This window comes from Dermochelys coriacea, chromosome 7 (assembly GCF_009764565.3).
Source record: "Dermochelys coriacea isolate rDerCor1 chromosome 7, rDerCor1.pri.v4, whole genome shotgun sequence".
Classification (NCBI taxonomy): domain Eukaryota; kingdom Metazoa; phylum Chordata; order Testudines; family Dermochelyidae; genus Dermochelys; species Dermochelys coriacea.
This window is the reverse complement of record NC_050074.1, coordinates 96,417,769-96,548,940: the sequence shown is the minus strand read 5'-3', so window position 1 is coordinate 96,548,940 and position 131,172 is coordinate 96,417,769. Positions and strand designations below refer to the sequence as shown.

The 131,172-nt window shown below is 40.9% G+C and overlaps 1 protein-coding gene across 5 annotated transcripts; it reads right to left on the bottom strand.

Moving 5' to 3' along the window:
* Positions 1–11,087: 11,087 nt before the first annotated feature.
* LOC119858775 (heparan sulfate glucosamine 3-O-sulfotransferase 1-like) lies at positions 11,088–121,102 on the bottom strand. Of its 5 annotated transcripts, none has more exons than XM_038410159.2 (2): positions 120,363–121,102; positions 11,088–19,317 (listed from the first exon to the last, which is right to left on the bottom strand). In XM_038410159.2, the coding sequence occupies exon 2, from the start codon at positions 19,199–19,201 to the stop codon at positions 18,272–18,274; it is 930 nt and encodes a 309-aa protein (XP_038266087.1). In that variant the 5' UTR covers positions 19,202–19,317; positions 120,363–121,102; the 3' UTR covers positions 11,088–18,271. The 5 variants fall into 5 exon arrangements, with proteins under 5 accessions (XP_038266087.1, XP_043374237.1, XP_038266091.1 ...); XM_043518302.1 differs by having other exon boundaries at positions 120,933–121,086; XM_038410163.2 differs by lacking the exon at positions 120,363–121,102 and adding an exon at positions 61,528–61,826.
* Positions 121,103–131,172: the final 10,070 nt, after the last annotated feature.

Below are 131,172 nucleotides of genomic sequence, written 5' to 3'. Positions count from 1 at the left end.
TGAGGTGCCACAAGTACTCCTTTTCTTTTTGCGAATACAGACTAACACGGCTGCTACTCTGAAACCTGTCATTATTTAGGGGAAGAGTTTCAGTCCCTCAGGAACCACATGGAGTGTCCTTTCTCCGCACTTGAGTGGTAGAAAATGAGGAAGAACTGAGAGGAGATAGCTGTTGCCTCTACAAAACTGTGTCCCCACATGCCCTGAAGTCAGTGGAGGACCCTCTACATGTATAAGACAGTAAAGGAGCTGAGTTCAGCAGTGACAAGTCAGTGAGACTCCTCCCATGACCAGCATTAAATCTGCAGACAAGTAACAGGGTGTCAGTTATTTTTCTATTCTTCTCCGGGGGTTGGGGAGGAGAGAGAGAAGAGTCATGCTGTCAGTTTGCCAGGGTCTGAAAGGGGAATGGGCAGGAGTCTTGGAGTTGTGTTCAGAGGCACATGGTCTCTGCACAGATGGCTCGGTGCCTCTACCATATTCAATACTGTGTATCATTGCACCTTGAACTGTGTATCATTTTCTTATTCTGCAGTGAGAAGAGACATTCCTGGCCTGTCCCTTCCCAGCTTCATAATCCAGGAGGAAACATCTGTATAGAGATTCAGAATGCCACCCCCTGTCCACCCACCACACTCCCACGGCTTTTCCCATTTTTTTCTCATGGGGATGATGGCAATCTCGCCTGTACTAGGACCTTAAGCTTTGGCCCACAGTAAACTGTTGGGAATTAGATATGAATCAGGTTTGCATATTGGCATTAGAGTTTTCTTTTATGCTCTGTATTTCAGCACAGAGCATTTCATTCTCTAACCCTCTTATGACAAAGTGACATATTTTCAGCCAAAGCATTTACTGGATGGAAGACATTCTAGGAAGATACCAAGGGAAAGTAATCTCTACTCTTCCATCACAAGGATGCTAAAAGAGCAGTGGATGTTTATAATAATGTACTAACTACTGTGTTAATTCCATTCTTGCCCTAAAAGAAAAGGAGTACTTGTGGCACCTTAGAGACTAACAAATTTATTAGAGCATAAGCTTTCGTGAGCTACAGCTCACTTCATCGAAAGCTTATGCTCTAATAAATTTGTTAGTCTCTAAGGTGCCACAAGTACTCCTTTTCTTTTTGCGAATACAGACTAACACGGCTGCTACTCTGAAACCCGTGATTCTTGCCCTAGTGTGATTTTGTTCTACACAATGTAAACAGTACTGGTGTAGGCCCAGGCATTTGGGGCAAGACAATCTAAACCTACAGGAAGCTTTTCATTTTTGGTATAACTGGATGCAAATGCAGTATTGGGAGCAATAGAGGCAGATTTGGTCTCACTGGTACAGCAGTGGTTTCAGGCATACCTGAAAGAACATTCCCAGCCAATGACAGGAGAATTCTAGGCTCATGTGTGTGGTGTGTCCCCCTAGATTGGTTTTGGCACTAATGCATGTAGCTATAGTCTGTCTTTTCAAGAGGCTTTTCAGAAGGATGGCCTGAATTACCATATACAGGAGATAGATACACAGCTGTGTGTTTTTGTTGTAAGGGGTCATGCAGTGTCTGATTAATTTAATTTACTGACCAGAGATTGGCTAAAATTGAACCACTGTATAACTGAGATTATGCGGATTGGTTCAGGCAGGAGATGTGAGAAAGTGTCATTTCCCTAGGCCTTCTGAATTGTAATGACGAGCTGCTTCTCTGGACCAGCACAGTGTGATCATTGACCTAGAGCTGAGTTGAGGATATCTGGAGCCAACTATGGTAAGGGCTGTTACTTACTTTATGATGTTAAGAATGCCTCCCAGACTGTGGTATTCCCTGGTGGTAATCATGATCTATATCTTTGTGAATTGGTGGTAGGATTACTGTAATGTGCTATATACTGAGAAACCTTAGTGAGAGATCTGCTACCTGCAGCTAGTTCAGAATACAGCAGTCTGATTGTTGCAGGGGGAGATTAACAGAGGTTAGTCTGACTGCTCACTGTCTTGCTATGTTGCTCACTGCCTGTTAGCCCAAGTATCAGGGTTAATTTTAATATTTAACGCTCCAAATGGATTCTATCCCAAGTGTCTTTCTGAGCTTCTGATGACTTGTATTCCATCCCAGCCTCAAAGGTTAGAGGGAAAGACAACTTTTTGACCTAAGGGTTTTTAGTGATGGACTAAACAGAGGTTGTACTTTTGCCTGTGGAACTCTAAGTCTGTGGGAATGCCTTCCTTCCAGAGCTGAGAACAATCCTACATTCGGTATTTTTAAGAGGTCTATGCACCAGCATTCAGAAATGTGAGAGCCCCTGTACAGTAATTGCTTTGTTTAACTGTTTCTAGATATGCTCTGATTGAAATGTGCACCTGTGTGTTGCACACTAATTGTGTGAACCCCGTTGGCACTCACTAAAAATTCTTTAGTGTGTACTGTCTTAGACCTGTTTCACAGACAGTTAGTGCATGACCACTGGGACAAACTAGAATTTACACCCTCTTTGGTATGCACTTATGCAGCAGGTAGACAAGCCCTTAGCTCAGGCAGAACACCCATTACATTCAGAAGGAGTTTTATGGGCTCCAGCATCAGTCATATACTCACATAAATTTGTTAGTCTCTAAGGTGCCACAAGTCCTCCTTTTCTTTTTGCGAATACAGACTAACACGGCTGCTACTCTGAAATCTGTCATTTAGTTTGTACTGTCTATTTTGATCTACCCATCAACTGGATCCATTCTGTAAAGAAAAGGAGTACTTGTGGCAGCTTAGAGACTAACAAATTTATTTGAGCATAAGCTTTCGTGAGCTACAGCTCACTTCATTGGATGCATTCGGTGGAGAATACAGTGGGGAGATTTATATATACACACACACAGAGAACATGAAACAATGGGTTTTATCATACACACTGTATAGAGAGTGATCACTTAAGATGAGCCATCACCAGTGGGGGTGGAGGGGGAAGGAGGAAAACCTTTCATGGTGACAAGACTGTAAAGGTTACAATATTTATTTAGGCATTCTGTATTTTTAACATCAAAAGAATGGGATAGAATTTAATACACACAGATTATTTGGCTTAAGCTTGTCATCTGTAAAGTTGTGCAAACAAGCAAATAAAGAACACTACACTTAAAATGAATTGTGTTAAATTTGGCAAACACTCTGTTGCTGAGTTCATTGCAGTAGCATTTGCAAAAATGATATTAGATTTTCAGTCCTATGATCTTTATATTAAAAGATATATATAAAAATACTAATTATCACCCTTAAGCAACAAAGGAATTGCCACTGAGCACAATTTTGAAACAACAGCTACAATAAGTGACTTTGATAGCTCAGATAACGTTATCTAAAGTAAAACTAAATAGCTATTTAAAAGAATTCCTCAGTATGACTGCTAGTGTTGCAAATACTATATTTCTATTTTATAAACTGGTGTCTTATCATCTTTGAAGGCATGCTGGAAAGTGTTAGAGTATATTCTATCATTTAGATCCTCTTTAGGCAATTATATATGTAAACATAATGACATTCTTATTCTTTTTTAAATGGATTGATCTCAAGTCTATGATGAATGAATCTGCAATGTGTTTTCCTGAAATCTTGTTTGAATTGAATTAATCCAATATTAATTTATTTCACATGTGCCAGAAGCATCATCCTATTATTAATAAGTTGAAACAGACAGCAGGGAAAGGAGGTCCCTCCTTAGCATTGCCAGAGTGCATCTCTGTGTGTATCCAGCAATCTGTGTGATATGTTGACAGAATGAGGCCAGGGATGCAAATAAAGGAAACTTTTCCCCAACTCCTAGCAGTAAATTTATTTATTTATATATGAAGTTAGAAAACATATAAAATCTCCGCACTGTATTTTCCACAGCATGCATCCGATGAAGTGGGATGGAGCTCATGAAAGATTATGCTCAAATAAATTTGTTAGTCTCTAAGGTGCCACAAGTACTCCTTTTCTTTTTGCAGATACAGACTAACACGGCTGCTACTATGAAACCAGTTTATTGCTTGTCATTCATTAATTTAGTGAATGGTAGTTCTACTGATAAATTAAATTGAGAGAGAAATGGCTTACATATTATTATTCACATTGCAATCATATGTTTAATTCATACATTGAGAGTTTTTGTATTTTAGAAAGTACAGTCATTCTAGCTGGCTTAATAGCCACCAAAGACTAAAAGAACATTTTTTTGCACACACTGATGTATCAGTGATTGTAACATAGCTCTTCACTCTCAACACTCCATAAAATATCTGCCAGAGCTATAATAAATATTTGGGGAACATCCACTGAAGATAGAGAAGCTATGCCAATGTCAGCAGCTGAAGTTCTGTCTCTATGTAATTTGCTAAATATATATATATTTTCAATTGAAGTTTAATTGGCTTTTCTACTTTTTTAAAAATAGCAACCCCATCACTTTGTTTGATATGAATGTTAGGAAAGGGTATTTTGGTATTGGTTTCAGGTTCACCTGTCTGGTCTCCTGAGACACTAATGTAACATAGCTATAAAACTGTTTAGTTGTGAAAGCCACAGAAAAGGGAAATGTTTCTGTTTTTACTTCTTTCAGCCCAGGGAGGTGCAATTTAAGGTCAAACCTATTTATTCTATGAATTAGTAAAGTCATTCATTCAAAATTTAAAAACACAGAGAAAAATCTACAAAAAGAAAGGGAAATCAAAGACAGTTTGTGAGTGATGGTGAAGATGGGCTTAGGTAAAATAAATACCTTGGGCTTTAGCGTTAAACCTGGGTAATGTATTCCGCCTCCCTATGATCACAGTATACAGGTAATCAAGAAAGGGGTTCATAAAAACTAGAACATGTGGGACTGAGACAATTCTTATTTGTTTTAAAAAAAGACTAGTGCACTGAGGGCCCTTATCAAGGTAAGATGTGCTTCTGCAGTTACTGGCCTATTGAAACGAGAAGCCGCAGAAAGCTGATTAGATATTCTGGGTCAAAGGGGATTTAGGCAGTGCAATTCTGAGCCTGACTTCAGGTGCCCTGCTGCCTAGTGGAATCCACAATCCTGAGTTAGATGCCCAGGCTCCCGATGCAATGGCTGGGGAGAGTTAGGCACCTGAGAATGGGATTCCCAAATACTAGCAGGCTGAGCAGACAGCCACCTGAACTAGTCAGTAGGCAAGGTTTATAGGTGTTAGCTACATAACTCTCCCCCTATAATGCATGGGGAGCCTCGGCGCTTAGTGCAGGGCAGCAGGGTGTCTAGGGGCAAGGCACTGCAGTGTCTAAGTGCCTTTGTGAATCTAGTCCTAAGTGATTTAAGCTTGGATTTGCCAGTAGGTAATTGTTATATAGGCCATTGATGGAGGGGAGGAAGTAACATGAGTTAAGAGACTGTAGCAAAGAATTAGTGGGGTGTAAAGCAATTACAGTTCACCAAAACATTGGTCCCACAACACTCACAGCCCAAGGGGAATCACAAATTAAATACTTCTTATGTGTGTCATAATCACTCCAATAGAAGGAAAATGTCCTAGCAGAGAATAAACTAAAAACTTGCTGCCTCATCCAGCATAATATGTAGGTGCAGTTCCAGACATGAAATGACCGGGGGGCGGGGGTGGGGTGGTGGTGGTGGGGGGGAGGGGGCAGAGAGATTGGCCAGTGAACCCTGCAACGAAAGAAAAAGCTCACCTTTGTAGAGGGCAGTTGCAGAATTGCCGATGAGAGGACAGCCCATACCAATGACCTCTTCCTGCTGTGTTGCTTTACATACAGAATAGGATGGATAGCTGTGGCCCTGGTGTGTAAGCTGTGATTTTTTTTTTTAAATGGCTACTTACAGTCCTTTTGCTGTGTTGTGGGCAGGGTAGTCACCTGTCCAGCAAACTGGGGCCCACTTGTCATTGTGGGAAAGGCCTCAGGAGGCTTACTGGTTATATATGCAGCGAGGGACTGAACTTCTGGACACAACATTTCCCCCCCACTCCTGGTATGACCTCCAGGATAGAGCTACGCAGGCGGAAACTCTTTTCAGGCTCTTCTGTACCTGATTGACATTCAATCCCTCATTAATTCCTCCACAGAGCCTGATGGCCATAGCTGGTAATTGGGCTAGGTAAGGTCACAGACAGAGCCTCTCAGAAAAATATGGATAGAGAGAGCTAGTTCCACAAAGGGAGTTATGCCCCTAACTGCCACTTTAGGCACCTAAATCCAAAATTTATATCCTCAAACCCCCCCCCACTGAGCTGCCTAAATTCCCTAGGCACCTAAATTTTCACCCAAAAAGTTCTCCAGGCACCTAAACAGACAGATAGCTGCATCTTCATGCCCAGTGTCCAGGTCAAACCTAAGCCCTGTCAGGGATACAAACCAAGAGTTTTCCCTGCCTAACTCACCTGTGGGGACCAATCCAAATGATGGGCTCTGAGTTAGATGCTTAACTCCCATTGATCTGGGCCTTAAGCCCCCAGACTAATGGGTAATGCATCCTTCTGTTTGGGATGCTCAGCCATGAACCATCTTGTGGAGTTAGGCATGAAAGCCAACAGTCCTTTCTCATGAGACACACCCCAATAGCCCTGTGGTTAGGGTACTCAGGTCTGACATAGGAGCCCTGTTTTTAGCTCTCTGCGCATTTGGAACAGGGATGACAATCCAGGTCTCCCACAGTATAGTTGAGTGCCCTAACCAGCAGACTATTTGGGGTGGTCAATAATCTTTAGGCTAGAGAGAAACAATGTGTGATTCTATAGCCCTGCCATTAGGGCTCTAAAGGATCAGACCCCCGCTTGTAAACTCGGAGTTTGGGAATTGCCACCAGGGCTAGGACGCCAAACAACTCATCAGCTGTGAGTCTTACTGGCAGAAACATTGGCACCTAGGGCTAGCTCCACAAAGGCACTTAGGATATGTCTACACTGTGATTAAACACCTGAGCCTGGCCTGTGTCAGCTGGCTTGGGCTATTTAATCGCAGCATCTAGGTTTGGGCTTGGGCTGGAGCCCAGGTTGTGGGACCGCTTCCCCCTTTCAATTTTACAGCTCGAGCCCTGTGTCAGCGGATGCAGGCCAGCCATGGGTGTTTAATTGCTGTACCCTTACATGACTAAATCCAACATTTAAGTGCCACTGATGGTCATAAAACCGCCACTCAGCTGCTGCCTAAGTTTCTGCCACTGCATATGCACAAAGCCACCGAAGTCTTAAAACTGCTCTGCTACTTGCATTGAAGCTGCTTGGAGACTTGGATTCAAGTCCCTACTCCACTCAGTCAGTGTGATGATTTAAGTTGATTAAGCACTGCATCCCAGATGAGTGCCCTCCTAACCACTGGATAATAAATGCTCTCATTCTCATTTTTTTTGGTGAGAAAGGGTTGCTCTGGCTTAGGCACTGAACTCAGGGTTCCCAGCTGAGAATCAGTATAGGAGATAGGTGCCTCCCACCCATGGGTCAGTCAGGCATCCAAGGGGAGTTAAGCACCCTTAGGAACTGGGCCCTAAGCACCTGTCGTTCTTCTGCATCACCTACAGGCTAGCTTAGGCAGTGCCCTACTTCACTTGCTGACTTCTGTGAAGCCCTTTCTTTTAGATATCTAACCCTCCCTCATCATTGTAGGAGGCACCTGAGAGTCCAACTTGGGGGCTGTGACTTCCACTGTCCAGAATGAGACCCAAGTCCCCTTTGTGAATTTAGCCCTAAGATGGCTTTTCAAAACTTTACCTCTAATCCTTTTGTGCCACGCTTCACATGCCCTGGAAGCAGAGGGTGGGATTTTCAAAGTCACAGAGGTGCTTTTGAAACCCTCCATCTGTAGAGAACAGATTGATTCAACTTATGTGCATTTCAGAGCTTGATTGACAACAATCAAGTTGGGATTGGTCCTGCTTTGAGCAGGGGGTTGGACTAGCTGATCTCCTGAGGTCTCTTCCAACCCTAATCTTCTATGGTCATACATTGCTATGGTTTTCCTAATATGCCTGATACCCCTTCCCCCACTCCCCTCAATGCACCACCTAAGAGTGGAAGGTATCAGCTGGCAGAGAGCTTAGTATTTGCCTCACATTGTTTAATTCAGTCAGTGGCTAACATAATATTGGTTGTCTGCTTCCTCCTAGCACAGGCATTTATTCCTCAGGTGGTCAGTGGAATTAGCACGCTTTGGGCTCTTCTGCTTTTACAGGATATTTGGGATGAGGGTTAGAGGAATGGTTTTGGGGAGGTGAATACCCAGCCTCCCACCCTCTTGCTAGGGATAAAATGGGATCTCCCCTTCCCACCAGTTTTAAACACCTCTTCCAGTGGTTTGTTTTCAATAGATGCCTGGGTCTGTTCGAAGGCATCAGCAAGAGACACCATCTCCATCCACAGACTTTACATGTTTGTCCCATAGACTCTGCTTTACATCAACCTTACATATGCCTAGGAAATGCTCTTGAGCCACAAGCTCAAACATTCGCTCAAAGCTTGTAATACCTTTGCCCCTCACTCACGTTCCCATCAAATCTTTCAATTTGTCACATATTCCCCATTACTCATACCAATATCCCTCTTAAGATTCCTAAATTTAACTCTCTCTGTTTCAGGGGTAATCTGAAACCTTTGATTTACAATAGTCTAAAGTATCATAAAATATTGGTTGGAAGGGATCTTAAAAGGTCATCTAGTCCAACCCCCTGCTCAAAGCAGGACCAAGCCCCAATTTTTGCCCCAGATCCCTAAATGGCCCCCTCAAGGATTGAATTTACAACCCTGAGTTTAGCAAGCCAATGCTCAAACCATTGAGCTATCCATCCCTCCTCCCTCTTCAAAGGGCATTTAATTGAATACATTTAGAGCTTTACCAGTTAATTTTATAATCAGGGTAGGAACTCTCTTGGCATCAGGGTTCTCATGCACTGCACACAGCCTTTCAAAGGTAGTCAGATATTCAGCAATATCATCTGTCTCCTTGTATGCAGGACATAAATGGTCCCAAGTGTGGATTTTTGGCATGATGAAAATTGCTGAGGTTGGTGGGTTTTAGTTCTGCTTCTCTAGCAGGTCCAGTTTGTGTTCTCGCTCTCTTTCTTTTTCTTCCCACTTCTCTTTTATCTCCAGTTCTTTCAATTGCAATAGTCTCTGGTGTTCCTTCTCCTTTTCTGCAACTTGCAACCTCAAAAGCTCCAACTTCACAGTTGCCACTGCTTTTAGTCATTTTCCTGCTTTTCTGTTCCTACTGCCCTTTCCCGAAATAAGCAAGCAGAAAATAACAAACCATAAACCTCCTCCTGACTGTCCTTAGACACCACACTTAAAGCCTCACTTAAAATCTTTACACCAGTGTATGAAGTGCAAATCTTGCTCAGCACAACAAGCTGTATGTTTCACGCTGCTCTCTGTGCCATTGTGACGGGATTCCCTCCGGGGTGCAGCCTGAGACTGGAGACTCCTGTGCCACCTTAACTCTCTTCAGCCTGAGCTGTCTCTCACAGTGCCTTGCTAGTGACCAGCAGCAAGCCCCTCCAGGCGCTGTGATCGCTCAGCACAACTGCATGTGGAGTCCCACACCCAGCTAGATTGCATGAATGCTCCCAGAGCCACTCATGAATCACACAGGGAAAGACACCAGAGCCAGATCTCCCCAGCTCCCAGCACTGTACCTCAGGAATATACCATCTTGCACTGCTCAAGATGGGCAGTGCAAATTTATTAATTGGCTCACCACTTCAACAATGGAACGTGGACATACACCAGCCTTTGTCAAACCTGAGCAAATTTGCCCCACACTTCATACAAACTTGCTGGTAAAGATAATTAAATGTATTGACTATAAAAGGTAGATTTTAAGTGATAGGCAAAAAGTCAGTTAGTTACCAAAGAAATAAAATATAAGCACACAGTCTAAACTCTCAATCCTAATAGATTGGGCAGCAACAAGATTAAGGAGTTTTTCTCACTCCATTGGATATTGCAGTCCTTAAAAAACAGGTTTGTTCCTTAAACTTGGAGTCTTGTCTTCATCTCAGTGTCTTAGTTACTTGCAGCATAGGTGGTGGCAGGAGAAGGGCCAAGCATGGGGCCCCTGTGGTCTCTTTTATACCCTCAGTCCCATGTGCTTGGAGAATGCAAGTATAGGCACATCTGGGAGCATTGCCAAATCCCTAACCAAGGTTGAGCAATTCCCCTGGTGTGGCCTCATACAGGTGAGTCATTGAATTATAGCTCCCTTGTGGGACAATGGCTGGTGATTTCTGTTCACCAGCACCCATCCAGGTGTTGGTTATCTCCTTTGTCATTGTCACTGTAGAGCCAATATCTGTTGCCGCCCAAGCCCACAGCATATTTTAGTGACAACCATACAACACAATTCTCATAACTTCATATGCGTTGATGATACACATATTTAGATAGAACAATTGCTTTCAGCAGATCATAACTTTCCCCTGATTCCTTACAAGGCATGCTTTATATGTAAGACCATGATTATATAAAAATGAGGACTATGGGGGTTCCAGGACAGCTCCCCCAAGGTATAGAATGTCACACTAGGAAAGATTCATCAGGAGGGAATGAAAGGTGTTCACTCATGAGGAAATCACTGGCGCATGGCCCTGGAATGACTGAGTTATGTGAATGTAACAGTAAATTACCTTCCAAACATTCCAATAGCTGCCCATGCTACAGTACACCCTCAATAGGATATTCATTTTAGGGCAGAGCTTTGGATACAATCTTGTTTTGTATTGGAGCAGGGTATTTTCCAAATGGTTCAAGATGATTTTTTTGCACAGCTATAGCATACCTTCTTTGAATCTTCACTATTTTTTCGCTCATCTTACAAACCAATCAAGGCAAAAATTCACCCCCCATTCACTCTGTAATATTCTTTCTCTGTGTGACTTACCTTGTGTTGTATTAGTGCACCTTGTCCTTACGTGTGTGTGTATTATTGGGAGTGGACTACACTTACCCTGATCGAATTGGCCCTCTCAACACTGGTTCTCCATTTGTGAGGTAACTCCCTTCTCTTCATGTGTCAGTACAATAATGTCTGCATCTGTAATTTTCACTCCATGCATCCGATGAAGTGGATTCTAGCCCACAAAAGCTTATGCCCAAATAAATCTGTTAGTCTTTAAGGTGCCACTTGACTCCTTGTTGTTTTTGTGGATTCAGACTAACACGGCTACCCCCTGATATATATAGATATATATGAAAGAGGGCATTTTAGTGTTTACAGGACATGGTTTTTTAGGAGGGATAAAAAGAGATACTTCAGTATGAAGTTGTTTTACTTCTCAGCTCAAGCAACTCAGATTTTTTGCCTGACACAGAGCATGTTGCTCCAGGCTAGTGGTAGCATACTGCACGGAGTCTAAGGTCACTGTGCTTCCCTTGCACCCTTCCTATTTCCTTTCAAGCCAGAGATCTATGCTTTACTAAAAGTTTACAGCAATATATTCCTGTGGAGGACAAAAATATTTGATTACTTAGCTGTATTTCTGAGTAGAGAAAGAAAAATGAGGCAAATTCTATTCTAAAACTACTTTCAATGCATGACTAAAGAGACGGCTTTGGGAACCAACTTCATTGCCATCACAATTCCTGCCGTTTAATTCCAGCATGTTTCATGTCCTTCTGCGCCATTGTAGCAACATTTGAACTACCTCTAAGAAAAACTGTTCATTCTCTTCTGCCACAAACACTTCTGCATTTCTGCTAAAGAGCATGCAGTAAGACTTTTTTTTTCCTTCAGAAAGCTGGTGGGCGTTATTTGTACTAAGAATAAAAGGACATACAGGATAGAAGTGCAAGTCAAACACAAACACAAAATTGTACTAAATGATATTTGCTACACAGCTGTTACTTTACTAGATATTATAAATTTGACATGACATGAGCTTAAAGGAATACAGTATGTTCATAATACAATGTGCTATTTTTATCTGTATGGTATATTAGTGACAGCAGTCACAGAAGATTTGAGTAAGGCACCAGCATGAAATTCATAGTCCTTAGTCCAACTCTTTTCTTTCTTTCCATTAATTTTTCAGGAATTGTGATGAATTGGGTCCCAGGACATTAAACTCAAGGAAATTAACAACTCCCAGCGCAATCACTGTAGGATAGTGCAGACACAATTTTAGCCACTACTTAAGATTACATTGGCATTTGATTTATGAAATAGTAACTGAAATTTAATGTCATTTGCAATAAAAGCCCAGCTAACCAGGGGGCAAAGTATTTGGCCAGTAAAAAACATTGGTCATTAACTATTGGTAGTGATTGATTTACTAGGCTAGTTACGACTGATTTTAATTCCAATGTGTCTGCATTTTTTTTCCCTCCTGTTGCAATGCAAACTCTTGGACTCAGGAATCAACTTTACAACTGCAAGAAAAAAATCTAAACTTTGTCATAATTTAAAGGTCCAGTTCCCTGCACACTAGTCATATTTTTAAATTCTCAGTGTTTGGCTTCCAGTTTTTCTTTTGTTATATTTTTAAAGTGTAATTGAGTAAAGGCTGGACTCTCTGTGACTGCATCTAGATTTTTAGGAAAACATTTCTAACTAAAAGGGTAGTTAACCTCCAAGGGCAGTTGTGGACTCACCATCACTGGAAGATTTTTTAAAAAAACATGTTGGTCAAATATCTGTCAGGGATACTTGATCTTGCCACAGTGCAGGTGTAACCCACACACCTCTTGGGTGTGGTGTTCTATCCCATCTAGTGGCACCAAGACCACTTAAAGAGAGAGAGAAAAATGAGTCTGCTCTACAGCCTTAGCTAACAGGCAGCTGTCTTTTAGCTCATGCTGTAGAGGCTTATGCTCTAAGCACCAGAAGTCCCCAGTTTGATCCCACCCGCTGCCGACTGGGTCTGTTGGCGTTACACAGGGGCCTGGACTTGATGCCTTTGCGAGGTCACATCTAGCCTTATATTTCATCCATGACCTTAATACATTTTGTAAAATAGTTGAATTATTGTTTTGCAGGCTAGACTACAGGGAGTCCCTGCCCCCACCCAAATCAGTTCATCTTTTAGTCTATGCCTCCCACAGCAGAAACATGTAAGCAATGTATGTTTTTTCTGACTCTGTTAACTGGAATAGTTAATCTGCCAAAGCAGATACAGTATTTTGAACAAGATACAATGGAGCATCATGACACTACTCAAACTTTTATGCATCAAGTGGAAAAGATCCTGTGGAGTGGTGATGGTGGTCGGGGGGAGGGAGCAATGATGAGTTAAGGTTGCTGTGGGAACCTTCTTAATTTTTGCATTTTTTCTTTGTTTGTGCATGCCCCTGAAATATGTGAATGTTCCTCCCTCCTTCACTTGCAAGGATGGTTCAGCCTAATTGTAACCATTTCCCAGGACCCTGTTTTGGGAGCTGCATGGGTTTGGGATCCCCATTGGGGTGGGAAGTGGAAAGATGGGTAGTATTTTGTGGGGATGGGAGAGTGACATATATGCGTCCTCTAGGATTTGGGTGTCTGAAGATTCACGTGGAAATCCTAGAGATGGTCCCCAGAGAGCCTTTCTATGCCAGGAATCTTAAGGGAGATGATGGGGGAAGCCCACTCGTGTGGCTCCATCAAAGCCATGCTATCAGTGAGTGGGTTGTACCACAGAAAAACACTATCCAGTACATAATAATAATGAAAATCAGTTGGAAAATTATTACTGTATGTGAGAGACCAAGTGCGCCTTAGCTGAATAATATTGGGACCTTTCAGTGTTAGGCTGTAAAGTAAAATCTTTCATTTGAGGTGAATGGGGGTACAGATGGGGACAAGGCAAAAAGAATTCACACTGTTGTGGCTGCTGTTGTTTGGTTGACAGTTCTTTGCAAGGCTGCATTTAAAAAAGGCAACAGCACAGCTGTTTATATTTTGACAGCTGTATCTTGCCAACTGAAAAAGGAGGGAAACTATATTTAAGTGAAAGCTTAAAATGTACAGGATGTTTCAGAAAGAAATCCTCAATCTCTGCAATACAGTATTTTTGTTTCTGATGTTAGTGGCAGGGCTTAAAACAATCTCCGCACAATCTTCCAAACCAATCTCCCTTGTGAAAATGGTCTCTGAAGCAGTTCCTCTGGGTGGCAGGCTGTGTCAGAAGAATGAGCATTTGGATGACCCAAAAGTTTGGGGGGGGGTGTCTTGAGGAGGAGGAGGGAACAGGAGTGATGATATTTCCTGACCTTCAAAAATTCCTTGGATAATAGTTTCTCCACCTTGAAGGTGCATATACTCCTCAATGAGCATTATTTAATTAGCAGGTTTCAAAATTCAACCATTTTTTAATTGTGTATATTAAAAAAAAATTATATTACCTTACAAGGGGAAATTATGTTTAGTTTCATGTAGCTAAAAGATGGCTGCATGAATTTTCTATTATACATTTGGGGGAAAAGTCACCTTTCAACTGAGCCCATGTATGGAAAATTTCAGCCCTGCAGGAGAATGTTTCAGAGACCGAAATGGGGTCTGTAATTGAAATTATGGTTGCAATCTTCGCTTCAGTATTCACTGGGCAGAAAAAGCTGTAATGCAAAGGTTAAACTGGATCTTTTAAAATGGATTCCCAAATCCAAACTTCAGAGAGGTTTAGGTAAATGAAAAAAGTTGATCAACAAAGTTCAACTATGCATAATATATTTCTCCTGCTATAGTAAATTGTAAGGAGTTCATTGAATTCATTCCCTTAGCTGTTTTTCCCAGAACTGATTAACAGAAATGGATGAAGACTTTGCTGACAAATCAGGTAGATTTATGCATCACTAATCCATATAGATCAGCACTCCTTGAAATGTAAATTTCAGAAACAAACACTAACATTTTCACAGATGCACACAGGTTTCTGCCAACTGATGTTCCTACATACTAATCACATAAAGATTATCTGTAAACCTCAGAGAGAAAAAAAATGACCCCCCCAAACCTGTATTGATGCCTGCAGGCAAATGTATAGAAAGGTATTTACTTTCTTGCAGAAGCCTAAAGGAATTTGATGCAGACTTGTGAAATCGTCTGTTATTGGCAACTACTATAAATAAGGCTTTGTTTTCAACTTAGATCTTTCGCCAAGGAAAGACATTACACTTGCTTGATACAATTAAATAGAACTAACCTCAATCAAAACCTTGCCAAAACAAAATGTTAAAAATGGTACAACTAAAGTGTTAGAATGCATAAGTAATGGAGAATAATACTGGGGAAAAATGAATGCTAAAAAATTAATGGTATGTCCTCTTCTGGAATACGGTTTTCACTTCTGGTTTGACTTCAGTGGGACATGTTAAGCAGACCCTTATTCCAGTGAGGCCTTTCATTAGAAAAAGATACAACTCTGACTTCGGTAAAAAAAAGTTGGACCATAATTATTTATTCCTCTAAGTACATTTCTGATGTACTTACCCACTTTTACAAATCAGAGATTTACTAAATAATGATTGATACTCCAGAAAACTAAAATAATTGGAAAAGTTCATTGAATGATGAATGAGTGATTGGCTCTTAATGAAGAAATTATATTATATATATATACATATACATATATACACACACACACACACACACACACACACATATATATATATTAACACATACACACAAAAATAGCAAAAGTAGGTAATTTAAATATTAGTCTGAAAATACAAGCTGCTCTGCACAATTTTTAACATTCTGCTTTTATATTGGAGAGGTTTTGACAAAGGATATATTTCCATTTAACTTTGTCTGGTGAGGATTCTATTTAACCTCAAGAGGAATTGCTGTGGATGTAAAGAGAACACTAACCAACTGTAGAAGGATTGAATAACTTCAGTTCCCATGTACTTCAGTTGGATTTCAAGGTACACACGATCTCAGTGCAGTAAGCACTATATTCCTTGATGTTAGGGCCAGGAATGACTATAGGATCATCTACTCTGACCTGCTGTATAATAGACCGTAGAATTTCATCATAACTAAAAAGAAAAGGAGTACTTGTGGCACATTAGAGACTAACAAGTTTATTTGAGCATAAGCTTTCGTGAGCTACAGCTAGGTGCCACAAGTACTCCTTTTCTTTTTGCAAATACAGACTAACACGGCTGCTACTCTGAAACCTATCATAACTAAACTATGTCTTCCAGAAAGGCATCCGCTGTTATTGAGTCAATGTGTCTCAGAATGGAGGTTTGTGATTGCTAGGGAACAGACTGCAGGACTGCAGTGTGGTACAAATTAACAGTACTAGGAACAGCTAAGGGATAATATTTCAAAGTAATATTGGTTGAGTAGCAAAACTCCCATTCACACCAATGTGACCTGTGTGCAGGGGTGAAAGTAACTTGATGGATGGACTTACTGGTACACAGGGCGGCCGGGGTCCTGGACAAGGTGTGTGGGGCGTGGCTGTGGGGCCTTGGGCAGAAGTGGGGGAACTGGCAGCAATAGCAGCGGCCAGGAACCCCTTTAAATTGCTGCTCAGGGTAGCGGTGAGCGGGAGCCCCTGGGCTCCGGTGGCAATTTAAAGGGCCAGGGGCTCCAGCTGTTGCCGGGAGCCCCAGGCCCTTTTAAATTGCTGGGTCCTGGGGAAGGTGCCCCTTTTGCACCCTACTCCCCTCTTCCTCCCCCCCATCGCGGCCCTGCTGGTACAGCTGGCTGTGTCCCGGCTTTCTTACCGGTATGCCATACCGTACCATACCAGATTACTTTCACCTCTGCCTGTGTGGCTGAATCACCACCTATCACTGTGAAACTGGAGTTCCTGAGTAGCAACATTCCAACTGATCATGAAGACTATATTTTCTTCTTCTTTCCTGCCTGCCTGGAGTCAAGCCTGTTGATGGATATAGAAAGTATTTTAAAAATCCCACTCTAGAATCTTATTTGTACACTGGTGGGTGATTATTAAGAGACTTTTCATACTATGATCATTACGACCAAATATAAATGCTAGTACATTTCTCAGGATAACTGTAACTGGCAAAAATAACTCCTGCCAGAATGATTAAAGTAGGTTTTCTTTTTCAGTATTGATACACATGAGAAGGGTTAGAACCTAAAAAAGACCAGCATGATGCTGTCAAAATTATAATGAACAAACAATTCCTAATGCATGAATATGGATTGACATGATTTTGTAGAAAATCTGAAAATCATAATTGATATCTTGAATATGATAACTTGTGACTGATATACAATATTATATACAAGTTACATGAAATTACTTTCAACTTTGAGTACATCTCATGATCTGCAAATAGAAATTACAAAAAAAAGTTATTCCATGCTTTGGAGAGTAGGCAATTAATATTTTTTCAGTAAACAATGTGTCAAATTAGATACATAAACTAAATCTAAGAGAGCAGTAGAACAATTAGTCACAGAAATACAAACAATAAGTTCAGTATTGATGAAAAATTGTTTTCCATTCACGAGGAAAGTGACAATTTATGTAATTAAATAAACATTTGTACAATTGCTGACATCTAATGACTTTGTTTACAGATTTACTTTTTATTAAGCACATCAATACTGCTATGTAAACCAACAGTGTTTTGGATCCTTGTCTATTTGCATCCTGATCCCCAAAATTTTAAGTTTCTCCAAATAGTTAATTTTCTCCACCAGTTTGAAGATTGTGCACGCAAGTGTTAATACTAACATTTTATATAGAAGGAGCTTCAACACAGAGCAAGCTGGTAGGTATTCAAAACCATAGTTGGACTGGAGCCCCTTTATTATGTGTTAGTTATTTAAGTAGGAAATACTTTACAATAATAGCTAATTTCACAGATTTTAAATTGTTTAAAGGAAGCATTTTTGGAGTCCCCTGTATTAAGATATGTCATTATTCTACTGTATGAAAGTTCTAGAAATCAATGCCATTATCATGGTGCATGATATAAAAAATACGACCAACAAAAATTACAGAACAGTTTGAATGATACCATTTCAACTATCTACATTTTGTACACTGCTTAAAGCAGTCTCATTTTTCCAAAGAGACTCAACTCTGATCTCAGTCATACGGGTGTAAATCTGAAGTTACTCCACTGAAATCAATGGATTTGCAGCAGTGAAACTGAGATCAAATTCTGGCCCACAGTAGTTATACACAAATATATCAAATTTATTTCTCCCATGTTTAAAGGGTGCTGCTAATGGACAACTATCCCCAATGAAGGCTATGTTTTCAATATAACCATTTCTGAAGTTTTCAGTCTGAGCAACCCCAGAGCATTTACAAAGGTAACTTTGAAAATAGTTTATTTCAGGACATTTTAAGAAACATTTATTCCAAATGTATTAATGCCAGTCAAACGAATGATTAACCATTCTGTAAAATTCTGCATTGTGCTCTCTGAAATAAGAATAAAGTTGCTCTAAAACAGTGTTGTTGACAACAGGGTGGGGGCGCCCTTTGGATTCATGTAAACATCTCTCTCTTCCATCACTTCTAATACAATAGAACCCCTTGGTTTGGTTAAAATAAAAATTTGAAGACATAATTCTGGAAGGAAGATTAAGAAATGTTTCCACTTTTTGTAACTCAGGAAGAGGGTCCTTGATTAAAGTATTGCCATCCACTATGTGAATCTGATCTAAGTTGAAATGCTTAAGCCACTTTTCCATATGGATATCATAGAGACTTCTCTGAATAGCTTTATATTTGGTATTAAGTGCTCCATTTTTAATAACAATTTCTTCAAAGGGCTGAACACGCTTGTGGCTTTCTAGTCTGTTGTAATATACTTGGGTATAATCAGATATTACTCTCTCAGTGGGGTCTCTTAGAATGAGGAGCAATTTAATAGAGCTATTCATGTCATGAATTCTTTCTGGAGCCTGTGGCGAGGTAAAATAGCCTGGTGTTTTCTCAATAGTAATTTGATTTTCATAAGAAAATGGCATCAGACTCCTATACCAGTCTATTCCTTTAACATAATTCTCATCCCAGTCAAAGAAGTGGACTTCTGTTGTTGCTACCACAATATTAGGATGAATATCCAACATTTCCAATAAGGCCCTGGTCCCTCCTTTTCGAACTCCTATAATGATCGTCTGAGGTATTCGTCGGTTTGTGCCAGGAGGTCTCACCTGTGCAGAATAGTGTTCACTTTTATTATTGAAAAATCCTACTTGCGACTTCAGCGTCTCCAGCAGTGCCCCATTCTCAACAGGAGCACCCTGAGTGTGAGTCAGCAAAAGATAAGCTGACACCAGGAGGAAGGCCATGTGGAGAATAATTAGTTCAAAATGCCGTTATGCTTGGCTGGGGAAATAATAGGCGATTCCCCTCTTGAGGAGCTGGTTGACAGAACTGGGGGTGAGCGAACAACTTTCTGAAGCATCTGCAAAATAAATTAAGACTAATCATTATCTCTGTGTATATGCATGAATGCATATAGATGAAGTCTGACTTCCCCTCTGTAATTAGTACCATGCACAAAAATTATCAAAGCAGTTTACTTTCTCTCCCCCCCCAACCCCCGCCACTCTGTTTCAGGAGAGTAAAATGGTGAATTGACATTTTCTTGTTCAGTGCTGTGATTAATGGTGGATACTAAATCAGTGAGAACATTTGCCAACTCAAAACACTGGACTAGGCTATGAAGAAAGAAGACTAGGATCTACCTGGTTCAATTTTCCTTGCTATCATTTCCTTCCTTTTACTTCTTGCTATTTAGGACATGCCATTAATAGGGCTGTCAAGCAATTCAATAAATTAATTGCAATTAATCCCATGATTAAAAAAATGAAGCATGTCCTTTGGAATGGTGACCAAAGCATGAAGGGGCATACAAATGTATAGCATATCTGGCACGTAAATACCTTGCATTGCCGGCTACAAAACTGCCAAGCAAACATCTGTTCTCACTTTCAGGTGACATTGTAAATAAGAAGCAGGCAGCATTATCTCCCATAAATGTAAACAAACTTGTTTCTCTTAGCGATTGGCTGAACAAGAAGTAGGACTGAGTGGACTTGTAGGCTCTAAAGTTTTACATTATATTTTTTACATAACTGCACTCAGAAACAAAACAAACAATCTACATTTGTAAGTTGTGCTTTCATGATAAAGAGCTTGCACTACAGTACTTATATGAGGTGAATTGAAAAATACTATTTCTTTTGTTTATCATTTTTACAGTGCAAATATTTGTAATAAAAATATAAAGTAAGTACTGTAACTTTGTATTCTGTGTTGTAAATGAAATCAATGTATCTGAAAATGTAAAAAAACCCCAAAAATATTTAATAATTTTCAATTGGTATTCTATTGTTTAACAGTGCGATTAAAACTGTGATTAATAGCCATTAATTTTTTAGGGGTAACTGCAATTAATCGACAGCCCTAGCCATTAATAATGATTCCATGACATTCTGGAGTATCAGTTCATCTCCCCAAATTCACTGCTAGAATCTAACTAGCAAGTGTCATTTAGTTGATGCTTTAATTCTGTCTCCAATGGGCTATGGGTTGAGAGCCCTGACTTGTAGCACAGAAAAGATGCATCTAGCAAGAGCAGAGTGAAATAAGGCAAAATCCTTGGGATGCAAGCCCTTTCAATCAGTAAGGAGACAGACAGACACAATAATGCATCAGACCAAGAGAAATGGAGTCTGCATCAACTGAATGTGGAGTGAGAAGATAAACTAGTCTGGGTGGATTAGTTGTGGAAGATCAAAGCTGTGGTGTGTGCATGCACACATGTGTAGCTGGGGTAGTTGCTGCAAGGTCAGAGCTTTAGAATTAGAGCAGAGAACATTAGTCTCTTCAAGGACTAAAGGTTGTCTCCAAGAGATACCTAGAATACATTCAGGGGATCCTAAAAGTTTTTGTCTGGGAGGTGGGAGGGGGCAGCAGGGGGCAAGTTTGGATGGATCTGGGCTCTATTTACTATTAATTCATCCTCAAACAGAAGAAAACCAGATATTAAAAGAGAGCAGGGGTTCTCAATCTGATAGTTGCAACTATCCCGCCCTCCCAGATTGCTAAATGGGATGCAGGTTCCAGATAGATGGAACAGGACTCCTGGGGATGGGAAAGGGATATATACAGAATATAAATAAAATTCATACTGTTTTACTAATATTTAAAATGGACTTTGTGTGAGGCCACTCTATATACTCTTTGGAAACCTAGCTATAACAGAGCTGGCATACAGAACCACTGATAAAAAATAATTTAGAAAAATACAACATCTGCACCAGGATAACTATGCTTGAGCGCACTGGACTGGATGTTCAAATCCCTTAAGTCCTTACTCAGGCAAAATTTCCTTGGGAAGGACTTCAGGATTTTTCCCTATTTCTGGGCAGCTAGAAGATTTTAATTGGTAATAAGCATGTGTATTATATACACCATATTTTTCTTAACATGATTTATTTTTAATCCTAATAAAATGGAGTGTGAAATCTAGTTCATTTGATAAGCTCTGGCTATAAATGGTGAAGTTATCTTATACAATGAAGCAATAGTCACTTAAAACAAGAACTACCTATTTAGATTCTATTTTAAACCTCTATCTCATTCTTCGATTTTTAAAATGGTCTCAGTTATTGCAACCATCGCTCCTTTTTCAGATTCTAGTTTCAGTGATTTGCTGTGCTTTTTCTGAACATTCATCACATTAGTTCATTAATAACCTCTCTTACATAGTACCTCAAAGAAAGCAGACACTTTCTATTGGTCATGGCTCTGAAGAGGACTCACAGCTTCCCTCTATTATATTCCTTTTGGTAATTGTTTAGTATGAGTTATTGGCAGCTTACAGGCTTAAGTTATCACAGTAATATTGTCAAATTTTATGGTAGTTCCTAATACTGTATAAGTAAAGCAGTAGATTTACTAAATGACAATTCTAAATCTAATAATTAGGGGCCAAATCCAACTGCCTTGGAAGTCAATGGAAAGATTCCCATTGACTCTAATGGGAATTTGATCAGGCTCTAAATTATAGGCAGCATTCATCAGCAAGATTTTTGGACTGACTGAATATATCTAAAACTTTAATTTTACTTATAAACAGCGCCTCCTGTTGTAGAACTAACTTCACTCAAGACTATCCACATTAAAGCATGCCCCAGAGCTCCCAGCGGAAGACCACGGGGGCAGCAGTCTATTCAAAAGCAGCAACAGATACACAAATATATGCACATATGGACATATTTAAATACTAGAAAAATCCAATCTTTAAATCCAGTCTGAAATTTTAAGCCAAATCAAACCCAAGATAAAAGTCCAAAGCAGAATGCCTCTCTAATCACAACTAGACTAAATTGGTTATAGTTTTACCAGTTGAAAGAAAACTTCTGTTTAAAGGGTTCATATACATCACCATTTTATTACGAGTTTTCCATTCAAGATTTATTTTAAATTCTCAAAGACAACACAAGGGACACCAAATACAAGTTTTTATATTGGGACACTATGGCAGAATATATATAGTCACACCAGGAGTAATTTGCAGCCACATATTCAAAAGTGGCTACTATTTTTTGGGTGTCCATCTTGAGAAACCTTGGACCTAATATTCAGATGTGCTGAGCACCTAAAACTGCAATGGAAGTGGTAGGTGCACAGCTCTTTTGAAAAGCCGGCTGAAAGCACCCTATGTAGAGCTCCCAAAATTGAGGTACCTAAAAACAGTGGCGCTCTGTGAAAATTTTGGCCATAGGATTTGAATGCAAGTCAGATGTTACAGTCTAAGAATTTCCAGCACAGTTCTACCTCTGTGGCTCTTGATATTTCTAAATGGTTTTAAAAAATCTCCTTTTTATGAAAACCACCGCAAACATAGAAGCACCATGAAGTCAATAAACCTTAAATACCATTTTTTGTTTAAAGATGTAATGGGAACAAGAACACATTAAAAGAATTACAGTAATTATAAATGAAAATGTGATTAGAATAGAAATCAACCCTGTAATAGCTAGGCCTAAACTTGCCTTTAGAATTAGGTATAAAAGATGAAATACTACTTTCTTCTGACTTCCTGCCTACAGGCACTGCAAGCAAGGAGTGTAGCAGAAATCCCATACTCCACTGCACAGGAGGAGGTTGGTCTACAGAGAGACTCCACAAACACCCAGTGTACTGTAGAATTTAGTTACGGCGTGTATCTATCAGAACCCAGGTGGGCTTTGTTAGCAAGCCAGGAGAGGGGTCATGGCCTGTGCATCCATGAACTGGGCAGTCATTCACCAAAATATCAGGCTGTTTTCACTACTTCAACCACATTCTGAGTTAGAAGACTTACAGCATGGATGTGCCTGATATGATAAGTTAAGGCTGAAGGCATTCATCAGAAAACACATCAGAAATCTTTATCCAAGTAAGAAAGGGATCTGAGACTCATAAGGACACTTACTGATTAGGACAGTGGATATTTCTATATATATTTTTTGCCACTGAGAATATTGCTTCTCATGAAAAATTAAGCTCATATTTAAATTATCCTATGCTCTTGCTTATATCTGACCTTTTTATTTGAGACCCCCAAATTCGGAGAGGTTTTCTTATGCTTTTCATTTAGCTCCAGTGGAAAAGATTTCTATTTGTATGTCAGCAAAGAAAGGCAATTTTAGAGGTTTATCAGTGGTAGTCTCTTAGTTTGCATAATCAGTTGATTATCTCTTTGAATAATTAATGGTATAAAATTATTGTTTTCTGATATTCTTTACAAAAACATTGTTAGGATATTTAATCTGTTATTGAAATGCACTTAATATTTTTTTCTTTTTTGGGTAAACCTTATGAAGAATGAAATAGGCTGGAAAAGTGAAAATTTACTTATCAAGAAAAATTATATCGATATACTGTTTCAGCAACATAGAAACAACAATTTTTTTTTAAAGTGTTCAAATCCCTACCAACTTTGGTGAATTAAAAACACAAATGCTATGGTTCATGCTGTAACATCTAGAATCCTGATTCTGCAAATAGACATGCACAAGTGAACTTCTCTGCATACATAATCAGATGTAGAACTAGGATCCATAGGGCGGGGTTTTCAATTAATTACAATGAGAGTTGTCCATCTATCTCCCAAAGGCTCCACTGAAAAATCCCAGCCTTGATTTAAAACAGAGTCTGCCTACTATACATTATTTCTTTACATTACTGTGTTCCCAGAAGCTTTGGCCAAGATTGGGAAACCACCGTGCTAGGCATGGAACCAACACATAATGAACACTTACTTAGCTCTTTAAATTTTATAGATATAAGAACAAAACACTGTAGATGAACTATTACACAAGCTGTTTATTTATTGTGCCCAAGCCCTGAGAGATTTGTTTTGTTTGGTCTTGTAGTTATTTTGATTCAAAATGTGGAAACAAACCTAAAAATGAGGTTAAACTGTCAAGGAGTCACATTAAGGGCAATTAGGTGCAGTCTGTTGTTCATTTGTCCTATTATTTACAACCTCTATAATCATTAGAGTTAACATATACAGTGAAGTTGAAGCCTCTTAGGAGGCTACAGCAGCTATAAGTATAGTAAGCTGGTAGTTTAGACGTTTCTCATGCTTTAGGTCACAGATTCCCAGACTTAGGCCCATACAAAATGTCAGCTCAAAGAATCCCTCATCTGTTATTTTGGGAAGGTTATATTTTCAATTTCAGCAGGTCAGGTTGAAAGCGTACCTCTGAAGGTGTGAGACAAATGATAAAATAGCAGTAGGTAAGAGCTGACTAGGTTCCAACCACATGAACAAGAGTGCACAGAGAATGCCACGCGGTCATGGAGAGAATCATCACGGTATGCTGCTTGAAGTTTATGTTGAAAAAGGAAAAAACAAAACAAACAAACCAAACTTTGAAATGGAAATAAGTGGATTTTTTTTTAAAAAGGCCAAAATATCCAAATATTTTGCATTTTCATTCACTGGGTTGACTTTAAAAGAAAACATGGAGAAAAGCATGCAGGTAGGTTCACAAAGTGCTAATTAATACTATGTAAAGGCAAATCTTTACAAAATAGAAAACAGTTGACTATCTGGATTTGCCATTCCAGAAAAATTCAGAGTAAATTGAAATCTGGGCTATTTTAGTCACATGCTGAGAATTCTAAAACAAATTTTGGGAAACATTCAAACATATCTACATTTTCTTTTTACTAATGATGATTGCTCATTTATTACATAAATGCTACCAGAAAATAAAGTCCCAAGTGACATCTGCAAATAGATAATACTCAGGGTAGTGCTTGTTTTTATATGAAATACTTAATGTTTAAATGGAACAGAGTTCAAAGTTATTAAATCTGTTTTGATACACAGGTTTTTCCAGCAAACTCAGGTGAGAACACCTAAAGCGTAATTCTGCTGTACTGTGTCCACAATCTGTATTTTCATTTGTGACATTTGTATATTTTCATTTGTGGAGAAAACTGTAAGCTGTTTAAAAAACATCAGAAACAGGGAAAAGGTTTTGCAAAAAAATGGCTAGCTAATGATCTCAGCTACATGGGAGGAAGTCTGGAATAACTATGACTTCAATGGAGTTACTTTGGATTTAAACCAGTGTGACAGAGCTCAGAGTCTGGCCCGAAGTCTTCTACTACAATCAGGCAACAATCTGTGTTGTACATCTGTCATAGCATTTCTAGTCACAATAGTCATATAGGGCCCTGTACTTCAATCATTAAGCTGAGCACAAAGAGGTTCCATTCTTTGCAATGTAGTATTATGCACAGGGCCCTTTGAATTCTGTGATTTCACAGCTGCTGTACTTAGGTCATCTATTTCTTGTGACAGTTTTGCAATCAACTGCCATTTGTTCTACCTGCATGTCCATCTGCCCCCTTTGGTTTAAATGTTGTTAGGTGGGACAAGCATCCCTCATAGCTAGGTGATTTAGCATGAGAAATGCTCCCCAGAGAGCTAGGCTTCTGACCGGAATGCTGAGACCAGGGCCCTGCATGCCACAATCGACCATCCCCAAGGGCTTTAGGTTACGTTTATGCTTCCCTTTATCGTGGGGCTGGCCAAGGTGTAACCTGGAGCCTTCGGACTGATCTAAATTGCTCATAGTTGCAACAGTTACTTCCAGCAGCTTCGAACCCAGGGCCGTCTCTACCCATTTGCAAAGTATGCAGCTGCGTAGGGCACCAGGAAATTTGGGGCACCAAATTTCCTGGTGCCCTAAGCACCTGAGTGCTGCTCCAGCCCCTGCTCTACCTCTTCCCAATGGCTCCCACCCCTGCTCTGCCCCAGCCCCGCCTCTTCCCACCCCTGCTCCGCCCCAGCCCTGCCCCCACTCCCGCCCTTCCCCTGAGGACTGCAGCAGTGGTTGAGCTGCCCTGCACTCACTGGCGGTGGTAAGTGTAGCGGCCGGGCCAGCCTGCCCCTACACCCATGGAGGCCTGGGGCTGCGTAGGGCACCAAAATGGCTAGGGAAAGCCCTCTTCGAAGCACTACATGCAGCAGTATTCTGGCCACATCCCCTGTCTCTTAGCCATCATTGCTACATTGGGAGTATGGCTAAGTCACCTGGAACTTCCCCTTAGAAAGTGCTTAGATTGCACTTTCATTCTGGGTGCTTTATTTTAGTAAGCAGGCAGAGCTGGGGATGAGAATCTGCTTCATAACCCTTAAAGATGCTGTGAATTGTCATCTCTAATCTAATCCACCCTAAGTAAAGCAATTGGATGTGTCTTTCTGAAGAACGAAACACATTCCAACATCATATAACCTTTGTGTAGCTTGTTGAAGGGGTAAGGTTGTGAAGGGTTTGACCAGGGTTAGGAAGAGAATACGTGTGTCTGGAACTAGTAAAGTAACATGAGACTGTCCTGGCAAGATTTTCCGCCCAAGTTTGCGAACAATTGCTTGTGGTAGCTTGAGTAAGCTTTGTGTAGCATCTAAAACACATCAGGTTTTTCCATTGCTAAACTTTTCAAGTTGTGTTTTTTCCTGCAGAGTTCCCCAAGCACCAGTTAATGCAGCAGAAGCCATAACAGTATCTGAAACCACCTTAATTTATGTTCTAGAACATGCAGTGCAGGACCATGGCAATAACCATAGCTGCTGACTCTCTCCTTAGTGATTTCTTCACTATAAGAAGTCTAAATCTATTTTTAATTGCCTGGGGAAAGTATCATGTGCCCTAAAAGAGTTTTGCACTATTGCCAAGACATCACAGGCAGTCACTCACAATAGATTACCAGTTATGTGCTCAGCTATGTGGCATCAGGTATTTTCTCTTAACGATTCCAAATACATTTACATATGTGAAGAACTCTACTTTGCTTGGACTCTGCATTGGGTATTCCTGTGGCAGGAAGGGTAGGGTGCAAGGAATATCCTTCTTAACCCATACACACAGCCTAGCACAATCATGATTCCTCTCAGCACAAGGACTACTAAGTCTATCACGGTTGCGAAGCTGGACTCCTCAAAAAATTAGAAAGGGTCTACAACGCAGCCAGTCTTCTACAAAGTCAGCAGGATTGGTACAACACAAGGCAAAAGAAACAGCATAAATTAACCCTTTCCAAGACTTCACAGTGGTGCAGGAGTTGTACTTTCCTAACTTTGGAAGCCCTGTTCCTGCCTGTGGCACAATCCCTTAGAAACTACTGCTGGGATAATGTCCACATCATTCCCTATCATGGGTCATGTCTTAATTCAGAGCACAATTAAGCCCTTATGCTATGTATCTGGGAACTCTGAACACTTAAAAATAGTATTTGCCAGAGCTATTTGGCTCACCTTCAAAGAACGTTATAAGTGTTAGAATATGAATAAAGTATGAAAAGATGCTCAATGTATCCAGTCTATTTTTTTCTTATCAGCCTCACAACCAAATTTCTTCATCAGGCCATCATTATATCCCACACAGACTATTACCTCCTCTGTGGCCTCCCAAAAACACACATTGCCCCTTTTAGCCACTTTAAAAAATCCACCTGCTAAAGCCATCTTCTTTACCTGCTGATTTGATCATGCTATTACCCTCCTCAAATCCCTCCTTTTGCTTTCACATCTGCTATAGCATCAAATTTAAGCTTTTTTGCACCACATTCAGCATTCTCTATACCTCTTCCCCTTCCTACTTATACTTACTTGCTGAGCTTCATGTTGCCATCCTCCATCCCTACGTGTCAGCTTCTTGAATCATCATCTCCATGCCTTCTTCCACATGGTCTCTTATGCATGGCATGACTCCAATTACAAGGCCCCTACCCTGTCCATGTTTAAGTCCCCTTTAAAGACCTACTTTTGCCATCCTGCCTAGAGTGAATCAAATTGTTTCAGCTGTTAGTTACATCGCTTACTACTGCTACTGGAAGGCATTCATATACTACAGTGATGAGGGCAGTATAAAAATCATACAGAATAGCAGTTGACTTGTGTTTTAAAAGAAAATCCATATTGATTTCCTTTCCTCAACCTCTGTCTACATGTCTGTACATCCTGAGACTCTGAGCTCCGTAGAACAGGGACCATCCTTTCTTGAATATATTGGGGTGTTACCATAAACAAAAATTGACTAATAAATTATGATGCAATTTATACTGAAAAAAATCCCCAATCTTGAAACAGTTAACAGATTGGTTCCTAAAAATTATATCAGGTAACCTGGTTCAACCAGCATTTTGTGCGGCTGGGGAACGTGTTTTAGAAACTTTTCTGGAAACGGCCCTTGAGACCAGCTAAGTTAGAGCCCTAAACAACTTTTTGAAAGTTTTTCTCATTTGACCTAGTTTTGCTGCTTGGTTCCAGTCTGTTTCTAAGAACCTAGAAAAGTGTTTCAGATTGGGGATAGTTTTGTAATGTAGACAGATCATAAGAACGGTCATACTGGGTCAGACCAAAGCTCCATCTAGTCTAGTATCCTGTCTTCTGATAGTGGCCAATGCCAGGTGCCCCAGAGGGAATGAACAGAACAGGTAATCATCAAGTGATCATTAGAATCTGAATCTGGTTAGGTTCACCCCAGCTCTGGCCACAGGCACAGAGAAGCCCAAATGGTCCCCACTCAATGTTTTATTTATTTATTTAATTTAATCAATCTAGTTACTTCTTTATCCCATGAGTAAGAGACAGATCTGGTTTCATTCACTCATAGGTTCAGTCACATGTATTGTGATTCACGGGAGTCCAGAAATGGAAAGACAAATAAATTATCAGTAGTATAGAAAGCTTGTACCCTTTTTAGCAGGTCCACACCAAAGGATTCTCAGGGTCTGGTTTGCCTGTTGTTTGAGATCAGGAGTTGTTACAATTACATACTCAGACAAAACTGGTTCTGCACTTTCTAACAGTATTAATAATGTTTTTGAGTACAAATACTTCAGTTTAGCTAGTTTACAATTCATTTATTATTTTACATGATGGAAATGTCTTAGATTTATTGCCAGAATAAAACATTACCTTGAAAATATTACCAGGATAATCTAATTCAGAATATGCTGTAAAACTGATGTCTAAATAGATCACAATTGCCTTTGGGAGCAATTCCGTCAGAACAACATTCCAGGTTCAGTCCAAGAAATTTGATTGATTTTGATGAAGCTCTATGACGTTAGAGCCTGTGGTTAGGCTATAATTGCTACATAAATGTAAAAAGGATTTAAACAGGATTTAAAGGATTTAAATTGGAATACATTATTTCAATAATTTTTGTATTTTGCTGTCTTTATGCAATTAAATGCACATTTTTAGAAGACAATATGAACTGTTTTGTATAATGAAAACAATAGATTTTAAATTGCAGCATCATGCACTTCCTGAATCTCAGCACATTCCTATTAGCTTTATGGTACATAATTAAAAAATTAACCCCATGATACAGAGTCAAAATTATAGCATCATTATATGTTATGTTTTTTGTTATTTTGTAATGTTGGAGTTGCTTGGTAACGTCAGTAGACTTGGTATACATTCGACAGAAGTGAGAGTTAGAAGGAAATTAATGCTGCAGAGAAAACCTGGGAATTTTTTTAATTTTTGAAAATCTTAGTGATGACATTTACTAAAGGGTCTAATAAATTGGCTGAAAATCATTTTAATTTGTTGAGTGTGGAGCAGTTAAGGGTTTATTTGAACTCTTATAAAATCTATTTCTGAGGGAGTTTATAATTTATCTTGCTTCAGTCTTAAATAAAGCACTATTGGATCAATTTAACCAGAGTAATAACATTATAATTAATAACACTATTTGCCACTTCTGTAGTGCTTTCTGCCTGAGGATTTCAAAGCACTTAACATGCATGAATTAACTCACGGCACCCCAGTGAAGTGCGGTAGGTATATATGCTTAAATGCTTTGATGAATCAGGGCTTCTGTGACCTGTCCCAGGCTGTATAGCAAGTCTGTGGCAGAACCAGAACAGAACCCAGGGCTTCTGATTTCGACTTTCATGCTGTTACATGACAATTGCTCCCCCTCTCGTAGCAACAAAAGATTTATGTTGAACTTGAGAGAAAAATTTCAGTATCTCAGGGTAACAGCCAATTGTTCTACAACATTTGGCTAAGTATTTTAGTTGGAGATGCAAAAAAATAGTAATATTTGGCTTCAAGATTTCACAGTCTGTAACACAGCTCTGCAAAAATAGTCCCTTCACTGGGGAATCTGGGAAAAAAAGCAGCAGCAAAACCAAACATTTTCGTGGGGGTTGGACTGGGACCAGAGGAAGCAAACTATACTTTGTTCTTCTCTTAACAATTTTCTTGTAAATCAAAAGCCTTTTTTGGAAGTGAACAAATATTATTAACTGTGAAATTCCATTACACTAAGGATACCAGCTCATTCCAACACAGGCCACCAAGCATCCTTAAGATGATAGCTTTCAGACATTACTAAGGGCTTGTCTACACACACACACACACACGTTGTTTCACTTTAGCTATACTGGTATAGTTCAAGTGGTACAACCTTTCTAATATGGATGCATTTATATGGTTTCAAAGTTCCTTATACCGGTATTGCTTATACCTAGGTATGGAAGGCGAGTAAGATACACCACCATAACTGTTTTCTCACTACAGGTTGTAGTCATATAACTATTTCAGAAAGAAATCACTCCCCTAACTGAAACAGTTATGTCGATACAAAAACTGCATAGACAAGGCCTTACCTGGGCTGGATTTGAACTGGTGAACTCCTTTTGCCAAGCACCTAGAGGCTCCAATGAAGATTAAAGTCCCACTGTGCCAGGAACCCCACAACCAAAACCAGTCCCTGCCCTAAAGAACTTGCAATCTAAGTATGTAACATGAGACAGCTGTTGGACACAACCTGCGGGCTAGAGTTGCCACACGTCCGTTTTTTGACCAGAACGCCTGATCAAAAAGTGATCCTGGAGGCTCCAGTAAGCACTGCTGACCAGGCTGTTTAAAGTCCAGTCAGTGGCGCAGTGGGGCTAAGGCAGACTCCCTGCCTACCCTGGCTCCATGCAACTCCCGGAAGTGGCAACATGTTCCTGTGGCCCCTCAGGAACAGCGGCCATTGGGAGCTGTGGGGGCAGTGCCTGCAGGCGAGGCAGCATGCAGAACCACCTGGCTCCTCCACCAAGGAGCTGCAGGGACATGCTGGCTGCTTCTGGGAGATGCCTGAGGTAAGTGATGCTTGGAGCCCACATCCCAAAACCTCTCTTGTGCCCCAATCTCCTGCCCCAGCCCTGAGCCCCCTCTCGGAGCTCGCCTCCCACACTCCAGCCCCCTGTCCTGAGCCCCCTCCTGAACCCCAAGTCCCTTATCCCCAGTCCCACCTCTTAGTCTGCACCCCCAGCCAGAGTCCTCACCCCCTCCTGAACTCCCACCCTCTGCCAGGTGAAAATGAGTGAGTGACGGTGGGGGAGAGCAAGCGATGGAGGGAGGGGAGATGGAGTGAGTAGGGACAGAACCTTGGAGAAGGGGCAGGGCAGGGATAGGACCTTGGGGCATGGGCGGGGCAGAGATAGGGCTGTGGCATTTGGTTTTCTGCAATCAGAAAGTTGGCAACCCTATTGCGGGCACAAGGGGACAGTGAGACAATTATGATTAGTCTAACAAGTGGTCACAGCACATCAGATGTCTAGTCTTTGCCAAGTGTTTCATAGACATCGTGGTAGAAGTAAGCTTTGGAGAGATCTGAAGAAAGATAACGTATTAGCTTTGAAGATTTTTATAGGGGCTGCTCTAATGCCTAAGGGTTGGTTTTGGAAAAAGTGCAAAGGTGTCTGCAGGAAAAGTGGCCAGTAACGTCTGATATCACTGGCAAGGTAGAGAACCTAGTTCTTAGGGGGAAATTAACCAAAACATTTCCTTGTCTTTAAATTAAAAAACACAACACAAGACACAACACAACTGTTTGATAAAACTGAAGTGGACAAACATAGATTGCACAAATTATTATAGATGCTGGTATGCTAGGTGGTGAAAGTGGAGCTAGTCACATTAGGTAAAACATGCAAATCTGTTTTCACTTAATATTTTTTTATCCATTTCAACAAAACAGGCAACCCAATAATCCAATGCATAAAACCCATTGCTTAGTACAACTAAATATGAATTTATTCAAATCCAATAAATCTTTTAATTCTTAGCAATGAGACATAAAAGTAATGTGACCATCAAAAGTCATCATTGCAATGCCTTTATCTCCCTCTGCAGAATAATTTGAGAAACTTCTTAAATACTCAACATATGTGCAATTGCTACAGCAAAGAGTACCCATCTTTGGTTGATTCCTTTCATTTTTAAATTCAGCTACCCTTATGTGCATAGCTCAGAGATGTCAGTCATAGAAGAGGAATGAAAAAGGGTAAGTATCAGGACAGAGGAATAAATGCCACAGAGTAATTTGAGCAGTGATAGGAAGTGGACTGGTAAAATAAAAAAATAGCATGGAAGCTCTAAAGAGAGCCTTAAATCAGAGTTACAGTAAGGAACATGAAGGAGCTAGACCGGTGAAGCTGAAGTCAGTGCTGCAACATTCTAAGCAGAGAATAATTTCTTTGGAAGAATACCACATGGGAATGAGAAAATGGTCAATATTAATAACTTTTTAAACCAAACTATTCCATAAAGCTAAAAATTGGGACAGAGTACTCACACCAGCACATCTTTCTGAGCATGAAAGAACTGGTAACTATGGCCAAGATCCTCAAAGGTATTTAGGCACCTAGCTTCCGCTGAAATCAATGAGAGTTAGGTGCCTCAGTAATTCTATGGATCTAGGCCTATAATCCCAGGTGTTTTCTCAATACTCCACCACGATCTTAATCATAATGCTACTTCCATTCAATTCAATGGGAAAACCCATTGATCTGAAATGGTGCAGACTCATGTCCTTAACTCCCATCAGCATGGACCCTGGAGAATCAGACCCAAAAGAGAAAAAGCATTTGTATGCTACAAGTACAGTACTTTCTATCATAGATTTCATTGGTTTTTTCCAACTATGCCATGGTTGAGATTTATCATAATTCTGAGATTATTCTTGTTTCCATGTGCACTCGAAAACTAGGCAGATAGAAATGGATGGGAAAAAGCCTTGTATGCAAGAATTTTAGAACTCCTATTCCCTCAGTATCGATGTCAGTTGTGAAATGTATGAAAGCACTGACCAAGAAAAAAGGACACATACTACTTGCCAAAGGGAGTAATGCTCTAACTTTTGACCTGAAGCTGCTTTCCTGAACATCCACAAAACTCCCACTCAGTTTAGAATATGCAAGGAATACAGGACAAGGGGAGTACTAAGGACTGCAGATCCCTGTGATATTCAGAGTAACAGACAAAGATAGCAGGTTACACCTTTGCCAATGGATGTTAATAATTTTAACTATAACTGCACATCATCTATTTCATTTTACTTAAATTAAAACATGTGTGTACTTAATTTAACGGGTAATAGGGGGAAGCATTAATAAAATATTTTCTTAAATGATGCATTTCCTATAAATATGGTATAAAAGAACCCACTGAAATGCTTATCAGGAGCCATAAGCCATCTTAAGACATCTCCTGAGAATGAAAAAAAGTCAAAAGGTACATATTTAAACTCAAATTACTAGACATAGCATATATTTAACCCAGAGCAGGGTGAAGAAGTAAACCATTTACAAGTTTTAATATTAGCAGTGAATTTATTTGGTTGGATCTTTTGTTAATGAGACCGCATTTCCATAACATCCCACAATCACCAACTTCCAGAAATAAAAAAGAAAATAGCTATTTCGTGGCTACAGATAGGAGCCGCAAAGTAATTGCAATTGGCTGCAGGCTTCCCTCTTACCAGGTACACAGACTATAATGAACTAAAAAAAAAAAAAACAAAAAACCAAACCCACCCTATGGAAGGTTAGCATAAACTATAAATACATTAAATAGCTGGCTGGTGATGTTAGCAGATTGGAGTTTTTAAAAGTTTACTTCCCTGAGACTAGAATTACCTTCTTCTAATTATTTTTTCTGATAATTTAAGATGCAAAATTGCCTGATATTATAACTGCAAATTATTTATATTCATTCACACTGCAAGAGATTTCTGGGCTAAGTTACATCTTTTATAACCTAATCATTTTTACATCACTATGATATTTTGAAGATGAAAAACAAAATCTTCCATGTATGTATTGTTGTATTCTAGTCTTGGTAAATTCCCTTAATGTGCTTAATTCCACATAACCATGCAAGTACAAAACATGTCTTCATTGCCTCTAAGTGGGGATAAAAAAAAATCTCTTAATATGCTATAGCCTGTGGTCAGACTAATACAAACTGACAAGGTCAGTTTGAAATGTTGGTCTAAACCAGCATGGGCATATTTCAAATAGAATTATAGTCTTGTTTAAGTTTTCACCTGTAACTGTCAATTATACTTCAGGACAAATGCTTTAATTAAGCAATAAAACATGACAGGCAATGCTTTCAGCAAAATAGTAGTACACATCAAGTGCAAGATGTGAAGATGTTCACTGGCTGTGATTTTAGGCCCAGTCCTACAGTTCTCACTCAGGCAACTTCCCACTGAGAAAAGATTGCAGGATCAGTTCATTCTACTAGTGGCATGATTAATTATATTCATCCACTCTCATTCTGAATGAATACAAAGGGCACTTTGACATTCCCCAATTTTCAGGGAGAAAAAAGATGTGTGTGTAGGAATGAAGTGATATACTCTGAAAATCAAAGAATAAATAATTATTAGAATCACAAAAGGGTGTCAGTCACTGATGGCTTACAAGAAGAGGCCAGCTGGGCTCCACAGGACTACAGGACACCAAGAACCCAATGGACCTCCTCCCCAAATCTATGAAACTGAAGACCTCCAAGTTTTTCCACGGAGTCCTTTGAAAAGGCCTCAGCTCCCAGGGAAAGAAGAGTGGAGCACAAACTTTCACTGCTCCAAACTGCTAGGAATCCTGTGACATTATTGGGCAAAGGTTCAGAGATGTTTCTGGAAGGGAGGTCCTGGACTTTCCAGGAATGGGGAGGAGTTGGCTGTAGGCAGGGCTGGGTAGAAAGGAATAAACACTTCTACTAGGGCAATTAATAAAAGAATTGGGCAGAAACTTGTAAGAAAATAATTAATTGTTTGCTAATGTTTCTACCCCTTGACTTTGTATGCCATGTGCTTTCAGAAATAAAAAGCTAATTTAGAGAGTTATAGTTGAAATCACCGTCTCAGGACAATTGCTTTCCTTTCCTTTCCATCCAATATTGATCCCAACTTACCCAGTCCTGCTGGCCTAATTCCAGTACTGCAACCAGAACCTAGTGTGGAGAGGAGGAAGGGTCAAATCAAATGATTTAACATGTTAATTGAATATGAATCAGCCATATTAAGTGAACCAAGTACTTCAGAATAAATTTGGCTTACATTGTGTGAGTAGTATCCAAGAGTAGCAGATAGAAATAGCTGATAGCACTCCTAGTTCTGCCTGGCTCAGCCCAGCCAGCAGTTCCCATTTGACATTGGCTGGACCATCTCTCTTCCCTGGCCTCCTTCCCCTGAAAGCTCCCTTCCCTAAGGACTTTGGGAGCAAAGATTACCCAGTGCTCCAGGAGGGGCATGAAGGTCCCCAGGAAAAGAAGTAGGTCAGGCCAGGCTGGACTCTTTCTTCCCTCCACACAAACTCTCTTATCCTCTCAACAGGTTCCAAGCATCCCAGTGCCAACACAATACCTCTCTCTCTCTCTCTCTCACTCACACACCACACCCCCCCCCCCTTAGTTATTGTCTTAGGGGATTGCTGGATGCCTTGATGCTTTTCACCTCCCCTCTGTTTCGGAGCTATCTGCCCCCTTTTTAACTCCTAATACTGTGGTACTTTCACCCACCCTGCATCTTTGGGTTAGCAAGATAGGCTGCTTTTCCCAATCCACTAGGTAAGTATTTTTAGATACTTGTAGCAAGACCTATATAATCACTACTGGATCCAACTGCTATCTCATTAGTCCATAGAGTGCATCAGTGCAATCTGGGACATCTCTCAGGTATAAAGTTGAAAGTCAGTAGCAATGAATTAGTACGTCCTGCTGATGAAAATGGGGAACAATTGGATGCTCTGAATTAGAGCTTTTTCTTTTGTATGTTGACATCTGTGCTCTCTTTGGAACCCAACAAGATGAGTCAATATCATATCCTTGGTGTAGCCCATCCTCAATACATGGCAACTGATGGATGGCTCATTTCTTGCCTTGTACAAGTCAAGTGAGTATAGCCTTGAGTCTGAGCTCCATGTATCTTAGTACAAATTATTTCACAGGCTTTAAGGCACTAAAACATCCTAAATCCTGCAACACCTTTAAGTATATTGGCTACTTCAGGTATTCTTGAAGTATGTACACACAGGTTCATACGTTATTTTAGGCACATAGGGGTAGTGACACAAATAATGAAGGCTGCCTGACACTTCCTATTATAAAGACCATGTTTTCAGTTGCTTATAACTTTGCCAAACTTGAACTGTTCATGCTGAAGTTTTCTATGCTCAGTGTCTGCTTCAGGCTGAATTTTTGGGTAAGTTTAAGCAAAAATAGTTTAATAGTTTTTCAGAAGAAGACTAAAGAAACATATCTGTTTTGCCCATGTTGATGAATTGGTGGTGGTATTATTATTTAGAAGCTCTAGAACCTCTCTGGTTTGGCACAGGGATCTGAAATTTGGCAAGGGGGTTGCGCTGGGGTCAGGGATTGCCATCCCTGTGAAATACTGTCCCTATATGGCCAAGTTATGAGAGCCTTTGAACTCTCACAGATCATGCATGCTCAGTAGGGAGTTGCTAGGTTTTGGCAGAGAAATTCTGTCTGCATGGGGTATGCCCCTACATGTGACTGCACTGCTCATGTACCATCCCCATACAGTGACTCGCATGTTCCATCTTGGGACTGGGCAGGATTTTACTCTGGGCTTCTGTGGCTCCAGGCACCAAAACTGAGGGCAGGGAGACACTCTCTCTCTCTCTCATGTTCTCAATGCTCTCTCTGCTGATGCCCGGTCAGCGAGGAGAAAATGATTGCAGCCTGATTTAGAATGCAGGGCAGCGAGGGGAATAGGGAGAGAGCCAGAGGCGATACAAGCAAAAGGAAAACAGTGGGGGGCAGTAGTGGTGGCAGCAGAGGGGGAGAAAGACGTGGCAGGGAGGTTTAATAGGAGCAGAGGAAGGAATGAGGCAGGAGCAAGGATGTTGGGGGCAGAGAGAGGCCTGGAGGGGGAAAGGGGTTAGACTTGACACACTCCCCTGCAGATCCTGGAATTAAACATAGGAGTTTTACTCCTGAGTGTCAACATTCCTCTGTGAGCAAACAGCTAATAAAGTATATGTCTGATACTCCCCTGCTCCACATACTCAGCCTGCTACTACTAGTATCCACATACTCAGACTACTCCACTCTCTCAAGTGGCAGAGGTCTGTGCCTTGGATCTAGAGTCCAAATCCTGCTGATGACCCAAGCTGGTTGTCAGTATACGGTTCAACATGGTGGAATTTCTATTTTTTCCAGTTTTTGTAGAAAAGTAAGAAATTTACATTAAAGAAATGGTAAGAGAATTTTAAGGTTGCAAGGTCAATGACTCAAAAGTTAGGAAATGCCGAAATTAAGGTTGCCTGTGCAACCTTAACCCATACCCGATATGAAAGTATTTATGAGATAGTCTTTAATTACATGATCACATTTTTTAAAATGTTTTTTTTCCACAGGGCCCCTACCACAAAACAGGATAAAGCAGCATTGTTCCATGGACATATTATCTTGAGGCTAGAGGATGTAGCTCTATGGTTCTGAACAGGGAAAACAGATTTTTTTTTCTTAACTAGCAATGCATTTACTTTTGTTGCTTTATCAAACCAGATTATTACAGTAAGGTTACCAATCTAGCATTTACACTGAAATGGTGGATGGGGAGCATTAGCCATCACTCAGTAGAACTAATAAGAGCCCACTTAATTAATTTGGTGTTAGGCATGCCTGCTTAAATTCCTATTCTACCACGCTCTGTGACAGAGGTTGCAGCCAGCTCCATGCTTATCTCCTCATCATGCAGTTTAACTACAGGGACTTTGGAAAACAGGTTTGGGGAAGCAGGGTTTCCCCTTTGGGTACATCTATACAGCAATTAAACCCCTGCAGCTGGCTTGGGTTAGTGGTCTCGGGTTCACGGGGGCCTTGGACTGTGGGGTGTAAAATTGCGGTGTAGATTTTTGGGCTCTGGGACTCTGAGAGGGGAAGTCCCAGAGCCCAGGCTCCAGTCTGAGCCTGCAGGTCAACACATCAATCTTTAACCTCACAGCTCAAGCCCCATGACCCCGAGTCAGCTGATACCTGTGCCTCGGGTCTTTAATTCCAGTGTAGATGTACAGTTTGATTTGCAGCATGTATTGAAGGATGGGACCAGCGTGATAGCCTAGGACTTGGGGGAGACAGATTGCTTGCTCCACCACATATGTCCTGTGTGGTTTGGGGCAAATCACTTAGTCTCTCGGCGCCTCCATTTCCCATCTGTAAAACAGGGATAATAGCACTGGATGTTGTGAGGTGCTCAGTTGCTATAATGTCTGAGGCCCATATAAGTAAGTATCTAAGGTAAGAAAAGTTAACTAACTACCATGCAAGCCAGATATAGCTTGTAGTCTTAAATTAGATATTATAAAATGATCAGAACAGTAAATGACCTCTGGAATTACTTGAAAAAATAGTTTTATTTCAAAAGGATATCATCAACTTGATCTAGAGAATTACACTCTAAACAGGTACTATTTCTGTCTCTGAATCCCAGCTAAATATTGTGGTATTACAATCACATTTTCTTATTTATTTATTTATTTATTTATTTTTTTAAACCCACACAAGAAGATGATTGATCTTTTCCTCAGAGAAACAGTGGGCCCAAGTATATATCAAGCATTGTCAAATGCATAAAGGAAACATTTAAAAATACATTTCTCTTATCTTACAGTTTTAGTAATTGCAGAAACAACATGAAGTAAAAAAAAAAAAAAAAAAGAGGATGGAAGGAAGGAAATTTAGACAGAAATCAGAGTTTTAAATTTGAGGAAAGGACGTCAGGATCTAAACCCACCAAAGTATGTTGCTGCATTTAGAATTTTAAATTTTGTTTAACACAATTGGCATCTGAGCTACTTTACGTGCCAAAGTTCAGCCAAGTTTGAATTAAAATATTGGCATTCCAAACCCCTCCAAAGCCCAGTTTTATTAATGGAGACATTAACAGACCAGTAGCTGTAGCAACACTGCTGGAATCCACATAATTAGAGCTTGTAAAGTCTGGGCTTTGACAAATCTTTCTGCTGACTCTTACTTCTCAACTTCTGGGGGGTGGAGAGGGGGAAAATTAGGTAAGAGAGCACAAATACCCTTAGCTTCACACTACATCTAAGGCTTGTTATTTAGGAGAAATTTCTCTATCGCATCATTAGGGTGCAGTTAGTTGTTTTGCTGGTTATTGAATTTGATGGGGGTTGAGCACATGTATGTAATCATAGAATATCAGGTTTAGAAGGGACCTCCGGAGGTCATCTAGTCACCCCCCTGCTCAAAGCAGGACCAATCCCCAATTTTTGCCCTAGATCCCTAAATGGCCCCCTTAAGGATTGAACTCACAACTTGGTTTAGCAGGCCAATGCTCAAACCACTGAGCTATCCCTCCCCTTTTACATTTAAATAAGAGCTTAAAGATAGAATTGTATGCTCTGCAAGCTAAAAACAGAATTAAATCAGAACTGTTTTTTCCTGTGGATTACATTTGACTTTTTTTTAAAAAAAAATGTTATAGTGTTAAACAGAGGATTAAGAGTAAACCAAAGCATATTTGATGAGAAACCTCCAAATTATCCAATGATGGTTTTAGTTTCCCACTTGAGGTACATGCATATAGAGAGAGGAATGGTTCCCTTCACCCCAATGTGAATCAGAAGTGGCAAAGAATACACCTATACCCATAAATGGCAAAGAATTCATGCTTGATATCCAGGTGATGTAAAACATAGCTCCATCCCTGGGTTCTTTTGAATGATAAATTGACTGCACCTTTCGTAGGGCAGAAAAATGTGGTGGGAAATGTTACCTTTTTCCACTGGATTTTTATACATTTCTGTGAAGGAAAAAAATAGAATTTAGGAAAACTTTCTGGGCTCAGATCCTGGAAATATGTAAATACATGCTTAACTTTAAGCATAAAAATAGTCCACTGAAGTCAATGGTATGCACACATGCTTAATTTAAGCATGTACAAAAATGTTTGCAGACAACACATAGTGAGCAAGCTTTCCTTTAAAAATAAATCCAATATTTTAAACTGGGATTTTCAAGAGAGTCTGAAGGAGGTAGGAACCCGAGTCGAATTTACTTTCAATGGCAATTAGATGTATAACTCACTTAGGTTCCTTTAAAAATCCCACCCTAAAGTCCTCTGGACTATACCCAGAAAAGCCAAGGTATTCTCTTGTAAGACAAAAATAATGAACTGAGTCCTAGGAAGAAAGCAGGTAACTGTCGGAGCTTAATTTTTCCTCAGTGGCTTGTTTGTTTGTTTTTTTGTTGGTTGGTTGGTTTTTGATAACTTGAGAGCCAAGGATGGTGACCTTGCTAATTGATATTCTGCATATGCTTGGAGGTCACTGAAATCTGGAAGTAGCCTCTGAAGTGTACTATTGTCTATCACTAACTTCCTGGCAATACTGGGGGATTGTAAACAAAATGATGAATTGGGTGTTACTAGTACATTTTGCCTTGTGACAAATATATTTATGTTCGTAAACTGAAGGTTTCTCAATAGCTGAACATTAATTGTTTAATATGTATTCTATGATTTATGAGCACTAAGGCCCAGATCCTGAAAGGTATGTGAAGTGGGTTGGGTTAGACCTCATCTAAACTGTTGACCTCCATCCTTCTTAAACCAAACAGTGAGAACAAGCTAAACAGACCCACTTAAACAAAGAGGGTATGTGACCCTATACAAGAATTTGGACTTTGTGCTCCATATTGTCTGTATGCATACACACATATAATCAGATACAGAAACAGAGACACAGCCAGGCCGGCAGCCTAGAAGCATAGTAACATGGACCTGTGACAAAGGAAAGAGAAAAAGCTTTTGGGAATGTAGAGTGCTGGTGGGAAAGACAGGCTTGTACTGGTGAACAAAGCAACAGTCTCCTACTATTTGATTCCTACAGTGTTCAGAGGAACAGAACTTTGTACATTCCTGATAAATAAACAAGACTGCATACAAAAAAAGTACCCAATTCCATCGTCAATTTCAACACCAACTGGAACAACGCACCTCTGACTAATTGCTCGGGGTAAAAAGGGGTAATAAGTATTTAGGCTCCTGAAGTCCATTGAAATCAATGGATGTTAGGGGCATAAATATCTTTGGGGATCTGGGCCTAAGCTTCTTTAGGTGAAAATTACCTGCACCTGGTCATGCCTGGTCAAGTCAGGTCAGGATTGAAAATCTGCTATTGCTATGACCTTAAGCGGTACAACCTATATTGGTCAATGCCAAGTGCTGGGTGGCAGTTAATTAACCCAGAAACCTCAGGAAGCACCAATGGCTTCTGGCTGATGAGCGCCTGAGGAGGGTAGTGGAATCCTTGATGGAGGAAATGCCATCAAAAGGCGGATGAGCAAATTCACTCAGTGTTTTTGCCAATGACATCCACACAGGACAGATTGGGTCCTTCAGCTGTGACTGATAACCAATCTAGGAGTAGAGCCCCAAAAGGCAGGCAGATGGAAGCTCTCCTTTGCTCTGGCAACTCCTGCAGCATAGCTGGTTCCAAATGTATCAACTCCCATCCTTTCTTTGGTCCAAACCAGTAAAGTCAAGAGGGGGATGCTGACACATGGGCAAAGCAGCACCTCCATATCAACTGCCCAGGCTATTGCAGCCACATCACATGGAGAAGAGGCTCCATTCTTGCTGGCAACATGGACACAACATGTAATGTGGCAGTTACAGGTTATAAGCTCTCACTTGATTGGAGTAGAGGAGGGCACCATGGGTCACCTTCGACAGTGGGAGGAATCACTGCGTTCCATTGGTCAGCCACCATCCACCACAAAGCCGGGCAGCCCCTGGACAGTTTGGTGCTGACCCGCCAAAGTCTGCTCACCTCTTGAGGATACGTGTGGCTACACCAAAAGTTGAATGATAGACGGAAACCTTGCACCTGGCAAAAATAAGAAACCAAGAACTTTCTGGCTTGACAGCAGGAATATCAGGACCATGTGTCCGGGACTGAGAGACTATGACAAACTACAATAAACAAGCAGCATACAGAAGTCAGCTTTGATAGACCGTGAACTGTACAAACTCAATGTTGATATTGCAGCACTTCAGGAAACACCACTTGCAGATGCTGGTTCTGTCCAAGAGGCCAATTACACTTTCTTTTGGCAAGGTAAAAGCAGATAAGAAAATCTGCATGGTGTTGGTTTTGCTGTTAGAAATAAGTGGGTAAAGCTCCTAAAATACCCATTGGGAAGTCAGAGCATACCATCTCACTTAAACTTCAAACCACCATCGGCTCTGTGAACATCATTAGTGCCTATGCACCAGCACTCAAATCTAGCCCCGAGGAGAAGGATACATTTTATGACTTTGCATCAAGTTGTCAAAAGAATACCATCAGCTGAGCAACTTTTCCTCCTTGGTGACTTTAATGCAAGAGTCAGAGCAGACAACAACTCATGGCCAGGTTGCCTAGGACATTTTGGCATTGGCAAGATGAAAGAGAACGGCCACTGACTTCTTGAATTCTGAGCCCAAAATCAAATGTGCATTGCCAATACTGTATGCAGTTCTGGTCTCCCATGTTTAAAAAGGATGAATTCAGACTGGAGCAGGTACAGAGAAGGGCTACTAGGATGATCCGAGGAATGGAAACCTTGTCTTATGAAAGGAGACTTAAGGAGCTTGGCTTGTTTAGCCTAACTAAAAGAAGGTTGAGGGGAGATATGATTGCTCTCTATAAATATATCAGAGGGATAAATACAGGAGAGGGAGAGGAATTATTTAAGCTCAGCACCAATGTGGACACAAGAACAAATGGGTATAAACTGGCCACCAGGAAGTTTAGACTTGAAATTAGACGAAGGTTTCTAACCATCAGAGGAATGAAGTTTTGGAATAGCCTTCCAAGGGAAGCAGTGGGGGCAAAAGATCTATCTGGCTTTAAGATTCTACTCGATAAGTTTATGGAGGAGATGGTATGATGGGATAATGGGATTTTGGTAATTAATTGATCTTTAAATATTCAGGGTAAATAGGTCTAATCCCCTGAGATGGGATCTGAGTTACCCAGGAAAGAATTTTCTGTAGTATCTGGCTGGTGAATCTTGCCCATATGCTCAGGGTTTAGCTGATCGCCATATTTGGGGTCGAGAAGGAATTTTCCTCCAGAGCAGATTGGAGAGGCCTTGGAGGTTTTTCGCCTTCCTCTGTAGCATGGGGCACGGGTCACTTGAGGGAGGATTCTCTGCTCCTTGAAGTCTTTAAACCACGATTTGAGGACTTCAATAGCTCAGACATAGATGAAGTTTTTCGTAGGAGTGGGTGGGTGAGATTCTGTGGCCTGTGTTGTGCAGGAGGTCGGACTAGATGATCAGAATGGTCCCTTCTGACCTTAGTATCTATGAATCTATGAATTCACATTTTACAGGAAAAGATCACCACAAAGTGTCATGGCAACATCCATGATCAGGCCACTGGCACCAATTACACAGAACACTCGCATGTTCCACAGCGCTGATTGTGTCACTGACCACTCCTTGATTATTAGCAAAATGAAGATTAGAACCAAGAAATTACATAGAGCAAAACCTAGGAGCAAGCCCAAAAATCAATGCTATTAACACCGAAAACCAGAAGAAATGCCGGGAGTTTGTGAAGGCTTTTGAACTTAGCATGCATGGGAAATCATTACCAGAGAAGGCAGAGGAATTTTGGGCAGATTTAAGAACAACAATCCATGAAACAGCTTTAGCTGCATTTTGAGGAAAGAGACCATCAAAAAAAGGACTGGTTTGAAGAAAATGAAGCAGAACTTTTACATCTCATCAACATTAAGAACACAGCCTATCTGGAACATAACAAGAAGCCAACAGAGAACACCTCAAAGAGACTTCGACATGCAAAAACCGAGATACAGCAAGCAAGCAGATGCTGTGCAAATCATTACTGGATCAAGCTCTCTGAAGATATACAGATATCCTCAGACACAGGAAACCTCAAAGTCATGTATGATGGCCTAAAGAAAACTCTAGGTCCCACTGTCAACAAGGTTGCCCCTCTCAAATCGCACAGTGGTGAAACCATTACAGATAAAACCAAGCAGTTGTCAAGTTGTGTTGAACACTATTTAGAGCTATATACAGAAGAAACATCACTGGACCAAATACCAACTCTACAGGTCATGCCAGAGCTAGATGTGGAGCCCACTGTAGAAAAGCTAAGCAAGGCCATTGATTTGCTATCAAGTGGCCAGGCTCCTGGAAAAGATGGCATTCCAGCAGAAATCCTCAAGGGTGGGAAAGACAGCCTATTACCATATCTTCATCAGCTGCTACTTACGTGCTGGAAAGAGGGTAAGGTACCACAAGAGATGTGTGATGCAAACATCATTATTTTGTATAAGAATAAAGGCGAAAGGGCAATTGCAACAACTACAGATGTATCTTGCTAGTAAGCGTAGCAGGAAAAGCTTTTGCAAAAGTCATCTTAATGCACCTACAACAGCTGACGAATCATGTCTTCCCTGAATCACAGTGCAGATTCAGGGCTGAAAGATCAACTATAGACATGATGTTTTCTCTGCATCAACTCCAAGAAAAGTGCAGAGAGCAAAACCGACCATTGTACATTGCCTTTGTGAACCTAACCAAAGCATTTGACACAGTCAGCAGATCAGGTTTATTTGCAATACTAGAAAAGATAAGATGTCCACCACCCCTGTTAAGTCTTATATATTCATAACACAACAACATGAGAGCAACTGTCCAATTTGATGGGTCCACTTCGGACAGCTTTGAGATGCAAAGCAGAATGAAGCAAGGATGTGTTCTTGCCCCTACACTCTTTGGGATCTTCTTCTCAGTACTCTTGAATTGTGCGTTTAAGGACAGGAAAGATGGAGTGTATCTCCACACAAGATCAGATGGGAAACTCTTCAACCTGTCCTGACTTAAGTCAAAGACCAAAAAGTCAAAAAGGTGCTAAGCAGGGAACTTCTATTTGCTGATGATGCTACCCTTATAGCCCACAATGAAGATCTATTGCAAGAACTCACAGACTGCCTTTCAAGTACCTGTCAGGCATTTGCTCTCCCCATTAGCATCAAGAAAACAGTTGTATTTTGGGTTCCACAAGATCCTTCAATTACCTTAAATGCAAACCAACTAGAAGTAGTCCTATAGTTCAGCTATTTAGGTTCTACAGGGACTACCAACCTCTCACTGGATGAAGAACTATATGTTCGCATTGAAAAGGCTGCCATCACCTTTAGCAGACTAATTAAAAAGGCATGGACCAACTCAAAGCTTACCATTAAAGATCAAAATGCTAGCGTACCAAGCTTGCCTCTTCAGCACTCTCATGTGTAGTGGGGAAACTACTAATGCTCATCAGGAGAAAAGGTTGAACAGTTTCCACCTATGTTGTTTACACTGCATACTCAACACCAAATGGATAGAACGTCACCAACGCAGAGGTTCTTCAAAGGGCAAATTTACCATTTGCGCTGGCTGGGCCATCTGAGTAGGTTGGAAGATGGATGCATACCCAAGAACATGCTATATGGGGTGTTATCAAAGGGAACAAGAACAACAGGACATCCCAATAGATATCCCATAAAGACACATGCAATTGAGATATGAAGGAATTTGGAATTGATCCTGACCAATGGGAAATCTTGGCAAGTGATCGTAACAAATGGTGTGATCGTCTCCATCAGGGTATCAAAGTCCATGACAAGAGCTTGCTCCTACAGTTTGAGGAAAAAAGAGCCCATAGAAAGCAAGCAGCTCCCAACCAAGATACATCCTTTGCAATAACTGCCAAAGATAATGCAAATCTTGGATTGGCCTATTCAGTCACATGAGACATTGCAGACTATCTACATCATAGGCTGCAATTCCCACCATCTCTCGCAGACGAAAGGATGCCAGCATCATGCCTGCAAAGCCCAACAGTATGTTTAATTTCCTTTAGCACATCTTCACTTCTCTCAGTAAATCATTTCTGCCTTAACAGATAAAAATCATTTCTGTTTACAGCTCAAATCCATCCCCAAATATAGTCTGCCCCTCCAAATTTATTTAGTGCTGCTTCCCTCCAAATCAACTAATGCTGCCACTCAAATCAGTTACTCTCCCTCTACTTTTTAGAAAGGTTCCTCTTCCTTCAGCCTTTTTTTTTCATTGTTCTTTTGGGTAAGTTTGAGGCCTTTGGCCAGCTCCTCCTCTTCACCTAAGCCCTTTGCTTTTAAGTCCCTGTACCCCTGATCTTAAAGGAACAGCTTTTCAGAGGCAATCCTATTCCTCTTTCCCATCCTGTGAGAAATGTAGCAGACTTCAGTACTCTGCTCCCCTTCTCACTTCATCAAAAAAGAACTATGACACTTGAATTGCTCTCTGCCCTGTTTCCCCACTTCTCTCCTGTTCAAGAAGTAACAGTACTAGGGCTGCTCCACTCTTGTCTTCTCCATGGGAGCAGGTTGAGTGTCAGAACTTCAGTTCCACAGGAAATTCTCAAACACACTTTCACACCACTCTGGAACAAAAAATAGAATTTTTAAAGTTTCCTAAGGAAGAAGAAAGCCAATTTTTTTTTTAGTCAAAATGTTTCAATTCAAATTTTGAAAAGAAATAGAGCCTGGGAGCCCAAGATCCAAGACTCCCAGATCAGTCATGGCTCATAGGGATATTAGGCTCCCAGGTCCTCATCAGCCCTAGTGGACAGATTAGCAGAACCCATTGCATTGAGGGGAACCGGGTGCCTAGAAACCCTGGGAGCCATGGCTGACCCAGGAGCATAAACTTGGGAGATCAGGCTCCCAAATCCATGGCAAGACCCCAAGCAGGGTTTTCAGAGTTTCCATGCCCAATGCTGTGGAGCCAGGAGATGATCCCTGTCTACAGCTGGGGCTCCCAGAGCTTCCAGTTCTGGGAAGCCCAGGAGTCCTCAATCTTGGGGCAGTCTGTCCTGGAGCTGCAGAACCTGGGAAGCCTGGTGTTCCCAGCAGCTTGCCAGAAAAGAGGGAACCTGCCTATGGTTTGTCAAAAGTGTGTGTCAAAACAGACTTCTGAAAAACATTTCTAGTTAGACAAATTGGCATTTTCCAAGAAGCCCCACTTGGTTGGAAGCTTCCTGGCCATCTCTATTCTCCAGTAGAGCCTGAGCTTGCCTCCCAGCATTCTTGCCTGGGTAAAATTTCGTATCTATGTGAGCAAGTAGACAAATGGGGCCAAATTCTCAACTAGTGTAAATCATCACTTCAATGGAGTTATGTCATTTATACTAGCTGAAGACCTGACCCATGATCTTTTCAATCACAGACTATGATTTATGAGCCTCTTTGAGTGGGCTGTGAGAAGGGATACAGTATTGCCAAGTCCAAGCATTCAAAAATGAGGAAATAAAAAAAGTCTTCTGGTTTTTGAGGTTTAGGGGTGCATTTTGGATTGAGATTTTAAACTTTCCTCTGCAAACATGAGGAATAGGAACATTTTTTAAAAACATGAGATCTGGGATTCTCTCCTAATCACATGAATGCAGAAGCTAGGGCTTTCAGAAAAACCTCAAATATGGTGAGACCCAAAAAATCACAAGAGCTGGCAATAGTAGCCGAGGATGTCAAGAAAGAAAGTGATGAGGCATAACCGATGGGGAGATCTGGGCATAGCAAGATAACTTCCTGCATTGAAATAGCTGCAGTAATTATACTTACTGAATATGATATTGGGGAATGTGCCTTTCACAAACAATTTCATATTATACTTCTTGTTTCAAATGCGAAATTACATGCTACTTTGGCTATACATGGCACAATGAACTTTAGCTCATTAGTTTTCTTTAAACAATGCAAAGTATTCTGGGAGATGGCGACCAGGTGCTCAGATATTATAGACTTGATTAACAGGGAGGGAAAAATGAGTGGTTTGGACTGGCCATGGGTGAACATGGTTTGATAAATACCACTCTAATTAATCTGCAAAAAAAGTGGCTGTCATGTTTGTTGTTCTGTTACCAGCAGTTTACAGAGTACATAAATCTCTACTTGAACCCACAGAAAACTTAGAGTTTTCATGCACACATTCAACAATTACAAAATGGTACCATAATAAAACATTAGATGGACATCATATTGATGGGACATCCAGAAAATGCCCAAACAACAAACCTTAGACATGATGTAATATTAGAAATGTATTCATGCTTCTTAGGTAACACAGAATTTTATAGCATATTTTTTTTCATAGTGAAGTAACAGACTTGGCAAAACTGTCAAAGCAAAAACAAAAAAAATCAAAGCACTAAAATGTTTTATTTGTTTCAAGCTAACAAAAGACTGTTGTTCTCCATGGCTGGTATTATATGTAACAATCTCTGGGGCTGAGGGAGAAAAGAGAGGAAGGCACACTTGAAAGTGCTGTTTTATTTTGGTCCTATCCTTCTAATCCAGTATCTCCCCTACTTTCCCCCCCTGAGTTTTCAAATAAAATGGAATATAAACTATTAGAAAAAGTTGAAGTGTAGGTTTGTGATCAATCATTCTTTCCATATTTCATTCGGTATTTAATAAGGAATGGAACTCCAATTTTTCTTATTGTATGGATCTCAAGCCAAGAATTTCCTCCCCCTTTTAGTCCCTTTTTTAGGTTGATCAAGAATAAGAAAATTAAAAGATCTATTTTGAAGATCAGCCCCTGCTTCTCTTTTTAGCCATTTTTTCTCTTCACTATTGAAGCCTTCTCATGTGAAATGGAAAAAAGGTCCTGGTTTTAAATGTACAACCTTCCTGCACCTCTCACTCCTTATCCCTCCCACCACATAATCACAATAACATGCCCCATGTTAATGCTATCCTTGTAGTGTGCCATCTCATTCTGCATACTACCTTTGAGCAGGTCATTTTCCTCATGTTCTCAAAGCAATCTGAATTTTCCTGGAGGGTTTGCTCGGCAGAGCTATTTTCAGCATGTTTGTGGTGTCACTCTTCATCACCTGCCTAATAGTTACTTTCAGACTTAAAAAGAGCAAAGGCCTACAGGTGAATGGCAGTTAATTTCAAAGCTTGGTGAGACAGAGAGTAAAGCACAAGGCCAACATTTTCAAAGTTTGGCACTTAAATCAATAAGGAGAAATTCACACTGAGTAGTGTCTTATTCCAGAAGTAGTCCCATTAAAGAAAATGGAGTTAGGTAAGAACGGCAGAAGCTAGTCCATATTTAAAAGCTCCTGTATAAAAGTGGCCTGGCTTTTATAGATGCTGAGCACCTGCAGCTCTGATGGCCTAAATATGGAGGTAGCTGCCTGACTTTAGGCATCCTCATTTGAAAACGGTGACTCAATCTTTACACTGACAATTTCAAACAAGTGTATTCAATTTGACTCTTTGGGAATTCCTTTGAAAAAAGTCAAAGTTTCACTAGGTTTAGGTAACTCTTTGTTAAACAGTTATGGTTGCTGGGATTAGCAGCAATACCTGGTCACTGGGAAAAGCTCACCCATACCAGCATGCAGTGTTGGTAAGTAAAGATTTCTGTGGGAAGCGTTATCAATGGAAACATTAACCTATAGCAAATGGCAGAGGTCAAAGAACTATTATATAATTCCTGTTCAGGTAATTCTTGAGAAAACAGAATTTTCAAGTATTGAAAAAATCAAATGGTTTATAGTTGTTGGATTAAAAAATATCCCAACCCTGAGACAACTACCTATCAGTAAAAAGAAAAGGAGTACGTGTGGCACCTTAGAGACTAACAAATTTATTAGAGCATAAGCTTTCGTGAGCTACAGCTCACTTCATTGGAAAAGCCCCTCTGTTTTTTCCACCAAATGCATCCGATGAAGTGAGCTGTAGCTCACAAAAGCTTATGCTCTAATAAATTTGTTAGTCTCTAAGGTGCCACAAGTACTCCTTTTCTTTTTGCGAATACAGACTAACATGGCTGCTACTCTGAAACCTACCTATCAGTGTAAGAGAAATCAGACTGTCAACTGGTGGGGAGTATTTATATCAATGTTGAACCTGAAATAGTGTGTTTACTTCTGGTTTTGGACCTCTTAAATATGGATTCAAGGACTGACTACATACCAGTATTGGACTTTGCAATGTACCACCAGGAGGGGGCAGTGGTCTGCTACAAGTGCAGTTCCCTGCTATTAAAGCTATTAAAGGGAGCTCCGTTCTTTCTGTCTCTGGTGGCTACCCAGACCAGATGGAAGTTGTATCAGTTTCAAAAGGGTTAGATAACCCTGATTTCCTCCCAGTTCATATTCCCTCCTTCATTAAAACAGGTTTGACTATCTCGGATGTCAGGTGAGCTACTTGCTGAGAGTGAGCTGCTGCATTTATCTGCACAATTATTGCATATAAATTCCCTATTGCTCATAGCTAACTCATTACTGTGAAGTGCTTTCCCATACAGGCAGTATGAAGAATTTTTAAATAATTTCCAACACAAACATTTTCCTTTGGGTGGGTTTTAAAAGCACCATCCAAAGCTCAGGGCCCAAATTCCATGAGGGGCTCAGGGAGCTAAGGGTGCTGAGCATTTTGCAGGAGACACCGAGCACATCTCTGCACACCAGGTGCAACCCTGTGAACAGGTGATCAGTCAAATCCTCTGTAGATTTGATCATTTTTTGCTTTGCATAATATTATCCTCTTGATCAGCATCGACTCCCATGAATGACTAAAGAGGAATCTCTGTGCACCGAAAAGAATATTCCCCATAAGCAGCAACTGCACCATATGTTTTAATTTAAGACAGCCACCCAATATTTCAGAAAATTCTGCTGTGTTCTGCTCTTTTAGAGATAATAATTCTCTAATTTAGAGAAATTAGCTTTTCATTTTTTGCTTTGCTCTATATCTGAATAGTCTTTGTTTGGGTTGAGCTGAAATTCAATTTACAAAACAAAAGATTTAAAAACTTATTTTATTAATTGGTGCTGCAGATTTTCCCCTCTCAATGGGAGGAAGTATGGTCCTGTTAGTAAGTCACTGGATTGGGAATTGAGAGACATGGGCTTGTTTCTTAGCTCTACCACAAATTTCCTGTAGGACCTTGGAAAAGTCACTTAATCACCTTTGTGCCCCAGTTACCCCTGTAAAATGGGAATAATACTATTTCCCTACCTATCAGGAATGATGAAAGGATAAATTCATTGTTTGTGAAGTGCTCACATATTGTGGCCATGAGTAGACAAACAGGTTATAAACCAATGACTGCTCCCATATGACTATTTCTTAGAGGTCATTACAAATGGAGTTTTACCTTACAAAGCATCATTACTTCAGAAGCTTTATAAAATATATTTTTAGATGCCTGCTCAGCAGTCACTGTTTCAGTTTGTAAATTGGATCTAGTTCTGAAACTGCTCTCCAGTTCCATTTTAAGAAGTACTTACTACTTCACCACAGCCAGGGTGTGGATGGGACATTTTAAAATGCTAACATTTCCTCTTCTCCAACAGAGTCTCAGCTGACCCAAAGATTCTTTCCCCACTCTAGCAAAGTGGCAGATCTCACAAGTTATCTTGGCGCATTTCTAACGAGTACTGCAGAGGAGCTGAATGTCATGGTACATATTGGTATCAAATGGTAACAATGGAAGGCACAAGAGAGAGGGGTCCTGGAAGTTAAATTTAGAGGGTCAGGAAAAGGATTTAAGGCAAGGGTCTCACGTATTCTCTGAAAGACTCCTAATTCTACACTCAGGCCAGCTAGACAGGAGAAACTTGGGGGCTCTCAATGCATGGATCCAAAAGGCAGTATAAAGAGGAAAGGTTGAAGTTCATTCAGCATTGGGAAAGGAGAATCTATATGGAAGGAATGAGCTCCACCTTAACTAAAGTAGGAGCAGACTGCCAGAAGACAAAATTAACAAGTTTAGATCAACTATTTAACATAGGAGCTAGGGGGAAACCTGACAAGTGGAGAAGAGCAGTCAGGTCAAAGACATCTGCCAGTGAGCAAAAAGCAGTATTATATCTGTTAATAAAAGGCAGGACTATTCAAAACTGAACTGGAGGAGGGGGACAGGTTAAGATCACAGAGATATTTGCTAGAAAAACAATGGGGTCAGTTAAGGAGTTAAATAAAAAGCAAGCAAGCAAGCAAGCAAATAAATAAGACTAGAAAAGTCTATGTAGCAAAGTGACAAATATAAAAGCAAAAAAGGAAAAGAAGGATAAGTGTTCTTGATTTATGTATGTTTTGGGAATACATGAATCCTTGTAACAAACCACAGTCTTATTACCTCCGGTAAATTCACTTAGCTCCCACCTAACCCCTGCCAGAGACACTGGTCTTTCTACCACCTCCCAGGAGGAGTTCATGGATGGTTTTAAATTCAGAGAGATGACATTCCATATATAAATTTGCTTAAAAAAAATCAAACTGAAGTCATTTAGCAATGGATGTGCTTCTGAATACCTTTGGATGGCCAAAAGCCTTACTGCATGCAGGATGTTCTTATAGTTGGATGCAGTGAAGTTATAGCTGTGTTGATCCCAGGATATTAGAGAGACAAGGTGGGTGAGGTAATATCTTTTACTGGACCAACTTCTGTTGTTGAGAGACACAAGATATGCCCTGAGGAGAAAGTCCAGGATATGAACCATAGCACACTTAAAGCCACCTTCACCAAACAAGGACACTCCAGCATGGAACAGGCCACCCAAATACCCAGAGAGAACCTGCTTTAATACTGAAATAAAATCACTTCCAACTGCACACCCCTAGTTGTCACCTACCACCCCACACTGGAACCCATACAGGGTATTGTCAAACAACTATAACCCATGCTCAATAGGTACCCCATTCTGAACTAAGTCTTTCCTGAACCCCCACTTCTGGCTGTCAAACAACCTACCAGTCTCACCAAGCTCATTCTCAGAAGCAAGCTTCCCACAGACGAAGTACACACCAACTCAAAATGGCACCAGACCCCACCAAAACAGATGCAAAACTACAGCTATATCTCCACTGCTACAATGATCCAACATCCTCCACAGCACACCTTTCAAGATCCATGGATTTTACACATGCCCATCACAACATGTGGTGTACCACATCTAGTGCAGTGCAGTGCACATCCAATTGCCCCAATAACAATGGTGTGGGTGAAATCACTACTCTCTCTAATGAACTCACACAGGAAAATGATAAAAGACAGAAACACCGTATCACCTGTGGGTGAACACTTTTCACAAAGTGATCATTCTATACCTGAACTATCAGTCCTCATCCTTAAAGGAAACCTGCACAACACCTTCCAAAGATGAGTCTGGGAGCTTAAATTCACAACTCTGCTAGACACTAAAAATCGGACTAAACAGACACATTGAATTTCTGGTTTATTATAAACAAAAACTGTAATCCACTAACCCACCTTTTTGTCCTATGAGTGCACAGGTATTAACACACCACTGTACCTTGAATGCTCCCTTACAATATTTGCCAACTACTGATTGTGCAAAACAAATCTCTTCCATCTTGCATTTAGCTGTGATGCTTAGAATACCTCCCCAGACCGCAAGAATCGCTCCTTGTAGCTCAAAACTTCTCTCTCTCTCTCTCTCTCTCTCTCTCTCTCTCTCTCTACACATCACATCAATAAGTTGGTCCAATAAAAGATGTTACCTCACCCATCTTGTCTTTATAGTTGGAGACCTACTCACCGGTGCAGTTCTCACACTTACCAACACTTCTCCATAAGTGCACTGATGCTGTATGCGAAAAAAATTGAGGACTAATTTTTTGCAGCTGGTGACATATTTTGAAATATTGCTGTGCTCTGTAAGAGCCTTACTTATATTTTGAGACACCAAAGAAACATTCACTTGTTTGGAAAGATTAATGTGAAATCTATTTAGGTAAAAAAGTGTCTGCACTGAAATCCTAGTATCATTGATTATATCATGTCTGTTCTTCTTACTTTCAATGAGTTTTTAGTCCCTCACTGTTTAGTCATTTATACATAGAGTGCTTTATAAACACTGCAGAATACTATTTCAACATTTCAGTCCAGTCCAGTGAGAAAAGCGTTTACTCATTATAATGAAGTCATGTTCAGTTTTGCAGATACAAATAATAACCTTTTCTGAATTATTGATTATGTATGTTCAGTTCTTTTACCTAAGAAATGTATCCCAGGGGACAATAAATCTAGATTTGAAATTTAATTGGGAACTATACAAATATGGAAGAGTTATTTCTGTTTATAACATACACTTTCATTGCCTTTTTTTGGCGGGGGGGGGGAGGGGAGTATGTAAGCTATCAATTACTGATGCCAGCACTTTTCTCTTGAAAAAAATGGTAATAGCTTGTCCTCTTGAAAGAGGACAGTATTTTATCTAGAAACCATAAATCCTATACTTTACTTTATATTTTCTAATGCTGTTTTCATCTTAGACACATAGCCTAGCATTATGTTTTTTCAGCTAAAATATTTTCATGCTAATGTGCTACTTATTTCTTTGGGTTTCTATCAATATAAATTTAAATGTTTCAGCCAAAAGCAACTTTAATGTTAAGAACAGGTTAAATTTCCTTCAGAACTTTTCTGTCAAGGGGAAAAGTCTGACATCAATATTCTTGGAAAAAATACTTGTCACACCTACAAACTCCTTAGTTGCTAGGGTGACTATACGGAATTTCACATATCTGATGCATTTGTTGAGATTACAGAGGTCAAGGATAGGTCTCATCCCTCCCTTGGCCTTGGGAACCAGGAAATACTGGGAGTAGAATCCCTGTCCCCGATGCTGCAAAGTGACCTCCTCTACAGCCGCCAAAGCCAGCAGAGACTGAACCTGCTCAAGGAGCAGGGGGGCTTCTGAAGAGGGGCAGGGTGCGGAGGAAGGATGGAGATGAACTGAATGGCATAACCTGACTTGAGAATGCCCAGGACCCAGTTGTCTGTGGTAATCAAGTCTCAACATTATAAAAACAAGCCAGCTTGTACCCGAATCGAGAGGACAAAGAGGAGGTTACCACGGGGTCATTGTCCTGGACACACAAGTCAATACTGGCACTTGCTGGATGCCGGTGTGTATATGTGTGGGGGGAGATGATCTGGCTGGGTAACCCCAGAACTGGAGGATCTCCTCCTTTTGGATCTGTGGCTCTTCCAGGAGTAATCCTGCTACCTTAAAGGAAGGCAGGACCGTCTAAAAAAATGCTGAGAGCGGTATTGCTGTGTTGCTACTGAGTGTTACAGTGGCATCTCTTCGTGGCCAGAGTATATACTCCCAAAGAATCATAGAATCATAGAATCATAGAATATCAGGGTTGGAAGGGACCCCAGAAGGTCATCTAGTCCAACCCCCTGCTCAAAGCAGGACCAAGTCCCAGTTAAATCATCCCAGCCAGGGCTTTGTCAAGCCTGACCTTAAAAACCTCTAAGGAAGGAGATTCTACCACCTCCCTAGGTAACGCATTCCAGTGTTTCACCACCCTCTTAGTGAAAAAGTTTTTCCTAATATCCAATCTAAACCTCCCCCATTGCAACTTGAGACCATTACTCCTCGTTCTGTCATCTGCTACCATTGAGAACAGTCTAGAGCCATCCTCTTTGAAACCCCCTTTCAGGTAGTTGAAAGCAGCTATCAAATCCCCCCTCATTCTTCTCTTCTGCAGACTGAACAATCCCAGCTCCCTCAGCCTCTCCTCATAAGTCATGTGCTCTAGACCCCTAATCATTTTTGTTGCCCTTCGTTGTACTCTTTCCAATTTATCCACATCCTTCCTGTAGTGTGGGGCCCAAAACTGGACACAGTACTCCAGATGAGGCCTTACCAGTGTCGAATAGAGGGGAACGATCACGTCCCTCGATCTGCTCGCTATGCCCCTACTTATACAACCCAAAATGCCATTGGCCTTCTTGGCAACAAGGGCACACTGCTGACTCATATCCAGCTTCTCGTCCACTGTCACCCCTAGGTCCTTTTCCGCAGAACTGCTGCCGAGCCATTCGGTCCCTAGTCTGTAGCGGTGCATTGGATTCTTCCATCCTAAGTGCAGGACCCTGCATTTATCCTTATTGAACCTCATTAGATTTCTTTTGGCCCAATCCTCCAATTTGTCTAGGTCCTTCTGTATCCTATCCCTCCCCTCCAGCGTATCTACCACTCCTCCCAGTTTAGTATCATCCGCAAATTTGCTGAGAGTGCAATCCACACCATCCTCCAGATCATTTATGAAGATATTGAACAAAACGGGCCCCAGGACCGACCCCTGGGGCACTCCACTTGACACCGGCTGCCAACTAGACATGGAGCCATTGATCACTACCCGTTGAGCCCGACAATCTAGCCAGCTTTCTACCCACCTTATAGTGCATTCATCCAGCCCATACTTCCTTAACTTGCTGACAAGAATGCTGTGGGAGACCGTGTCAAAAGCTTTGCTAAAGTCAAGAAACAATACATCCACTGCTTTCCCTTCATCCACAGAACCAGTAATCTCATCATAAAAGGCGATTAGATTAGTCAGGCATGACCTTCCCTTGGTGAATCCATGCTGATTGTTCCTGATCACTTTCCTCTCCTCTAAGTGCTTCAGGATTGATTCTTTGAGGACCTGCTCCATGATTTTTCCAGGGACTGAGGTGAGGCTGACCGGCCTGTAGTTCCCAGGATCCTCCTTCTTCCCTTTTTTAAAGATGGGCACTACATTAGCCTTTTTCCAGTCATCCGGGACTTCCCCCGTTCGCCACGAGTTTTCAAAGATAATGGCCAAGGGCTCTGCAATCACAGCCGCCAATTCCTTCAGCACTCTCGGATGCAATTCGTCCGGCCCCATGGACTTGTGCACGTCCAGCTTTTCTAAATAGTCCCTAACCACCTCTATCTCTACAGAGGGCTGGCCATCTCTTCCCCATTTTGTGTTGCCCAGCACAGCAGTCTGGGAGCTGACCTTGTTAGTGAAAACAGAGGCAAAAAAAGCATTGAGTACATTAGCTTTTTCCACATCCTCTGTCACTAGCTTGCCTCCCTCATTCAGTAAGGGGCCCACACTTTCCTTGGCTTTCTTCTTGTTGCCAACATACCTGAAGAAACCCTTCTTGTTACTCTTGACATCTCTTGCTAGCTGCAGCTCCAGGTGCGATTTGGCCCTCCTGATATCTTTCCTACATGCCCGAGCAATATTTTTATACTCTTCCCTGGTCATATGTCCAACCTTCCACTTCTTGTAAGCTTCTTTTTTATGTTTAAGACCCGCTAGGATTTCACCATTAAGCCAAGCTGGTCGCCTGCCATATTTACTATTCTTTCGACTCATCGGGATGGTTTGTCCCTGTAACCTCAACAGGGATTCCTTGAAATACAGCCAGCTCTCCTGGACTCCCTTCCCTTTCATGTTAGTCCCCCAGGGGATCCTGGCCATCTGTTCCCTGAGGGAGTCAAAGTCTGCTTTCCTGAAGTCCAGGGTCCGTATCCTGCTGCTTACCTTTCTTCCCTGCGTCAGGATCCTGAACTCAACCAACTCATGGTCACTGCCTCCCAGATTCCCATCCACTTTTGCTTCCCCCACTAATTCTACCCGGTTTGTGAGCAGCAGGTCAAGAAAAGCGCTCCCCCTAGTTGGCTCCCCTAGCACTTGCACCAGGAAATTGTCCCCTACGCTTTCCAAAAACTTCCTGGATTGTCTATGCACCGCTGTATTGCTCTCCCAGCAGATATCAGGAAAATTAAAGTCACCCATGAGAATCAGGGCATGCGATCTAGTAGCTTCCGTGAGTTGCCGGAAGAAAGCCTCATCCACCTCATCCCCCTGGTCCGGTGGTCTATAGCAGACTCCCACCATGACATCACTCTTGTTGCACACACTTCTAAACTTAATCCAGAGACACTCAGGTTTTTCCACAGTTTCGTACCGGAGCTCTGAGCAGTCATACTGCTCCCTTACATACAGTGCTACTCCCCCACCTTTTCTGCCCTGCCTGTCCTTCCTGAACAGTTTATAACCATCCATGACTGTACTCCAGTCATGTGAGTTATCCCACCAAGTCTCTGTTATTCCAATCACGTCATAATTCCTTGACATCACCAGGACCTCCAGTTCTCCCTGCTTGTTTCCAAGGCTTTGTGCATTTGTATATAAGCACTTGAGATAACCTGTTGATCGCCCCTCATTCCCAGTATGAGGCAGGAGCCCTCCCCTCACAGACCTTCCTGCCTGTGCTTCCTCCCGGTATCCCGCTTTCCCACTTACCTCAGGGCTTTGGTCTCCTTCCCCCGGTGAACCTAGTTTAAAGCCCTCCTCACTAGGTTAGCCAGCCTGCTGGCAAAGATGTTCTTCCCTCTCTTCGTAAGATGGAGCCCGTCTCTGCCCAGCACTCCTCCTTCATGGAACACCATCCCATGGTCAAAGAATCCAAAGCCTTCTCTCCGACACCACCTGCGTAGCCATTCGTTGACCTCCACGATTCGACGGTCCCTACCCAGGCCTTTTCCTTCCACGGGGAGGATGGACGAGAACACCACTTGCGCCTCCAACTCCTTTATCCTTCTTCCCAGAGCCACGTAGTCCGCAATGATCCGCTCAAGGTCATTCTTGGCAGTATCATTGGTGCCCACGTGGAGAAGCAGGAAGGGGTAGCGATCCGAGGGCTTGATGAGTCTCGGCAGTCTCTCCGTCACATCACGAATCTTAGCCCCTGGCAAGCAGCAGACTTCTCGGTTTTCCCGGTGTAAAGAATGTAAAGTAGCTCATAAGTCTTTACAAGAGTGCAGTATTTCATCTTCTGAAAAGAAAACCTGGCCATCAAAACAGTAAAGCCTCAATGGTTTGCTGAATATCGGGGAAAAATACCCAAATTCTGCAGCCATGAGGCCCTCCTCATGGTCATAGGAGGCACCATAATTCTGGTCATGGCATCCCCACATGTCCATAGCTGAAGTCTTGGCCACCATATAACCTTCCACAGTGAATACCATAAACTCTTCCCTAAAGGGTTCTGGCAATTTGTCTGCAAACTTAGAGCTGGTCATTCAATTGACAAATTCATTTGTAGAAAGAGCAATGCCTGCTAGTTCGTGACGCACATTTATAGAGAAAAAGAGGTATAAAACTTCCTCCCCATTAAGTCCATTCTTTTGTACTCTTTGTCCTTAGGGATAGACTTACACCTGCCCTGCGAAGCCCTGTCATTTGCTGCAGTCACCACCAGGGAGTTAGGGGCAAGGTGGGAGTACAAACCCTCAAAAACCCTGTATTAAGGACAAAATACCACTTCTGCAAATGCTTTGCCATGTGGGGAAACAAAGCTAGAGTATTCTAGAGAGCCTCTGTAGGCTCCAAGACAGTATCATTTATCAGGAGGGATACTCTTCCCAGCAGTGATGACTGAAGAATATACAGCAATTTATGTGTATTCTCCGGTAAGAATTCAGTCTGGATACTCAAGGTAGCAACCATATGCCTCAGGAGGTCCTGATATACTTTAAAAGACCTCTGGCACGAAGGGACAGGAAGATTCTGGCATTAGAGAGTCATCTGGGGAGGATGAGGAAGCAATTTGTTGCACTGACTATGGGTCCTGTGTTGTACCACTGGGTATGGTGGGAATAGCCTGGAGGTCCAGGGGGGAATGGGCTCAGTAATTGCTTGCAGTTAAGATGGTTTTGGAGTGGGAGCCACCATTGGGACTCGTAGTCTCACTCTGAGCAAATCGAAGAGCATGACCTCAGGGACTGAGGAGCATCCCAAGGATTCTAAGGAGGATACGGGACATGTGGATAAGGCACTGGTGGCCAGTAGGCACTGGGCAAAGAGCCCCCGTTCTGACTGCAGGACCGATCCCAGTACCAATGGTGATGTGAGGGCAATCTCTGATGCCTATCTGAGGATGAGGATGACCCTGACCTGGAACTTGAGGTGTCCCAGAGGTTCTCTGGTGACAGTGGGGGAGCAAAACCAATGGGGCAAACAAATGGTCAGATTTGTCTGAAACCCAATATGGGGGCAGCATCAGTACTGAAGAGGAATGGGGGATTAACACCTGCAGCACCAAATGTGAGACACTCCCACCCAGTACCTGGAGAGGCACCAGTACCTAGGCCAGGGATGGGCAAACTTTTTGGCACAAGGGCCACATCTGGGTATGGAAATTGTATGGCAGGCCATGAATGCTCATAAAATTGGGTGTTGGGGTGCAGGAGGGGGTGCGTGCTCTTTTTTTGGGTGGGGCCAGACCTGAGGAGTTCAGGGTGTGGAAGAGGGCGGAGTGCGGGCTCCGGCTCGGGGTGCAGGCTCTGGGGTGCAAGAGGGTGCTCCAGGCTGGGACCGAGGGGTTCAGAGGGTGGGACAGGAATCAGGGCTGGGGCAGGGACTTGGGGCATGGGACAGGGTCAGGGTGCAGGCTCTGGGTGGCGCTTACCTCAAGCAGCTCCTAGAAACAGCTCCCATGCAGAGGCACAACCAGGTGGCTCTTTGAGCTGCCCCGTCCGCAGGCGCCGCCCCTGCAGCTCCCATTTGCCACGGTTACCGGCCAATGGAAGCTGCGGGGGCAGTGTGGGGAGCCCCCTGGCTGCCCCTCCACATAAGAGCTGGAAGGGGGACATGCTGCTGCTTCCAGGAACCATGGCACACAGGGAGCGGGGCAAACCCCCGACCCTGCTCCTCGGCTGGAGCACTGGAACAGGGTAAGCCTCAGACCCCACTGCCCGACAGGAGCTTGAGGGCCAGATTAAAACATATGAAGTGCCAAATGCGGCCCCCGGACTGTAGTTTGCCCACCCCTGACCTAGGCTAAAGGCAGTAGCAAGCTTGGTGAAGGTATCTTCCACCAAGGTGACAGTGTGGATGGATGCACCAACATCAAGGGGGCCTTTGATGCCAGTGTAGGCCTTACCTCCACGGCCTGAAGCCCGGGTGGCATGAGCTGTGGTGCTGGTGAACCCGGTAGCTCTGCAACATGGCCAGGAAATCTCAAGGGTACAATGAAGGATGTAGCAGCAGAAGCCATGGCACCAGCGAACTCTTGAACAAGTGGAGAGTCCAGGACTCCAAGGCAAAGCAGGTCTGATACCGTCCAGTACGTTGCCAAGATGGGGACAGTTGGTGCTGATGTCATTGGTATTGGACTCAATGGTTCCCCCCGGCCAGAACTGGAGTCAATAGTAAGGGCTCTCTTTGCTCTCGGCAGAGTACCAGGGAGCAGTTAGACGTCCTGCGTGACAGAGGGAATACAGTGCCAGTCAGCACCCCTCTTAGAGGACAAGAATTCTCCCCAAGCCCTGAAATGATCCTGATTAATTTTATGGGACCCCTTTCTCATCATTCCAGATGAAGAAGAATGACCCCTCTGCTTCTTGGGGCAAATGCCATACCCAATGAGACGAGTGCCTCAGTGCTGAATGGGGTCTCATGGTCTGCTCCAGCCGGTGATGCTTCAGCTGTAAGTCTCTCATCACCAGAATCATCTTTGTGAGCGATTTGCAGATGGAACACCTCTCTTTAATATGCCCTTTACCGAGACACAACAGCACCTTGTGTGGGAGTTGCTGTTGCGGATAGCCCCACCCCACACAATGGACAATGCTTGTACCCTGGGGAGGACATCATGCCAGGCATCCACCTACCCTACCTAATATTTTACTAATCCTAAACTTAACCTCAAGTACGACTATATACACAAGAAACATTTCTCAGAAACAAAGACCAAAAGCACAAGGTGAAAAGACACCACACAGAACTCCAACTCTAGCCACGGGCAGGGAGAAGGAACTGGGGGACTTGGGCGGTGCCACCCTTATGACCAATGGAAGATCAAGGGTTGTAGGGCATGAGTGCCACCCCTTCAGGTACTGCTAGGCAAAGTTCTCAGCACCAGTGCACTTCTAATCTCTCTGACTCAGCTCCCTGTCTGTAGGATAATAATACTTCCTAACTCCAAAAGGGTGTTGTGGGGATAAAACCATAAATATTTGGAAAGTGTCCAGTTGTTACAGGTGCACTGTGTGTGAGTGGGGCCAGGGGGAGACAGGGTGAGGGGAAGAAAGATGGGCAGTACTGACATGCATAGCTACAGCAGAACTATACGGAAAATGATAAATCACCAAGACCAACTGAGTAGAGATACACAAGTTCTGAAGGAGTTCACAAACAAAATGGATTAGTCTATAAGGTGCCACAAGTACTCCTTTTCTTTTTGCGGATACAGACTAACACGGCTGCTACTCTGAAAAATAAGCTGCATGTCACAAATATGCACTGTACTGGAAGGTGGCAAACGTACCTATCTTTATGAAGAGTATTAAGAGTGATCCTTAGAATCAGGTAAATTGGTTGAACTAACAGAATTATATATCACTTAGCTAACCATGCCGTAAGGTCAAGTCTACCTACTGATATGCCCACCACCACCACTGTAGAATGTGACAGACACATTGTGTACTGTACCTCTCTAATCTATTATAATTCATTGAGCATGTCAGCAAAACAGAGAAAATAAAACCAGCTGGCATAACTTATTTGGGCCTTTCAAATAGCATCTGACAAAGTCTTTTACAAGAGAAGAAACTAACCAGTTTCGGGGTAAGAAGAAAAATTCTATCATGGATTAGAAAACTGACTAAAATATTGAAAACAGAGAGTAGGAATGGATAGTAAATCTTCAGCATATGCACTACTAGGTTCTAAATTAATTGTAACTGATCAGGAAAAGACAGGCTGAGATTCGCAAAAGATCCTAATGGTACGTCTACATTGCAAAAAAAGACCCGCAGCAGCAGGTCTCAGAGCCTTGGTCATCTGACTTGGGCTTGCACTACAGCACTGAAAATAGCTTTGTTGACTCAAGCTGGAGCCCAGGCTCAAGACCCACTCCCTTCGCTGGGTTTCAGAGGCCAGGCTCTGCAACGTGGAGACGGGAGTGGGTCCCAAGTCCAGGTCCAGCCTGAGCCTTAACGTCTATACTGCTATTTTTAAGCCCCTTAGTGTGAGCTTGTGAGCCAAAGTCAGCTCACCTGGGCTCTGAAACTTGCTGTCATGGGTCTTCTTTTGAAATGGAGACATACCCCTAATGGAGTTTCTGTACCTACTTCCTACTGAATGTGAATTTAGGAGATGGCACCTAATTCCCTTTCGCTCCTTTGAGTCCCAACCATAAAAGTTTCTTTGTGGAAAGTTCAATGAAAAATTCAGCTCAATGCACATTGGTGGTCAAAAGGCAAACAAATCATTAGTATGCAAAAGCAATGGGACAGAAAATAGCAGAGCTATTATGTAATTTTGTAAGTTAACGGTCCAGACTGACTGAGAATACTGTGCTCAGTTCTGGCCAATTTATCTCAAGAAGATATATAGAAATAGAAGAGGTTCAGAAGTAGACGACAAAGATTACAGGCATTTTCATGCAAGGAGAGATTCAAAAGATTGGTACTGCTTAGTTTAGAAAAGAGACACAAAATAATCTAAGTTAGTGAGACAAAATTGGTACACCTATTACCCTCTCACAAGTCCTGAACAAGCGGACACTCAGTGAAATGGAAAGGTAAAATTAAAAACTAATAAAATGAAATGCTCCTTTAGTGATGGTCAATTAAATTAAATGTCACAGAATATCATTGAGGATTTATCCAAAAGCAAAAAAAAAAAAAAAAACCAACAACAACAAAAAAAACAAACACTCAAAACAAAAATACAAAAACCCACCAAAGCTGGAAAAACAAAACAAAAAAAATCCCAGTAACAGATAAGGCAGTAAAGGATTTTGAAATACAAGAAAGTAAAAATTTCCTTAAATAAGCAAATATCCATTATAAAAATGAAGTGAAATTGAATTGAATGTCTAAGACTATATTTCTCTGATCACAATACTTGGGAATGGCATATATGAACATTAATTTTCCATCAGTGGCTCAATACCTTCCTCATTAAAAATCTCTGAATTCAGTGCTCTTTTATTTAAATAAAGATATCGGCAACTAATGCATGAATTTCTTAATAAGTTAAGGTTTATTTGTTCCTTATTGTCTTCTCAGGGATCTCTGTTTCTGAACAGCTTAGCAGAAGTTTCATATCACCACTCAAAGCAAAGCTTTTTGTATTTCATTAACTAGTCATAAATATTGGGAAGACCCGAAACTTTATAGTTAAAACATATAATTCATGATTTATAGAGAAAGCACAAGCAAGCTCTACTGACTTTTAGAAGGCCTCAAAAGGACACTAAAAGAGCCTGTCGTGGCGACTGTGGTTCACAGACTAAAAATGTAGTGAGGAGACAAAGTATAAAGTAGCAGCAAATTAATGGAGAAAGTTGAAGTATTGCATGCCCTTTAAAGAAACCAAGACCATAATATCAAGGCCAGTGGGAAATAAGTAAATCATGCATCCCAGAATATGGGTCCTTTCTGCATTTGATTAAAAAATATGATGCTATACAAAAAAAGCAAACAAACAAAGTCTTCATTTAAAGAAAACAAAATCCATGGGTAATTAGAACTGGTCAAAAAAATGGAGTTTTGCTTCCATGGAAAATTCTGACTTTTCATCAAAATATTGAAAACTGAGGTTTAATTTTTTGAGCAAAATGCTTTCCATGGAGAACTCTGATATTCATCAAAAAAAAATTAAAATTAGACACTTTTCATTTAGTTGAAAACACAATTTTTTTTTTTGTCATTAAGCAGTTGATGAAAATTTTTTGACAAGCCCTATTTGTAGTTATTCATGCTGTCCATGTAAACTTCTCCATAGTAGCCAGAACAGCATTGCCCCAGAGTAAGTCAGACAGCGATATGTACAATACAACTCTTCTTTATAGTCTTATACAAACTGCATTCCAAAATATTTCATAAAATTTAACAACAAATGATAGCAGCTGGTGTTTGACAAACTACAGAAAACAATCATGTGAAAAGATACAGGGAATAAATTAAAACATAATCAGTCATAAAAATAGACTGTGGCAGTAATGGCTTCCATTCACCTAAATGGAAGTATTAATTTCAAAGCATTTCAAAGAGACTTTTTAGATACCCTCACATCAATTGAAACATATGAATTCCTTAGCAGTAGTTTTCAACAGAACATTCATTAACGTGAGATGCTAACTGCACTTTAGGAGCAAGTTTTTCAGACATACTAGATATATTGTTGAGCATTAAAGAGATAAACAATTATTTACATCTATCATCACTTTCAGGTTTTCTAGAATGAAATCTATTTCAGCAATCTTTTCCCTCTGCCATATATTTCTGGCACATACCATAGATGAAAGCTGGAAAGGAATATCAATGTTTTCTATCTCTCATTTTGCAAGGCCAATAACTTTTCTGCAGCATTAATTAAACCCATGGTAAAACTAAACAATAGCTGATCGGCAGAACAAGCGACTAGGGGCTGGGCTCATGTAAAGTAAAGGAGAAGAGCCTGGCTCTAGAAGAGAGATTCACCTCCTTTATACTGACCCAGCCTGTCTGGGAAGAAAACAAATATAGGGAGGTGGTTACAAAACATAAGGAGGTGGTTAGTTAATTCAACAGGCTTATAGGAAAAATAGTTGCATTTCCCTATACTGATTGGTTGCAGCCCTCTTGTTTATCAAAGCAGTGGAGCTTTTGGCTGAAATATACAAGCTGTTTAAGGAAGATCATCATCATTAGAGATATTCAAGACTTGCCGAAACAGCCATCTATTAGGGATATTTCAGAACTAATGAAATCAGTCCTTCTGAGATACAGGGAAATGGACTAGCATAATCCCCTAGAAAGAAAAGGAGTACTTGTGGCACCTTAGAGACTAACAAATTTATTAGAGCATAAGCTTTCGTGAGCTACAGCTCACTTCATCGGATGCATTTGGTGGAAAAAACAGAGGAGAGATTTATATACACACACACAGAGAACATGAAACAATGGGTTTATCATACACACTGTAAGGAGAGTGATCACTGAAGATAAGCCATCACCAACAGCGGGGGGGGGAAAGGAGGAAAACCTTTCATGGTGACAAGCAGGTAGGCTAATTCCAGCAGTTAACAAGAATATCAGAGGAACAGTGGGGGGTGGGGTGGGAGGGAGAAATACCATGGGGAAATAGTTTTACTTTGTGTAATGACTCATCCATTCCCAGTCTCTATTCAAGCCTAAGTTAATTGTATCCAGTTTGCAAATTAATTCCAATTCAGCAGTCTCTCGTTGGAGTCTGTTTTTGAAGCTTTTTTGTTGAAGTATAGCCACTCTTAGGTCTGTGATCGAGTGACCAGAGAGATTGAAGTGTTCTCCAACTGGTTTTTGAATGTTATAATTCTTGACGTCTGATTTGTGTCCATTCATTCTTTTACGTAGAGACTGTCCAGTTTGGCCAATGTACATGGCAGAGGGGCATTGCTGGCACATGATGGCATATATCACATTGGTAGATGCGCAGGTGAACGAGCCTCTGATAGTGTGGCTGATGTGATTAGGCCCTATGATGGTATCCCCTGAATAGATATGTGGACAGAGTTGGCAACGGGCTTTGTTGCAAGGATAGGTTCCTGGGTTAGTGGTTCTGTTGTGTGGTGTGTGGTTGCTGGTGAGTATTTGCTTCAGATTGGGGGGCTGTCTGTAAGCAAGGACTGGTCTGTCTCCCAAGATCTGAGAGAGCGATGGCTCGTCCTTCAGGATAGGTTGTAGATCCTTGATGATGCGTTGGAGGGGTTTTAGTTGGGGGCTGAAGGTGATGGCTAGTGGCGTTCTGTTGTTTTCTTTGTTGGGCCTGTCCTGTAGTAGGTGACTTCTGGGTACTCTTCTGGCTCTGTCGATCTGTTTCTTCACTTCAGCAGGTGGGTACTGTAGTTGTAGGAATGCATGATAGAGATCTTGTAGGTGTTTGTCTCTGTCTGAGGGGTTGGAGCAAATGCGGTTATATCGTAGCGCTTGGCTGTAGACAATGGATCGAGTGGTATGATCTGGATGAAAGCTAGAAGCATGTAGGTAGGAATAGCGGTCAGTAGGTTTCCGATATAGGGTGGTGTTTATGTGACCATCGCTTATTAGCACCGTAGTGTCCAGGAAGTGGATCTCTTGTCTCTTCCATCTTAAAGGATTTCATGGTGAAAGATGAGCAAAGTGGTTCAATTTAATTGCTGCTATGCCTGATAGGACTGAAAAGGTAGGCTCTTGTTGAGATTAAGTAGTATTTGCGCAAAAAGGGCCTGATGCAAAGCCCATTGAACTGAACAAGCCTCTTTCCATTGAATTCCATGTGCTCTGGAGCAGGGCCTAAAAGTTTCTGACATAAGATTAATAAACCCCACCACTACAGTACAGCGACAAAGTACTCTGACTAGAACCTTCAACCAAGCAGAGCCTCATGGGACCTGATTACAAGTGTTGGGTTTGGAGGGATCATGTCAGATATCATTTTTCCTCAACACTATTGGGCTCAGGTCAGGTTCGGATTGGCTGTGGTCTGGTCAAGTTCAGGTTGGGCTTAAGAATTAGACCTCAGTGGCCCTCTACACATACCCCCTACAGCCCCTGGAATTGAACCCAGGAGGAATCCTCAGTCTCTATGTTTCTTTGGGGCACAGCTGCCTTCACCTCCCACATCCCCTTCAAAAGTATGGAGGGTAGAGCTTCTGAATTTAACAGGTATAAGAATTTTTTTTTTTTTTTTAACATGAGCTACCTTTTTCCTAACCTTATTCTTGGAAACAGCTGAACCACTTTTAGCAGAGACTTTCCAAAAAGTTCAGCTTGAGACACGCATGCATCATGCAAAATTTCAGCTCCAAAAATGCTGAGTTGACACTTTTGATAGACACCTCATTGGGAGTCAGGCAGCCTGGGGAGGTGGCTGCCTGGGAAGTCCTGGTGCCAAGAGCAAGACCAACAATTCTGTTTTTGTTCACGTGAAAGAATTTTTTAGAATGTTTCCTCTGGTGAAAAATTTTGAATTTTTGACTTTTGTCCCATTTTGCAATGAAAATGTTACCAAAAAATATCAATTTTTCATGGGAGGGAAATTCTGTTTTCAGCCCAGCTCTAACACAGACATTGAAGTGTCATCATTGAGTTAACACTCCAAAGAGATTAACAGGGTAGAGAAGAGCTCACATCTCTGCCATTGTTTGAAGCTATCCACAGACTCTGAAAATATCACAGTATCAGTTTACTCGCGGTTCACATGCGAAAGGTATTGTTCTCAACCATGAGGGCTAGGAACATCAAAATACTCTTGGTGGGCCAAATAAATGTACCAAGTGAGCCAGATCCAGTTCACGCTCCACACGGTTGACTCCCCTGACTCACAAGCTTCACTAGCCAGCCCCTATGAGAAGTAGTGATGTAGTCTCCTGATGCCCAAGGCTGAAACAACCATCCCAGAGCAGGGAGGTTTTATCCCCTCCTGTGCCCCCCAGACACCAAGGAACTTTGCTTCACACTGCTTGTGTTTTTGGACAATGCAGTCAATACAACAGGAGTGAAATCCTAGCCCCACTGAAATTAATGGAAGCTTTGCCATTGACTTCATTGAGGCCAGGATTTCACCTCAGGGTTCGGTCCACTATAGAGGATTTGAATGTTAGTATTTAACTCATCCAGGGAATAGAGCTTGCCTTATAATCATCCCCTGGTTGATGTTTCAGTCTTATTCAGAACTTTTGTATAATGTTCCCAGTAATGCAAGATACTTTACGAATTTATGTTCTGATCATTTTGTTTCTGTATGAATTCTATAATGTTTCTTGTACAGGGCTTTTCAGATAATGAACCTTGCTTTTCATAAAGCTGAAACTGACCGTATATTAGCATAAGAATATTGAAACCAATCTCTGGATTTTGAATCACAAATCATAAAGACCTGAAGAAAAATACTACAGAAAACAACTGTAAGTGTAATTTTCTTTAGGCTCCCAAGGATATACTATACTTTTTGCTACACCAGCTGTATAGTTGGAAGCAGATTTGCTCTAATTCAGGAACTGGGTTTTCCTGGTTGCAGGGGAGGGGGAAAGGATTAAATATCATGTCTTCAAACATCTTCTGGGAAATTGTATAATAAATCCCCACAGGGATTTCTGTAATCCTCCTTCCCAAACTCAGACACTTTCTTCAGTTTTCCATCTCTTTAAACCTGCTCAACATTTCTGCCAAATAAAAATGGAACACATGGAAGGTTCAACTTTTATTCACACTATAATTAACATTAAGAAAAACAAATCTTTGTAGATTGCTTCTTCACTTATCCTCTGCAAGAAATCCTCACCTGCATTGAAAAAAAAAAAAAACCAACAACCCTAATTAAAGTTCACTTGCTGTTAATTAAACAGGATTACACAGTTCCCTAAATTAAACTATTGTATTATTTCAAGTAATGCAATTCACATTTTGCATCTAATTAGCAGTAAATTACTGAACATGGTTCATTGATAAATTTGACTAAATTTTCCAACTAAAAAAGATTGAGATGCACCAAACAAATACAACTAGAGAAACAAGCTACTAAATATAGTAGTCTAATCATAAAAATAAAGCTTGCCTAAAAATGAAGACCATCTCTAATAATAAAAATAAAAGATTCAATGTACTTTAATAGGTAGAAACAATACAAGTATTCAATAGTTTTCCTTCTAAAATGTTGGAGTGTAGTCTTTGTTTGATAGTATTAAAACGTCAGTAGTTTGCATGTTTATAAAGATCATCATACTGCTTATGGGATTGTTCATGCTGTTTAAAACTAGACTATAATCTCTTGCAGGTTGCTGATGCTAAGAATGTAGAAGAGGGTGCTGAACTGAATATGTTATTCAGCATGAATATTTACAACCCAATATTATGAGGTGGTAATTAAATAAAATTAAAAAAAAAAAGACTACAATGAACAACAAAAATCTCAAACACATGTCCCTGAATACTGCTGTTTTGAGATAGTAATCTAAAACAATTTAAAAAAAGCACACTCCTCTCACTTTTTAGATCCATATTTCTGTTTCTACCTAACTTTGAACCACAGTTAGGCAGACATTCAGGAGGACAGCTCTTAAGCATATGCTTAAGTTCTATTGAGGTCAGAAGCAAGTACTCAAGTCCTGAAGTGCTTTCCTGAATTGGGACATTATTTTGTTACAGTAAAATTAATCCGTTAACAAGCTGTCATATGAAAAAAATTTACAAATATATTTCTACATCAGAGTGTATTTCCTGGCCTCTCAGATTCCTGTAAATCTTCTGAAATCAAGGATTAGAATATTCTGACCTAGAAAAAGTTATGTCTGACATTTGGGGCTGGATCCTGCAAGTTCTAAGCACTCCGGCCTCATACTTAACTTTACATGTGCTGGTAATCCAATGAATTTAGTGGAATTACTCATATGCTTCAAGTAAAGCACACGTTTAAAGGCTTGCTTGATGGGCTAGAGTGCTCAGTACCATGAAGGATCAAGATCATTGTTTTCTTTAAGAGCATTTAGAAATACCTTTGAATTAGATTTCAAGACTCTGACAGAATGGAAATTTAGGCCAATTTTTTCAGAAGTGTTGAATAATTTTGGCTGCCTCCTTTTATAAGGACCAAACTGGAGACACCTACTGCCTATTTCTTCAAATCAGGCCCACACTCTGGTACAGCTCTGCAGCCTCATCACTCACAGGATTTTATCTCCAACATAATTAGGATTTAAGCAGGTACAGAACAAGACTATCTTAATTAACACAGTTTGGAAATATAAGATGTGTTGCTTTTTGTCTGTCATTAGTACGTTGATTTTATTCTGTACAAACCATATAAAAATAAGCCTAATCTTACATTTATCAGCCGAAGTTTATTTACAGGCACAGTTCATTCTATTTAATCACTATTGGATTCTAGTGCTTCTACCACAAGAAACTTTTTTTTTTTTTTTTTTTTGGTCTCTGAGAAAGTTTTAACAGGCCAGTTAAAATGTCAATAGTGGTAGGCAGCAAAGAACCTTGCTGTTATGGGAAAGTGATTGTTCCAAGGCTTCAGTGCTAATGCCCGAAAAAGAGGTGAAAAATTGCCAGATGATCAGAAGATCTTTTGAAAAATGTTGAAATGGACACTTCTTTACATTTTTAGGGTTCTTTCAAATAAATTATTTTCAATTTAATTAAATTAAGTATTGACTATACAGCGGTGATACGATTTTCTTGTAAAAAACAAACAGCTAGAGCATTAGCAATAGATTTTAGCACACTCACCAGTCCTGTACCCACATCTCCAGTAAGCTGCTGTCCAGTATATAAAGCTGAATAGCTCTGGGACACTAAGCACATGGTTTCCTGCTGTTTTAAGCACACTAGCTAACTTTTGTAGAGTTTGCATGGCTTTCTTGTCTATATCTGCTGGTCACAGTTGGTGAAGAAGCAGTTTCTCTCATGAGGTGCTTGTTAATTAAGCATGGCAGTAGCCATTCAAGGTGAATTTCAACTTTATCCACAAAAGAGAAAAAAATATCAGATGTATACTCTGAAGGCTCCAAACTGTAAATAGATTGTTTGGATTCTATAGGCACTGCAACTTAAAAAAGTCTGTAACAGTTTAACGCACACATTGGATTACTTTTTTTTGCTAAACTGTAACATAGTACAAGGAAGGAGTTTTTTCTCCTGGAACATTAGTGGTTAACACAGTCAATTTTTTAAAGAAAGAAAGCTTCAAAATCTTTGAACTTATCAAACACAACTTTTAGCCAAAGGCCTTGCTTGTCTTCACTTTCAAGGCCCTTGAAAGCCTATCCCTGCCCTATCATCTCACGTTCACTATTGAAATGTTTACTCTTGCCGGCCCTTGATACCAGCCTCCACTGCTCATTTAGTAAGTTTTCAAATAAGCACTTCATGCTTCTCTCGCGCTGCCCCTCATGCTTGGGAGGAGCTCCCCATAAATATCCACAAAGCAACCTCATTATCCTGCTTCAAAACCCTCCTTAAAACTCTCCTTTGCTGTGATACCTATAAAAAACTTGACAGCAGATAAGCTGTGGATACGCTAAGATCCCCGCCTATCATCAAAGCTGCAACTAGGCATTTTAGTGCCTGCAACGAGCAAGCATAATTGCACCCCGTATGGTTTTTTTCCCCATAATTTTTCTGCCCCATTCACAAGCGACACATAACTGTTGATAGTGGGTTGGGGCACATGTACGGGGGCATGTGATCACCCAATAGAGGTTTTCCAACTGTGGGATGTACCCCCGAGTAATGTTTGGGGAGGCTTGGTCCAGCCAGCCCCACGCAGTGGGGCTCAGGAAGGGAGCGCCACCTCCACCCCCTGATTTACCTCAGCAGGCCACCCAGCCTGTCTGGGTTAGGGATGCAACCAAAAAAAAAAATCAGAAGGGGGGCATAATGTGACCCCCCATGCCCTCCCCCCATGTTACCTCTGGCCCCCTTTTTCCAACCCTGCGGCTTTTGTCCTGGGTGGCCGCCCCGCTCGCCCTGGCCAGGTTAGAGCCCTGCCTATCATGCTGACCAATATCGTCTCATGGTTTCCTTATACTCCTTTGTTTGTCTATGTGTATGTGTTGTCTCTTGGCTTATACTTAGGTTGTAAACTCTCTGGGGCAGAAACTGTCTTTTTGTTATTTATTTATACAGCACCTAGCACAAAGGGGTCTTGGTCCCTGATTGAGGCTCCCAGGTGATAAGCTAATACAAACTATTGTAGGTTTTGAACAATCATTACTATTCACATAAAGAAACAGAAACAAAAGCCATTCCCAATGAATCCCAATTGAAACATAATATCTAAGGTTGTATGAGCCGAGTCTACAGTATTTGACACCTGAGGAAGGATCATTTGTGAAGGTAAACTGAAGATTAAACTATTAGCAGAATCCTTTTCAGGAAAGACGAGTTAAGTTGTAGCAATACTACAGATGACTGTAAGGCAGCTACTTATTTAATGCCAATCCCATTCCTCACAGAGAAGGATTCCCCAGAAACAGCTTGGCATCATGAGAAGGGTTGGGGCGGGGAGGGGGGAAACTTGGAGGTTGACAGAAAAAGAGGCCTTTAAAAAAAATACCCTTGTTCACTATGTTCATAAATCAGGCCCAATAGTAATCGTGAGATCAAAACAAAAATAATTATTTTTACACACACACACACACACACACACACACAGAACCTAAAATTAATTGTGTGTGTGTGTGTGTGTGTGTGTGTGTGTGTGTGTCTTCCAGTTTTTAATGCTTGGGTTCAAAATTTCAAACTTTTCTCTGCAACATGTACTTGAAACTTTCTTTATTTTTCCTAAATGAAAGCTGAAATTTTTTACAGAATCATAAGATTTCAGGAGCTGAGGCTTTAAGAAAAACAACAAATATGAGATAAAACACAACAATACAAGAGTGGGTCACACTGCAACTGATATGAGTCATGTTGCTTAATGCACTGCTGAATGGTGCTCAGATACTGTGGTGATGAGAATGATATAAAAACCTGAATAAAATCAGGATTGTCCCCAGCAACACTGGAGATATAGAGTGGGGACAGTGGAAGCGGCAGGTTCCTGACTGTCTCTCCCTAGCACTCTGGGTCTAAGCTGTATCAATGCAAATATGCTAATAATGAGAGCAGCAGCCGCCATTTACTATAAGTGAATAAGGGGTATATACCAAAACCAAGAAAGTGTTATCAAATAGCAAGTCAGTGAATAGCAAGCAGAACTTGACTTACTGCAGTAGATCGTTTTAAGAAAACAACTGCTTTACAACACCACATTGGCTTAATTAGTCTTGATTTTAATTTGGATACTAGAGATGGCAAGATAATTTTTTAGCTTTTCTGTTCAGATGTCATCAGCTGGTATTAAAATTTGCAATTCCTAGAGTGTTTTATGGTACACCTCTGGTGGGAAAATATTTATTGTAAGCCTGTTTTTGAAATAAAGAAATTCTTTAAAATATTTTATCTTAAAGCTTGAATAGAATTTCTCTATTGGTTACAAACTAAAGATCCACGGGACGAACTAGATAAGAAGATAATTAGGAAAAAATATGAACAATTTAATTTTAAATTTAGTTATTTCCTTACCCTTTGGCTTATTATTATTTAAAAAAATATATGAAGTTAAGCTGCAAAAAAATGTCTAGAGGGGCCATGGGATATATTTAAATGAAGAATTATATCCAGATTGCATGATTAAAAAGGTAGTCAAGACCTGGCATGACAAGTCTTGCAAAATGAGTTATAGTGCATTAAAAAGTTTCATCTGGTAAAACTAACCAAAGAGAGCCACAAAAGCACATCTGCTTTGGTTCTACTAGATTTAATATATCCATTGTGAACTATTGCTTTGAAATTCTTAAACACAGATATATAATTCGTGTCATTGTTATTTTTAAAAATGTACCTGGCTGAGCCTCTGTGAATATTTATGATTAATAAAACATTAATTGACCTGGAACATTGATGGCATGCACCCAGTGATTGGCATATAGAAAGAATCTGCAGTCTTCACCTGCCACAATGGCCTAGTACAAGGAAAGTGCACAGACTTGAAACATTCTCAGACAGTTGCCTCACTAACTCCCTAGGCAATACCACCAAACATTTGTAACACGAGGCAAAATCTGAAAGTGGAAACTAAAACTCTTCTTTCAGGAATAAAACAATCAAAATGCTGTTTAAATGGTCAGTCATAGCAATGGGTACTGAAATCACTGGAGGCCTCTGTCCCATGGCCTCAGAGGTCTGCACCATCAAGGGAAAGAAAACACTAGGCTCCTTTTAAAGGAGTACACCCTCCACACACTTCTTTTTGGGCATTCAGCCTCCCTCATGGTCTTGATGAGGCAAAGAGCAAGACTCCGAGCTGATAGGTAGGACACAAAGCTGTAGCAAAGTCTATCGGCTCCCACTGCACTTAGTAGGAGAGTTTGTAATACCTTCCCCAAAGCCTGGGGGCCATTCTGCACAGGAAGAAAAGCTCCCCCCTTGCATTTATAATCGGACCAGGTTTGGGGGTCCCATTATAAAGTGAATATCGTGCTCGTTGCCTGTTGGGGCTAGGAAGGAAATTTTCCTCACTGCCAGACAGGCCAGGGTGAGGTGGGTTTTTAAACTTTCCTCTCAGCAGGCCAGGGACCTGGTGGGTAAGGTAGGCTGTAAAATTTATTTTTGTTGCAACTTAGTAGGTACCCCGGGCAGGTAAGCGATGAACAGGGGGTCTGATTCCCTGATAAACCATAATTGGAAGTGAATCAGGAGACTGCATCTCTGAAGTGGAGAATGGAGCTGGAAATCTCAGTTTCAATATGAAACCAATTGAAGCTAGGTGGTTTTAGCAAAACTTTACTTTGTTTTTTTCTTTGAAAATAATCTCAAACAAACAATGATTGTTCAATGGATATTGGGCTTTAAATACTCACCATTGTGTATGCACAGTATCTTTTTTCCAACCAAAACCTTCATGACTTTTAATATGTAGATTTGGAGGGGGTTTTTTAAAATGAGTATGTGATAAATCATGAAGATGGTAAAGTTCAAACGTCATTTGCATTCAACGAGTTCCCCATTCTAGTATGTTTCCTACTTAATTATCAAGCTGGAAATTTAGGGCATGTGGGACATCATGTCACATACTGTAGTTAGCTAATTAGTTTCCTTAGTAAAGTATTATGATTAATCAAGAACAAGTGTCACAAAAAATTATAAATATGCCATTCTGTCTCTGAAAAGTATTTAGTTAATTTTATATGCTGCATTTGTTACATCCCATGATTGCTTACAGCAATTATGCATATTTGGTTGATTATGACTGTTGTCTTCCATGAAAATGTGTATTAAAACAAATGAACATAAATGAAACAAAAACTATTATATGCTGATACTATTTGTATTTACATGAACATAGTTAATACCAGAAACATAGTATGTATTTAACTAACAGAATTATAAAGATCTAGGGAAAACTGCTAGTATACTACAGTTTTAGCAAAAATAATTCATACTTGACATTTTAAAAGAAAAAAATAATTAAATTTATTAATTCATTCATTCTGGACTTTTGGTCAATAGTTCCTGCTAACAAGATGGCCTGGACCAAGGAAAAGTCTGCCCTAGAGTTCATTTGTTGATAGAAGTCAGTTCACACACACTACCATCAGGGAAAGAGTAATAAACATTATTTATTTACTCAGGAGAGGGGGAAAGAAGAGACATCAGTGGAAGATCTGAATTTTCTGGAAGTTCAAGTCCCAGAGATAGGTGTGGAATGGAGGGTTCTGAGAGTCCCCTGAAAAAGTCTGAAATTTAAATTCATGTTGGAAGCATTTCTAATAGAACTATGCTAAATATTGACTTACAATCATTGAAGGCCTAAAAATAAGCCTGTAGAACATTTGCTTTAGTCCACAAAATTATTCAGAGCTTTTTATGAAACTGCTTGCAATATCTGATTATCTGTGAACTGCTGGACTTTTGGTGTTGGATTTGGTGAATGTTGCGTTAAAGCACACATCTTCGGGAATAGCACATGGTATTCCTTTAGTATCCCTGTCTGCCAAAAAAAAAAAAAAGCTGCCCCATAGGAACAAGAAGGTCCACTCAGCAGAAGCCATTTTAATTTGATTTCTCAGAAATAATAGGACGGATATAGGGAGGAATACATTATAACTGATCCCAGTTTGAAGGAGGATCTACCAAAATGTAACAAGTAGTGGCCTAGAACATAAAAACCTTCATTAATTCTCCTAGTTAAGCAGGAACTTAACATTATTAAATTCTGACTTGCATAATAAAAATCACAGGGGAAGCTAGTTTTCACTAACACCTGTCTGAATCAAAGCTGAAGCATATTCCCACTTCCAGCAAACCCACATGAATAAAGGAAACTCCTCCACCACCAGCCTTGCCTATGGGTTTGCAATCAGATTAGGGTATTGGAAAACCTGGTTGAAACCTCAGAGCCTGTGAATTTAGTTCTGACAAAAAACAAACAACTAAAACTCACAACCAACATAGAGATAACACAATTATGTTACCCTTACTTTTCACCACAGTAATTTTTAAATTCCCCCAACCTACTTTTCCCTAGACCAGCCATTTCACAATACCTTAATTGGCTTTTCTGGAAGCACTATTTTCATGCCCACCACTGACAAATATTTCTTATAATATAGATTTTCTGCTTCTCCTCTTCTGTGCTCTTATCCCTTTATTTTCAGCTATTTGTTATCCTCTTCCCAGTCACAAAAATCACACCCCATTTTCCTGGTTTCTCTTTCGTCACCCCATTCTCTTTGTTCTTCTCTAATCAAACATCATGTTGTCCTATCCCAAGGTTTGTTCTGAAGTGGCTGCACTAGGAATGGTGTCATCTGCACAGGATGAGAAAGTTTTGGATCTGGAGGTCCCCTTTATTTCTGGACTTCTGTGGCAGAAGTATTCTATTCAAATAGTGACCTCTATAGTTGAGCTGCACCGAGTGTCCTCAAATGTGATGTGGGATATATTTTTAGAGAAGAAAGGAGAGAGAAGGGCTCATCCAGAGACCGATTAAGGTTTTTTGAGGCCCTGGGCCAGAACAAGTGTGGGGCCCCTCCCCATACCTTCTACCTGCATTCCTGCCCATTCTGCCCCTTCCACCTGCAGCCCTGCCCATGGCCCTAACCTGTTTAGTCCCTTCCCCCCCGCAGCCCCGACCCTGTTCCACCCACATTCCCGCCCCATTCCATCCCCCGCACTGTGGCCCGCAACCTGTTTGCTCCTTTCTGCCCACACTCCCCCACTGTGGCCCCAGACCAGAGAAGCTTTGTCCTGTCACCATGGCTGCAGTGGAGAGTGAGAGCTCCTCCAACCTGAGGCCCAGCAGGGAGCTAGAGGTCCTCCAGTCCTGGGGCCGCAGCAAGGGCTTACCCCCTTGGTGTTTATGCTAGGGAGCAGGGTCAGGGCACAGGGACACCCATTTTTCTGGGGCCGCTGTGCACAGGCCCTCTCAGCCCATTGGTTAACCCGCCACTAAGCCCATTCTTCCACTACCTGCAAGCAGAAGTGTCTGGAACGGCAGAGTTCGGGTCACGGCAAGGTGACCCTGAAGCCTGGGTACAGCTCCATTTCACTATCTAATTTAACCCTCCCCTATTTAAGACTCATGTCCCAGTGGCACTACTGTATGTTTGCAATCCTGGGGAGTCACTCATATCTTGACATGTCTGGGGTAATTCTCTCATTAAAGTATTTGGGGTGTTAGGCTTAATGGGAACTTCCCTGAATGCTATGTCAAGCTGCACATTCTATCTTTGGGATTTCAGAGAGTTGTTCTGAAAAGACCAATCTACACTATACCATGGACAAAAAATTAATATAAGGTGGCAAGTTTTATAGCAATTTTGCTTAAACATTAGTTTTTCACATGTGCAATAAATACTACACTAACACAGAATGAAGAAACAACATACAGACGGTGAGTTCTTTGCAAAAGGGTCTGCCACTTTTAATATTTGTACAGTGCCTAACACATTGTGGGCTCTATAGAAAACAAGCAAAAAATATATATAAACAGGAAGACCACAGGAAAGCCATCTGTGAACTGCAGTTTTCATAGTTTTTAATGTACCTTTGTTTTTAAAACTGACACATAAAAAGCAAATTTCATCTGAGAGCACAAAATAGCACCTATTGGTGAGGACCTGAGTGGTATCCAGTTCTTAGCACAGAAGTGAATTTCACTTAAAATGAGAAATTTATAACATAAAACTAAATTTAAAAGCACAGCCGTTTGCAGGAATAGCAAGAGAAACACTGAAATCAAAAGCACGTACTCTTTTCTTTCTGCACTTTTACTTCCTTTGAAAGAGGAGATGCAGGCACCTTTACAATTTTCAGATTGTCTAATTCCCATGTGATCCAGGTCCAACTACCAAGAACTTTCCTTACTAAGGCACCAGCTGTGCAACGTGGGCTATTTTAGAGCAGTTAAGTGGACACAGCTATTGAAGAATATATTTAGAGGGACTAGATCTTTATCAAAAAGTATTTTTACTGTACACAGTTCATCTTCAATACTTATAGCCAAGCTTAACGTTTATTTGCCACTTTCCCACCCACAGTGAAGTCACTACACCGGTGGTATTTATTTGCCTATAAAATATTCCTAGAAGCATTCAAAAAGTGAAAAATTTGTCTACTGCTGTGTAAGAAGAGAAGCAGGTGTAGTTGTGTGCCTGTAAATAAAGATGTTTTATTTAAACATCAGATTCAATCCCTGCAGTAAATGCAAAAAACAGTCTCTGTCAAGTTCTCAATCACTATTGTCTTTGGAGAGGCTATTTAGTCATGGAATTACATTTCTACTCCACATCTATGTTTTCAGAAAATTGCAACCTTCCATCAGCATAAGGTACAATCTATTTGTAATGAAGTGAAACACCTTCTCTTTCTAACCCTATCAACATGCACTGGACCAGATTCTCTAGTGTGATCAAGGGGTGCAAAGGGGATGGATTTTGGCCATCAAGGGCCCGTGGAGAACTCGCTTTGCAGAGGGACAAGTATTCTGTAGGTGTAATCCCAGTAGAGGTGTCTCCTTCACCAGCTACCACCTCCCACACGATGTGAGGTGTGGGTCAGGTTGGGGTAGAGCAGAACCAACACAGAATCCTCCCCTGCTCAAGCTCTTTTCCCACCCTGTGGAGCAAAGGAGCAGGAGAGAAATGAGACCACTATTGGAGTAGTGCCTACTATGTGGAGTAATTCACAGAAAGTAAACACACAAGAGGCAAGGAGCACAAGAGAAGCACATCATTTAAAAATTTCAGCAAATCACAGTTCGGGGGGGGGGGGGAGGGTTTGCAGTATTTGCCAGTCTTCATTTTGTATATTTAGATTCAACAATGTCAGACCTCCCCACACCCTACTCTAATTCGCCCAGGTGTTACAGGGGTCTTAAAGCAGAAGATGGGATTTATCATGCCTCCAATCACCCTCTTCTTTAAATACATAAAAAAATATTGCAATGTTCATGGAGAAATTTTGCACTATTAAGACTCACTCATGCAGTAAGCTGAATGCAGATGGATTCCTGTGCCATCCAACTGTCCCCCTCCCTCATTGTCTCTTCACCTCTGCTTCACTCTACACCTGGCTTTGTTACCTTGTTCTCCCCTACCCTGTTCCCTTCTGTTTTCTTTCCATTTAGATGATCCCTTCCTAACTAAACCCACCCCCCAAAAACTGTGCAACTAATATGATGTTTGCTGCCACCACATTGTTCACTCTGCTTTGCATTCTATCCCTTCCCTCACTGTGTCAGTCTTGTCAAATAGACTGTAAGCTCTTCAGGTCAGGGAGTGTCAACTACTCTGTGCCTAGCACAAAAAGGCCCCATTCTCGAGTGAGCTGGAGGCACTGCTGTAATAAATATGAATAATAATAAAAACTACGCAGGGCCCCCACTGAAGACAAACTATATTTACAAAGGATACCTGGTGCATTATTTGCAAACTGAGAATTTAGCAAAATTGTGCAGAAGTCCAGTAGCATGAAGGCCCAAATCCGGCACCCACATGGTGGGGCTCCATGTAGACACAGGAATCTTCCATCCACATCTATTCCAGGATTGAGGTCTAATATTGAAAAAATTATCCATGAACAGTGTGAATATTTTCAGGTTGCAGTGAAAGGCAAGTTGGGGAGGAAAGCATGGAAAAACACTCACTGTTGAGAGACTTTGGCAAATACTATAGATAGATTGGAGTTCAGACTTCAATTTGGAAATTCTGTGCTTTTGCAGGTTTGGCTTAGGTCCTTTGTATTATTTCAACAGATTTTTTGTGCTGTCTATTAAGTTCTGTTTCACAAGCATCGCTTCATAACGAATGATACATTTGGTATTCTGCAATAAAACTAACAGTATTTTCATAAGGTTATGTGAATACTGATTTCCTTTCAGCCTTTGATACTTCTGCTTGGGAAGAATTACAAAGCAGCAAGAAATTCAGAAAACAATTGTTAATATTCGTTAGTTTCATCAGAGATCAAAGTTATGAGAAGAGGTTAAAACATCAGGTTTCTCAGAGCAGCTTTTAACAAGACACTTGTTGTATACATTATTCATATCATTGTACTGAATTAAAAAGTCTTTAAATTTAAAATAAAAATTGCTAACCTTATAGATTACTGTATTAGGGATAACCCATCTATCATTGATCCAGTATACAGATACATATATTTTGTAAGGTTTCAAAATTACAAGAGAATCGTATGTAATTTTGGTCCCAGGCAATGAGAGACACAAGGTGAGTGAGACTAACAGTAGTTAGTCTCTTTCAAGCTTCTCTCTTTCACCAACAGACGTTGGTCCAATAAAAGACATTACCCCACCCCGTCTGTCTAACAGAGTTACAGTTGTGAGTTAGTGTATCCTTACAGTTGTGCCTGGTTTTCTGTGTGGGATTCTAAATAAGTCTCTCAAGAACACTTTCACACCCTAGAAATAACTGTATACGTAATTACAGGCTAGACGAGACAAAAAGATAACTTGAGAGTACATGGAATCCAAGGAACGAGTATCAGGGCCGGCTCTAGGTTTTTTGCCACCCCAAGCAAAAAAAAGAAAAAGGGGTGGCTGGAATGCTGCCCCTGGAATTGTGCCGCCCCAAGCACGTGCTTGCTTTGCTGATGCCTAGAGCTGGTCCGGATGAGCATATACAATCAGGTAAGTTTTTTATAATTTCATGTCAAAAAGTTATATTTTCCTACCTTATCCTATATTGAACCATCACAAAATAAGTTACTGTATACCAGAAGTGATACATTCACCTAGCTTTATCTAGTATACTATAATTTAAATTTGAAAGCTTTTAAGTATGGATGTATATATAAATAAAATTACTATGTACTATCTAGAGTCTAGCTATTAGGTTTATTGACCTAAATCTTATGCTTTATCAACCTTAATATTAGTGAATCATTTTAGAAGCAAACTTTGTAATCAAAATTACTCATTTGCTTGGATTTATGAATTCTACTGCCTTTGTATGTCATCATTCAAATCATATAATTAATATAAGCAGCACAGGGTAAACAGGTCAGCGCAAAAGGCCTGTAATTAAGTGATAAATAAATCTTTATAAATAAGTGATAAAAATATGAAACTACCCGATGAGACTTTAATATATACTAGGTGAAAATTAGAGAAAATAGGTGATACTCTGATGTTTCTAATGCAAGGCAACAAATCACCAGGTTTGCTTGAAAGTTTATCTAAAGTCTTCTAACAGCAAGATTTCTCTTACATAGATACTTAAATTCTGGAGTTATGACCAAAAAAAAAAAAAAAAACACAACAAAACCCTTAACACATACTATATTTTAGTTTTTCAAAAGGTCATCCCAGGAAACTTGCATTTTTTCCTGCTCTTTCCTTAGATGAACAACAGGTAAGGATTATTGGCTGTCACAGTTACTGCCAGAGCTCTTCATTTCAAACGAGGCTCTATCAATGTCTACGTTAGTCACTAGCAAGGAGCACAGGACTCGTTATCACATTAATGGATCTCAGTATGTCATGTCAGTTTTCAACACCATCTGCTCATGTAACTCACATTCTTGTAGTACTGCACTGATCGATTTTCTTTAGTCTAAAAGAGGGGAGAAAGGCAGTTGGGAGAAGACATGGATTTTTAATTAATCATCTTGTCTCTGCACAGATGCAGAGAGGAAAGGAGGGTAGGGTGCTTAGAAGGGCCCAGAGGTCTGAATGAGGTAGTTACAGCTTTGTTCAGTAGCTGTCTCTGAAGCAGTGCAAAGGATTTTCTTTAAGGACAAGCAGTCTAGCAGGTTCCACACACCCACCATCAGAGAACTGAGTCAACTGGAGCTCATTAGGATAAAGGTTACAAATAGGAAGAGCTGAAGACAGTCCTGTGGACTCAGTGGCTGAACAAATACAGGACCAAGACGTGTCTGCTATTAGAACTACATCCCACAGCCTGTGCCTCTGGATCCAAACTTCAGGCTCCCTATCTCATTGGATACAGCCAGCTACTGGCTCTGGGACTAAAACTGCTGCTCACTGTGAGGCTATTCAGACTGCTTTTGTTGAGGAGATTCTGTGGAATTTGGAGAGTAACTGTGGGGCTGCCATTTTCTCTGGCTTTGTGGAGTCCAGGTGACACATGTCACCTCACGCCACACTGCAATGTTCGAGGCCTGGTCTACACCTAAAACTTAGGTTGATCTCACTATGCCATTCAAAAGTGTGAAAAATTTACTTCCCTCAGAGACATAGTTAAGGCAATGTAGGCCCTGGTACAGACACTACTAGACAGGTAGACTGACATCAACTTAGCTACCCCCTCTTGAGGGACTGGATGTATTAGAGCAATGGAAGAACCCCCTTCCGTCACAATAGCAAGTGCCAATACTATCGCAGCACAGCTGAAGCACTGCAGTTGTGCCACTGTAGCGTTTGTGGCAGAGACATATCCTGAGAAGACTCAAGGGGAGTGTAAGCATGGATATATATCACGGTATACCTTGCATTGAAAATGTATGCAACAGCAACGAAGTGGAGAAATCTGTGTAGAGAAAACACTGTTTGCAGTGTTATTATAGTCATGTGGGTCTCAACAACAGACCTCCCCCCCAGCTGCTTTTTCCTCTCCCACTCTCTTCGTTTCCTCCCTATGACTGTTAACAGACCACTTCACTTGAATGGTCCCATGAAACATGTTAGCTACTTATGCTAAACAATCTGTTCCACCTGTGACACTCAGGGCTTGCCTTCGTTACCGTACTACATCGGCATACCTGCATTGATGCAGCTGTGCCGATGTAGCACATCTGGTGAAGACGTGCTATGTCAACCGGAGAGCGCTCTTCCATCCGCGTAATTACTCCACCACAATGAGAGGCAGAAGCTATGTTGGCAGGAAAGCATCTGCTGCCAACAGCACAGTTTAGACAGTGCTTTAAGTCAATGTAACTTACATTGCTCGGGGGGTGGTTTTTTCACATCCCTGAGCAACACAAGTCACATCAACTTAAGCGGCAGTAACAGGTTTCAGAGTAGCAGCCGTGTTAGTCTGTATTCGCAAAAAAGAAAAGGAGTACTTGTGGCACCTTAGAGACTAACAAATTTGAGCACAAGCTTTCGTGAGCTACAGCTCACTTCATCGGATGCATTCGGTGGAAAATACAGTGGGGAGATTTAAATACACACACAGAGAACATGAAACAATGGGTTTTATCATACACACTGTAAGGAGAGTGATCACTTAAGATGAGCTATTACCAGCAGGAAGGAGGGGGGAAGGAGCAAGGAGCGGTAGTGTAGACAAGCCCTTCATTTCCCAGTCCTGAAGAAAAGCTCTGTGTAATCTCGAAAGCTTGTCTCTCTCACCAACAGAAGTTGGTTCAATAAAAGATATTACCTCACCCACATTGTCTCCCTGGGGAAAACACTAGTAGTTGTGAGCATTTTTCACAACTATTATGCCATAAGTATTCAAAATCCTGGTTACAGATGTTTATCTATATTAAATGTTATTCCTTCAGAAATTGTGTGGCATGCTTTCTTGGTGCTTTAACCCTTCATACTTTTTTTTAATATTATATATATATATATATATTTCTTTTTTTTACTTAAGTCCTGTAAAAACTGAGCTCTGGCTTGTGCTTCAGCAGAGAAGTAGGCAGAGATGCAGGGGGAAAAAAAAGAAGTATGTTAGAGTTGTACATAATATAGCACCCTCCAACTTGTTAAACTCAAGCACATCTGCAGAGACACAACAGATACAGTATACAGCTGTAAGTATCCTTATGCCCATGTCTCTACATACTCCTTCCTGAGGTTCATTTTAACAAATAGATTGCATTCTCCGATTTGTTTTTTGTTAGCAACTTGCTAATACAGTACTGGTAAGATGCTTCCTGAAGCAAAACCCAGAATACCAAAATGTTAATCGGAAAAAAATGGAGGAGCAGATTAAAAAACAAAACAAAACAAAAACTACAGAGAATGTGTCAGTTGGCTTTCTGTAGAATAGGAGGCATTCTAATGAGCATATCCAATGTTAATGGAGCACATCATGTCCAAATGATTAGCTTGAAGATGTAAAATTTTAAATTAACTTAACTAAACTAACTTTTAGTCTAAGCTATTTTTGTAAAAACAAATTTTAAGAGATAAAGGGACCCTATAATTAAAAAAAAAGTGAAATAATTTTATTTTTAAAGTTGGGAAAGGAACAGAAGAAACATTCCCAGTAACATGTGCTATCCACACATGACACCATTTTGATACTGTACAAGAAACAGAAAAAAAATGTTCACTCATCTGTTTTAGTTGTCTAAAACTGGGGCAAATGCATAACATAAATTAACAGTAGAAAAAGATTAAATTTGATTATTACAACAGTAATTTGGTTAATTAGAAGGGAAAGATATATTTCTCTGGAAGGCAATCAAGTAAAATTTTCTAAAATGTGTATGGGATTTAGGAGCCTAAGTCCCATTGACTGTCAGTGGAACATAGACTCTAAGTGACATATGTGCTTGTGAAAAATGGGACTTGGTGCTAAGTTACTTAGATATTGGAAAATTTTACTCTTAGCCCTTTAAGGTATTGGGTGAGAGCTAAAAGTTCACTCATAGCCAATTATGAACCAGATGTATGTAAGAAAATGACAGATCAGGGACACTGTCAGATACAACAGACCAGATCTAGTCATGATGTACCTTTATAACAACATTGAGGTAAACTGTGTTGCCTCAGTAAACACATCTGTCTACAAGGGAAATAAGGATTTGAAATGTCAAGTCCCAAAGCAAATGTTCAGCAAGTGCCATCATATTGTATCTTATTAAGATAGGACTGTCACATTGGATTCATGCCTCTCGGGTAAGAAAAGAATAATGGAAACTTACCTTCTCTTAAACAACTGCTGCTAAAAATGAAAAATAGTCTATTTTTATACCTCAGGAAGTGATCCTATTTTTCCACTGATGGGAGATACCACTTTCTAGTACCACAGATGCACAGGTCTAACCCAGTGTTTCACATGTGGAATGTAACCTAGTCCATTACTGTATATACACTTCAGGCTGCACTCACAGCTCAAATCAATGTATTTCTGAAGATACAAGGGAACACAGACTCTATCTTGTCATCTATGACAAGACAAAGCAAAGCAGGGTTACAATTTTGCTGATTTTTTTAGTCCTCCTAGAGATGAGGTGTTTGTACTCTACCAGATTTTTCTTTAGCTAGGGATTACTTGTTTTAGTAGAGGCAGTTCACATACCCTGGTGGACCCAAGTAAGGCTAAGAGACAAGCCAGTTTAGCAGCTATATACTTGTTGGAGGCCTACAGTAACATTTTAGTTAAATGACTCTGGGGTCCCTTTGTTGTAGCTGTTGGTCCCAGGATATTAGAGAGACAAGGTGAGTGAGGTAATATCTTTTATTGGACCAACTTCTGTTGTGGAGAAAGACAAGCTTTCGAGCTTACACAGAGTTCTTCTTCAGGTCTGGGAAATATACTCAGAGTGTCACAGCTTAAAAAGAAGGTGGAACAGATTGTTTAACATAAGTAGTTAACACATATTTTGAGGGAACATTCAAGGAAAGATGGCCTATTATCCACCCAGTCATAGGGGTGAAAGGTGGGGTATTATTAGTTATAGATTGTTGTAATAAGCCATAAATCCAGTGTCGCTCTTCAGTCCATGATTTTTAGTGTCTAGCAAAGTTACGAATGCTCCCAGGCTTGTCTTTTGAAAGCGTTGTGTAGGTTTCCTTTAAAGATGAGGACCAATAGGTTAGATGTAGAGTGATTGCTTATCCATCTTGTCTCTTTGGAGTCCCACTGACTTTCAAGACAATGTCATTTAGGCACTTTTTGAAAAAAAAATTATTTAATCTCTGGTCCTTTCAGCGTAACTGGCTCCATTTTGTACAGGATTGTGAAGTATATGCTACTTATTTGGCAGAAATTGTGACTTGTCCCTGATCTAGATGATGAAATCTGCAAACAGATATTATTGTTTTCTTTAGTGCCTACAAACACGCTTAGTGCTGATCATGCACAAAAACACAATCCCTGCCTCAAAGAAATTACAGCCTAAAAAACAACAACCCACTATGGTGATGGAGAGTTTACAAATCTATGTAACAACAACTAAATGATTTAGCAAAACATTAATAGCCCTAAAGGAGTCATACTGGGCATTACATTATTTTGGCTAGGGAGGGAGACCTGACTAGCATTCCAAATTCTCTGGTCGTTTTCACCCTAAAAGAAAACGAAAGCCAGAGCAGAGATATAATTCTTAATGGTGGCAGTAGATTAACCATCTGCCACCTTGCTTGCCAAGTAATCAAGGATTATAAGCTTAACTTCTGAAAGGGAATTTTTTATTGCCTGGCTTTGATTATGCCCACAAAACAAAGTCGCTATAAACCCTACTGCATGATATACTGGAGGCATATTTTGCAAATTTAAAGCAGGAGTCTGACATTTTGTTCTCAAAACCCTGTATTTTGTAAGGAATCCCCAATAGCATATGTGCTATCATCAGAAAATCCTTCAATGCAGTTTTCCCCCTGCATCTGGGTAGTGATGCCTAGTTTTGCTCAAGACTATGCAGAAATCTATCAATAATTGTAGAACTGAGCTGAACCATGACTTGACAGGAACTGGGGTAAGATCAGAAGGCTTCACGCTGAATGACTCTTGATTACATTTGCTAACACCTGCCCAAGGGGAGAAGTGATGCTCAGGCATTGAGGGCATGCTCAGTGGCTTGAGAAGACATCTCTCGCTACAACCGTTTTGCACAGGAATCTCAGAAGTTTTTTTAGGTTTTCTTTTTAGATTGTTGTTTTTTAAAGAAATGAAACAAATCTCTCTCTTATGGGGACCCTGCAGATAGTCTGTGGAAGATTGATCTGAGGGAGGCTTCTTTAAAATCAGATTGTCAGCCAGTCTGATTCCCTCCCTCCCTATACCTACAGCAAATAAAAGAGTAGAGTGCTAACATCTTTGTGAGTATCCCGAGATATCAAGAAGTTGTGAACTTTCCTGACTGACTAGTTTGTTTATGCTTAATGGGGCCTCTCATATAACTACCCCATGACTCATGTTTGGTAACAGAATGAGGCTCCAAGCCTGTCTGCAAGAAAGTATGCCTTGAAAGGCTGTGATGGCTAAATAGGTAATATGGAAGCCTGAAACTGAAAACTGATTCTCTCTGACATGGCTCTGTGGAGGGGACATTCTCCTGCCTCAGGAAGATGCAGTGAATGCTCCTTGGAGCTAGTAACTACGAGTTTTTGTTCTTTCTTCCTATGCTTGAGAGTAGACTGCTTCCTATATCCTTACTTTAGATTTAGAGCTGTTCTCCACTTCATCTTCTCAATGGAATTTTGGCCAAGGAAGTCATAACTGACCAAACTGAGGATGTCCAGGGAACTTGGGGACATCCCAAGTACTTTGAAGAACCTGGTCTGTGCTGGTAATCTACAAATGAGTCCAGACTGCTACCTTGTTCTTACCCCGCTGTTCAAGAGATTTCTTCCTTCAGCTGGGATTCAATAAGGGTATCCCACCCGACAAATCAAAACAATCCAGGAGCCTTGCAAACAGCCCAATCTAACTACCACCTTCCATTTTGACCTGAGAGGAGGAAGGGGCACCTCAAGTCATCCACGCTGCAATTGGCATCAGCTGGAAAAAAATGCTAATTCCTAATTAAAATTGTGGGATGTCATCATTCATGCTAAACAGCAATACTAGTTTCAGAGTAGCAGCCGTGTTAGTCTGTATTCGCAAAAAGAAAAGGAGTACTTGTGGCATCTTAGAGACTAACAAATTTATTTGAGCATAAGCTTTCGTGAGCTACAGCTCACTTCATCGGATGCATTTGGTGGAAAATACAGTGGGGAGATTTAGATATGCACACAGAGAACATGAAACAATGGGTTTTATCATACACACTGTAAGGAGAGTGATCACTTAAGATGAGCCATCACCAGCAGCAGGGGGGGAAGGAGGAAAACCTTTCATGGTGACAAGCAAGGTAGGCTATTTCCAGCAGTTAACAAGAACATCTGAGGAACGGTGGGGGGTGAGGTGGGGGGGGAGAAATAACATGGGGAAATAGTTTTACTTTGTGTAATGACTCATCCGTTCCCAGTCTCTAAGTTAATTGTATCCTGGATACACATTCTGGAAGGTTGCAATGTAGCACCATTTTATTTCTTAAAATCCAGAACACCACAAAACCCTGAAATAGCAAGAGACAAAGCAGGCTGCTCCCTAAAACAGAGGCATAACTCACCCCCACCTTACCGCAAGCTTGCTATCTGCAAACTGACTGCTGGTAGGCCCAGAATCCCACACTTCCCTACAGGGCTCCCTAATCTGCAAGCAGGACCTCAAAAAGACACTGAAATTTAAAGCGACAACCTATACCTTTAAAAGATTATTCAGTATACCAGAATTCCCTCTGTGGCTTTGGGATTAGTCCTGAACACTCCTCCTCCATTTTCTAATATTTAGAATGGGATTAGCACTTACTTGACTCTATTATAAAGGGGTATGATGATTAAATTAGCCAATATTTCTAAAGCTAACTGCAGATTAAAAGTTTCTGTTCACAAGATCATTATTATTTAGATTGCAGTAATGCTCCACAGTGCACCTGATCTACCCAAACTCAGTCATGGTTCCGGTCTACATTCTAAAACAGCAAAGGCAGACAAGGACCGGGACAAAATAAATACAGCCTACAACCAAATGATGAGAGCCACACAGGGTATGTCTACACTGAAATTAAACATCTGCTGCTGGCTCATGTCAGCTGACTCAATCTCATGGGGCTCAGGCTTAGGAGCTGTTTAATTGTGGAGTACATGTTCAGCCTTGGGCTGGAGCCCGAGCTCTAGGACCCTTTCACCTTTGCAGGATCTCAGAGCCCGGGCTCCAGCCTAAGCCCAAATGTCTACACCACAATTAAACAGCCCCTTAGCCCAAGCCCAAGTCAGCTGACCTGGGCCAGCCAGGAGCTTTTAATTGCAGTGTAGACATAGCCATAACTTGCCAGATAGATGGACAGTGATCAGGGTGACAACAAAAACACATCTTAGTTATAGGTTTTTTTGTTTATGTTGTTGGTGTGGCTAACTTCTCCAATCCAGTCTCCGCTATTCATCCCCCTCATATTTCCCCACAGCAACCCCCAACTTCAAGTCAATTTATCCTATGCCTTCCTTCCCAACACTTGACTCCTTGCCTCCACATAAATGAGAGATCAGCAATGAATAAAGGAGAAGTAGTAGTCAGTCAGCAAAAGCACTGAAGTAGTCTCATCTAAGAGTATATGAAAGATGACTAGAAACATACAAGAATCCTGCCCATCTTGAAATGCTGACTGAAAGAACTGATTTAGAAGTCAGGAATTACCCAAAACATTGGGGAATTTGGGATTCGGTGTATTGGAATACAATACAATACAATGAGTGGTTTCACTCAGAGTGAAGAAAAAAGATCTTGATTTTGATATTCCCATGCATTATAACTAGTACCTTAAATATATAAAATGTGACTAAAAAAATTAAAGCCTACAAATATTGTAGAAATTGTTTGCTTCCTTTTACTATTGCTGCGTTGGCAATTAATCTATAATTCTACTTATCTTGTATTCCAGACTACAGATTTGTTTTGTAGGAGGACTGAATTTTCTGGGCTGCCAGGTTCACATGGACTTCAACATTTTTCAATAACTGACTTTTTATAGGCATTCTATTGAGTAGATTGACTTTTCTGTAATATCATTCTAATAAGGTTTTATCCATATGTGGTTAGAAACTGCAACTAGGTTATAACTGAATGGATACTTTATAATGAGAACTGAATAAGGGAAGTTTAAAACTTTAAACAACTATAAATTTGTTATCTTCCCTGGTTGCTTTTAAAAATTATGAACCTTATCTAAAATCATAGCCAAAAATGGTTCTACAGAAGCCATGTTTCACATTTTTAAATAATTTGAATTAAAAAGGAATAATGCATTCTGAGTCACACATCCAGTGAAATCTAGAAGTAAATAGATTTACTCCCACAAGTAAGAGGAAATGCAGAATCAAGGCCTTTTATTCTAGATACATGCAGATAGCGAGTAAATGGCCTTCGATATGAATGAATAGCTGAAACAACATAACATTTCCAACATTGATTTAGGTACCATTCAGTCAGGGTACATTCACCCGTATCACATTTCTTTGACATCTGGGAAAGCCATAATATATATCAGTGCTAGATGACATTGTTTAGCTTATAGGCAAAATCTTGGCCCCTTTGAAATCAGTGGCAAAGCCCCCAAAGATTTCAATGATGTGAGGGCTAAGGGACTCACCCCTCTGAAAAGATAACATGTTTCCTTTGTTTCTTTCAGAATAGATATTTATTAAAAGGGTAACCACCTACTGACTGACTGACTTCATAATTTTAGACACTGGCATTTTACATTTACAGGCTAAAATTCAAGTCTAGGGCCAAGTCTACACTAGCACTTATGTTGGCAAAAACTTTTGTCACTCAAGGATGTGAAAAAACTACACCCCGGAGCAACATAAGTTTTGCCAGCATAAGCGCTCATGTGCACAGTGCTACATCGCTGGAAACATTTTCCCATAAACATAGCTAGCATCGTTTGTTGAGCTGGTTTTATTATATCGACGGGAACACTCTCTCCCTTCACCATAACACAGCTACACAAGCGCTCTTACAGTGGCACAGCTGTATTGGTACAACTGTGCTGCTGTAAGCTTGTAAGTATAGACATGGCCTATATCAGCTAGAAATCATTCCTACTTGAGCTCATATTTCACTTATTGTAAATATCCTACTTTTTCTGTTGAGACTTGCAAAGTTTTCTTGTACTATACACAAGATTCAGTTTGACTCAAAGTCACAATATAAACATTTTCAGCACTGTACTATCATTGGGTTGGATTTTATGTCATTTTGTAGTATGTCATCTTTTATTAAGTCAAACTGCAGAAAGACCTCACAGCTTTGCAGCAAAATCTATGAGGTACAAAAAGCTGACACATTGGTTGTTACTAAGTAAAGGTTGCTCTAAAATAGAAGTTGGAAGCCAAACAGATTGCATATTGAGGCGCCTGTATTCTGCACTGCAAAACACAAGCGGTTGGTGGAATATCACACACTGCCCCACTGTTTATGATGAGCATGTAAATGAAACAAAAAAACCAAGCAGAAAACACTGTTTCCAAGACAAGATTTTTTATAAGAGTCTTGTGCTTGTTCTTTGTTGTGTAAACTGCTGATTTTCCTAAAACGGATGTGTGGGTTAGGGTTGCCAGGCATCCGGTTTTCAACTGGAAAATCCGGTCCAAAAAAGGGACCTGGCAGCGTCCGGTCAGTATGCTGACTGGACACTAAAAGTCCAGTTACCAGAGTAACTTCAATCAGCCTACCCTCCGAGAGGATAGGGAAAGCAGCAGCTGCTGCCTGGAGGGGCTGTTCAGCTGCTGACAGAGAGAACTGGCTCCCAAACCTGTGGCTTCAGCCTCCAGGGACCATCCGCCCCACTGTGCCCTGATTGCCCTTCCCAGCCCCTTACTCCAGGGACCAACCCCATACTGGCCCCTCGCTCTGTGAACCGACACCCCTTCTCTGCCCCGCAGTGCCCTGATTTCCTCCGGCCCCTCGCTCCGAGGTCCAACACCTCCCTCTGCCCTACTCTGCCCCCTCATTCTGGGGACTTGACCTTTTCTGAGCCAGAGCCCAACCACTGTACCCCGATTGGGCAGGCAGGCTCCACATCAGCTCCTCCCAGCCCAGCTCTCTGGGGGGAAGCAGGGGTCTCCAGTTTTCAGCAGTTAGAGAGTTGGCAACCCTATTGTGTTTTGATAGGTCAATTGGTTTTATGCTTTCAACATATTACAGCACCTCCATATGGGGAAGAGGACAGCACTTTCACTAGTCAAAATGAAAAGGAGTACTTGTGGCACCTTAGAGACTAACAAATTTGCATCCGATGAAGTGAGCTGTAGCTCACGAAAGCTTATGCTCTAATAAATTTGTTAGTCTCTAACGTGCCACAAGTACTCCTTTTCTTTTTGTGAATACAGACTAACACGGCTGCTACTCTGAAACTAGTCAAAACTGTTTTCTGGTTATTGTGAAAACACAAGTGAAATTGCATCAGTGGAAAAGGACTTTCCCCACTAAGCTAAAATTTGTGACTGCTTCTTTGCATACAAGAGAGACAAAGTGGGTGAGGTAGTATCTTTTATTGGACCCAGAGGCAGATTACAGTTTTGCTGGGCCAGAGCAAGTGGCCAGTTTTGTGGGGCCCTAGGCTCTCCCCACCCTTTCCACCTGCCATTCCCCCAACCCCCAGTGATCTTGCCGGGGAGCAGGGTCGGGACGCAGGGGCAAGCTCCACCCATCTGGCACTCCTGCCGGGGAGCGAGGTCAGGGTGTGGGCGCTTGCCCTACTCCACTTGCCCGGCGTTCCTGCTGGAGAGTGGGGGTCAGGGCACAGGGGGCTTGCCCTGCTCCCTGGCAGAAGCGCCAGGCAGGCAGAGCAGAGCAAGCCCCCCCACCCCGACCCCATTCCTTGGCAGGAGTGCTAGATGGAGTGGGGCAAGCCCCTATGCCCTGGCCTCACTCCGCGGCCAGAGTGCTGGGCAGGTGGAGCGGGACAAGCCACAGTGCCCTGATCCCACTCCTTAGCAAGAGCGCCAGGGGTGGGGTGGAACAGAGCAGGTAGGGGCCATTTTTCTGGGGTCCCTCAATTGGCCAGGGCCACTGGGCACTGGCCCCATTAGCCCAGTGGCTAATCTGCCACTGATTAGACAGAATTCTATTGGTGAGAGAGACACAAGCTTTTGAGCTTACATAGAGCTCTTCTTCAGGGCTTTATATTGTATACAATATATTCTCTGTGATTCTAGAACTCTCTCACTACAGTAAGTCACTTAGAACAGAGATATCTTTTTTGTGGTAGTGTAATGGCCATTAAGAAACTGCTTTATCTGTTCTCACTTACCCTTCTCCAAGAAAAATGTGAGTTTTATTGATATTTGAGACTTGTTTTACATTAGAGGCAAACTGCAGCTGATCATTAGCACTTTATACATGAACTCAGAGCAAGGAATCTACTATTACTGGAGCAAGGAATCTACTATTCAAATAGCACAGTTTGGAAAATTTATCTTCATAAAGTGAAGCTAAATCAACTGTGGGTCTAGTCTCCTCTACTTGTGAGGAGAAGCTGCCTGTATACATCCCCCATATATTGTGTGAATAACTCTTGCATTAGGTAAGCCAAATTTTCTTCTAAAACCCCCCACAATTTTATTATTTTCTTTTAGACTTTTCTTCAAAAATTATGGAGGATACAATATGAAGGAGTTTATTAGCTACTAGCAAAACTTTAAAAAAAAATCAACATTGACAGTAATTCAAATATTGGCTCCATTTGGTCCTTTCCTGGTGCTGAATTATACTATATACACTGTGGTGTCCTTATGCATATGATCACACTGTGCTATCAAAAAGTAAACTCCATGGTTGAAAGCAACTTCCAAATAAAATGAGAAGCTATTTCATGCTGCAACTACATACTATTTTCATGTAGATGTAAATGAAAGCCAGCAGGGAGAATATTCTAAAGGACCCATAGTTAAGATAAGTAATAGTTTGTGAAAGAGAACAATCTTAGTTTGGACCAGCCATTGCAAAGCTTCTATAAAACAGTTCATATTCCATCCAAAACATTTGCTGCTGTACAATTTTATTATAGGTTTCAGAGTAGCAGCCGTGTTAGTCTGTATTCGCAAAAAGAAAAGGAGTACTTGTGGCACCTTAGAGACTAACAAATTTATTAGAGCATAAGCTTTCGTGAGCTACAGCTCACTTCATCGGATGCATTTCGATGCATCCGATGAAGTGAGCTGTAGCTCACGAAAGCTTATGCTCTAATAAATTTGTTAGTCTCTAAGGTGCCACAAGTACTCCTTTTCTTTTTGCGAATTTTATTATAGAGTCCAGGAGGAGCTAACAAAATATTGGCCCAAATTCAGTCCTTAGAGTAAAAATGTGGAAATCTAATACATTCAATAGAGTTATTATAGCCACTTACATCAGTCCTGGATTTGGCACACCCTTTCTGTCCTAGATTTTTGGGAACTAGCAAAGCAGTTCTTCAAACAAAATGGGTGCACCCAGAGACTCTAAAGCAAAGAGGGTTAAATGCAGAGTTTTACTGTCTTTACAGTGCCAGAACCATAAAAAAAAATGCAAGGGTGAAATGTGCCTTTTTTGTAAGAGAGTTAGCGTACTTAAATGTCTATGGTCTTAATCAGGCTTCCTGCTATTAGTGACAGAGGAGTTCCTGGTATTGATGAGCAAGCATCAATAAGCTAGGATAGAAATATTTCTTCTGAACATTCTATTCCTCAGAAATTAATTAAATCTGAATAAGCCATTTTGGAGTTATGTTGTGAAAAGTTTTGTTTACTAGAATTGTTCGTCAAGAAACTAAAGCTATGAGATGCACTGGGAACAAGTTTTAACATATGTAAACCCGTGATCTTGAAATTAACATATATTCCTAAAATAATTGTTTGGGTGTAGGGAAAAGGAAATTAATACAACTGGAGAAGAGAGACAAGATGCGGTGCTTTTTCAGGCTAATTTTAAAACTAATTTTACCCACACACGTACAGAAAGCAGAATGAAAGTGGCATGGATCACAACACAGGTTTGGTTGCTACACATTATTATTATGCATACCACCTACAGAACAGATTTGAAAATCTCTCACTTGTTACCAAGATCAATTAAAATCCATTCCTTCTATGTGTTCATCATAGCTATCTGGCATGTGTTCTGTGCATGAATCAAGGTGGCATCCAGTATGGAAAAAGTCATTTCTTAACAGTTCAATATGTGTTGGGTTTCCTTGGCTGGTTATAATTCCTGCTGAGCCAGTGTGTGGCAACAAATCAGGTGCAAGGGAGTCCTACTCCCATTCAAGTGCATGGCTAGACTCCCATTGATTTCAATGGGAACAGGTCCTTCAAAGACTACTAACATTGCTGTGACAAGTTTTAACATAACTTTCCTCCCAATAAGCTAAAGTTATCCTTGGGCCCTAAAGACGCCTCCTAAAATGTTCTTTGTAGGTTCTCAAGAGGCAATTGCTTAGATCCTCACCTCTTTGAAATGTTCCAGCTCTGAACTTGTTTCTTCAGTTATCATCTTGCTTATTGTAGCATGAAAAAGCTGGTCTTTGTTATCTTCCCCACCCACATGAACTTGCTCACATACCGGATCTGCAAATCCCCCAATATAAAAGTTTGGATTTATTCAAGAGCTGCTGTATCTTTAACTCAATCTAGTGGGAGAGAGAAATCTATTTATCAGAAAGATGCACCATAGCTATGAAATATCATCCCTTGTTTAAGATACTTTTTAGTATCATTGAAATGTGAACCAGGTTGCATACTGGTTTAATGCAGGCCATACAGAGCAAAATTACACAGAATGGGGAAAGTCTCAAGGAAGAAAAATACTAGGAAAATAGTGGATCAAGATTCTGTTACAATTAGATTTTCATTAAATTAGAGTGAATATCACCGTGCCTGTCTATATTAGCACTTGGAAAAAAAAAAAGATTTTTACTCAGTACTTCACCCCATTAAAACTTTAAACAATTTACAGCCTTAATGACTACAGTAAGGAGAATAAATGAAAATACCGCCCGTCTATCCATCTAGCTTCTTATTTTGTCCTCCATCACCACACTATATGAGCTCCCAATACTACTGTAGTAGTTGGTAACATAAATGACTCTCAGTTTTTGCCTTTTACTGCTGATGCGCATACAGTGAAAAGTTGATGCCATTCATTTTGTGAAACTGTTCTTTTCCTCTTCACTATTAGCTTTTGAAGAAGTGCAGTTTTCCCTTTGCTGGGGTTTAGTTGCTTCATTTAAAAAACGAAGAACAGGAGCTTCAAGGCCACAGAGATATGTTGTTTCCCCTAAGCAGCATTAGAGAGTGCTAAATACAGAAATTATTCAAGATACAAACAAGCACAGGGGAGAGACAAAGGGGACAAACAATAAAATCAGTAAGCTTTGATGAGAGAATCTACCATAAAACCCTAAACACCAATTCCAGTGGTTAAAAAAAAAAAATTAGTGCATAAATGAAGCAGGATCAACTTTATTGCTTTAGGTTTTGTTCTTATTAATAGTAGTAATAATACTGAGGTAGAATTGCTTATTTCCTTTCTCCTTTTACTCAATTTAACTGAATACAGAAACACACACAGTAGTTTAGGTAGGCAGAACATAGTTACCTAAACCAAAATTTAGCCAGGGCACTGGGGTTAACACTTGAGCTATTGAACCGCAACAGCACATTGACCTCAAACATCCTGCTAAGGCATTCGTTCAGTAATGAGCCAGGCAGAGATAATCCATCATCATCACCACCACTACACTCCTACATGCTGCCTTCCTGTCCAGCATGTCCAATCCAAGTGTTGTCCACGCCTGACCCTGCTTTGCTTCTGCAATTGTTGAACTAGTCCTAACTATGACTATTTGCAGATGTACGACTTCAGACTCTGATTTCAGCAATCAAATATTATATGGAGGCATTGGAGAATTAGATTAGTAAATGTCAGTAAACATAGATTTCACTGTGTGTACACACACACACACACACACACACACACACACACACACACACAGAGCCAGCAACAAAAAATATTGCCATTGATAATAATCAAAACATACAGATAGGAAAAGAAAGATGCTGCTTAAGAACTTCTTAGAGTTTAATTTGATATATAAACTTTGTATATTTTGACATGTAATGTTGACAATTTGTGTTTTAACAGTTATAAAACTACCTTTTTGAATCTCAGCATCTACTGTCATTAAATAATTATTGTCTGACCCCTTATAATTTCCCACAACTGTGAAAATTTTATAAAAATTGAATAAAAAGTATTTAAAACCCATAATTTTGTACAACTGTGAAAATTTAAAAATCAATAGAAAAAAATATTACTTAAGATAAATATTGATATAATCCATTGAAATTTTACAAAGTATCAAATTCTGCCCAGTTTAATTGTATTGATGATAAAATATTGCATCTTTCTGTAACAGGATGGCAAGGCTCTTCTGTTGACCCATGCTGTGATGGAATCCTGCATAAAACTGTTAGCTAATTTCTAATTACTCAATATGGAAGATGTAGCTCATTAACTCACCATATGGAAGAGCTGGGAGTAGCCCTTTAGGCAGAAGGTTCTTTCCAAAGAATCTGCCAAGTTTGGGGCATGTTTTCATTTGAGTTACCAGGAAAGCCAGGCCCCAGAGAAAGTGAGTTTCTCTCAATACCGAGGCCCTGATTCTCAATTGTTCCATTTCTGTGCACAGAAGTGTGGGGAGAGCATAGGCGGCCAGGGGCACCTTAGAACAGAAGGAGTGCAGTGTGCTCTGGCCACTCCTCCTAGGCTGGGGGCTGTCAGGGTGAGAGATGCAGGGCCCTTATGCCTGCTCTGTGCCAGCCACAGAGGATATGTCTCCACTTCAGTTGATTGCAAGCCTCCCAGCCCAGTAAGCAGACTTCCGCTAGAGAAGCTCGAGCTAGCTTGCTAAAAAATAGCAGTGCCGACGTTGCAGCTCCAGCACAGACTCAGGCTACCCACCTGAGCTCAGACCTTGGGGGTCGGGTGGGCTTGAGAATGCAAGCTACCACCCAAGCTGCAACTTTCAAACTGCTATTCTTAGCATGCTAGGTCAAGTCCCACTAGCAAGAGTCTGTGAACCTGCTCTGAGCATCACTCCCTCACCTGCCATGTAGACATACCCAAAGGCCCTCTACGTTGGTATGGCAAAGCAGCTGGATTGCTATAGAAAAATCAAGCGCAGTGTGATTATTACTTCGGTCAGAGCAGGGTCGGAACATACATAACCAGACATTCTGGGTTAATTCTTGTCACTCATCTTAGCTAGACACTATTAAAACACCAAAACTTAACCCAGGAAGATGGATGACTATTTGTTCTATATCTTTTGCTGTGAAATAGCAGAAAAAGCTTCACCTACCAGAGAGACCAGTACACTTTTTGTATTATATGTATTATTTGATTTACTCTCCATCTCACCTCGTGAAAAGGAATTCAACACAATGGGCCAAATTCACCTTTGGGTTAAGGGGGTACAGTCCCACTAAGTTATCTCCTCTTGCATCAGCAGTGAATTGAATTGAGTGACTTAACACCTAAATTAACTAACTACTCAAACACACAATAGTACACAGTTTCTAGCGCTATAGGGGGCTAGCTAAGGTCTAAGAGCATGTCTACATAGGGACACTCAGGAAAGTTAAGTTGAGGTACATTAGTTAAAGTGCATTAAATCCATGTGCAGATGCTCTAATTCAGAAGTAAAGTGGCCACTTTGTAAATTAAGCTAAAGTGAACTACAGCCACTTTATTTCTGAATGCGTGAGAGTCCACACAGGGTGTTTAATTAGCTGTGAATTCACACTTTCAGTAAATTAGGTGAAACTTTCCTTAGCATCCCCATGTAGACATGCCCTAGCTATCAACGTAATAGCCACTTATCACTTCCAACATATTCTTCTAGGCATTTCTCTGCTCCCACCACCATTGAGCTGTAGTAAAATAATGCTTAATACATTAGGGATTTTTCCACTGAGCCTTCACATCCTTCTTCTGTTTAGTATGCTTCAATATTTTCCATTTAGATATTTTTAATCTTTGACCCAAGAGTCATTCTATTCCATATCTGCATCTGACAGCTCTTAGCCTGTATATTTAACTGGCCTAAAATCTTTTGTTCAAAATGTGACCACATTGTTCTTCCTAATTTCTTTGAATTCTACAATCCAAACTTCATTGAAAAATTATTAAAAGAATGATAGATTGTTCCCAGCCTGAAAAGATTTTGGAGATGCTGATTTTCTGCCACTAAGCTTTTTTAATTTGATGTGCCATCCTTTTATTTTTCCACAGGTTTACATTTTCCACCTAAACCTTTATAGGAAAGGCATCAAATTTTGTTTAATACAGTTTTGGCATCAGTTCCATGAACTGTATAAATTTAAATAACATGAATAATTCTACTTACTTACATGGGCCTATTTACATGCTTAAAATTATGCACATGCTTAAGTATCTCATGGAATCAGGTGCTTTATTAATTAGCAATGATTGCACCTCAATTATAAATGTGAAGAGGGGTCTAAGCAATCAATTAGCATTGCCTTATTTCAATGAAAGGCAGAACTAGGGTACAGCATTCCAATAAAATAATTTCTCCTATTTACATTTAGCTGATCAAGGCTACAAAAACACGTTAGAAAAAGCAAAAAGTCCAATATCAATTTAAAAACAAAAATTTAAAATGTATAGTTATATAGGGCTACATTTTCAAAAAATATTAATAATTTTGGGCTCCCAACTTGAGACACCTTAAAGAGACCTGAGTTGCAGAGGGCTAGTGCTGAATACTTCAGCAACCCAGGCCCCTTTAAGGTGGCAGTTGACACCCCAAAACTGAAGCATCCAAAAAAATCAGTAGTCACTTCTGAAAATGTAGGCCAAGATGTTTAAGTCTTGTCCTATTCCAGTGGCAATACTGTCAGGCAATCCAAATAATTAGTCTGACCTTTCTTTGACAGGTCTCACTTCTCACACTGCTTTTCCAAACGTCCAATTCTACTTTTGTCAAGTCTTTCCCCAAAGTCAACGTTAAATTAATTGGTCTGTAAAAGAAGTAGACCTAGGCCCAGATCCACAAAAAGACACTTAACTCTCACTTCAGGCACAACGGAGATCCTCCAGATTCCTGCTTGGTTGCCCCCTAAATCTGGAGGTGCCTTAAGTCCCTTATGTGCCTATGTTTCTGCTGCTGCTGCCATTGGGCATACAATGTCTCAGTCTAGGCACCTAGACATCTCTCTGTCACCTAAGCCCCAACAGGATCTTCAAACCAGGTGAAGATAGGTGTTCCCGCTCCTATCTCCCCTGCAGGGCCCAATCTGGTAAGCGTTCTCAAAGCATGCCTAACTCCACATAAAATGACTGGAGGAGAGGATGGGGAAAAGAGACAGTAGGCTTCCTTATTTGAACATGGATCTCCCACTTCTCAGGTGAGTGCCCTAACCACTGGCTCTGGGATATTCCAATGTAGATCTCCCTCAATCTCTCCTGCTGAAGCTCTTCCACTGTGGATAAATAATTACATACATATTAGGCCTATCTCTGCCTAGTGAGAATAACCCTGTAGCCCAGTAGCCAGGGCAGTCACCTAGGGGTAGAACACCCTTCTTCTCAGGCTGAAGAGGGAACTGAACCAGTGTCTCCCACAGCCTGGCTGAGTGCCCTAACAATAGGGTTGAAGGTTAGAAGGACTTCTCCTCAGTGGTGAACTGGAGCCGGTTCTCACCGGTTCGCGCAAACTGGTTGTTAAATTTTGAACCAGTTTTAGAACCAGTTGTTAACCCGCTTCCCTGCAGGGGGTGCTTAGGCTTTGATGGGCTCCAGCTGGGAAGTGATGCAATTCCTCCTCTGGCTGCCGGGGGGCACTGCGCTGCGAGAGCCACGTGAGCTGCCGCCTGGCCCTGGGCACGAGCCCTGTTGCTGCTGCTTCTCCCCCGACCCCTGGCCCTGGAGCTCCCGATGCTGCCTGGTGGGTCCCCGGCTGCTCTGCTGAGCCTGGGCTGCGTCCTGCTGCTCGGAGCCGCTCTCCCCGTGAGCACCCACCACTGCCCTGCCTGCAGCCAACCACCCTCGTCTCCAGCCACCCCCTGCCTGAAGCCACGCCCACAGCCCCTGCCCGCAGCCAGCCCCTGCCACACGCACCCCCTGCCCTGCCTGCAGCCAGCCCCTGCCGCACGCACCCCCTGCCCTGCCTGCAGCCAGCCCCTGCCGCACGCACCCCCTGCCCTGCCTGCAGCCAGCCCTGCACCCCCTGCCTGCAGCCAGCCCCTGCCGCACCCCCTACCTTGCCCTGTATCCAGCCAACCCCTGCCGCACGTACCCCCTGCCCTGCCCGCAGCCAGCCCTGCACCCCCTTGCCCCCAGTCAACCCCGCACCTTCCTGTCTCCAGCCAGCTCTGTGCCCCCTTCCCTGCCCGCAGCCAGCCCTGCACCCCCTGCCTCCAGCTAGCCCTGCCCCACACCCCTGTCTGCAGCTGGCCCCACATCCACTGGTGCCCTGCAGTTCCCAGGGCAGTAACCCTGTACACCTGCTTCAATGAGGGGGGCAGGGAGCAGCTGGGACCCACACATGTGCCCACTCTAGGGTGACCAGACAGCAAGTGTGAAAAATCAGGACAGGGGTTGTGGGGGTAATAGGAGCCTATATAAGAAAAAGACGCCAAAATTGGGACTGTCCCTATAAAATTGGGACATCTGGTCACCCTAGCACACCCCCAAGGAGTGGCAGGAACCCACACATGTGAAACGGAGCTCATCTCTAGTTCAGACCCATCTTTTTAAGAAAGAACTTTAGGCAGGGTTAACATACATCCGCATTTTCCCGGACAGGTCAGGCTTTTTGGTTCTTAAATCGCCGTCCAGGAAGAATTTTTAAAATTTAAAGATTCCTCCCGGGAAAATACGGACATACGGTAACCCTGTGGATCGCAACTGGAGATAGATGCCTGCCTCCCTCCAGCCTAGGTTTAGTCACCTAACTCACAGAGGGAGGGGGCAAGGGCGGCTTAGGATACACTCCTTTCCTCAGCATCTGCTATTGGCTAGCTTTTGTGACCCCTCTTCCTACACTCTAGTTTTTGTGGATCTCTTTCTTAGGCACATCTCTCCCACCACCCCATGTGTTATATAGGGAGCCTAGATCCATTAGGGTTTGTGGATTCTACCAGGTGGTTAAGTGCCCAAAAGTTAGGAATCGCAACACTGAGCGTTGCAATGCCTGAATACCTTTTGCCCATCTGCCTCCCCACTATATCCAGCAAGTCCATTGAAAATGGACAAGAAACTACCTTCTTTGTTTGCTTTTCACTGTGTGTGCATCTTCTGGAATGGCCTGCAATACCAGTAGTTTTGTACTTTGGAGTCTCCTGACAGAAGAGTGGAAAAGCCTATGGTGATCTTTTCAACAAATTACTGCAGGAACATATTGATTTTATAGTTTAAAATTGTCCTTATGCGGTTGAAAAACCCAGGTGGAATTAAACTGTGAAATGAGAGCTGGAAGCGATCCAACAACCAGATTTTTAAAGGTATTTAGGAGCCTATTTATAAGATTATTATAAAGCCAGAAGGGACTATTGTGATAATCAAGACTGACCGTATAATGCAAACTGGGCGACTGAAAGATAGTGAAGGATGACAACAGGGAATCAAAAGAAGAAATGGACAGTAAAGCATCGAGAGAAATAGAAAAGCAAGGGAAACAAAGCACAAATAGGTGTCAAGTGACTAAAGAAATAAGGACAAAAAAAAAAAGCAGCTGTGACAGTGCGTAAAGTACACCAAAATGGTGAGCTGGAAAAAAGTGCAACTATAAATAATAGAAAAACAGCAAATAAAAACAGGTCTTAGAAATGTGTCAAAACAATACAACTGTACAATATTCTGATTAACTTATTACACTGAACATTTCCCCTCAATAGATTTACACTATGCAACATCTACTAAAATGTAACTACATATTTAAATGCATGGGAATTAAACAAAAGTATTATATTTAAACTACTAAATCATCCCTCCTCTCCTGTAAAGAACAGAACTGGAAGTTCTGAAATCATTATTCTATTCCGGGTTCTGCCATAAATTCCAGTGTGAAGTTGGTCAAATCACTTAAAAGGTGATTGTAAAGGTTTAAAAAAAAACAAACAAAAAACCACCACACACCAATTGGGCCTCTCTCCCCCTTTTTTGCTTCTTTTTTTTTTTCTGATTTATAAAAAGATAGCCTGAGCTTCCCCCAATCCCTATTCTCTTACTTTAGAAAAAAGGAGTGTCAAGTCTGGTCTTCCTTGGTTTTTCTTGTGGAATCATAGTGAGGTCTGAAAACATGTTTATTAAGAGCTCTAAAAACATAGTTGAAGATATACATGTGTTGACTCTTTAACAGACTTCCTTTTATTCAGCATCAATCACTGAAGAGCTGGACAGGTGTTTAGCTCCCTCTCCTCACCACACACCATAACAGTTTTAAACAGTTGAAAATTGCCTCTTTTTTTCCAATTAATTAACTTTCAGCTCTCTTGCTAACATGATGTCATTATCGCACTTGTTCTCCAATCATCATGTCCAGTTGACTGGCCTCAACAAGACCTGAATTTCTAATGCAACAAAAACAAAAAAACCCAAGCCCTAGCAGAAATTAAAAATAAATTTAGCAACAAAACAAACCCTCAGGCCATCTTTATCCATCGCAAAGCAGCAAAAAGGACAAGCACAAGTTTTTCCTATGCAGGTCACCTTCAATCTCAGCACTATCCTTTTCCCCGTCTATAAATTAGAGAGGATATTTGTTTCTCTCTCAGGGTGATGTGAGGCTTAACTAATCAACATTTGCAAAGCACTTTGTGTTTCCATAGTACTTTCCATGTAGAGGTCACAAAGTATTAGTTTATTATTTAGTCTCCTCTTTTCTGAAACTGGATTTCATATTTAAAACTTTCAATAGCAGGATCCAAACCTTTTGAGAGAGTCTACACAGAGACAATATCCATATGATATTATTATTACCTTCCACACTCCTTCCAACCCATCCCAGGGTGCCTTCTTAGATGTATTTCTTTAGGCGCTGAAAATCTGAAGCTCCCATTCCATTAGCTCTACCTCATTATGCATATGCACTATAATTCAGCCTTAATACACTGTATGTGGTCACATACTATACTTGACCCTAAAGGACCCCTGCTTACTTCAAGTGCACTGTCTGGATACTGAATAAAAGCAAGGGTTGTGTAGTAGAGAGGCCCACAACCACGCGTTGAACAATAAAGATACAAGTACTGAACAGCTGCCACATTCATTGCGAATAGGACACTATACTTGGGTTCTGTTACCTGTCTTGTCTCCGGTCTGCTGTGAGACCTTGCACAGCTTGCTTCCCCTGTCTGTAAAATGGGAGTTCTTAAAACATTTTAAAATCTACATATGAATCATGCTATATAAGAGCCAACTATTCATTGTAATTATTATATATGCACAATAACGGAGGTAGGAGTCCTGTGGGAAAATATAGCAGGTAGCAGTGAAGTTAAAGACTGCATCATCATATCAAGACACCAGGGGTTGTGTAGACAAACTTAAATCTGGCATTTCCTGCCTATTTTTTATTCTCTTTGAAATCTAACCATTCTTCTTTTATATAGGTTTCCGTATGGAACTGATTTGTGTGTGGAATACTTTATAAAGAGAGGAAAATCATCTCTGAAAGAAATAGCCATTCTTAGAACTTAAATAGTGTTTGATATACTTATCCTCCCAATATCCCTGTGATGGAAGCAAGACTGATAATCCCCATTTTACAGATGAGAACAAGCCCTTTTGGCGCTCTATAAAACCACAAAACAAGTTGATAGCAGAGCAGGCACTAGGAACTCCTGAGCTCAGATTCCCAATCTCTGATTTTTCATGCACACTATAGGAAAAAAAATCATCAGTAGGTACAAATGAGTGGATTAGAAGAATGTATTTTTGGTACTGGAATGTCAATAGCTTATCTGAACACTAAGATGTAATATAGAATATGATCTTACATTTTAGAAACACAACAACAAGTATACACTAACTGCTGGAAGGGAGAGACAACACTATATTTTTCCTTTTTGGGGGACAGGGGGGTAAAAATGCTTTCACTGCATTTCCTTCTAGTGCAAGCCAGCACTAATCCAAATATCTCCCAGTGGGCAAAATAAAGCCACGTTAGATATTTGTGTATCCCCATTGGCTTTCACTTGATTAAAGGAAACTGCTTCATTATAGAAGCAAAGTAGAACAATTCCTTGCAGTATTAAAGCACAATTTTCTATGTGTATTACCATGGAAGGATGAAAAACAATGCAATACTCTTTTCCTAAATACATGGGCATCAGGATTGGATTTTATTGATATTTTGATGAGATTTAGAATGCCTAGCTCTTCATCTAGCAAAGATTCACATTACAGGCAAAATTCTATAAAAACAGAACTATATAGTCTTCCTCCCCATCCTTTTTCCTCAAGTGGAAAAAAAAATTAGTTGGAAAATTTCTACTTTGTATCACTGACATATTGTTTGAACCATCATTATTTTACAGAGTCTACACAGCAGGAGCTCATGAGAAGATGTCTCTATTAACTTTCTCTAGCTATATTCAACTTCTATAATTTGATTAAAAGGTGGAGAGGAAAGGGAGTTGGAAACAATGAAAAGTCAGACCTCTGGCGTGTTATCCTGACTCAATTTCTTGTTTTCTGCTGGATACACACCTGGGTCTAAACTTTAAGATCCAGAAACTTAGAGCTACCATGAGGATGCAGTAGAGTATGAAAATAATAAGCCTTTTCTTTTTCTTCATTCTCCAGTGCACATGTCAGTTTCTGAACTTAGAAAACCCTAGAAGTACACAGGAGGCTATGCATTGCAGAGAGACTTCATTAATGTAGTATCCCAGGGAACAACAACAAAAAAAATTACAGCTAGAAAATATCAGTGATGCACAGGTTATCAAAACTAGTGCCAAAACAGAAGTCTCAGCATTTAATAATGTGATGCAAAACCAAAGCAGTAAAAATGGAATTCTCTAAATATAAATGAATATATAAGAAAATCAAGTAACAAGATTTAAAATTATTTTTCTTCTATTCCACCTTTGTGGAGTCTGGAAAAAGGACGAAAAATCAGGTCAATCCTGCAGAGGTTCAAGAACTCTGGCTTAATCCAGGAAAGAAATTAAACACATACTTAGATTTAAGCATGACAGTAGTCTCACTGGTTCAGAGTAGCAGCCATGTTAGTCTGTATTCGCAAAAAGACGACTTGTGGCACCGTAGAGACTAACAAATTTATTTGAGCATAAGCTTTCGTGAGCTACAGCTCACTTCATCGGATGCTCACGAAAGCTTATGCTCAAATAAATTTGTTAGTCTTTACGGTGCCACAAGTCCTCCTTTTCTTTTAGTAGTCTCACTGAAGACTACAGAGTCTTTCCAATGGCTTCACTGGGCACTGGATAGAAAGAGATGGCAGCCTGTGACAGGTTTCAACTCACCACCGTGGGCGCCTCCTGCCGGTCGCTCCAGGAACTAGCTCTCAATTGCTGCGGAGCGCCCTCAACACATGGTGTCGGGCCCATCATTTGCTCTGCTGCCCTGGGACCTGCACTGCTCCCTGCTTGGACAGTCCTCTGGCAGTGCCCACCGCTTCAGTCTCAGCCCCTTCGGGGGGTAGGGGGGGTGTTGTTCAGAGCAATCCTTCTGTCTGCACCTGCCTTGGTGACCAACCGCAACCCTGTAGTCTAGCCCCTTATCTCAGGGGGCAGTTGCAGTCTGTCTCGGCCCCTCTCCTCAATGGCCAGGTGCAGTGCAAAGGGGGAAGCGGGGGGGACCCAGGCTTGCCTGCTACTCTGGGCCCCGACCCAGGGATCCTCTAGTAGCAACCTCTCTCTGCCCTTCTTCCTTCCCCTCTTGCCTGCTCAGTTTCCCTGGGCCACTTCCCCTTTGGCCCTATGCACCTTCCGGACCCTTTGCAGCAGGGCCGCAACCTGGCAGGTAATGGGCTGGAGCCCCTATCTGCTCCCCTAAGCCTGCCCAGCACTGCTCTGTCCAAGGTGCTACTCCTTTCCTCAGGAGCAAGTCCATCTCCCTTGCTGGCCATAGAGTGACTGCCTTCTCCCTAGCTGAGCAGCCTTTAAATAGGACCTAGCCCGGTCCTGATTGGCTGCCCCTTCCCCAGCCCTGATTGGCTCTCCAGCAGCCAATCAGTGAAGGCCTGGGGTCTGCGCAGCCTCTCTGGCCTGGTTCAGCCCTTTTTCTCAGGGGGTTGGGCTCTGCCTCACCACACAGCCACATCAGAATTAAAAGTTGCAAATGAGTTTCCATTTTAAGTGTGACATTGGCTCCCCCATACCATGCCCAAATCAAAAGGCAAATTTTTATATTTTTTCAATGTAAACCTGTAGACCTTTTCCTTGTAGAGTTGGACTTCAATATGTCAACTGAACACAAGAGGGGCTTGTCAATAGAAAAAGAAATTGAGGTTAAATTGGACAAGCTGTTTGTAAATTAAGAAACATTTAAAAAAAATTTGGCATTCAGCATAGACAACAAACTCTAACCTTTGTTCACCAACTCTTAGCTTGTGAACACAGAGTGGAAGACAATGAAATTTAAAATTTATTGGACTCATCTAATACTTGGGTAGGAGAGGAGGAGAATAAGGAAAGGACTACTAAATCACACTGCTAGCTCCGTCATCTCCTGTCATGCAGACCTCCTCAATTGCTCACTTCCTAAGGAAGGCTGCAGAAGCTATGCCTTTGGAAAGGTTGGAAAATGAGGATGAAAACAGACCAGGGCCATTGGCATAGAGAGAAGGAGGTTGCCATCAAAGTGGGAGAGATCATGGATAAGGGGAGTATGAGAGGCAGAGCCTACCAACCAAATCCATCATCATTGGGTGGCAGGAATGGGGACATCAAGCCTAACTTTAAAGGTCCAAGCTCTAAAAATTGTTGGCCTTAAACTGTCCATCTGTAAAACAAATATAATATCTACATGCTTTGCAGGGATGTTAAGATTATTGATGTTTGCAAAGTTCTTTGAACACAGAAAGCACTATATATAAATGCTAAGTTATTATGACAGGGAACATAACTAGTCCAATTTCTCTTAGCCTCAGAGAGTAAATATTTCTTCAGCTCTGCTGAGAGAATTCTGATTGCCTTAAACTTTAGGCACTCAACTTTGAAAAACTGACTGTATTTTTCAGTTTTGCTATTAAATAAGATCTACACAGCTTCCTAGCTTCCATTTTTTTTATACTTTATACTTTTTATACTTTGGGATATCACAACTGGGCAGTAGTAATAGCTGCCATTTCAGTTACACACTGTGCAAAGTTCAATTACAAACCAAAGCTGTATAAAAATATTTTTGGGTCTACAGCTTTCCATGGTTGGTCTCATGCCAGAAGGAAATGGTGTTAGTTTGTGTTTTATTTAAAGTTGGAGGAAAGACTTTTTTTTCCCAAAAAAGGAGCTAAACACTAAGATGAAAAAAGACTTTGATCCCCAAATAATATAAAGACGATATACAAATAAATCCTGTCCACCCTCCAAAATTAAACTAATGGTTAACCTCCACGAATAAAACCTTTTGGTTAAATTTGGTGATGGGGAATTAAAAGAAATTAAATAATCAAAAAAATCAAAACTGAGCACACTTTGTAGTTATCCACTAAAATTTTTGCAGAGTGCAATGGCTCTCAACCCCTTTGTGATATCAGTGAAGAAGGAACTGGATGCTCTCCCTTCTTAGCTTGATCAGTTGCCCAGCCAAGACAGAGGCTCCTGATCGCAAGCAGCTGGGACAATTCACAACAGAGATTGCAAATGTCTCATTAAAACATATGGTAATTCCGTTTTATTGGCAGTCTCTGCACACTACTAGCCTTGAGGGTTTATTTTATGCCACCTTTGTTGTCCACCCTACTCAGTCCCCAAAAGCAAAGGATCTTTGTGTCCCTGGGAACAGAAACTAATTCTCAGATCCCAATTATAATTACATTTAAACAAGATGTTGTTAGTTTAAGAAAGCAAGAAGAGAAAGATTAAAAACCAAAGTCATTTACTCTTACCAGAGTTAAATTCAAACTATGAGAAGATGCATCCAGGTTTGGAGGGGAAAAAAATAAATCAAGAAAAAGTCCAAAGATTGAAAATTGTATTGCTATATGATTCGCAGTGTTTCAGCTCATAGCTGTTTCTTGTAGCTGACAGCATCTCAGTCATTCTCCCAAAATTCTGTGCGTCTCTGCCTTCTAGAGAGGGCCTGACTGCCATACAGAGAAAGCCCTTTAATTTTTTCTATAAAGGCACCTCATGTATGGGCACCCTAAAGGATGTGAATTGTGAGTTGATGGGCCTTAGGCAGCACTACAATATATTCATACAGAGATTTCACAGACTGAGAAATACTATACCAAATTATAAATCTCAAGTGCATAGATCTTCAGACCTCCATAAACCCATGTCTTCACATCAGGGGCAAGAAAAAAAAATCATGGATGTAAGAAAATTGTGGATCCCATCAATTTAGGATTTCTCTGCATTTTGCAAGATTCTTCAAAATGTTAAGTTTTCATTTTAGTGATATGTTCCCCCCGTGCCCATCCATTGTAAAGGTACAGCTGTCCATTTGGAAATAGATGCACTGTTGGCCTGATAACCCAACCTTGCAAACATCTGTCTCCAACCAAGCAATAATCAAGATATCAAAATAGATTTCCTGGCACACAGCAATCTGGCCCTTACACCAGGTTACCCAGTGCATGGAGTATCATCGCAGCATACAGGCCACCACTCCCATGGTGTAGTGCCAACGTAGGTACTCAGATGCTATTCCTGTTCTCTGCTCCTGGCATAGCAGATAAAAGGGGCATAGCCAAAAGAACAGGGGTGTGCATGCCACAGCAGTCACTGGCATTTTCAGTCTCTTGTGGCCATTTGGAGCCAAAGTAAATGACAAGAACCTTTAGGCTGTTCTAACATGGTAAAAGAGATAGGCACAACTGTATCAAGGAGTGTTAATGTGAGCTTTATATCATCATCTTTGCACCCGCACATTCTGACCTATGCATTGTGCAGTTCATCTATGCCCCAAGATCTGACTCATTAGCTCTTCCCTTCCCACAAGCCATTCACTTCAAAGATCTTTACATTTCATACCCTGCACTCTAAACATTAAGCCTGGATAGGGTTTCTCCCCCATTTTAAAAGGGAAAATGGAAATTACATGCATAAACACAATACAGATGTAGTATCTAGATCATACATTTTACTTCACACAAGTAACATTAACTTTCCCATATCACATGTACTGTATGGGCCAGACTGCAATCAGATTATACTCAGGAACATGATGTGGCCATGTGTGTGCAGGCACTCCTGCCTCCCCATGTCCCACTATTGTGTTGCCTGTACAAGGAGGGAGAAGTTTTTTCCATAGGGCAGGACAACTCCACACCACTCTCCCCATAGAGAAGTGTGTTGAGCAAACAGTCTAGTTCTATATGTTTACATTTAACCATCTAAACAAGGGAAATGTTGTATGTGTAAGACAGGGGTGGGCAAACTTTTTGGCCCAAGGACCACATCTGGGTATGGAAATTGTATGGCAGGCCATGAATGCTCAAGAAATTCAGGATTGGGGTGCAGGGTTGGGGGTGAGGGTTCTGGCTGGGGGTGCAAGCTCTGGGGCGGGGCCAGAAATGGGGAGTTCAGGGTGCAGGAGGGAGCTCTGAGCTGGGGCAGAGTGTGGGTTGCAGGGTGGGGGGAGGGCTCAGGCTGGGGATAAGGGGATGTGGGTGCAGGAGGATGCTCTGGGCTGGGACGGAGGGGTTCGGAAGCGGGAAGGGGATGAGGGCTGGGAGAGAGGGTTCGAGGGGGGAGGGGGTCAGGAGTGCAGGCTGCAGGTGGTGCTTATCTCAAGCAGCTCCCGGAAGCAGCAGCATGTCCCCCCTGTAGCTCCAATGAAGAGGCGTGGCCAGGCACCTCTGTGCCCTGCCCAGTCCGCAGGCGCCGCCCCTGCAGCTCCCATTGGCCATGGTTCCTGGCCAATGGGAGCTGTGGGGCCAGCACTTGGGGCAGGGGAAGCGTGCAGAACCCCCTGGCTGCCCCAACGCGTAGGAGCCAGAGAGGGGCATGCCGCTGCTTCCAGGAGCCATGCGGAGCCAGGGCACGCATGGAGGGGGCAAGCCCCGGATCCTGCTCCCCAGCGGGAGCTCAAGGGGCAGATTAAAACATCTGAAGGGCTGGATACAGCCCCTGGGTCATAGTTTGCCCACTCCTGGTGTCAGAGTAAGCTAGTGCTGCTTAGGATAAGAATCTGTACATCTTGTCCTGACTTTTCAATGCGTCATTCACACAGGGCTTTTGTATTGTTCTCTTGATGTTTACATTCTAATGTTAAGCCACTAACAAAACTGTAAGAGTGCAATTCCATGGAGATCATGTTACAATGTCAAGATGAAACAAATCAATACCAGGACAAGTCTTTACAAACCTCATTATGATGTCAACATGAACTAAAATAAAGGTCAATACACTAATAACTAGTCAATGTACTAACCAAACTCAAAACTACATTAAAAATACTAAGTTTGAAAAAAAAGATGTTAAATGCATGGACATTTTTATTTGAGTTCCATTTATCCAAGCCTTTATATGGCTTATGTTTTCTATTAGCGTTCCCCACTCTTTTGTGTACCATTTGAACATATATATTTCATAAATATGGAGTACATATGTTTGTTGTTTGGGTTTGGGAAAAAAAAAAAACTTAGAGTAGATGAGTAGCCAGTGGGACCTAACTCCTTCTATTTTGTACAGAAGTTAGCCCTTTATTTTTACATTCCCTTTGAAGCACCTGGCATTGGTCACAGAATTCTGGGCTAGATGGATCATTGGTCTAACCTAGTATGACCATTCTTATATTCAAAATTTTAGACCTTGTAGATCTCAGCCTCTCACATATAGTTTTCATTAATAGATAGGAAGAGGAAACAAGCTTTCCTGCATTTTCAACTCCCACTTGGCTTCTTAATGATGAATGAACTAGTCATTGAACTGAACTAGTTGAATAAACGGAAGAAAATATTCTCTCTGCACCTTGCAGAAAATGCTACTGCTGTTGACAATTGATTATAAGTTTAGGCCTTAACATAGGCTGCCATAATTTCAAGTTTATATTTAATATAAATGTAACTAATTTTTTTAATTTGTAATTTTTTTATCCTCCCTAATATTTTTTATTGTAACTATGGATACTCCTTTTAGTACTGAAAACATCAAGTCCTACCCTCAGTGGGTACATCTACACTCTGATTAAAAAAAACAAACCCATGGCACTGAGTCTCAGAGTCCAGGTCAGCTAACTCGGCGCACAGGGCTCTGGATGTGGGGCTATAAAACTGCAGCATAGACGTTCGGGCTTTGGCTGGAGCCTGGTCTCTAAGACCCCACAAGCGGGGAGGGGTGCTCCAATACAAGGCCAAATGTCAATGCTGAAATTTCATAGTTCCGCAGCCTAAGTCCCGCAAGCCCAAGTCAATTGACCCAGGCCAGCCATGGGTCTTTTATTACAGTGTAGACATTCCACAAGATGTCACTGGGTAATACATCTCATAAGCTACTTGTGCATTGTGTGAAAAAGCATTTGCTTTTATAGTTTTGAATTTGCCCTTTCAGTTTCATTGAATCCTCCGTTGTTCTTGTGTACAAAGAATAATTTTGTGTTATCTGTAAACTTTGCCATCTCACTGCTTACCACCTCTCACAAATCATTAATAAATATATGGGATAAGACCAATCCTGGTACAGAATCTTGTAAGCACCCACCGTTTACCTTTAGCATGATGAAAACTGACCTCTTATTCCTATTCTTTGTTTTCTGTCTGTTACCAGTTTCTGATCCACAATAGCATTTTACCTCTGCCTCTCGACTACTTTGTTTCTTTAGTAGCTTCCAATGAGTGACTTTGTCAAAGGCGTTTTTAAAAAGTCCAAACAAATATCAACTGGTTCTTTTTTAGCCACTATTTTATTGATCTGTTCAAGGAATTCTAACAGATTACTAAGGGACAATTTTCTTTTGCAGAAGCCATGCTTGTTAATTGCTATCATATCATGATTTTCTAGGTATCATTCTATTTTTAATTACTGTTTCAGCCAACTTACCAGGTACAAATTTAAGGCTTACTGGGCTGTAATTTCCCAGAGCTCCCAATGTAGTATCCTGTATAGTAGCAGATTTTCATGACACATTTTTTTTTGCTAGAAGCTCAACTACTTAATTTTCAGGGCCTGTCCCTGTCAGTTTAAAAAAAAAATAGAGTATTGTCTCATGGCCAATTCTCAGCCTTAGGAGAATTGTCACCTGAAGTAGCCACTGGCCAGCTGAGCTGGTAAAACAGACAACAGGATGTATCAGTACATAAGCACCTCCAGGACCACCCCAACTCTGACATAAGTCAATCTGCCCTCCTGCCCCCAGGAAGCCTCACAACAAGCAACCTCTTCATGATAATCCTCTCCCACACAAAGGTACTGCCTACATGAGGAAGGCTTTGCTGGTATCACTATCTACACTGGACAGGGTTTGCTGGAATAACCCTACTAGCAAACCCTCCTAGTGGAGACATAGTTTATACTGACAAAAAGTTCTTTCACTGGAAAAGCTTATACCAGTTCCCAAATGAAATAAGCTACACCAGCTAACAGACTTTGCCAGTACAACTCCATCTACAGTAGGGCTTATGCTGGCATAGGTCTGTCAGGTAGGGATGGGTGGTGTTGTTTTTTTGCATACTCTTAACCAACATGACAGCAAAACATTTAAGTGTAGACCTGGCCGAATGGACATAAGTTGTACTGGCGCAAACTGGTAAAACTGCACTTATATTAGGACTTATACTAGACACAGCTATGTCAGTAAAAAACAAACACACTGTATCCTTAACCAACACAGCTATACCTGTAAAAGTTTCTAATGTAAACAAGGCCAGAGTCAGATCCATGTAAAGTGCAAGACTCTGGACACTCTTCAAATGGTAAGCCTATGAGCAGTGCAGCCGCACTAACACATGCAGGCAACCACTGATGAAAAAACTGCGGGCTGGTGTTAGAATACAAGATATATATATACTGGGTCAGCCCTAAGGTCCATCTTGCTCAGTATCCCGTCTTCCAACAGTGGCCAATGCCAGGTGTTCCTGCTTCTCCTCACAGCCTCTGGGCCAAAGGTGAGCACAGAGGGTGTAGTATGTTGGCGGCAAAAGAAAGAAGGGAATAAGAGGGACTGATCAGAGCAGGTCAAAATCTTTCATTCCAAATGAAAAATGGCTTTTTCATCAACTTGGAAATTTGTTTTCAATTAATTTTTGGCCCAAAATTAACAAGCTATTTGGGGTTTTCAATTAAAATCTGAAAACTTTTGAAGAAAAATCTTGATAAAATGTAAAAATTTTCATCAATTTTTTCATAGGGACAAAACGTATTTCCCAGTCAGCTCTAACATGACTAGTGAATGTGACAGAGGGAGTGAATGCGTAGAGGAAGAAGGAGACACGAGGGTATTCCACCTGCATCTTTGGGTGTCTAACTTTAGGCACACAAGTTTGAAATATCTGAATTATGTAACTTGACAAAGGCCATAGATAGAGTCAGTGCCTGGGATGGGATTAGTCCCTTGCTCTGAGTCCTTTGATTAGTCCACTAGACCACATCGGCTTTCATACTACCAAGTTGCCCTTCCCTGTGGTCACAGGTCATGCGGGGTACTCAGCAGAGACACTGACTCAGGCATAGGCAGCTAGCTACTGGGGAGCTTGTGGTGGCTCTAGTTCTTCAACAATAGTTTACATGACACTGATTACAACCATAAACTTGGTATGCAGTCTTCACCACCACTCTAACTCCTCTTCCCCCACACAAAAATACACCAACCCACAACCCCAAAGACCTGGAGTTATGCTTTTTTCTGGACACCAAATCCTAAACCTGGATGACTGTTAATAACCCATGATGTTTAGGAAAAGATCAGCTCCAAGCTTTAACCCCTAGTGATTGGTTCATATCCTTTTTTACATTTTCAAGGCTATCTTTGCATGGAAGAAGACTAGAAACTTACTCTTTTCTTCAAATTAAGAGATTCAAGCAGAGACTAGGAATTTTACTAAACAGACTGATGGCCTGGAACGGTATTGCCTCTCGTACAGGCTCATAAGAAAATTACCATTCCACACTCATCAGCTACTGAACTACTACAAGTTTGTAATTTCCTATGTCTTTGTGTGTGCCATCCGATTCTCAGTGTGGTTTTATTTCCCTAGATTACTGCCACCCACTGCTAGCCTGTAACTGACCATCCCTATGAGTCCACTCTCAAAGACCATGGAACTCTTTCCAGTTTTGCTGAAGTGAACAGCTTGTTTTGAACGCTGGAACCACCACCATCTTTTGAAGCACAAGTTGAAGAGACATGTTCAAGAAAAGTGACAATGTATAAAACAAGAATAGCGACTGGATACTGAATTGCTCATGCATACAGGCCTATGCTGTCAGCATTGCACTCTCTAGACTTATGCTGCAATCTAAATATTTCATAGCAACCACTCCTAAAATGCATGGCTGCAGCTGATGCCAAGGTAATATTCCTCTGGTATCTCCAGACATTCTGTTAAACAGTTTTATGATGCTAAGCGCCAGAGAATACCATGTGATTGAAAAACAAGCTATAGACAGTAAGGAAGGCATGTTCACATTACCACAGATATGGACCAGTTGTCAAATAGTGAACTATAGGTCGTTTATAGCACATTGAGTAAATGCTGTGGTCAGACAACTTTGCTCAGCCCTACTCCTTTTAAACCAGGTGTCACCAAGAGGCATGGAACACTACACTTTTAAGAAAATGCTCAACCTGTTGCAGCAGCTGAAAAACCAGATGGGACTGTCACTTACTCAAGTCAATGAGCCCTGGATTCATTGCATCAACCAACGGTGTCAACAAAGTCTGAGGAGTAAAGCATGATGACTGTACGTGCATATTCCTTCCTTGCTGCTGGCTGACCAATGATTTCCCATTCTGATTAAAATGGAAGCAAATGATTTCCAACATAATTTGATCCAGGCTTCAGTGGCCAAACATCTATTATACTTCAGCCTTATACGGATACTAATCTCAAACTGCAATGGTGGCTCTGGTATCATCTTTCTTTTTCAGATCTTCCATGCCACGTGCAGCAACGTATTCAGGCAGAACACCAGCCAGAGTGACAGCAAAAGGACTTACTAAAAGCAGCAATAGAAAATCATGTCCCTACCACCTCAGACTACTACAGAGCATGTAGAACACTTTACTTTCTCTTATCAATCTATACAGGTTCAGGGCTCGCCATTCAAATTCAATCTGCTTCTAAATCAGTGAAAAATTATTATTGCTAAATATTTTTTCTTTTAAAAAGTCAACACATAAGGGAAGACATTTTGATCTATCCAAAAATAAAAAGTTAACTATGGTGCTAAGTTCCCCATTCCCTCCACCCCTGCCCCCCAACCAAATATCCAAAATGTTATTCTCCGAGTTGCTCACCACACAGTGTATACTTTGAACACACTGGATGTTCAAAGTATACACTGGATGTTCCAATGTTACTGACAGTTCTGAACATGCCATTGATAGTGATAGCAGAATCATATTTGACAAACACTATGCTTTTAAAGAAAAACAACTGCCTTCCAGTTGCCACTGCAGATATTCAAGCCAACTAAGAAGCCAATAAAGACAACCCCATTGTTTACAGTGGTTTGACCTGTAGTTTCCTTTTTTCACGCACATCTATACTTGATTCCCCACCTTTTTGATTGGCTTATTGACAAACTTAAGAAAAACCCCACAGCTCTATATCTGCTGTGTTCTGTCAATCCTTGAATGACTGGGTTTGACAGAAAGACCACAACTCACAAAAATAATTTCCCCCTCAATATTTTCTTTTTATATTTTGTCCTTTTTATACATCTTGTTTGTTTGTTTTCAACTCCTTCACGCTTTAGTTGGAGTGCTGAATACTGATGAGACAATTAGTGCAACCATTTTTTTTTTAAGACTAGATGTCCAGTAGTAAGATCACTTGTGATTACATTTGTTACTTCTGACATACCTGGGCTTATCGAATATTTTAATAGGAGCCCCCCTTTCACTAATTGTCAACAATCTCTCTTCATTAAACCTGCAAGTTATGAAAGTTCAAACCAGATACACCACTGCTGTTGTAAAAACAGCACCCCTCATTTTCTTCAGTCATTGTGCCTCATATCAAGGAAGATTGTTATGTTTTGCAAGTTGACTTGAATTACTATTTGTCTTTTTAGTATGGACATCAGTATTTTTGCACAATTGGAAGAACAAAACTTTCGCAGTTTTTGCAACTTTTACTGTTTTCTGCCATAAGATTTACATATAGGAATGACCATTATTAAAAATGTTATAGATTGTTAATATTAACCCAATACAAGTATTATTTGCATACGTACAGACACAAACCATCTGTTTAAATCTGCAAGTATGACTAATAAAATATAGGCAGCTTAACAGAGGTCACAACAAAAAAATCTGAATTTTTAATCTTAAAGATACTATAACATGAAACAAATGATTTTCTAGAACTATACCAGTCTGTAATCAAATTGTCCAATTAGTGAACCAATATTAGCCATAGTGATAAGAAATTCTTATAAATAGCCGTCACGTGCAATTGCTTTTTAAAAAAGAAAATATATGTATTGGCTGATCTCATTTATTCTCATGAGCCAAAAACTATTTAAAAGTGTTTCACTTGGAGAAGTAGTCAAAAATTTACAGAGAATGAAGTACTACAATTTAAAAAGGGTGATTCAGAGAATCAAGGCAGTGTATATACATTTGGCATAGATTTTATTTTTTTTTTAAAAAGAGAGAGAAAGTGAATCATTATTCTGGTAGCTGCAGCTTTTCTAGTCAAATTTTCAGCCATGATATAAATTGGAAAATGTGATTTTGCATGCCTACACTCCAGAATTTTGACAGTGAAATTTTACATAGCTCAAAGATTCTCATTTTATCATAGACAGGTGTCAAAATAAAAGGATGCATTTAAGTCTCAAACATAATCCTTATATTAGTCACCCCCTTTTGAGACTGAGAAATATCACAGTTTAACAATTTACCCAGTATTATGTACTCTAAAAGGATTACCTGCATTTGTATCAGAACAAGACAAGAGCACTCTCTTCAGAATTACAATAAATAACTGCAGTTTAGTTTTAAATGAAATGAGGTACTTTGGATCTGACCTGACTTTAAATGGTCCCTGTCTTTTCCTAGTGGAAAATTTAAATTCAGCACTTGGATTCATAATTCCACAGATCTCAAATGCATAATCTAAGGCAACCGCTTTACATAATTTATAGTTGTTCTCTAGATTCAGATGACAAAACTGGATGGAGCAGGTGCAATGGGGTGTGGTTCCCCTCCCCCCACGAGATAATTTCCTAGTACTGTATGTAAATTAGCAAGTCTTCGTTACTCTGGTGTAACCAAGGCATTATGAACGTACTGGCTGTGTTTAATATTTCATATCTTTTCAAGTGACCTGGAAGTCCGGAGGTTTAAGTCACAATGTTTTTGACAGCATCAGTCGCTGTAAAAGTAGGACTGAATCATGCACAGTTATGCAGGGGGAGCCGATTCTTAACTATTGAAAGGATTAAGGACCTCAGGCTACTTGCCTGTCTGTTTACTACTCTTCCTGGGCTACCAAGGGACAGCTAACCATAAAAGCAGCCGTTACTCATGCACAACCTTCCGCTGCTTCCCCCCAAACCCAGCCCTGGTTCCTGGGGGCTGCTGGAAACAGGAACCAGGGACTAAGCCGGTCCCTGGCTTCTACGGCGAGTCCTGACTCTCGTTACCTCCTCCGGAGCCATAGAGAGCGACGCTTCCTGGGCGTCCGGGTTTGCCAGGCTGGAGCTGGAGCTGGAGCAGGTGCTGCAGGGAGCAGGCGCCCGCGCTCTTCACCCCACCGTGCTGCGGCTGGAGCCGGCGGCCCCGTCCGCTCCAGCTGAGTGCAGGAGCGGCAGCAGCCCCATCACGCCGAATCAATCGGCGCCGGTGACCGGAGCAGGGGCTGGGCAGGCGGCTCGCGCGGTCGCTCCGGAGTTGCGGAAGGGGCTCGTGGGTTCCCGGCCGGCCAGGCACCGAGCGGGGGGCGCTCGGCGCGGAGCTGGCTCCCCGCCGGGTCCGGGAGAGGGGAGGAGCCTGGGCAGGTGACCGGACACCCGAGAGGTGGGAGCGAGCCGGCTCCTCCTTCCCCTGCCTCGGGAGGAACCGGTACCGCTCCCGCCCCGGGCTGGGCTCGGGCCGGCTCCTGGCGCTGCCCTGGCCGCTCGCGGGGAGCAGGCTGCGGGGACTGCCGGTGAGCTCAGCCCCCGGGCGGCGGCGGCGGGGGGGAGGCGGTAGCGCTGGGGCGTCCAGCGCCGTACCTGAGCCCCTGCTCCTGCAAAGCCGGGCTCGCCCGTGGAGCAGGGCGCGGCCGAGGGGCCGCCTGGGCCGGTTCAGCAGCTTGCTCGTTTGAAGGGGGAGGTTTGGAGCTGTTGGACCAAACCCGCAGGAAAGCCTGGAGCCAACCGTGTCTGGCGGCCAAAGCCTCTGGGAAAAGCCCCCCTGACTTGAACGGCCCCACCCCTGGTTAGTCCTCTGCCACTCAGGGTGCCTTGCTTGCTGCCGAATAAAGAGACAGGCCCCTTGTCCCAAGAAACTTACAAACGAGGGTCCCAATCCTGCAACGACAGTAATGGGGCTCCAGGTGGGTACAGGGCTCTCCCCAGGCTGTGCGGAATCAGACCCTACAGACAAGTTGCCCCTTGGTTATATCAAGTGGCTGGGGAGCAACAGGGTTACACGGGTAACTGACCAGACTATAGCCCACATCATGCCAAATGAGGACAAAGTCTGAAGAAAGAGAACAAAAGACGAGGAAAAGGGAAAACTGCTCTAAGAGGAATTTAATTTATATGGCACAGTGTTGTTTTGTGTTTTCTTTTTCTGCTGTAGATCTTTAGGTGCTGGCTACGTTCAAAGGAATAAGCACTAGCTGAGATTGGATGCGTTTAAAGCAGCTGGTGTTTCATACATGACTGAATGAATTTAGTCTACAAGTTTGGCACCCTAATACTTCAGAGGACAGTTGCCTTTTCTTTGTTTTATATTAATTTTTTGCAGAAGAAACATTTTCAAATTCTCCCTTTCTGAAATGTTATTTTCCTCACGTTTGGGATTGCTGTAATTCTAACCACTAATCTTTCAATAAACTCCATGCAACTTTCTGACCAGTTCTAAACCTGACCCACCAGTAGTGCTCTGCCCATAGCCCTGGCCTTCAAAGAAGAGTTGGTGGAAATTTTTTTTCAGAGAAATTTCACATCTAAAAATGCAATTTCATCAAAATTGAAATATTTCATGGGAATGTGTCAATTTCAACACACTTGATTCATTTGTTGCATTTTTTGATTCATTTCCTTTAGACTCATATCAAAATGTTAATTGTTATATTTATATAAATGTTATGTAGTGTGTGTGTGTGTGTATATTATATATATATATATATATATATATATATATAAAATTTTTTAAGTTTAAAGTGTTTTGACACTATTGGGACCATTGACCCAAGGTTTCATCACTTACCTAAGAAAATTTCTTCACAGTAGTATAATAAAGTGAGATTATTCAGACAAATATGGATTTAAATTTGCATAAAACTCACAGGAACTTCATTGTATTAAACCTCAGGGCTTGACATATGCAGCATCTGGTATTCATAAGTGCAGTGCTAACCTTTGAAAGACTCCAGAGAAGTGCATCTTCTCAAATATTTATTTGGTAAGTGGGTAGTGTAGTCCATGACCTCTTAATTATCATGAAATGACTTTTCTCACTGAAGTCATAAGACAGTTAGAAATTCTTATTAATATTAAAGTGACCAACAAGTTAGTTGGAGTAAGTCAGTGTTATTCTAAGAATATTGGAATTTCTTTTCATAAAATGGGGTGATCATATCACTCTTAAGTGGCTAATGAGGATATTCCTATTGAGAATAGATCATTTCTAAAACTGCCACACACGTTAGTTATTCTATTTCCTATTTTAAATCTACTCATTCTTGCAGCCATTACACTGTACTGAGTTGGTCCTTCTGAGAGACTGAATTGAAGAAAAAGAATGGAGAACAATTGGAGTGGGTATGGACTAATGAAAGATTTAATAATAAAAAAAAGAAAAGAAACATTACTCCAGATCCTTGGGTCTCGCTGAGATGTGCAGGACCAGAGCAGAGGGTGAATAAAGAAGGATTAAAGCCACCATTGCACTCCCTTGCTCATGCAGGCAGCCACAGGCCAGTCCTAGCCCCCGGCATAAGTTAGAATAGCTGTAAGGCTGTTAGAAATTACACCAACTCTTAACAGTTTCCTGAGGGTATTACAGTAGCCAAGGATTGGCTGTGCAATGTGTTGGTGTGCAATGTGCTACCTCCCATGCGCCTTCTAACCAGCCCCAGCGCCAATACTGGACATGGAGGATGATAGCCTAGAGGATTTCCCTGTACCACTCTGCAGCACAAAAGGGACTTATTGGGGACTGGATAGCTGGCTCAGAGTCTTTAACTGAACTAGGATTTGTAACAATATTTATGGTGTCAGTGATAATATTCAGTTATATGGATATACACAGTCTCACTTCCTGCATTCCAAACATCTCAAGTTATCTTGCAAAAGTGAACCTTAGAATAATTTTATATATTCAGGTATCTGATTATCCTAGTGCAATAAATGAATAGTCTCAGTGTGTAAACAGCAAGACATACACCCGTTAAATCGTTGCAGTGTGTGCCAAGACAACAAAGCTCCTTCTACCCCAATCACTCATACCCTCATTTTTCTCCCTGTTCTCTTCTTCTCCACTTTTACCAGACTGTTCTAAATATAATCAATTAGTTAACTTATATAATGACAAAGTCTGCTTCTACCACGAAATGTAATAGTTCAGCAATACGTTTACTGGGGGATCACAAGATAGACAATGTTGGCTAATTAACAGTGCCAGAGTTCTATGGTAAATTTACTGCAGCACAACTGGTGGCTTTACTGTTAATCAGTCATACTTTTTTGCAACTGGAAAAACCTGAAATCGCCAAAATGTAATATAAAGCACACATGAATTAAAACATTTGCCTTGCTAAAAAGGAGACCCTTCTAAACTTTCTACCTCTTACAATTTACGTATCATTTACACAACATGATGGCTGCTTTAATAATACATTAATATATTAACATTTATATAACTAAACAGATAAATAATTGTGGAGCAGAGATTGTCTTTTATTATATGTCTGTTGAATACTTTGCATAAATAGGGTCCCAACCCTGTTGAGGCCTCTAAGCACTAGCATAATACAAATAATAATTACATATATACACACACACACACACACACACACACACACATCTTTATAGAGTAATTTTGTTCAGCACTGAAAAACAGCCATCACTGAGATGGATGGTCGCAGTTGTTTAACAGCTCACAGAAACACTACACAATAATTTAGAATAGTAAATTAAAGACGACTTATATGCAATGGTTGAATATGATTCAGAAAGAAGGAAGGGTAGCAACTGAATCTGCAGCACCATTTCAAGCAGTATCTTGGGTTTTCCTTGGAGGTCTCCTAGTCAATTACTAACCAATGCCAACCTGCTTAGTTCATGAGATCTGACAAGATCACAGCCTGAGATGGTATGGCTGCTGGGATTTAACTTTTATCTAGAAAACTTAATTAGGGGTGGGGGGAGGGTTTTTGCTCCTGATTACTAAAAAAAACCACATACACAAAACAAAAAATAAAAGTGAACCACAACAGCCAGCAAAGTTAAATGCTACAGAAACATCAGTGCTGGTATTAGCACTTCAAAAGAAAAAAGCTATTTTAAAATTTAACTGCTTGGCAGATACAGCAGACAGAGCAAGAATGAAAGGGAGTTAAGGAGAATTAAACCAAGGGAGAGTAGGAAGAGGAGAAAGGTACCTGGGAGGAGGGATAGGAAAATAGACGAACCTTACATTATTCAAAATTTAAAAAGCCAATTTAAGTGCACTGAGGGTGAAATCCTGACTCCATTGAAGTCAATGGCAAAACTCCTGTTGACTTCAGTGATGTAAGATTTTCCATACTTTATGGATAACAATGTGTCAACACAACCCCTCAACATATTTATTTCTTTTTTTTTGCTCACAGTTGCCTATCATTTATAATACCAGAATTGTAGGAAGATTCTTAAGTTGAGGAAGAAATTGACTCACTTCTGTTTTCAGTACTCAGGAAAATGACCCAGAGCTGAGCAAATTTTTTCGGACAAATAGATTATTCACTGAAAAATACAGTTGCAGGTCAACTGAAACAATTTGCCAAATTTAGACAAAAATAAGTTTTGGGCTAGATTCACAACAGGGCTTAGCAGCCATTCACAAAACAAACAGTGATGGTGCCACTACCCCATATAACATTTAGCCTGAAGGTTATGTTACTCACCTGGGATATGGGGACCCAAACTCAAATCCCTACCCCAAAGATTATTTTATTATTGATACAAAGTGAAATAGCTTCAACAGAAGAGACTGAGAGCAACCAACTCCAGACTACTCTATAGCCTAGCCTGGTGGTTAGAGCACTCATTAAGGAGGGGAGCAGATTGTGGGTTTAATTCTCTGTTCCAGAGTGAAGATTCAGATCTAGGTATCCCATATCCCAGCTGAGTGCCTTAACCACTGGGTAAAGTTTAACTAGGGCACCCACAGCTCCTCTGTTTTATAAATCTACCCTATCATTTTCTTTGCTTTTATTTAAAGGGGGAGGGAGAAGGGTTAAAAATGCCCAGAAACAAAATGAAACATTAGCTTTGGGTCAGATAAAATGCTTCATTTGACCCAGAATGGAATGTATCAACTTTTTTGATTATCAGAAATGCTGAAAAGTTTTGGGCTTTGGTTTTGACTGAATTGAAGGGTTATTTTGTACAAGGACCTAGTCTAAGTTGCTGTTCACAACTATGGTGCTATACAAACATTAAATAACCATTAATAATATATTAAACTCATACATTTTCAAGAAATCACAGAGTTCTAGCTCCCTGATTCATGCATTGACATTATCGGGCATCCCAGCACGACGATTGCAACACATAGGGAGTTAAGACAGAATGCTCAGTGAATGAGTTTGTCATGCAAGATATATGGCAGTTTGCCAATCTATACTGTTGCATAACTGATTATTCCTCAAGGTGAAAAATATATTGGGTCCGATTGGCATGATAACACTAACCAATTAACATTATGTTTGACTAAACTTAAAGAGCTCATTAAGTCCTTGTCCACGGTAAACATTTTCTTAAACAATCTACTGTTGATACCAGTTGGACAGTTCCATTGGTAGTAGTAATGTTAGAAACCCTTGTGCAGATAAGCTAGGAGTGTTTTAACCACCATGGCATCAACTGGCAGACCTTCTTCTGAGCAGGATTAGATGATATGGTTAAAAGGCCAGTCACCTTCTATGCTGGCATTACTGTTGTTGCTACTCGGGTTTGCACAGGTGGAAGTACAATGGTGGGAAGTTTCAGACACATTTTAAGAGCCAGACTGTGCTGGCCCCTGTTGGGGGTGTTGCAGAACCTTGTTCCCCAGGGCAGTTGCGACACGAATTCTGTTCCAGGAAAACACAATCTCCCCTGGATTTTCAAAGATCACCATGGAAGATGAACGCACTATAATCTGTTAGATCCCTATACCAGAGCAACTGTGCTCAACAGATTCCATCTCCTCCTTGCCCCCATTGGGATAGCTTAAGACCCAGGGTGTGCTGAAAAAGGAGCAGTCCCTAAACTGAGTGGAGCATAGAGTCTGCAACTGTGCCTGGCTCTTGTGCAAGGGCTGTAAAGGGAGTAAGGCTCTTTGCAACTTTACCACACAAGGGCCAATCACAAACTAGACCTAAATGTAAATATATCCTTTGGCATTGGGCAAACAATTTTCTCTCCATTCTTTTATGAACAGAGAAATAGGGACCAGGGCAGTTTTGTAGACAAGAATTACTTTAAAAAATATTTCCCCCAGTTTTTGAAAGTTGCAGTTAATCTCAGCTTTATTCATCTAGGTGCTGAGAAAATCTGAGACAGGGATTTTATTTATCTAGACATTGGGGAACGATCATTATCCTCTTTATTGAGTAAAGTATTCATTATGGTTTAACAGATGACAGTGATAGATACAGAAGAGAGAAATGCAGAGAACAGGCAAAACCCCACTATTTTCCAAGGAGAATGTAAGTCATATCAATCAGCATAATGAAACAGAGGTTAACTGATAAATGATTACATTTACAATGAAAGAATCACAGTACATACCTTTAACATATTCACTAAAGCTTTTATGTTCCTCCACCTATTTATCTCTGCATGTATGTAAAGTTTCAGGCCATAAAAGCATTTACATTTCCCCCTTTTTCTGCATGGTTGGGTTAACAGTTATTTAATTACATTTTTAAAAATGGTTTTGATCCACAGGCTTAAAACTTGAACTTTTCTGACAAAAGGAAGGGCTTGAAAGCAAGATCAGACTCAAAAAGAAAAATGTTTCAAATTAAGTGCCTGGGGTTAAAAGAAAAATATGTCTAAAATACAAATGAATTAATTTAATATATAAAGCCAGTTTGGCTTCTATTCCTGCTTGTGTATACAGAGTCATTTTAATTAATGAATGGGAGGAAATGTGAAGGGTTCTAAATACAATATTATGAAACAACACCTCTTAATGGGTTGGTTAAATGTTATTGAACTCTGGGTTAAAATATCTGATGGATTTACCCATAGTTTTCTACTTGCACCTGGAGACTGGGCCTGTCAAAGTTCTCTTTATAAACTGCAGTTTTCAGAGTTGGTAATTAGTCTGCATGTTCCCAGATCCTCAAAGTCCCAGACCACTGGGGAAATTATACTCATTTGTTTAAATAACTATTGAGCATTTATCATGAAAAGGGCACCTAACAGCCAGTCCTGCATCTATACAAATCATTCAAGGTTTGTCATTGACTCCAGTGGGAGCAGAACAAAGCCACTAGGTGTAGAACATAAACGTTTAATATTTGCATCATGATACTTATTAGAGACCTGAATCAAAGTTGGGATCTTGTTATGTTAGGCACTGTACAAACACACAGTAAAAACACAGTATTTGCCCAGAAGAGCTTATAGTCTAACTGGACAAGACTGACTAAGGAAACATTATTAACCCCATGTTACAAATGAGGAGCTGAGGACCCAAAGTAATTAGAGATGGAAAAGGGTAGTCTTTGGGTTATTCAGTTCATCCTCCTGTCTATGCTGGATTGCATTTGGCAGTATATAAATATTAAATAATTCAGTATTGGTTTTTTGGCAAACACATTAGTTGGGTAATTTTAACAAATTAGAATACTATGGAACATGGTTAGGTAACCAGAATCTATTTCTCACTGGACTCTAACTCATGGGTTAATCCCAGAAAATGATGCTTATGCTGTGAAAAAATGTTTATGGTCCTTTCAAAGAATGAGTTGACACACTTGGCACAGGAGAAATACTAAACCAAGAAAATGATAATGGTATTTATACTCATCTAATCATAATACTCTATTGTTATGGGTACCACTGTGAGATAATAAACTAGACTTCTACTGCACAATCTCATTTTTGTCTTAGGATGCATAACTCGTGTCACAGTCAATTCTCTCACAGCAGTGGCTGCAACTATGAAGACTATAGTTTAATTAGACCCCCCACCACCCGACAAAAACACTCCAATAATAATCATTGTATTCCTGTTGTTTCAGACTTCACATCATGTTCCAAAAAGTGAAAACACAAGAAAAAAAATCAGCCTCCTGACACAGACATTTTATAGGCTAAGGCTATAGTGTGGTTTAATACTTAAACAATGGAGCCTTTTGCATCAGGATTTTTGGTAGATAGCCTTACTTCTACTAAGTCTATGGCTAATGGATAATTGCCAACATTTTTAAAAACATGCCTCAGTTTTTACAACTGTGTACAACTTCGGCCTGATCTTCAGAGTTGCTAAGCAATAAGAGTTCCAGCTGAATCCAATGGGAAGTTTGGATGCTCAACCCTTCTGAAAAGTGAGCCTCAAGTTCTCTCAAACTGGACACCCAAAACTGAGGCATCCCAAATCAGAGGCTACTTATAAACAATTTGTTCTATAGAACTATTTAAAAAAAATCTTTTTATGACCAATTTTTTACATAATATTCCCAGTCCAAACCATTGGTCTTTTGATACACTGTGGAACAAAAGCATCACATATTGGAAAAAACTGAAAAATTACTTTTAGTTACTCCTTAGTCCAGTTTTGTTCCTTGTGAATAGCATGGAAAAAGACAATAGTGCAATTTATCCTCAAATCAGGTTGGCTTCCTAAAAGAAACACCCACAGTCATTCGGATTAAACCTCTACTGAAAGTATCATAAACATTTCAAAATTCATTTGGAGTTACTTTGTCAATGAAGACTCAAAATGGAGGCACAGGAACATTAATCAACTTCAAGATACACCTTATTAAAATTGCTATAACATCAGCTTCCACTAAACCCATGGTTTTTCTAGAAGAACTTGAGGGCAAACAGATTAGATCTATGGGCTTTCTATGTGGTATTGATTTTGTGCAGAACTGCCACTGAAGTCAATGGAAATTTTGCCTGTGAATCAATTACAGCATAAGCCCGGTGTTCAAACAACATTAAGAATCAGACAAATCCACAAAAGTAAGGCAATTTGAAGTAAAGGCTTAATTCATATTGCTATGCCTAGATATTTTAGGGTTTTGAAAACATTGACTTGTCCTGTGTACCACAGGGAGCACAATCTTGTAGTTCTTCCACATGCAAAAGTCTCATGGATCAGAGTGGGAGTTTAATAAACACACTGTAAGATTTGGCACAGACATTCTGAATGTATCACAAAGCCAAACAGTGCAATTTAAAAGAGGAGGGAAAACTTAACTCAGACTTTAATAACAGTTGGCGTGTTTGTCAGGAGCCCAAGGTCTTATTTTTCTGTGTGCTGTTTGACAGTCACCTAGGCACCTTCTGCAGAAGTAGAGATATTTACCCCAATGTCCTGACCAAATTCCAATTTGGGTAATTAAAATGTTCATAACTAATTTACTCCTGTAGTTTCAAATGGATAAAATATTATTCTCTTTCTGTCCTAAATGGCTATGAATGTTATTTTGTGCTGTATAGCAGTGGCTATGTTTCACCCCAGAGATGGATACATTTCAGCAGGGGAAAAAGTGATCCTTGTATATCCCATGGTGTGTGAATTTCAGTCTAGTAAGGGCCAGATTCTCATACCCTTTCTTCTGTTGAATGTACCTTACTCTGAGAAGTCCTGTTCTCTGCAGTGAGACTACTTAAGGATCAAGGCACTACTCAGTGTAAGAATCTAGCCCTAAATTTGTAAGATATTTTGCAAATTCTTCTAGACATAAGGTGCTATGCAAATATACTATGCCTATTCAACTTGTTCAAATTCACTACCTTCATAATCTAAACAAACTTCATAGTCTAAACATATATTTAAAATAGATTTTTAAAAATAAAATATTCTGTTAAGATAGCATGAGGTAAAGCTATATGTTCTCTTTTGACACGATATGCCGTTATCATGCAAAACACATGCCCTTTCCATTGTCTTTTACACAATGCCTAGAAATATGACATTTTGAGCAAAACTTTGCTTATTAGACTATAAATATAATGCATTGAATACAATAAGCAATTATGCTAATTGCATGGATAATCACAGAAAACAAGGAGTGCAGAAAATGCCTTCTTTGATTTAAGACTTCAAAAACTGCATAATTAGCAAGGGCTCTTGTTTATTTACAGAATCTGAAAGGAGCCTTTTATGATTGACACAATCAATGCATATTTTATACATTTTATACCAGTGTTCAAATTGTGTTTAGCAGGTAGGGGAAAACGAAGCATTTCCAAATAACCTTAGTCCAGATCCTTCCCTGGAGGCACCTATGCCACATGGGCCCTTTATGAACTGACTTTCTCTGGTCTGCTTAGGAGCAGGGTATCCCTGGATACTGCAAAAAATGATTCATGGAGTTGTGGCCCACATGTTGGGGAGAAAGCTAAGATGTGGGGCTATCACTTCAATGGACATAGCATCCCACCCTTTGTCACCACAGGAATACAGTCAGGAATTGCCTCAACAACTAATTCATCTTCAAGCTGTATTTGACAGAGAAATCTTAATATGAGCCCCTTGGGCAAAAATTTAAAAGTGAGAACTTTTCTAAGGGAAATGTTTAGTCTCAGACTCTTTCCACAGGGAAAACTTTGCATGCCAGCAAGTTTAAACAAGGTGAATTGACTCCTGCAATCACCAGGCTTCAGCACTTCAGAAAAAAAATAAAAAGCATGAGTAATACCCATAGAACAAGTTAGACAAACACCTGACAGGGATGGCCTAAGGGGGATGTACTTCTTGAGGTACCTTTCAACTGTACATTTCTGTGATTCTCCCCTCACTTCATGCTAACTCCTATTTCCCGAGAGCAAACTATGTCTGTAGGCCACAATTCCTTCCCAGCTGATTCAG

Excerpts from the sequence above, each read along its gene's own strand:
- LOC119858775 (XM_038410159.2), bottom strand. The coding sequence starts at position 19,201 with ATGGCCTTCCTCCTGGTGTCAGCTTATCTTTTGCTGACTCACACTCAG.